Source organism: Brienomyrus brachyistius, chromosome 3 (genome assembly GCF_023856365.1).
Source record: "Brienomyrus brachyistius isolate T26 chromosome 3, BBRACH_0.4, whole genome shotgun sequence".
In the NCBI taxonomy this organism is placed as follows: domain Eukaryota; kingdom Metazoa; phylum Chordata; class Actinopteri; order Osteoglossiformes; family Mormyridae; genus Brienomyrus; species Brienomyrus brachyistius.
The window spans coordinates 4,857,277-4,981,094 of record NC_064535.1 but is presented as its reverse complement, the minus strand read 5'-3'; the positions used below and the strand labels follow the sequence as shown (position 1 = coordinate 4,981,094).

The 123,818-nt window shown below is 48.2% G+C and overlaps 6 protein-coding genes and 1 long non-coding RNA gene across 14 annotated transcripts; 4 read left to right on the top strand and 3 right to left on the bottom strand.

The window, feature by feature from the left end:
* Window positions 1–2,764: 2,764 nt before the first annotated feature.
* On the top strand, window positions 2,765–13,918 carry arhgef33 (Rho guanine nucleotide exchange factor (GEF) 33). The gene is given in 16 exon segments (XM_049006715.1): window positions 2,765–2,929; window positions 3,944–3,987; window positions 4,487–4,651; window positions 5,083–5,204; window positions 6,073–6,206; window positions 7,104–7,292; window positions 7,738–7,864; window positions 9,151–9,283; window positions 9,758–9,865; window positions 10,060–10,152; window positions 10,325–10,512; window positions 10,847–10,927; window positions 11,011–11,632; window positions 11,635–11,799; window positions 11,986–12,134; window positions 12,458–13,918. Coding segments are annotated over 16 exon segments (2,466 nt in total). The 5' UTR covers window positions 2,765–2,907; the 3' UTR covers window positions 12,582–13,918.
* A 1,122-nt stretch (window positions 13,919–15,040) lies between these two features.
* On the bottom strand, window positions 15,041–49,085 carry LOC125738098 (son of sevenless homolog 1-like). Of its 4 annotated transcripts, XM_049006711.1 has the most exons (23): window positions 46,756–49,085; window positions 35,005–35,130; window positions 32,636–32,767; window positions 32,068–32,232; window positions 31,732–31,941; window positions 30,932–31,075; window positions 30,469–30,579; window positions 29,370–29,468; window positions 27,549–27,676; window positions 25,514–26,169; window positions 22,981–23,062; window positions 22,601–22,723; window positions 22,291–22,394; window positions 21,880–22,102; window positions 21,629–21,748; window positions 20,251–20,413; window positions 19,932–20,049; window positions 19,673–19,845; window positions 19,458–19,574; window positions 18,423–18,696; window positions 17,388–17,432; window positions 16,385–16,506; window positions 15,041–16,135 (listed from the first exon to the last, which is right to left on the bottom strand). In XM_049006711.1, the coding sequence occupies exons 1-23, from the start codon at window positions 46,864–46,866 to the stop codon at window positions 15,656–15,658; spliced, it is 4,026 nt and encodes a 1,341-aa protein (XP_048862668.1). In that variant the 5' UTR covers window positions 46,867–49,085; the 3' UTR covers window positions 15,041–15,655. The 4 variants fall into 4 exon arrangements, with proteins under 4 accessions (XP_048862668.1, XP_048862667.1, XP_048862669.1 ...); XM_049006710.1 differs by lacking the exon at window positions 17,388–17,432 and having other exon boundaries at window positions 18,243–18,696; XM_049006712.1 differs by lacking the exon at window positions 17,388–17,432.
* A 126-nt stretch (window positions 49,086–49,211) lies between these two features.
* On the bottom strand, window positions 49,212–88,459 carry LOC125738099 (mitogen-activated protein kinase kinase kinase kinase 3-like). Its single transcript, XM_049006714.1, has 33 exons — window positions 87,726–88,459; window positions 77,019–77,076; window positions 69,436–69,526; window positions 69,021–69,085; window positions 68,190–68,245; window positions 67,873–67,920; window positions 67,364–67,406; window positions 66,818–66,890; window positions 66,285–66,416; window positions 66,143–66,205; window positions 65,965–66,046; window positions 65,491–65,607; window positions 63,520–63,598; window positions 62,992–63,050; window positions 62,399–62,461; window positions 59,010–59,059; window positions 57,870–57,923; window positions 57,275–57,317; window positions 56,910–57,075; window positions 56,107–56,219; window positions 55,951–55,992; window positions 55,730–55,814; window positions 55,062–55,141; window positions 54,841–54,901; window positions 54,372–54,489; window positions 54,223–54,281; window positions 53,735–53,838; window positions 53,480–53,651; window positions 52,293–52,361; window positions 52,109–52,201; window positions 51,707–51,777; window positions 51,498–51,553; window positions 49,212–50,635 (listed from the first exon to the last, which is right to left on the bottom strand). The coding sequence occupies exons 1-33, from the start codon at window positions 87,819–87,821 to the stop codon at window positions 50,548–50,550; spliced, it is 2,649 nt and encodes an 882-aa protein (XP_048862671.1). The 5' UTR covers window positions 87,822–88,459; the 3' UTR covers window positions 49,212–50,547.
* On the top strand, window positions 52,716–53,234 carry LOC125738101 (uncharacterized). 2 transcript variants are annotated; one of them, XR_007396734.1, is made up of 4 exons: window positions 52,716–52,780; window positions 52,903–52,966; window positions 53,031–53,124; window positions 53,159–53,234. It is a non-coding gene; the product is annotated as an uncharacterized LOC125738101 (long non-coding RNA). The 2 variants fall into 2 exon arrangements; XR_007396733.1 differs by having other exon boundaries at window positions 53,031–53,175.
* Window positions 88,460–93,446: 4,987 nt separating the features above from the next.
* Window positions 93,447–99,032, top strand: LOC125739279 (transmembrane protein 178A-like). 4 transcript variants are annotated; one of them, XM_049009190.1, is made up of 5 exons: window positions 93,447–94,256; window positions 95,280–95,405; window positions 97,599–97,736; window positions 97,944–98,218; window positions 98,717–99,032. In XM_049009190.1, exons 1-4 carry the CDS (start codon window positions 93,845–93,847, stop codon window positions 98,183–98,185), a joined length of 918 nt encoding a protein of 305 aa, XP_048865147.1. In that variant the 5' UTR covers window positions 93,447–93,844; the 3' UTR covers window positions 98,186–98,218; window positions 98,717–99,032. The 4 variants fall into 4 exon arrangements, with proteins under 4 accessions (XP_048865147.1, XP_048865148.1, XP_048865146.1 ...); XM_049009191.1 differs by having other exon boundaries at window positions 95,292–95,405; window positions 97,944–99,032; XM_049009189.1 differs by having other exon boundaries at window positions 97,944–99,032.
* A 639-nt stretch (window positions 99,033–99,671) lies between these two features.
* On the bottom strand, window positions 99,672–104,612 carry thumpd2 (THUMP domain containing 2). Its single transcript, XM_049009188.1, has 10 exons — window positions 104,392–104,612; window positions 104,067–104,199; window positions 103,136–103,464; window positions 102,880–102,957; window positions 102,233–102,285; window positions 101,929–102,016; window positions 101,677–101,748; window positions 100,923–101,037; window positions 100,453–100,573; window positions 99,672–100,004 (listed from the first exon to the last, which is right to left on the bottom strand). Exons 1-10 carry the CDS (start codon window positions 104,518–104,520, stop codon window positions 99,749–99,751), a joined length of 1,374 nt encoding a protein of 457 aa, XP_048865145.1. The 5' UTR covers window positions 104,521–104,612; the 3' UTR covers window positions 99,672–99,748.
* An 8,926-nt stretch (window positions 104,613–113,538) lies between these two features.
* On the top strand, window positions 113,539–116,415 carry LOC125739461 (uncharacterized). Its single transcript, XM_049009602.1, has 3 exons — window positions 113,539–113,579; window positions 114,166–114,329; window positions 114,546–116,415. Exons 2-3 carry the CDS (start codon window positions 114,171–114,173, stop codon window positions 115,380–115,382), a joined length of 996 nt encoding a protein of 331 aa, XP_048865559.1. The 5' UTR covers window positions 113,539–113,579; window positions 114,166–114,170; the 3' UTR covers window positions 115,383–116,415.
* The last annotated feature ends 7,403 nt before the right edge of the window (window positions 116,416–123,818 follow it).

Sequence of the window (123,818 nt, the reverse complement as noted above, 5' to 3'; positions counted from 1 at the left end):
TATAAGCGTTAAATATTCAGAAATATTGTATCTTCCATGCAAACCGACGTTTTTGCAAAACTTACAATAAAAATGAGTACCACTAAACTACAAATAGTTTTTGTCCAGACTGCTACCAAAATTAGGTAAATTAATGAAGGACAAAATTGGACAGATTTTTTTAAAAAGAAAAAACACATATCAGTCTCTATAAAACAGGATGGGATGAAATACTACCCAAATTTCCCGTGAGAATACGTTAGCTACATTTTGTGGTTTTCTGCCACGAGTGAAAATTTGTGATATCAGAACATTTCCCTATAAGGCAGTCCAGACACGAACTCTCATCAGCTCATCATTTCTTCTTTCCAGTTTTATCTCGTCAGTATTTTCCAGGAGGGAATATTGGACAGTAATATTAATGTAGAACCATTTCAGACAAATAGCCTTATCTTTGAGGTTCCTGTAGTTAATACATAAATAATTACCACACAGCTAAAGAAACATGGAATAGACATGCTGCAGTTAGCCTAATGGTGTGAATTATTATTTTTGAGGAAATAAATCATTACTGGGCAGCGAGCTGGTGCAGTGGTTAGCACTGTTGCCTCACATCTCTGAAACCAGGGTTTGTGTCTCCACTATGGTTTCATGGGTGTGGAGTTGGCTTGTTCTCCTCTCCTATATAGTTAAGTTCTCCCCAAACGAGCTTGATGGGCCGAATGGCCTCCTCTCATTTGTAAATTTCTTATGTTCCTTGTGTCATGGTGGGGTTTCCTCTGGATGCTCTGGCTTCCCCTCCCCAGTCCAAAAAACATGCTGTGGTTAATTGAGGTTTCCAAAGTGCCCATAGGTATTCCATCCTGAATTCATTCCTGCCTCTGGACCCCCTATCAACTCTGAATTGGACTAGTGATTTCAGAAAAAGGAAGAATAGACAAGATGCAACAATGGTTGCCTGATGTTCAGGTAAGGCTTCATGTGGTCTCTGTACAAGATCTTGCTGAGGAAGCATTGTCTGTTGTTCATGCGGCGTGCTGGAGGAACATGTGTCGCTTTTTCTGTGCTGAGAGAGCACATTGGTCGAGCTGTACCCCCTCCCTCACACGCATCACTGTTCTGAGCCTTTAATGGCTGCAGAGATTGACGTGTCACATTGTCTTAGAGAATGAGCATGAATACAAGTTTACCCAGCAAATCTACAATAATGTATTACATGTGCCTTTGCATTTCTGACACTCTAGAGCATGGCAGCAGTTTTCCTGTTCAAAATATTCACCTTTATAACATTTTTTTTCTGGTTGTAACACATGTTAAAGCCATTAGATCTTCAGATGTGAAGAAGTTTGCCTGTGGTCTCAACAGAATTTTCTGTCCTGTTTGGTAGGAAGCTGAGGGCATAAGTGGGAGGTGTGGAACGATATATATTAAAGATAAAGCTACACATACTTACAGCCAGCCACATGCATGCGGCAAGCGGATGAGCCCATGCGTTCGCCCAAGAATCAGAGTATTGTTCACAAAGGGGCTTATGGGAATGGTGTGACCTTCAGAGAAACACAAAACTCTTGTTCTAGCCTGAAGTAGCTTTTTATTCCCGTTGCTGCATTGCTGCAAGTAGAATGGACACAAGGCATAAACTTGTGACATTGGTAATAAGGCGTAAGCTACGTAAGTGGCAGCATAAGATAACTTCCTGTGTTCCTGGAGGGCGCCCAGCTAAGGCAGAACGAACACAGAGAACAGAAATCGGACAGGAGAAAAATGGCACAGGAGGTGACACAAATGTTAAAGACATTTTTCCATGCTGAAATGAACTTCATTTTTATCTTGATGTTTCGGGCAATATGATGCATAACCACACTATAACTAATCTGTTTAGTGCGTTTATTGTCCATCTGCTATGTATTATTGCCCATATTCTTTGTATTGTTGGCCATAAATCACTTCAGATTATTCAACAACAAAACGAACGGCAGTAAAATCCTGAGAGAGTTCCCTTTCATTTTATGAGGTACAGATTCATCGTCGTTGCTTGTCTCCTAAATATCTGCTTGTCTATACCTCTACAATGGGTCCCAACTTTGCAGTTCACTGTGGAAGGGCTGAGTCTTTAAGGATATATATAATTTTATGTACTGGTCAGGGTTTGTTCAACAGTTGAACACTGCTTTGGTTTGAGTACAACTTGTGCCAACAAATGTTTTTAATGTTAAAGAGGCATATAGGAATCAGCCAGTGTTGGGCATTTCAGGCCCAGAAGCTACAAATCCAGTCCAAAATTTTGTTTCTACCAACAAGTTGAACATAAAGAGTCACAGTCACAGAGTGCTCAACTGGTTGGTAAAAACAAAATCTTGGTCTGGATTTGTAGCAACATAAACATAGTATTTAGAGAGAGTAGAGAGTTTATCTTAACCATAAAGTTTACTCCTGGAGGCAATAGTGTTACCTAGGGACGGGACCAATATTTATGGTAGATTTTGATTGTCTCACATGTTTGTTTTTGTTCCAACTCCATGAAAACATCTAGAACAGAAAAACAGAGCAGACAGTATATAACAGAGCATCATCTATTGACCATTAATGCATCCGCTACCTGGTTAGTTTTCCTGAGTGCTCTCTGCTGCAGCTGCAGAATGGTTTATTTAATTGTCAGCCCAATTCTGAATTAGGCCTTGGCTTAAAAAGGAAATGGGAAAAAAGTGATCATTTTGCATTCTGGGGGGAGGTGGTGACACATTTCCCTGCTGTGTCGCACTCAGCCTCTTCCCCCACTGCCCATCGCTCACTGCACAACAAGGGTCCCTTTTGTGGGAGGCATCATCAAACTCACATGGTAAATCGGAGATATTTGCGGGGCTGTAGGCAGAACTCTCAAACAAGGGCACACAGGGGCGAGGAGCTCTACACTGGCACTGACCTGCCATGGAGAACGGCAAACATGAAGGTAAGAATGCATCACCAGGACAGTCCTACACCTGTCCAATTGTTTTTCCCTTAGTTGTTTTATACTTGTTTATTGTTTTGTTAAGGAATTTGTACTTTTTTGCACGTTGGAGCTGAGCAGACTAGGTTTGAAGTCTTCAGAAATCTTTATAACCAGGTATGAAATATTTATGACATTCTAAGCTGATTTACAAACAACTTCCAGTGGGCTACACTGGAAGCATCCAGTTAGTGTCTGTCCTCCAGGGAGCCTCATCTATACTCACTGTTAACATTGCTTCTAAAAGGAAGATAACCAATAAATATCCATCAATCCATTGATTAACTCTTTTAAAACGCATGAACAAAGTCTGTGTGCTTTACTTGTGGTCGACTGTCAGAACAAATTAGTGTAGAGTCGTCATCTTGGCTGCAACATTTTTGTAAATGTCAGTGTAGCAAGAGGTCAAATATGGAGTAATGATATGCATAAGCAGACATTTAAAATGCCCGCTTGTGATGCAATTCAGCTTCAGCCACTGTAACATTCCTGTTTTACCACGAATTAATGAATTTTTTAACCACAATCTAGCACTGAAGAGTTCACTTTTCTCCAGAGCAGCTGCCGAGTTTCTACTTACACACGTCAGCATCTTTTACATACTTGCTATGTGAGATGTTACCATCATCTTTTATAAATTGAGGACTTCATAAGATGGGTTTTTTTTTTCAAATCAAAAACAGAAGCCTGACTGTTTTCTTTCCAAATGCTTTTCCATAACATCGTAAATGAGTAAATGAAAATATCCTTCGGCTGGCTTCCATTTTGCAACACAATTACATAATTTCTTAACTGTTTAACTTGTTGTTTCAGCCTAAACTTTCATAAAACAGTTGTTCTGTCTTGCAACAGCAAACATTAGCAGGATAACACTGGGTGCCTCACACACAAACTGCCTCACTCTGTTGGTAAAATAATCAATGCTTCCTTTTCAAAGTCTGAGGGATCTTACTAAGACGGTTTTCATTTTTTTAGACCAAGACAACGACATGGAGGAGGTGGCCTTGCAGATTGCTAAGGTAGATGGACACGTTGAGGTCTTTGTTCAGTCCGAGGGCTGTAAACACACGCCCTCTGATTCGCCTTCATCTGCTTGCTGAGCTCATTCACATGATCACATGATGCGTACAGCAATAGGGCTGACCAGCTGAATCTGGGCATTTTAACATGTATCACTTACTGTATCTCTGTATCTACACGGAATAATTCTACATGTGAAGAGCAGTATGGCTACACTGGTAATGAATAAGTAACATTGGCAAGAGCACGGATGGTAATAAAGAAATATATTAATAAGCAGATGACCACAAAAAATTTAAGACACTATTAAAAATATAAAAATAATAAAAAAAGATATGGCAATATGACTACAGCAATATGATTCTAGAAAATGCTGTTTATTTAAGAAATGATTCACATTCCTGCCTTTTATAGTGATATTTAATGTTTTACTGCTTTTACGTCTCTGCCCTGTATCCCATTACTGGTCTGCTTTCCATGTTCCTGCCCCAAACCCAGCTGCAGACCGTGGTGTTAGAGCTGAAGACTGGCCTGATGGGGGCGATACAGGACCTTTCCAGCCTCAAGCTGAGGGACGGCAGTCTCGAGGAGAGGGTGAGGAGCTACCGCAGCGACATGGACGAGAAGATACTGGGCGTAAAGAACACGTTAAACACCTTCAAGGTATCCATTCCAGGAAGGGCACGCTACGATTAGCTCGTGACATACTGAGAACACCTGGTACTGTCCTGCTGTCTGGGAGCCATCTGCTAGCATTAGTGCAGGGAGGGGCCTCCTGGTGGACAACATGTGCCTTTATCATTAACAACTGAGCAGGGTGTCATGGGCCCACGTCACCACAATGTGGATAAAAAGTTTCTCAGATCTTATCATACAGGCTGACGGGCAGAATGTAGTTGTTTTTACAGAATACAAACATGGAGACCTGTGAACATCTCAAATGTGCGACCAGGAAGCTGGATAATCCCTTTCATAAAGTTAATAAGAACTGAAACCTGCCCACCTAGTCCAGAACCTACTGATCAACATACATCCTGGTGGAAGAAACGGTGGTCTTTATGGTAACCATTCTCCCGTCTTCTGGCTGCGAGCAGGAGGACCTGACTGCTGCCATGGCTCATATGAAGGAGGTCAACGGTAGGAGCATGGAGATGCAGCGGGGCGTGGAGCTGTTCCAGGTGGAGGTGGGCAGGGAGCTCCTCTCCGCTCAGCAGAGGTAGATAAGAGTTAGCACCACTCACCCCATGTCCTTCTTGGGCGCGTTTCCACTGCACCACGTGTCGTAATTTAGCTACTTCAGAAAAACACCGAAAGTTCGGTACTTTGAGGTGTTGATTTTCCTTTAGCGTGAGAACTGGTATCACTGCTGAATGACATCACAAGGTGAGGCGGGGTATTCGGTAATGACATTAATACCAACATCCCATGTCATAAGCATGCAATTCTCACATTGCAAGGGCTGCAATAGCTGGTTGGAGATTTTTTCATTTCTTCGTACTGTCTGGACATCATGATGGGGGCTGGGGGTAAATTTCTCTGAAACATTTTTTCTTTGTCATAGGAAACAAAACCTTTACTGGCTTTTTTGCTTTATAAATATCCCAATATTTGTTACAACAGAATCACATCATGATATTAGATTTTTTTTTCCCCAATATCGTGCAGCCTTAATATATTATAGCAAATCCTTTTTACTTCTCATGTAGCTCATCTGCTGGTTCTTCTGACCTGCATTTAAAACTTGGGTCTCATCCTATGTCCACGCGTCAATTATTATTACTTTTTTTAACTTCAAAATAAAAATGAATTATTGATTATTATTGTTATCAGTTCAGAACTTTTTTCCAGATAGCGGTTGTACTTTGTTTCAGAGGCGGGCTATTTGCATAACCAATTAACAAGCATTTTCAAGTCCCACCCAAAGTACCAAAAAAGTACCCCAGTTGGTTTGGCACTTTAGGTACTGGAACTTTTCGTACTGGTACTCAACCGGAATGGGAAAGGGAAAGTACTAAAAGTACGACACCTGATGCAGTGGAAAAATGCCTTATGACTGGGTGCCCATTTCCTTCTGACTTCCATAGGAGAGCCTCCAGGGATGACGTCCAGGCCGACAGCCTTCAGTGGCCCCTTGGACAGCCGGAACACAGCTTCCCCCATCACTACCTCGCCTGCCTCCCGAACGGTTCTTCCCAGATAAATCCTTCATCTGTCCCTGGTAGGTCATCCTTCCTGGTGAGCATGTTCACAAAGGGAGAATCCAGCCATGGACAAATTATGTGTTTCTGTAAAAATTGGAGCTAGAAATGAAGAAATTCCTATAAACTATATCCTGAGAACAATCCGCAGTAATATTATTGCTATGACTACAAATTATAAAATGTGATCCCATCTATTCCTCTCATCCTGACCATTAGTCATAAGAGTTAAAAACACGACGGGCTCACATTACAAAGACACAGTTCAAGTGGACTTGGATAAACTTATAACATCTGCAAAGAAGTTATTACAGACGAACATGTGGTGAAGTGTGAGAACTGCAGTGGCATATTTCTGAAAAGTATTTGCTGATGTTGGTCAAAAACATTAGTTACCTGATAATTGGCCATTCTCTGTCCAAATGTATTTGGATCTCATTGACGCTAGCAAATAAATCACATTTCTATCGTCTGTCAGTAACTCACTGGATCCATGCTGTGGCTTTGCAGGCCGCCTCAGCACCACACATATAGAGCAGGGATGAGATTCAAACCCACAGCCATAGCGGTGGGAGGCAACAGCGCTGCCCACCCAGCCTCATGACACCCCTTCATGGGTGCATTTATTATATGTTTTCCCCATTACCACTGGAATGCACGATTTTAATGAGTGAACTGTAACAAACAATGTGTATTCATATATGTCCTTTACATTCTATACACAAGATTTTCCCTCTGAGATCAGTAAAGTTTATCGCATCTTATCACAGAATTGGTTGTCTAACTAGGCAGAATGGTGGCATAAAAATATTTATATTGGATAGTTTTTATACATATAAAAATGATGTTTTCTTTAGACAAAAAAAAACTTCAGAGCTCTTCATTTTATTGTGAGGAAATGTCTCTTCCCATCGCAGGAAAGGGTGTTTCTCTAAGCCACGCCCACAAAGACAACCACAGTTATACCACGTTGGTTCCAGGCACCGGCAGCCCGCAACAGGACGTGGGCAGTCCTCGGGCCCAGGGGGGCGCGTCCCTGTCACCGGTGTGGGGAGAAAACAGGGACGGTAAAGGTGCCACCGATGGACAGGACACCCAGGAGAACGGTGAGCCAGGCCACATTAGGGCAAAATAACGGGCAGGGAGCCGGGCTCAGGACCAGAAAGGCTGCAGGTCCAAATTAAAGCACGAGCTCGTCTGTTGTACCCTTGGGCAAAGGCACTTCTGTGAACTATTGTGAATTGCTTCAATGATACCTAACTGCATGACTGATAATCAAAACGATAAGGAATAGAATATGGTTTGGATTTAACAGGAATCCACAGTACCGCTGGTCCTATATAAGCCTCTGTGTACACTTCTTACACAGAAGTGTAAGAATCTTTGTTAAATCTTTGTTGATTTGAAAGGTTACATTGTCACTGCATCCTATTTTCCTGGTGATAAAGTTCAACACCTTTTATCACGTGATCAGAGCCGGCTGATCGTTCGCCAGCTGATCAACTGCCATTCTCATGCCATTCTCTAATGTTCTCGGGGGTGGGGGGGCAGGTGCGAGGTGGATGACCGCCTTGGAGCTGTTGGAGTCAGAGAGGCTGTACGTCTCCTACCTGTCTGTGCTGCTCAAGGCCAACATCACATTCAACGGCACGGAGGCCCTTCATGTGAAGGACAAGCGGTAGGCATGGGTAACGTTCCGGAAAATGGGACACGCGAGATGTAGAAAGGCGAGCACACAAGTACCAGTTACTGTGTTCAAGGTTATGTGCACTGAGGTACTGAGGGGGGGCTGTGAAGGTAAGGGAGCCTTTATTGATCCCACGAGGAAATTCTTATGCATACAGCAGAAAGGTACCTAAAGTGCAGACAAACAAACAAACATATACCATAAAACAAACAAGCATGTACCATAAAACAAACAAGCATGTACCATAAAACAAACAAGCATGTACCATAAAACAAACAAACATGTACCATAAAACAAACAAGCATGTACCATAAAACAAACAAACATATACTGCAAAAAGTAAACATTAGTGTGTGAAATATAGGTGCAGGCAGAGGTGTCCTCCCTCACAATTTTGTAATTTAGTCTATGCCCCCGCTGCCCCCCTGGGTACAGGGCAGTTTCCTGGCCGTTGGACCCATGTCACTCTCACATTTGTATCTCTTGAAGCTCATGGCAGCTGAATTATCTGAAAAATTAGACGGGACGGAAAATAAATCTGTTACGTGAAGATGCAGTAGGAGGATGTGGTTGTATCGTATCACTAGTAAAAGCATCGCCGCTTCAGACTAAAGTAATCACATTTCTTTCAAACACAAGAGCTGCATCGTATTAATTCCTACGAGGGAACTAAACATGCTTTGAGAATAATCCCGAAAGCAGAAACGCCCTCTCAGTTCACTCCATTTGATCAGTAATTCATGCATTATTTTGCACTTAAGTTTAAGACGAGCAGAAGCAGGCCAAATCCTTTGAGCCCGTTGTTATTCTTCAGTATGTGGAGCAGTATGAATCTGCCTTTGTATTTCCATCTGCCGACAATTATACACAGACTTTGGCACCTTTCTTTGAACAGTCACTTAATCCCCAGGGGCCGCTGTTTATACAGACAGGAAGTGGACCCACCTCTCTTTCCTGTCTGTGCAGTTTTGCAAAAGTCCCATTGTATGCTTTTAGTTGTTTGTCTTCCCTGGAATGAAGCGTCATGTTGGCGAGAAGCATCTGAGAAGCATGTGATGTCGTTGGGGTGGGGGGGGTGTTTTAGTGTAACTCTCTGACCCCCCCACATGACAGCCTGTGGGTGGTGTCCATACAACCATTGCTAGTGTTATCAATAAGCTTTCTGTGTGGAAAATTCCTAGTCTGGCCAGCAGCACTGTCATCATATCTGGGTAATGCCCTTCAGCTTATGAAAGGATGACTGACTCCTACCCCCGTCTCTCCCCCCCACCCCCCAGACCTTTCCCCAGCTCCCTACGCTTCCTCATCCAGCAGCACCTGGATCTACTGCACGTCCTCCAGGAACGTGTGCTGAAGTGTCAGTGGCAAAGCATCATGGGAGATGTGTTCATGAGGCTGACCAGCACAGAGGTGAAAGGGGAGGGGGCTGATGTTATAGAGGAGCAGGGGGTAGAAAGCGCACGCTTTTCTGCAACGGGTATTCATGAAACGAGAGAGGCTGGGAACTGAGAACCTTCCAGCCCAGATTAGTTAAGCAGATATTGATCTAAGAACGTAAATGGGGCAGGTGTTCCTCAGCAGGGAACATATAGGGGTCTCCAGTAGAAGGACCAACCCCACAAAGATCAAACAATCATTCATGACTGTGTTTTGTGGTCAGGGCTGTATTATTGCACCTGTTAAAGCACTGGGTGCTGCAGGAGATGGGATGGATCTGGGGGGGGGGGGTTCAGTGAGGTTAGCAGGTCACCGAGAGCCTGTTATATGGAATAGGCACTTCGGGATAAGACATGTGAACTTTCCACAACCTGCGATCATTTCATTCTGTGGCCACTTTCATCTGTTAACCGCAAAGCATCTTCCTCATCACTGTCACTCGTGTAGAGTGATTTCTTAGATCGCTACGTGGCCTACCTGAAGGAACTGCCCGAGTGCCTGTCTGCAGTGAGTCTGTACAGCGCCACCTCCCTCAAAGCCACCACACTCTTTGAGGTAACGTCATGCGATGTTCCGTGGGCTTTAGTTCTCTGGCTCTAGTCGCATGTCACCAGAGTCACACGAAGCCGTTAAGGAGACTCAGTATTGCGGTGTGCAGCCCGGCCTTTGCAGCTTGGCTGGGTTTCATTTAATTACATTTCCCTTTAATCATGAAGCAAAATGCGGTTTGCGGGACACTTATTTCCCAGGGTGACCTCACTGGAGATGAAAATCAACCCCCACTCCAAGCCTTGCTCCTCCTACCTGTGCAGCGTGTCCCAGAATACCTCATCTTTCTTCAGGTGAATTTTATGCTTGGAATGCTTCAGTGTCCGCTGATGTACAGGAACGTGCCTTCCATGAGGTCTGCTGCTGAAAATACAGCCAAAGACAGATGCTTAGTTATACTAAGTGGTCTTTATAGGTTATGAGGAATACAACAAAAGCACTAACTCGAACTTGACCTCGTTGCAGAACCTGTTAAAGCAGACAGACTCCAAGCACCCAGACCACTACCTGCTGCAGGTTTGCATACAGAGGTTCAGGACCTTCATAGGCCAGTACAGCAACCTGCTCCAGCACAACGAGGGGCTCCTCACACAGAACCAGAAGGAGCGGCGAGGCCCCAACTCAATGGAGGAATATAACTCCAAGTATCTGTGGTACCTTTTTAAGTCGCAGTTGGTCCCCTGTTAGTGTCAGAAGGTGTTACTGAAAAAAACTGGTTCTATTTCAGATCAATGACGGAGAATTGAGTGTTTATGTTTCTCAAACCAGTCCTTGGGGAGCCCCAGTCCACATTTTTGCTCCCTCCCAGTTCCCAGCACACTAGTACCAGATTTTTGTTCTTCTTGATTGGCTGGGAGGGAGCAAAACTGTGGACTGTGGGGGAGAGGGGGGGGGTCTCTAAGCACTGGATTGAGAGACATTCCTTTAGAAGAATGTACATGAAACAGCCATTGTGGCTACTGTCTTATGTGGCATTTTGGGGTGCAGGTCAGCCATGAAACCGCACATCAAGACAGCGGACTGTGTTATCCAGGCAGAGGAGTCAGTCTCCCCCAGTGGTGCCTTGCCGTAAGCCCAAAGTGACGTGTCACTCTTCATGCTCTCTCTCAGACCTTCGCAACAACTCCTCTCTCCGTCTTCTCCATTCCAAGGCACTACACCAGCCAGGCAAAGAGAAGCAAGCAGAAGCTGTTGGAGCAGATGCAACATAAGCGATTCCAGGACTGGGCGGCTGGGCAGCAGCGCCCTGAATCCCCTGAGGGCTCCTTGCCGGTCTTGTTCTTTGCCCCGGATGCAGACCCCCAGCTCAACTGTTCTGCTCTTCATGGCGTCCTGGAAACAGAACGGAAGTGCCCCAACACGGATCCGATACCCTGTAAGCGTGGACTGCCAGGCTCGGCCCTGGCTGATGCCAGAGGCCAGTTTCTCATGTCAGGCGGGACGCCAAACCCGGAGGGGTTCTTTGAGGAAGGACACTCCATCCACAATGCCCCGCTCTTCGATAACTGCTCCAGCGCCTCCTCCAACTCTAGTGTAGACATCACCTTCGTTCGCTGCCCAAAGAACCGCAGCCAGGAGCCATATGCCGGCCGGGGGGTCCAGGACGGAAGCCACAGGTACCCTGGCCGGGGCTGTGCTTCGCCGGATCAGGTTGACATGTCACGCCATCGCTCCCTACAGGCCGTACAGTGCAAGAGCAAGTCGCTGAACGGGTTGCAGCTGGACAGTTTCATCATTGCCGACGGCAGGGGCGACTCTGTTGATCTCTCCCCCTGAAAAGCCACAGCCCACAGAGCAGTCACCAGCACGCCAAACTGGAGCACCAATCCAGCAAAGGCTTCGCCAGCCGTAAGCTCCAGAGAAGTGTCAGCCCCCTGCAGAAACTGGAGGTCGACAGCCGGACCGTGACAGAGGAAGAGCCTTGCAGAGATCACGACAAGGTGACAACACTCTCTTATAAAACATCTATTTCTTTAAATGTTTCTTCGGAATCACTTCAAATTCCTAATCATGTTTCCTGCTTCAGGAAGATCATTCTCAATGAAAAAGAAATCAAATGGGCAGCCGTGAGTCTTAAAGGCAGTTTGTAGAGGGTATCTGGTTCTAACCTACACGCCCTTTAATAGGACTGTGGGGCCCAACCCTCCTGGACGGAGGAGTCCAGATGGACAGGCAGCATGGAGGAGAGTGGCCAGGCTGTCTTCAGTGAGAGGAGCCGGAAGCAGGACCAGAAAGGTGGCTTCAGAAGCTCCTTCAAGAAGCTCTTTAAAAAAAAGTGAGTGACTTACCAGGGACCTTTTAATGATACGATATGGGTGCCTGAGTCTCAATCTCACCCAGCATCAAGAAAATGCTTTTTAGTTACATTATTTAATTACATTATTTAATTAATGTAGCTATTTAATTACATTATGTTAGTGACACTGTTAATTCAATGGAGCAAAAACCAGCATGAGTCTGACCATCCAGAATGTGGGCTGGGGGCCCTGTAAGAGAAAAACCTGGTGTATTCCTGACCCCCCCCCCCTTCCCCCCATTCTCAACATCCCTAACGACCTCTGCAATATCTGCAAAAATCTGCTGGCCTTTCCGTTTCAGGTCTGGCAGTGACAGCAAGGACATGGCTGCTAAGTCAGAGTCCCAGGCTCACAGCGACCACGAGGCCACACAGACACCCAGGGTTGCACGTCTAGGAGACATTGACAGAGGAACAGCAGTGTGACACCACAGTGCCACCTGCAGGTGAATCTGTATTTGTGTGCAACAAACCCTGGCCATTGTGGCTTAAAGTGAGGAAAAACAAGTGCCAGTACTCCTCTTGTCATTGAGTACCAGGTGCCAGTACTCCTCTTGTCATTGAGTATCAGGAGCCATTACTCCCCTTGTCATCGAGTACCAGGTGCTGGTACTCCCCAGTACTCTGAAGAGAAAACCCAAGAGGTGCTGGTACCACTGAGTATCAGCCCACTTCGAGCACCGCACATACAAGAAATACAGCCATACATCATCTTTGGTACTGATTATAGCTGGATGAGAAATACAATCAAACTTCTTTTGCCATTTTGTGTAATGTTTTCAAGGAGAGCTTATTGATGCCGCAACATCAATAGTTTAATGACAAGGTGAGATCAAGGAAAATGTCACAGGCTTGGACCCAGTGTACATGTTGCACTAAATCAGTTTTTAATTGCAGATTTAAAAGCCTGAAAATACAATCATGGAATTTGTTGGCTTTCTACAGTTCAAGTAGCTTGTGTTTTAACAACTTGAGGATATTTGATTAGTTGCACTCTAAGCTTCTCCTGCCCGGTGTCGAGGTCGTCTCTTCACACTATGAACACCGCGGTCAGAGTGACGTCTGTTCTCTCTGTACCAAACAGAATACTGTTACCACCCGGTAAACACATTTGTGGTTTGAAGGGAGAGAAACACACAGGGTCAAAGGTCAACGACACAGACGTGACCAACTCTCTCCGTCAAGCAGAAAGGAAAGGACTGAGCCAGCTAAAGGGAGGGGGAGCAAACTCACACAAGTCAGATACGCACATTTCCACTAAACATTTACAGTCCTCCCTTATCTCAAGGCTTCATTCCTATCAGAGAATCTGGAAGCTATGACGATTTCTTATTAAGTGCTAACGAGGCCTAGCAATCCAGGGAAAACTGAAGATGACCCCACCCCTTGAAATAATCCTTTGATAAAAGCCCCAAATACGAACATGAAATAAAAAGCAGATTTGATTGGCTAATGTGTGAGCCCAGCCACCAGCCTGAAACAGCAGCACTTCATAGTCCCTCTTCCAACGCCGAAAGAAAAATCACTTTGATTTAAGCTTCAGAAGCATCCAAATGGGAGCAGCCAATGCTTTCCTAGCTATTATGTATGGATGGAATTGTCGTCTTTACTACATAGGTATTTATGTGTAGGGCATCTAACATGTAATGCTTACTTCAGCTTTTTTCACTTTTCACAAGGTGTGCGCTCCACGCATTTGTATGTAGATTGTTTTTGGCTTTAAAAGGTGCGGAAATAAATAATTCAGAATGTTATTAGCTTAATTATTCTGAAGTACTTCATGACAGCAATGCATATTAACAGGTCAGTTCCATCTCCGTGTGATGTAAATTATCGTTCAAATCCCAGAGAACGTCGCGTTTCCCTCAGAAACACTCAGAAATGCTCCTCGTTTGGTTTCTGCCCACGAAGCTCTTGTCAAAAATACTTCATACTTCAAAATACCTCACCCTATGAGTAGGGTGCTGATCAGTCCAGTTCTAAATTTGGAACAAATTAGGCTATGGATGATGTTTAGCCTTGAATGCTGACTAGCCTGTAGGCACGAAGGCATGAAGACTGGAGCGTTTCACGAAGGAACGCTCCGTGCTTTCTAGGTGTCATGTTGTATTTAAGCCTGAGCTGACTTTCACAGAGATGGGAGGAGATGTTGAGAATCTATGAAACCGCTCAGCAAGGCCAGATGGAAATACTCGATATCAGACAAGACCGGCCCGGCATTCCAAGCCTCTCCCTGCAGGAGCATTCTTGGATGCCACCTGTCCGCTCTATGAATTCTGGGAAAATGCATAAAAAAAACAAAAACACAGCTAAGACATATTAGGCGCAAGTCAGATAACGAAGATGTTTTGTCGTAGTAGATTACCAGTTAGAATTAATAACCAGGAGTCACCCTATTAGCAAGAGACCGGCCGTCAACAGCAGCAAGAGCTTGTGTGGAGACCAAGAGTCTGTTCATCCCATGGCGTTAAGATCACGCTTACATGGCAGATATCCTAATTGCGGAGCTCAGACATACACAGTGGTAAAAACACCATTTTTCCCTTAAGAATGTTTTACATACCTTTGTCAAAAGTCCAAAAACAAGAATAATAAATCACTTTGTGTTTGACTGCTCCAAAAGTACCTCTTTGGTGCGGGGGAGGGGGGGGCGGGTACCTTAAGGTGGGTACTTTGGGTCTACTGGCACAAACTGCTCATCAGCTAAGGCCGAAGTCTTACATGTGGTAAACGGCGTGATGGCCAAACCTCTCTCTGCACTCGGCTCAGTGGAGGCCTGGGACCCGGCGTCTGCTTCACTTCCCAGTGCTGGCTTTAGCCTCGGCCTGCAGTCTTACCAAGTCTTTTTAAAGCGATATGCTAGTGCATTAAGTGTCCGAATCGCATTTCATCTTTTTAAAATCGGCTTTATTCATCATTTAATGGAAAAGCAGGTTCACGTTAGTTATGTTTGCATGGTTATGGAGTTCAAAGTCGCTTTTTGCAAAGTGCAGTCTGCTTCGGCAGGGGCCCCGTGGTGCATTGAAAAGGCCTCACTAGGCAGTCTCTTGAAATGAATTCATGTAAACCAGTGTCTCCCGGTCTGGTCCGTGGGGACCCACAGACAGTCCAGGTTTTTGCTCCCTCCCACGGCTGGGACCTGTGAGAACAAGAATGTGGACTGGCAGGGAGCTCAGAGGGAGCAAAAACATGGAGCGACTGCGCGGCCCTGAGGATCGGACTGGCAAATACTGATCCAAACCTCACAAACAAAATAAACCCTAACAACGGACAATAACAAAAAACACCCAAGACAGGGTGTCCCCATAATTTCCCCCTTTTTAAAAAAAAAAAAAAAAAAAAACAGGACAGTTCTTGAATTTAAGGTTTTGAATGTTGAGCATCTCGAAAAAGGTTCCAGGTAAAACCCTGACTGGACTTCCTCTGTTTTGCTCTTCATGTTCTGCGGTCTTTAGTGTTAAGGTTCTGCGATACTGCCAGCCTCTGTCCGTCTCTGTCGTCTAAGAGGAATTGGCATTCTCCAGCAGGGGGGGCCCGTCCCGGTGAATGGGCACAGGCTCCCTTTTGTACGTTTTAGGCGGCAGTTTTGGAATGGTCTGGGAGGTGCTCTGCCGGGGGGGCACGGGGGGGCCCGTGGCTCCAGGTAGGGGCTCACCCTCCTGGGGTATTAGGGGCGGGGAGGGGAGTTGTTTCCGATGTCCCAGCGGCGATGGGGTCTGAGGTGGGAGGGGGCTGAAGTTGGAGAAGAACGTCTGGCCGGTTTCGTTACGCAGGCCCTGGGGGGTCGGCTGCAGGGTGAGGGAGGGGCTGGGGAAGACGTCCGGGGTTCGAACAGGTTCTCGTGGAGGCAGCGTGGGGGGGCTGTCCGGGGGCTCGGAGGTGGAGCTGCGCTCCGACATGGAGTAGCGCGGGGAGTACACCTTGGTGGTGGGCTGGCGGGGGGGGATGGCGGGGGGGCTATCCAGGTGCTTTGACATCATCTAAGAGCAGGAGGAGACACAAAGGCAGCCAGACTGAGTATCTACTTACACAGCCTTCATCAAAATTTTAGACTTTAATCTAAGCCAGCGTCACAGGAGGCTAACTTTACTGCTACACAAGTCAGACAAAGCAAAGTCCAGCCTTTATTTACAAGCTGCATCATGGCTGCTATTCGGGTGGCTCTTGCCAAGCTGCTACCCCAAATGTGTCAGCAAGAGACAAGGCAGAGAAACATCCCCACGGTCAACCTTTGAGGGCGACGACTCCGCGGGCGCAGATTCAGGCCGCCTGCGGGGGGGCACTGGCGGGGGCACCGGCGCGTCCTCGGTGCTCCGGTTGAAGCTTGCCATGGAGGAGACCGAGGAGGATCCTGGGAATGAGGAAGGCAAAAGCAACTTCTTCAGACCTCTGCCAAGTTCACTGGACAGCGGTGTCATGGCGCGGAACGCGAGTGTGTAACTGCTGGGGGCTAATGGATAACCAGGGTTGGGTGGCGGGCGTTCAAATGACGACTTCCTAGGGCAAAATGCTCTTATTCAAAGCAACACACATTTTCGAGAAACCATGGTCAGACAATCCCTAGAGCAACTGGGGATTAAGGGTCTTGCTCAAGGGCAGTACAGGTGCACTGTCAACCCACCAAGGACAGCATATCACTACATAAATACCATCAGAATAGCCGACTGAAATCGGACGTAATGTCGTTGCTGAGATTCTGAGCAGCACATCATTTCACCTCAAATGGTGAACCACAGAACATGGACACAGGGATGGTCAAGCGAATCTGGAGAGGCCATGGACACCAGGACAAGCAGACAAACACAAATTCCGAGGTTTTCAGCAGCACAAATACAGCAGGTGTAGCGGACAATGGAAATGAGTCTGGGGTAACCCGGCAACACACTCGTCAACATTCTGAAACTCCAAGCAGGGGCCAGTGAACCACTTTTGCATCCCGTCGTCAGGACGACGCGATGGGGGGGTGGGGGTGGGGAGCCAAGCCTCCCAACGATTCCATTACACTGCCAATTAGGGTCTGCCTTGGTTGTAGTGGGGGTACATATACAGCTGAGCTTCTCAGGCAGAGGAACAGGGAAGGTTAATGATGGATGTTATGCAGATGGGGAGGCAGCACATTGGGGGGGGGGGAGCACAACATGCATGGTGCCAGGCAGCCGACATATGAGCAGCAAAGCAGGATGACAGAACCGGCGTCGGCCGTGGGGATCGAGACAGAAATCTCATACTAACGTGGGCCATGAGGCAGCGAGATCGGGACAAAGATCGGCTCACTGTCTGCAAGAAGGAGAGAGGAGAGAGGCTGAGACCAGAGCGGGTGCCCCCCACCCCCACCATCGCACTGGGAACTCCAGGGGGGCAAACCTTCATCTTCCAAGGCCAGAGGGTCTACTGGGCTTCTGAGCTGCCAAATTACAGTGAGCCCCTTCAAGTGATGTTAAGGAGCCAATCAGGGGCCAATTAAAAGGTATCCTGGGGGGGGGGGGGGGCAGTGGCCCTTTCCAGCACCACAAGTCCAGCTCAGATAACATAGACCCCAAGGAATACCCCAGTATTAGTGAGACACTAGTCTGTGGACAGTTTAACTTGAAGGGTAACATCCGGACCAACTGAGACTGACTTTTTCAGCTTAGAAACTTGAAACAGTTCAGAGACACCTCTGCCTAAGCAACACAAACGTCTGTGAGATATATATATACTTTTTAAAAATGCTGACAAACTTTCACGGGAACGCCCGGTCGCAGCTCTGCAGTGTAAAAGCACACATTTTAACCACTGGCCCCAAACAGCAGGCTGGAAAAACTGGCAACTTATAGTAAAAGACAAGCCTGGTGGAAGAGAGCCGCTGGAAATCAGTTAAGCAGCGTTAGTGACGTTAGCTGGACTGGTTAAAAGCATGAACTGTATTACTGGTAATGTTCCAGGAACGCGAGAGCGAACGTATGTAACGTGCTGTGCAATCTGTGGGCGTGATGTATTATATTTTTATGTATATTGCATGAGCGTATATATTTTTTACATTGTTAGCTACTTCTATTTTTTCTTTTATATTTTCAATCTGTGGTGGGTATGTATACAATCACTGACCTTCTCTACAGCATCTGGGGAAGTGAAGAGACGCAGTGTGCAAACACTGCGCGAGATGCCAAACTGCACGGGTCTTGAAAGTTGAAATCGCACTGAATGATAAACACTGGAGTCTGTCGGCGCACAGCAGACACGGCGGCCGAGCTGCACGTCTGAGCAGTAACGCATGTAGGGACCTACTTGAGTGGAAGGGGCTGGAGGGGCCCTGGGGGGAGTCGAAGACGCTGCAGATGTCGGTGGCGCTGGAGCCCCCCGAGGCGGGCGGTGGTGGCGTCAGGGGGGTGCGTGGCGAATTGGGTGCCGAGGCGGTGCTCTCGGCCTCGCTGTCGGGGATGCGGCTGTAGCTGATCTTGCGCGGCTCGCTGTGTAGCGGCGTTGGGTGTCGCATGGTGCCTGGCCGTGCGCTCGACGGGCGCACCCCAGGGGACTTCAGGGAATAGTTATATTTTTTCCCCTGTTTTAGGTGGGGTGGGGGGGAGGCGTGTTAGACCCCTGGCTTCACAACCCCCCATCTAACCTCAAGTACAGCTTTCAACCCCATCACTGTTTCCTTGGAATGTTCTAGGACTGCGTTTCTTAGCCCAGTCCTTGGGGACACCCAGGCAGTCCACATTTCCGCTCCCTTGCAGCTCCCAGCCGATCAAAAACGCTGCAGACCTGGTACCAGCGTATTGGGAGCTGGGAGGGAGCAGAAATGCGGAATGTCTGGGGTTCCCCGAGGACCAGGCTGAGACACACTGTTCTATAAGAGCTCAGCTCTGCTACACTTAAGTTCAGGATGTGAACAGATTATTTTATGTAAACATTCCCCTAAATCTAAAGGGAAAAAGTCGATCTTTATTAAAAAAAAAAATCCATGTCAGCAAAATGCTCATTTCATTTTCATATCATGGACATTCACAACAGTTTGTAGTAAGAGATCTTATTGCCATCTGTCTATTGGACTTCTCCTCTCTCTCTCTCTCTCTCTCTCTCACACACACACACACACACACACACACACACACACACACACACACACACACACACACACACACCCTGTTCACACAGGATGCTCTATCAAATCTCATTCTTTCCATATAGGAAGAATCCTGAAACACAACGCTTTGGTTACTGTTCCACTTGGAGCCACTGACCCCAATGCAGAACCATCCATGTTCTCGTTTCACACTGAAAAGGAACAGATGACCCAGGAGATAGGTGGCTGGCACTTACGAATCGGGGCAGGGTCCTGGCACTCCGGGGCTCAATCTCCAGGGACTTGTTAAACAAGTAGTCCGTGAACTCCTTCTCCATCATGTCATCCATGGGATTTAAGTTTTCAAAGAATTTCTGTGTTTCCCAAGAGACAGAGGGGAACAATATGGGGAATTGTGCAGGCCTGAAACAGGAGGCCAGCTCCATCTCTCATACAGAGCAAAAGCACTCACCCTGATGTCACTCTCCACCCGCAGGCAGTATGGCTGGTTCTGGTACTGCTGGATCTCCCCAGTGATCTCGGCCACCTTCCTCCGCTTGCTGAAGTTGATCAGGTCCTTGCCATGCCGTTTCAAGAAGTCTGGGTTTCCCTCCTCCGTCTTCAGGATGTTTGTTAGATAGATTCCTGGAACAAAAGGCAGAATGATGCAGGTTTTGTTTACACCTGGTAACACTGACAGGTACATGGGAATCAGGCTGCGTGGGACATACCAAAGAAAGGCACACAGGGGGGGTTGATAGACCTGAGTTTTGCCAGATATTTCTTGTAGTGGTCCTCGCTCAGCTCATGCGCCTCTTCCAGAATCTTCCGCTGACGGCTCTGGATTTGCTGGGAATTACAGTACAAAATCCTTAAACAAACCAAACAAGAATATTTCGCCCCAGATAAAAATACTAAGGGGTTATTACCATAGTTTGTAATACCTATAAAAGGGGATTTCATGTTCTCAAATTTAGCTCCAACAATCTCTAATCAAAGTCACCTCCAAACCAAAACCAAAATTGTGGTATTACGTTGAACACTCCTTACCTCGAAAGTATGGTCCAGCCTGTAGACCGGCGAGGAGTTAACGGCGCTCACCACCTCCAGCACGCCGTTGAAATTGTTGAGCTCTTGGAAAACTTGCAGGATCTCGATGATGCGTGACACCACCACCACTCTCTCCTCCAGGTTCTCAGTCTCCACAATGCTCCTGAGTTAGACACTCGAATCTCAACACTCAAGCACCAGGTTTCCTCAACAGGATACTAAACAGATTTGCTTATTTTTGCAGTGCTTGTCAAAAACAATATAACAGTGAGGCAGAAAATACTCAATAAGCAAAGAGCTGTCAGGTGCGAACTAGGGGCCGATTTTACTGTTCTGCAGTGACGCTCTAAGCTTGACCTAGACTAGTCGCTGATCACTTAATTATGGCACGGACGACATGGACGCCTCAGAGAATACCAGTTACGCAGAAGTGCGGGGACATCAATTACATCTAATGCATGAATGAATGCTTTTTTACCTCCATCACAATTTTTCTGCCTCGGAAAATGCAATCGATAGCCAATAAACTTTTTGTCATTCTGTGGAAAATGAAAGATCGATCTAACGGCAAGATTTAATAATGAATTATAAACATGTCACGGGTCATATAGAAATAAACATAAATAAAAGGCTGTGTCCCGTTTTGATCGCGATCGATCCCCCCCACTAACAAACAACTAATAAATAACAAAGCGACTTATTTATCCTCTCTTGCGTTGGGGTGGTGGTATAGTTTCGTATGAAATCATGTGCTTATTCATGCTGTGCTATGGGAAAGAGACACACAAATGTGGCCGAGAGCTACAAGACGAGATGGGCCCAGGAACTGTTATGCAAAAAGGTCAGTCTTCTGTCTTTTACACTTACATGGAAGTAGCAGCATACAAGCGACATTGTTACAAATTAGTAGCAACACTTTATGCAACTTGTTTTTCTTTCTACTTGGCGTCTGTCGCCAGCAGCTGCATTGAGTTCTGCGAATATGGATTGTCGCTCGCTGCAAACCATTACCCTTTTCCATGGGTTTTATTCATGACATCAGTGACTCATGACATAACTGTTGACTTTGAATAATCTCAAGTTGTGTAACCGCCAGTGCCAACTGAGGTACAGGTGCTGCTATGCTAAGCCTCCAGTGAGTGACCCGATAAAAGTACAAGGGAGTACTGCTTAAACCATGCAAATGAGTTTAGCAAGAGATAAGGACTAAGTGCGAAGTACACAAAAAAGTATCCAGTGGTGGTAAGCAAACCATGAGTGAAGACAGTCAACAGATGACAGTGAAGTTGACCCTGGTGGACCTCCCCCATCCTCCCTTGGGGGCTCCCTAATTACGTCAGCGTTTCTGAACAAGTGCCACCACAGGGTCCCGACTCACTTCTCAAACCAGAGCGTGAGGTTGGTGGTATGCCTGATCATCCTCAGGAGGTTTGGCGAGTTGAGCTCCTTGTCTTCCTTTGTCCAGACACTGCCTACCAGCTCCGAGGGCTGGACTGCCCTGCAAAGGGGAGATGGTGGTGCGCGTTCATCCGTGTCATTTGGACACGTGACTGAGCAGCGAGAAAGCCAAGACTGGCGTGAAGGACAGAGGCATATTTAATGCCCTTATGATGCAATGGAGGGACAAACCTGTAGAAATCTGACTCCAGCAGAGTGAGTTGGCGGGCGATTTCGATGGGGTGAAGGGTCAAGAGGTCAAAGTGCTCCATGTGGCCTGGCTTGCAGATGTGCCACTCGATGGGTGGCGGGGGGCTCTCGAAGGTGATGTTGTGGCTGGGCCCGTTGGCCTGCGCCTGCTTCTTCCGCTGGATGATCTTGGTGATGGACTCGACCCACTTCCGCATGGCTTTGCCTAGAAGGCACAAGTTGGCATGGGGCATCAGTGCACTGATTTAGCAGTTTGTATTTCATCCAGAACACAGGTATTTACAGGCCTGGGGTCTGAACACTGCGCAAAGGGGATTGGGGGGGGGTTAGGGTGTATGCATTTTAAGGAATAATTGGGACAGATGCAAAGAATGCCGATTGCTGTGATCCTACCTCGGACCATGCCGATGAACTCCTCCAGCCGTCTGAGCAGTTCTGGGTCGCGTTCAAAGTCATAGAAGTGGTGCTCCACCCAGTGGCGGCAGACATTCAGAACTCTGGGTGGGCAATGGAGACACGGGGGGGTGAGAGTCACCCCGCATTGCAGGACTGTGTAAAAGACCATGATCGGCATTTCGGGCTAAAATGCGACCAGGGCGTCTGGGACTAATCACGACTGTATATAATCCGAGCCCCAGGCAGCGAGTCCATGAACAGATGTAGACAGAGGTCCACTTCAAAATAAGACTTGTGCGAGTCATACCTGAGCTGGACCGGCTGCACGTACTCCTTCCGGAAGCGTTTCAGATCGGCGCTGAGCGGCTGGTCCCCGTTCTCAATCGCCATCTGGTCCGCTTCTGTGGGCTGAGGCTCTGGGATATCAAACCTGATTGGAACGGGTCGGCAGTGAGAACCTAGCAACCCTGCTACTTGACAAACCAGATGTCATTATATTGTGTATTAGCTTAGCAGATGCTCTGTGCAGTGAAGCCTGCCCAACCCCCAGGTTAAGAAGGACAGCATACAGCACACTGCACTGAGGGCCTCGCTGGCAGAGGCTGCCGTGTTGAGCTGGCCTGCCGTGGCACGGTGCTCGTCAGCTTCCTGTTTGCCAGGCTCCGCTTCCTCTTCTAGCCCACTCACCGTTCCATGAGCAGAGTCAGCAGCTCCTGCGGCTTGCAGAATGACCGATACGTGGTCAGGAAGGTCCGCACGAAATTCGGGTCTGGAAGCAAATCACAGACACAGAGCCACTGTTAAGAGCCCGCATGCAATATTATTATTATCCCAGGAAATTCCAGAAGCTGATGTCAAGCACTTGACCTTGACGATTTTCCAACAATAACATCAAAGTATTTTGGCTGGGCCAGTAAGGGGTAACTTTACATTTCAGTCTGATATCCAGTGTACCCTCCGAGTCTGACAAAACACCTGTTTCATTTTGGATACTCGTGTCTTCAGTGGAAGCTTTGGCGCCCAGCTTCCCAGCATGCTTCACTTTCATCGCCTGCACTGACAGTTTCAAAATCTGTCTGCGTGAGAGTGTGTAGTTAAGCACCCGTGTAGTCAGCATACAACAATAGACGGTGTGAATTTACAAACAACTGGCCTGGAATCACCCCAGGGAGGAAAACACGTGGCCACACAAAGATGTGCCCCCCCCCTCACCCTCCACCCCCGGGTGGGACAGACTATCCATCTCTGGTCATTTTAGGTAACTGCTAATTGTTGGCGCACATGAGCACACACACAAGCTCAAACACACACACGCACACACACACACACACACAGCTCAACATAAACACTGAAAAGCAGTCTGTTTTTTCTACATCCTAGCATGATTCCCAAGCCAGAATGAGCGCAATCACAGTCGCCCAAGGCGAAAATTGGAGACTCCCCTATGTGGAATGCTGGTCACTAGGTGGGGTCATGGTGTGTGTGTGTGTGTGTGTGTGTGTGTGTGTGTGGGGGGGGGGGGGGGTGTCCATGGCCTAGGTGCTGTTAGCAGGATGCACCTTTTTCCCCTTCCACCCAAAATAGCCCTTCAATTCATTTTGCTCGAGAGGTAAATTCCCCAGGCTTTACAGACTGGGAGCCAATCAGGCTTCAGCGAGGACTTCAGTTATTCCAAATGCCTTTTTGTTTTCTACTTGTTTTTTTTTCTGCCAGGAAATGTATTTAGGGGTGTGAGCACAGACTCCACCAGCACCACCCACCAGAGAAATTCTCTCCCATTATTCTACGGTGGCCCTTTTGAAAGTTAGCGGCTAAAGGGGAAATGAGTGTCAGAAGACCTACAGAATGAAAACAGTACCTGAAAAAACAGGCAGGTCTGCGTGGGATGTAGCCAAATTGGACAGAACCCCGCGGGATGCGGAGAGCGGCTCGCCGGCTGCACGTGTGCGGCATCAGCAAACCCCCACCCACACCGCATTGGTCAGGGGGATTGGTGTCGCCGCACGGGGAACCTCTGTACCGGGAACTGCTTCTGAGGATGGAGTACGAGGGGGCAAATGACGCCACCTTGGAAATGGCCCCTAGCTTCATGGCGATGGATTTATTAGGGCGATATACCAACTAAGAAAGACAGCTGTGATGTTGTTTTAAGTCTTTGTTCTGCAGCAAGCCGTGTGTTAGCACAGTAGATAGCACTGTTACCTCACTCCTCTGGGACCGGGGTTCGAATCCCTGCCTACACACGGTTTACATGTTCTCCCCCTGTCATCATGGGGATTTCCCTGGGTACTGTGATTTCCCTCCACAATCCAAGAACATGCTGAGGTGAACTGGAATTACCAAACTGACAGTATTTGTGGATGGTCAGTGTGCCCTGTGATGGGCTGGCATCCCATCCTGGGTTTATTATCCCTGCCTCCTGGGTTAGTTTCCGGACTCTCCTGACTCTGAATAGGACAAACGGGTCCAGAAAACGGAGAGATGGATTGTTCTGTTGTCTGGGGAGGGTGGTGTTTGGGGACAGACACAAAGCTACAAGTATTTAATAACTGTATAAAATGTGAATAACCAAGCTCATGAATTTGCACATGTAGCAAATTTACCAAATAGCCAAATTGAGTGGGGGGAATTGGGGGTGGGGGGGTTCCCTCATTGTCCTCCAACCTAGAGTTGTTTTGATACGAGTGCAGGATGGTGCTCTCATATGAAAAGACCGCGGTCGTTCACGACCAGGTTCTGTCATGGGAAGAGGCCGCGGGCCGAGGAGCAAGTTAACTCAGGGGCAGGAAGCTTCATGGGCGTGTCGCGCCGTGCCAGGGCCCCGACTGTCTTACCAGCATACCAGAAACAAAGGAGACCAGCTGCCTTTATGTTCTGCAGATACCGACAGGGAGCTCTCACGGCATTCATCCGGAAAAGCCCCAGAAGGGCTTGGGGTGCCACACCACACCACAGTCACTTGCCAAAGAGCAGCTCTCCCGAGAGGATTCACCCTTATTATTTTACTCAATTCGCAACCAAGGCGCTTGTCAAGAGTGTGTCAATCCACCCAGATACGAGGAGGGCGCCGGAACAGTGTGCCCTAGGGACAGCTGGATTGTCATGCCACCTTTCAGAAGCTACGATTAAAGCACGTGTGCCACCAGACTCCACCTCCAATTAAAGGCCCCGCCCATATACCAGTGGCCCCTCCCACACTCGCAGGTAGCCCCGCCCTCACCTGCATACATGTGGTAGGTGAGCCGCTCGATGAGCTTCAGCACGGTGCCGGCCTTGACGACGGGGATGCCCGACTTGGACTGCACGTTCTCCTCGAAGACGACGTTCTCCTCAGAGTCGGGCTCGGCGAAGCGATACAGCTCGTGCCGCGGCAGACGCACGCGCTCCTCCTTCTCCTCCCGCAGCACGGCCAGGTCCAGCATGCGCTCCAGCGTAGAGCGGTACTGCAGCGACACCAGCGCCGCCATCCAGCTACTCTTCTCCTCCGCCGTCTTGGCGGCAAAGACCACAGCGGCGCCGTCCCGCGGCGTCACCTCAAAGGCATGCCGGCACTCGCCGGCGTCGTCACGGTCGCTCACACGCACCTTGCGCATCAGGAACTTCTCCTTGAGGCGGTACTCCGCAGCGCCGGCCCCCGGCAGCCGCGGCTGCCCGTGATTGGCGCGGCAGCACACCATGAGGCCATCAAACAGGAAGATGTGGCGCTCGTGCTTGGCGCCCACACGCGTCAGCGTGCCCTCCATGATGAACTCGCTGCAGCACTGGCCGATGTCCTTGCCCTCCCAGCCATCAATGCTCCTCTGGATCTCGTTCATCTTCTTGATGGCCAGGTGCTTGCCCTTCATCTGCTGGCTGTAGAAGCGGCAGGCCGACTCGCTGCAAGATAGACGATATACGCAGTCACACCTATCCGGAACTCTGAGCCCCAAAACTTTTCACATTTTACTTATCTAGCAGATACTTTATATCCAAAGAAATGCTCAATAAAAAGGGCAGGGTTAGTGTTGCTGAAGCAGTTAGGGTTAGGGGCCTTGCTAAGGGGCCCAATAGTGCAGTAACTTTGCCGACCATGGCATTTACACTGGTGACCTTCCGATCAGAGGCACAGCATTCTAACACACAGCGCCTCCCAGTCAGTCAGTCAGGAATGTAAAATTCAATCTATATGCTCAGGTTACACACACCCCACAACAATAGGAAGGAGAGGAGTAAAAAAGACGACTCATACTCTCAACATGCCATCTAGCCAACAACCCCAACACACACTACTTGCATACTTACTGTTAAAACACATCTAAGATACGTAACCAGGCAGCTAAAGAAGAGCTCATCCACTTCAACATGAGCACCTGAGATCTTCCCGACTTCTGCCAGTACAATGGGCAGTGTTTCAAGGTGGAAGCCTGACCGCGGCAGCTTACGGGCAGAACAGAACGAGGAGGACATGCGGGGGCCTTTATACAGAGCCGAAATCCCAGGGTCAGACAGGAACATACACCGCGGCCCGAATGGCAAACAAACACAGAGGAAAGCATTACTCAGCTGCGAAAAATAACTTTGTTCCTATGGCGGCTCAACAGATTACCTCATTGTTCCGGAGAGCGCAGAAAGACCCCCAATAAATACGGGCGGTGAGGAGTCTGACCTCATGGGGCTCCCCGTCACCCCACGCTGCAAAATGAGACCCCCCTCCCCGATCCCTTTATGAGAGAACGCCAACGTACCGTACGGTAAGCCATCCTTTCCCCATAAAATGACCTCCGGAGGGAACAAAGCAAATGCGTCCGTGAGAATAGCCACAGTTACTCTACATCATCGCATCTGACGACATCCTTTTCAGCAGAAGGGTAATCGGAAAAGCCGGAAAAATGCAAAGAAACAAAAAAATTATAATAATTTGGGCAGAAGGGGTGTCGCACTGCAAACTGAGAATACTCCCTAACCCCAACTCTCTGCTCTACTGCATGCGTGTGTGGGTGGGAAAATGTGCGTGTGCGAGTAAGAGAGACTTAGAAACAATGGCGGGGTGGGGTGACTATTCTCCCGAGACGCCCCCTCGCCACAAAATACTGAGGATGCCGTGCGACCCCGCAACCTGGTTCCTGACCCCCCCTGGAGGTGAGTGCAGGAGTGAGCAGACTGCGGAGTTCAAGCGAAAGACGCTGATTAAGTAGCAGAGCTGGCGTGTGCGTGCAGTGTGAACAGAATGAAGTGTGGGGGTGCGGCGCTGCCGCCAGTCGCAACAGGTGGAGCACCTGAGCCTCCGCTTGGCCAGGCTCTTGGAGCAGATCCGCTCCATGCTGCTCTGCAGATTGAGCAGGGCGGTGATGGCCTGCTTCAAGCACTCCTTGTCTTCATCATCCTCACTCTTCTCTTCTAGTTGCTGTGGAGGGGAGGGGAGGTAAAAAACTGTCAACAAGCTCCTGAAATAAACAACTACAATACAAGCACACCTTCAATGTTCCACGGTCAAATGTTCACAAAGCGCACATTTAAGAAAACTTTGCAGTGAACCTGTACCCACAATAAACTTTGTCTTTCAGCAGGTGACACTGGGCCAAAAAGTGATGGACATGTTTGTTTCCAGTCTGGCCGTCTAATAAAATATTTATGTCTATGCTAAACCCCCCGACTGGCATGTACCTGCTGAACAGCAGTAGAGGGAACGGGGTGGGGGGGGGGGATCAGTCACAGACAAATAACGGTTCTGCCGCCTGATCCCAGACAAAACGATCCAGACATCTCGACACCTTGGCTGTCACCAGGGCGGTCCAGTCTACAGTCCAGTCCATCAGGAGAGCAGACGGTCATCCAAAGATCGAGCAGCTCAGACTCCGAGTTCCACAGAGCCAGAGCACTGCTCTCCAAACCCCCATGGCTTGACTACTCATCCTCAGCTAGGGACAATTCCAACCCCCCCCCCCCTATCAGTGTCGGCTAAGGAGCCAAGTGGGGTCACGCCACTCCGGGACTCAAGGACAAGGATACGAGCGGCAATGCACGGCCCAAAGCAGGAACTGTACCAAGCCAACCGGAAGAGCAACCTGTAACCAGTCCTCTGAGGTTGGGGGACATATTTCACTCTTTAGTGCCCCCAATAGGGGCAGACGAATGCTGGTGCATCCCTAAGGCACACTGGACAGCCACAGGCGGACAAAGACAGGACAGGAGAAGAGCTGCACCTGAAGAGGAGCTGGGGTCTCTGCCAGTGTGTGTGCTGTGTGTGCGTGTGCATTTATGGGTGTCTGTGGAGTCCTCAGCTTCTCTTAAAGATGCATCATAATACTCACTCTGACAAGCCCTCCACTCTCTCATGTACCACGCGCCACCGTGGCAACAAGACCCACTCAGCAGGCAAACAAATCACGTCGGAAGGAGGCAGGAGGGGCGCGCTGACGAAGGAGCAGCATGGCTGGGGGGTGGCACGTGTGCCGCTCACACATGGGGCTTTGTGATAATTGGATACAAATTGGCCATGGCTGTCTAATTAGAGTCGATGCTCAGAGGACAGATTTCGTGTGAGGCAAGGGGGGGGGGGGGGTCACGCAGGCTGGTTTAACGGGCCGCTGCCATCGTATTCGGCAACGAGGGTGCAGGTAAATCTTGGTATTAATGAGGATTCCTGTAGTTAGGCAAGTTCACTTGATGGGTCCATGGATTCTGACCATCCTGCAGAATTCAACTGCGACACAAAACTCAGCATAAGCAATCTAGGGTAACACCTATTGTAAATTGCTCTCATTGCCAAAGCATGGTATTTTTGCTGGAAAGGATTAATGAAGGATTAATTAAGCTAAAAATTTGGTCTGGGGACAGCAATACCTGTGCAGTGGGGGGGCCCACAGCACCCCAGATGGGGTGTGGGAAAGCTGCAGGTACGGCAGGCGAGACCCGGGGCGTGCGGGTCTACCTGCCGTTTCATTAGATGTGAAGGACACCCCATCAGTCACGAGATTTGGGATGACTGACGAGAAGCTATTTGGCGGTGATAAGCGAGATCCGCTGCACTTCCCTCTCAGGCACGGGGGGAGTCAGCAAACCCCACGCTCTGATCCCACAGTCTGTGATGGCCTTACCTTGAGGATCTCAAAGTAGTGTAGACAGTGGTAGACCGGGTTCAGGAGCAGCCTGGGCAGGACGTACTGGACAGCTTCTTTAAAGCCTTCAGCTATGGACTGAGGAGCACAGAAACGCCTTGTTAGTATAGCAACACTAATACAAACACCACGCAGGAGCATCACACAGCAGATGCTGTACACTCTCACAAAACAAAAATCAGAATAAATCCCAAACTCCACAGCTTAGAGGGCCAACATACTGGTCCACATGGTTATGGGAACGGCTTCAATAGATATCCAGCCGTATAAACAGCCATAAAAGCTGTATGGGAAATTTTTAAAGGTGGCGAAACAAACAATGGCTCCTGGAGACTGATTTCCATGGACGTCGGCACCAGCGCCGACTGCCCTCATGAATATGTGCGTTTACTCAAATTTTGAATTCAGGAGTGCTTCAGGAACCCTTTTAATATGTGCCGTCGTGACAAAAGAGCTCTGAGGACAGGGAAGATTATATCACTGTGCTGGAGAATAGGGGATATTTTATCATTCAGGAGCTTCTCGACTCAGCTGTGTGGATCCCTACTGTGAAGGCTACCCCCACAACTCATGATGTGAACCACAACAGAACAAGGGGATGTCAACAAGAGGAGAGAACCAATATTACAGGGGAGAAGCAGGAAGGTGACAAGGTTGCAGGAGGAATGTGGGAAGGCTGAAATGTTATGGGACAACTAAGTGAAGGCTCAGTTTATACAGGATGAATATTGGATGGCTGAGATGTTAAGGAGGAGGGGATTGTGGGAAGATTTCATTTATACCAGAGGATTGTGGGAAGGACAAAATGTTATGGTGAGGATGCTACATTTATACAGGAAGTGTGTGGGAAGACTGAAATGTTACGGTAGATTGTGGGAAGGTTAAATTTATACAGGAGAATTTTGGGAAGGCTCCATTTATTCAAGACGATTGTGCAAAGGTTGAAATATTACAGGAGAATGATGGAAATGTGCGTATAAGCAGAGCTCCAGGGGAGCTGAGAGGAAGGTGGATTCTAGGACAACCAGAGGAGAACCTGAATCCTAGAGTTAGAGGAGCAGGTCGTGTGCCATCCCACCTGGAGGTACAGCGCTGCTCCTGCCTTAGACAGCTGACTCAGGAAATGGTCTTGGAAGCCGGGCCGCAAGATATCCTGGGCATATGATTCGTACGGGTCAAACGCAAGCTCCTGCAAAACAACCCTTCTGTTACCGGGCGGACGTACCCTTTGGGGAGGCGGGGGGAGGGGGTTCTCCATTCAGAACATACAAGACATTCTACAGCCTTCTCAAAATGAGCTTCCTGAAGGTAACCACGACAGACAGCTTCCCTCCTGTGGAGCCCCAACGAGCTCCATTAAAGAAACGAAGAGATAAAACCGAAATGCGTGCGGCATTGTGGAATATGCAAGAGACGGAGGACGATGCCGCTCTCCTCAAGCCTCACGAAGCCCCTTTTCTATGATACAGTTCTGTCATCACTATCGACGAAAACCAAAAGGTGCACAGGAACGAGCCATTACTCTTTGACCCTTAACCAACCTCGGCCAGGTCCTCAAAGCAGCTTCCCACCAGGGGGTGGGGACTATCTTCGTCGGTCATCTCCACGGTGTCCTCGATGAGTCCCAGCAGCTTCAGCGTCAACTCCTGGATGTCCATGATGCGGCTGAAGACGTTCTCCACGTCCTGCAAAGGGAACCGGAAAGTGTTCAACTGCCACAGTCCTTCCCACTGTGGCTCAGAGGTATTGGGTGGGTGACTCTTCCCCGTATTTGATCTACGCCTGGTGGCTTTCAAAGGGGCGAAAAAAAATTATGCTAAAGGGCAGCCTGGCAGACTCCATGGCGTTACAATCAGCACCTAATTTATAAAATCATTAAGAGGCGAGCTGGAGTGAAAATCAACATTAGCATATTAACTGAACAAGCAACTACAGACACTGTTTAGTGACCAACTTCCGTTCCAACCACCAAGTGGTTAAATGAAACGGTCGCTGGAAATCAGGGTAGCCTAGGCGTGACTGTGCTTACCACTTGACTTCAGCCTTCCATACTCAATCTCTTTCATCCTTCATGAAGCTTCTGACATTTTTAAAAGCATTTTGTAGATTCTGCTGCAAGGATCTCTCACTCTGGCGTGTGTTGCTGTCAGTCATACGAAATCTAGTCGCCAATACGCACGTCGGAATGTGAATTTTCCTCACTTGCGAATGGACGCTAAACAGGAAGTGGTCACAGGTCCCGAAGCCACGGTCCCCCCACTGGGCCCATCATGTGACGCAGACCGCCCGTCACTGCCCCCCTACCCGCTCAGCGACCCCAGAGAACGGCACCAGGACCTACATTGTGGGAGAAGAGCTTGGCATTGGAGGCGAAGGGCTCCCGGAACACTTTGATGATGAGGTTCAGGTCACGTAAATACTGCCGCACATCCGCCATGAAGGACCGGACCAGGTCGTGGTAGGTCTGCTCCCCCGACACGGACGGCTCCTCGTCCATGGGAGGGAAGCCGCTGATATACTCCTCGTCCTGGTGGAACATGTCCATCAGCACCTGGGGAACAGATAACTAGCAATGTCAGGGGAGGAAAATCGTGACAAGCTGTGGGAAGTATCCACCAAGGCATGGCAAGAGGAGCGTTTTCGTGGACACAAGCCCACCCAACGCAACGCAACTTACCTTGTCGGCACACATGGCCACCTTGATGTCCTGCTGCGAGATCTCGTAGTGCCGGATGTTCTGCACATAGTTACCGGCCAGCTTCAGAATGTCCGCAGAGATGTACTCCAGCACGGCCACGATGTAAACTGACACCTGGTGGTCGATCTTGTACCCTAAAACCTCCTGGGAAGTGGGCCAGAGCATCATGGGAAGAGAGTAAAAGCAGAGGACGAAATCAAGCTTCGCATGTCAAATCATAGACTTTAAACAGAAAACCACAACCCATTCATTCATCGACCATACCGAATTGCTAATTTTACTTACACTAGCTCTTCATATAACCCATTCTTAATGAGCCCGCAAAGAGGTTATAATTCATGATTTCCCCCTATTTTAGTCAATACCAATTACATTTTACCCACTATTATCCTAAGCCAATAAAAAGTGAAGGGCATTCCATGGGGTATTATGGACAGTAGGTAACACTTTGCCTCCATCTGCTGGCTGCTAGTGGCCCTGCGTGACCCCAACCATCTTGGTCAAAAAAAAAAAAAAGATTTTTGAGATCCTCAAAAGATTGGGGCACCTTGAGCAGGGGATGGATCTTATCCACAGGAAGTGCTAATGGGTTCCTCCTCTTCCTCTTCTCTATTGCTGCCTGGGCGTCCCCTATGGCCCACTTGTCAATGGGATGAGGGAAGCTTTTCTGTACCCGTTCCTGGGGAGCAAAGAGGACGTGGATATTAGCAACCATGTCCGTATCATTGGCGAAGGGCCATTGGCTCTTAAAACAAAGCCATAAAAATACTGGCAAACGTAGCTAGACATGCATGTACAAGAGCTTCAATGTTTTTGTATGCATGCAGAAAATGCATAAAAATGATCATATTAAATTAAGTGAAGTGTATTCATCCTAAGGGCGAATTCTTGTGCATACAGACAAACATACATTTATGTGCAAACAAACGTGTTACAAACAACTTAAGAAGTACACAGCACACAGATAATTATCCAATGTCGGGCCTGTAATGGAACTGGTCTTCCTGATGAGTTTGGTCAGGTCTTCGCCTGAACTAATGCAGTTTCCCCAGTAGGCCACAGTATAGAAAAGCACACCGGCCACCACGGACATAGAAGATAATGAGCAGGTTGTGCCACACATCAGACCTAAGCCTCCTCAACAGTAGAATCTCCTCTGGCCTTTCTTGTACAGCTGCACTGTGCTGACTGTCCAGTCTGCTGTTCATGTGGATCTCCCAAGGACCTGTTGGCCAGCACCAACTCCACTTCCTCCCCCTGGATGGTGGCCGGTGTCAAGGGCTCCCTCTTCTGTCAGAAGCCCACCACTCCTTTGTCCTGCTTGTCTTCTCTTTATGTGCAGCTGCAGGTTTTTCTTCCCGCACTGCACCCTGACACATCTCCGTTGCTGATGCATTCTACAACGGAGGCGTCGACCTTGAGATGGAATGAGCTGGTATTGTGCTGGAAGTCCAAAGTATAGACGGTGACCAGGAAGGGAGACAAGGTGGTTCCATGAGGTGCCCCAGCGTTGCTCACCACCATCTCCAACACACAGTGCTGGGGGCTCACAAACTGCGATATGGTAGTCAGGTAGTCCACGATCCAGGAGACTGTGGGGGCATCAAGCTGCATTTTCCTAAGGCTGGATGGTGTTAAAGGCACTGAAGAAATCAAAGAACAGAATGGTACTGGCTTTTTCTAGGTGAGAGTATGATCTGTGGAGCACTGAGGTCAGAGCATCGTCCACACCTATGTGTAACTGGTAGGCGAACATCAATCAAGGCAAAACGAATCAGTCTGCCCCACGACGAGACAACACATCACTGGACGTGCAGCAGTAGAAGGTGGGGAGGAGGTAGGTTAAACATAAGTAGCATGGATGAATCTTCTTAGACAGCCGGGTGAAGACACAAAATCTTGGCTGTGCAGTTCCCATGTGACATTAACCACACTGCAACTCGGTCCCATGTCACAGGGTGAAAACAAAGCAGCTCGGGGAACAACGGATGCAGTGAGAAAATCAGGGAAGGACACGGTCATGACGGAGTGAGCCTTTATTTTTATACAGTATTTAATTACAAATTCCCCTTTTAGACAAACAAAAAATGAACCAACATTGCAGGACAATGCAAAGAGGAAAAGAAAATGGGAAAAAAAAGCTGGACAGAGATTTTATAGCGCGACATGGACTGGGTAATAAATAACAGCAAGAGCACGCGGCTGCCAGTGCAGGCAGGCATTTTGTTTGGCCTTTGAACACATTAACCTGTCAGGTGTCAACTCAGACGGTGCAGACGGAGGCGGCTAAGGGCAGCTGTGTGTGGTACCGAATTACCCCCCACCCTGGCAGGTGGCACCACCCACCATAAACCTATAAATGGAAAAGGCTTGTATTTCTGCAGATCTGCACAGATTCCCTGCCGTTTTAACTGGACAATGGGTTGTACGTTCAAAGCAAATCACACAAACCGCAGGAGTAGAAATTCTAATTACTTGCAAAAAGCCAGAAAATCCACAGACCTGAAGCAGTGATTCTCAATCCAGACACTCTTCAATGAATCAAACGTAAGCACCACTACTGAGTGGTATGTTTATATACTGTATTTTTACACGATAGTTGTCTTTATGCTAATGGACAGGCTGCTTCAGATTATACCAAAGGAATTAATTTTCAATTTATCTTAGATTAATCAGTCCATGAGGTACTCAGCTCTTGAATGGCAGCATGTGGATATTTGACTATTGCTTTATTTTTAAAAACAAACATGAAAATGTAAATCAAAAAAAGTAATTTTATTTAAAGCATTTGACTGATGACAGTATGTTTACGACAGGATATACCTTTCACAACTATTTTTTTTCAAACTGAGATACAATGGGGCAAGTATAGCTGTTAGTAACGGTGGCCAGCAGGGCGGCGCTGATGAGACTCACCTCCACATCCTGCACGGTGCGCGGCTGCGCCTGGCACAGCATGCTGAGCAGCAGCAGAATCAGCTCCTCGATGTACTGCAGCGCGTCCTCCTTCGACGACAGCTTGGGGTGCACCTGGCTCAGCACCTGCATCAGACACATACGTACACAGATTACATATCTGTTATTTAGTTCTACGGGAAAACCCCTAATGCCAACAATGACAGCTTTAACCATGAGTAACCAAACAAAAAAATACTAGAACATTGACTGTAGTCACAGAAATTCATAAAACAAAAGGAGAGTTTCCCCTTGTGGAGACTGAAAAAAATGTCCCCACAAGATCAAAACAACAGATTATTATCAAACTGTGGACACACACACACACACACACACACACACACACACACACACACACGTCTGCACACTTTCACCATTACAGAATTCCAATGCTGCATTCATAAACAAAATTACATGGCTGGAACTGGCACAGCAATGGGGGGGGGGGCAGATTCCTTTTTGTCTTTTTTTGTAATTACTGACTGGAGCTCAGATATCATTTGGCCCGACCCACTGACCTCAGCGCACCTGTTCCTTCACAACTGGAGCCCACGGCCGTTTGCCAAGACATGCATGAAGACCCTTTAATTCTGAAGCGAGAGGCGCTACGGTACAGATGCTTTGAGGTATAGTGACTTGATTTGTTCCTCTCACAAATGCGCCGTGTGGCCCATAATCATGCCAAGTCCTCATGGAGGAACATAAAGCGAGAAATTGGAAAGCTATTTTTAAAACTTTTACGAAGCATCTCTTGCGTGCAAAACTGAAGTTCAAAGCGAGGAACACCGCAGAGAGACCATCAGCACGCACATGCACACACCAGCCAACACCTGAGACTGCCGGCCCGTACTGAATACCACGCAGAAGAATCTTGCTGGAGTCAGAGGGTGGCAACACCCCCAAGGATGCCAGACTAATCCGGAACTGAGAAGTCCGAGCGGCTGACCTGCTGCTGATCCTTAATCAGGGTATACTGCTCAACACACCCCTCCTCGGAAGTGCTACAGGTGCAGGCAGTTATTCGGGTCTTATATTATTGCTCACGTTTGAATCTTAGCCCCTGCTGTCTGCACCTGAAGTCTAAAGAAACCAGACAGGTGATTTGGGGTTTCTAAACCCCCCTCAGAGCGTGCGACATGCAGGATAAGCAGTTATGAAGGACTGATGGACCGTTACTCATTGCTATGACTTGTTATTAATAATAGCTGCAAGCGTCCTCATGCCTCCGAAAGGCATGTGGACCACACACAACTGTGCAGGACGCTACTGGTGGCTCCCCTCCTCCAAAACAGTGAGCCACACAGACACACACGGCTGTCTGTAAGCGAACGCTCATCGCACAACAATGATTCCCAGGTTTAACTGTCCAGGTCCACTTCTCAAAGTGATTCACCATAGTTCCAATGCCTCATCTCCAGAAACTGCCTTTAATCCAATGGTGTCTGAGTGTAAATGCCCAGTGATGGACCAGCATCCTATGCAGGGTGTAGCCCTGCCTTATGCTATCTGGCATACAGTCCAGGCTCCCCCAAAGCCCCGTCCAGAATCGGCGGCTAGAAGATGCATGGACCAAACTATGCTTAAGATAACAGAAAAGGAAAAGCAAGTAGTTAGTTATGGAGCACGTACTTGATTGCAAAAGGTTTAATGGAGTACACAGTCTAAAACAATTCCAATTGGTGTTGGACCATTGGTTGAAAAGCAATGCTGCAGATTCACATTAGCCAATGGCAGCACAGCCCCTGACTCCCAAGGGCATTCAAGCCTTGCAGTGATGTCAGTGTTGTGGGACACTAAGGACCCATGAGTTCTAAGCCCCCCCAGCGCAGCTCCAGTGGCCTGGCAGAACTGCCAGTTACTCTCAGCCGGTGGTGTACCACAGGAATTTGGATGGGGATTTTCCACATTATTTACTGGCTTGGAAATATTTACATTTTGAGTAAACAATCCCACCCCCCAACTCGGCTTTCTCCCTTGTTGTTTTTGTCTCCTTTTTGCACAAGATCTATGAACATACAAGTCTACATAAAGGGGGGAGGGGGGTACTGAGGGGCTTGTAAATCCGGAAAGAGTCAGTATATACAGTTTTTCTCCCTTTAGCTTTCAATGCCATCTTCATCTCTGTACGTCTAAAGCAGCATTTCTCAATCCAGTCCTTGAGGACCCCGAAACAGTCCACATTTCTATTCCCCCCCAGTATCAGCACTGATACATACCTATTAGACGGAGTGCATATCGGCCATATGGGACTGATCCATGTCCAATATTTACTTATTTCGTTTTCGGCCGTCTCTATTTCCTGTTGAATCGATTTCTATAGTCAATCGGATGACAGCTGTTTCCCATTTTAGATGCGTTTTTGTCGCTTTCAAGCTGAACACTAACACTGCCACTCAGTTTTTCTGCCACTCAGTGGGTGCGAGCGCGGTGATTCTGTCTACTGTGATGTCACACGCATACTCTCCGCAGTACAAGGGGCATAGGAAAATTCCGCTAAAAAAAAGAAAGAAGGCAATGGCTGATTTGAGAATTGCTAGCCTGGCTGTTTAGCGCACTCCCTACAGCTTGTGATACACGAGGGGCTGCTATCGTAGCGAAGTGTAACTGACTCTGTTGCCAGTGGGAGAAATTGTGGGGCATTTTAAGCATTCGCCACTTGCGCATCCTCACTTGAAAGATATTCAGATTCAACTGCAAATGCTTCAAAAACGCTTAAAACAGGATGTACAAATGAGGTGGAACAGTGCCTTATGTATGTCACCAGTAGCCCAATTAAAGATTTTTTGGCAAACTTCTGTTTTCATTTGTATTCACTAGTTCAAAAATATATTACAGTATAAAGTGCGTGCATATAATTAAAATATTAAAGTCAAAAGAGCTCTGTATCAGTATCGGCAGTTGCGTATTGGAATCGGACCAGAACTGAAAAAATGTCGTTCGGCCCATCCGTAGTATTCAGTGTTCTTGATTGGCTTGGATCTTGGAGCCCGCAACAATATGGACTGTCTGGGGGTCCCCAAGGACTGGGTTGGGTAACGGTGGTGAGGTTCCCCAACCGGGACAGGATACTTCACTGCTATGCGATGCCCAATTTGCATAAGCGATGATAGTGGCTTGTCATCTTTAGCTCACTGAACTGATCAGCACCTGTGTTGATGGGCTTTTGTTACGCAGGTTCTGGAGACACCATAATAAACCATCCGCCGAAGAAGCAGAACACCATCAGCCCCCATTAAAGGTCGAATTATTAGCAAAAAAAATAAATAAATCAAAATGGCAAAAGCAGACATCACCACACAGTGAAAGCAGAAGACATGGAGGCCATATTCAGTGATGGCAACAAGGCGTTTTGGGAGGAAATCGGAGCAGGGTGGCCTGATCCATAGGATTTAGTTACACCAGGTTTTGGAAATGCCCTATGAGCAGAAATGCTGCTGGGGTCTTGGGCCGCAGAGCGTAACCCATTGTCGGACAGAGCAGTACGGCTTCTAGCGATGGGAAACAACGGAAAAGCAGTCTGGTAGTTGGAAAAGGCTTGTCTAGCCACCAGGTGGCGCTATCAAACAGACTATGCTCAGATCAAAGCAGGATGGGGCCAGCTGGGTTTTGCCACTGATGCAGTGAGGGAACAGCATCTGTCAGGATGCCACGTGCACCCCTGTGGCCTCCCGCTAAAACCAGGCCAGTGTATCCAAGCAGGTCATTCAGGGAGAAGAAGGACCTACAGGCAATGGTTTATCATCATCTTCTGGCTTTATCTAGGGACACACTCAATGTTCACACAACATTAAGACTGGAGCGAATCCAGTCCGTAAAACACAGCTGATAATGCCCCAATAATCCCAAATTTCCAAGCCTGTTTTTAACCTTACCTCTGACCCCTCCCCAGTGCTGCACTTAAAATTAGGCGGGAAAAACAAAGAATGTCCTGCAGGATGTGTACCTCCTAGCCAAGAGCCTGGTCCACACCTACACCGGGGACCGATGCCAAGGGAAGAAGAAAAAAAAAAAAAAAAGTATCGGCCATGTTTGATTTTCCAGCCCAGGTGCAGATTTAAAAAAAAAAAAAAAACGCTGGATGACCTCACAGCCCAGGTGTGCCACTCAGACTCCCATGGTTACCACACATTCACACGCACACACATGTCACCAGCTCACAGGCATCACCAAGAACCCCCACCGGAACAAAATCCACCTTGCGACGTGTGAAACCGCCAGTGTCGAACTTCACCTCAATTTAAATTAAAGATTAGCAATAAATGAAGAACATATACATTTTTCCCTCGTGTATACCGGGCAGGTTAGCAGAGAACCTGAAAATCCAGGCCCGAGAGAACAAATAGATCAAAAACAAGTGAATAAGCAGACAAAATAATTACGCATCTACATTAAAATATGACACCTGAATTTGCGTAATGAAAGTATACTCAAAAAGATCAAAGGCAGGTCTCACAAACCATCCCAAACCAGTGCAGAGGAGAGGAGCTCACTTTGTTCTGGAGAGTTTGGACAGTGCCGCACATTCTGCTGAGAGTCCTGCTCTCCTGCACGCAGATCACCCCCTGGGCTGACTTTGAGCTCTGCAGCTGGACGCCTGAGACCTTCCTCGGGAACCTGGCACCGGCTCCCAGTGAATTCCAACCATATTTAATGAGGGGCAAAGATGCCGATGCCAAGATCAATACAAGGACAGGGAGGGTCTTGCTTGAATAATTCATCCAACGTCAAAGTTGCTGCAGCCATCTGGGCTTTTGAGACCCGTCGGAACCCCACTGGGTCTCAATGACAGCGCTGCTAGATAGCATTAAGGCTGGGACCAGGTGGGACAGCGGGGGGGGGGGGGGGGGGCGCTCTCAAAAATCGAAGGAAAGAAAAACTGTGCCCACCTGTGGAAACTGCTCAGCATATGGGGACCTTATATCAGGAGGGTGGTGAAGCATGTCCTACCTACACTGACGCCGCACAAACCTCCTCGCCAAGTGTCACCACGTGGACCTCGTCACCACGTGGACCTCGTCACCACCCGTCCCACCCTGCCCAGGCCGGACGGAACCGGACCACACCCATGGCGAGGTTGCGGTGCCAGAGAGGAGTCTCGACGCCCTTGGTGTCGCATTACGGTGCCTTGCGTCATGCCACCACGCTGCTGTTGCCCTCGATCCACCAAAAACACTCCCCCAAACTCATTCCCATTTCCAACAGCTTGGAAATAGATATGCTGATAAGTCTGATATTTTGGAAACGTTTTAATCAGTTTCAATATTCAAAGAATCTGATAGCATATATGGAAGGACACGCCTTTGTTTCCTAGTTGCATAATATTCTGGCAAAGACGGATCGCCACTAAATGCTATTTGTTAAGATTAGGAGGACGGAAAACAGGCTTTTAATCCAATGCCATACAGAAAACGCCAAGCCCAACAGTGTCTGCCCTCTCTGTTAACCAGCACTGACTTTATCTCGTTAGGGGAAGGGCACTGGTGTATATATACACTCAGGGCCCCACTACACCAAGAAGGACCTCCAGGGTCACATGCACGCCGATTCAATACCCTGCAGAAAGCCATGGAAGCTAAGCAAAGGACTCGGGGAGGAGGGGGGAGTAATGGTGGCAAGTGAACCGATTTCCTACAACTACGCTGACCACAGGGGGGTGGGGCTGTCTGATTTCTGAGCTGCAGATTCAAAGCCCTTGTGGGTTTCTGTTGTGGTTACACTTCAAAGAAAGGCACCTCCCCCTTTTCTGGGTAATGCCTCTCTCACACACACACACACACACACACACACACACACACACACACACACACACACACACACAGAAACTAGCACATGCGAAAAGCTGTCTGGTCTTGGCCTGAATCCGATCCCCCAGATAAGCTCTGTTTACCACAGAGAGACCCCCCCCCCCCCCCCCACTCAACTCCCATAGCCTTTATATGTCAGCTCTCAGATGGGCTCGCCGAGTCTGGCACTCAGTGTCCTCACGGTTGCAGCTCTGAACTGTGGTCCTTTTTCTTTTTAATAGACGTTCCCATCCCACAGCGAGTCTGCCGCACGCATCCCCTGCCCTCGATTCTGATGCCACAAGTAGCCCTCTCGGGGGAACCTGGGCTGCTCCATCGGGCCAAAGGCCACTTTTTTGTGTCAGAGCCTCCCAGGACGTGCCACTCTACCAAGCGACCCACCCCTCCCGCCCAGCACACATACTTTCATGAACGCCTAAATTAGTTTTAGCAGACAACCGCAGCCCATCACCACAGGCCTGCCCTGGCACAGAGGACAGGCCTGCCCCGGCACAGAGGACTAAACACGCAAACAGGTCCTCAGACAGGACAGTCTTACAAACCCCAGAGCGTACCTGGACTCCTGATATGTTTACCTCCCCTGGCCTGCCTGCCCACCCACCCATCCTCTGAAAAGTGCTCTTTCAGCGGCCAGGCTCCCACCCTGAAGAGGGCCTCCATTAACCCTGGAATAAGCAGGTCAGTCCTGATGGGGAGGGCAAGGAGCTCAGGCTGCTCCAGTGGTCTTCCGAGTAGGACCACGGAACCATGTCAAGGAGGAGCAAAGTCGAACTACTCAATTCATGATGGAAAGGGTAGGGGGGTTATGAGGCCCAGGAACCCCCCTCGGGTCTTCCTAAGGTGCCTGGGTTGCTGTGGTAACCAAGCGAAGATGCTGAGTGCCAGGCATGAGCAATATGAACAGAGACGGGCAGAGGTGGCAGGAAAAAAGTGTTTCTGGGCCACAAGCAAGAACAAAGTGAAAAAAAGCCAATGCAATTAGTCTCTTCCCCACCACATTCCCAAAAGGCATCCCAGACAGCACCAGGCTGGACAATTATATGACACGTGCGTGTCTCATCTCTACAGCCACAAAGGCTGTTTCACACAGCCAGCTGCAAACAGGAACCCGATACCAGAGGTGCGACAAAGGCCTGTAGTTTGACAGCAGCCCCTCCTTCGTGTCCACTGCTAATCATGTCAGGGGGTGGGAAACCTGCAGCTGTGTCACTTAGCAGTACACTAGTATTACCTGATCGCAAAGCTAGTTTTGCCAAATCTGAAAGAATTTAGAGATCAGGGCTCATCATTGACGCACACAGTGCACAACGACGAAATGTGTCCTCTGCATTTAACCCATAAGTGACATCATGTCTGTGGAGGGGGACATCGTGCCCAGGGAGCAGTGCCTTGCTCAGAGGCGCCTTGCTGGTCAGGGATTCGAACTAACAACCTCTCAATTACAAATGCGCTTCCCTAACCATTAAGTCACCACTGCCCACAGCAAAGCCCAGCTGGCCGGGGCAGTAGTACAACGTATAACCTCCCTTCCAAAAAAGGTTGGGACGCTTTCTAAAATGTAAATAAAAACAGAATGCAATGATTTGCAAATCATATAAACCCATATTTAATTGAAAATAGAACAAAGAGAACATATCACACACAAAGTTTATTGCTTTATGACAAATAAATGCTCAATTTGAATTTTATGCCAGCAATTCGTTTCAAAAAAGTTGGGACGGGGGCAACAAAAGTCTGGCCAGGTTGAGTAATGCTAAAAACAAAACAGCTGGCTGCATTAAAAACAGAGACGATTTGATCGTGGAAATCACTACATGGGCTCAGGAACACCTCCGAAAACCACTGTTTGTGAACAGTTTGTTCCTACATCCACAAATGCAAGATGAAACTCGACCATGCAAAGTAGAAACCGTATCTAAACATGATCCAAAAATGCCGCCGACTTCTCTGGGCGCGAGCTCACTTAAGATGGACTGAGGCAAAAAGGAAAACAGTCCTGTGCTCTGATGAATCAAAACCTCATATTCTTTTTGTAAGTCATGGATGTCGTGTCCTCCGGACTAAAAAAGGAGAGGGACCATGCAGTTTGTCACCCTTTGGAAACATTTTGTGCATCATGAAACGAAAAATATGATGAAGGAGAGCGTGAACTGCTGAGCAGTTGAAATGTAATATCGGGCAAGGATGGGACAACATTTCACTTTCAAAACTCTGACACTGATACAGTTGACCCGTGCAAAAACGTGTCACCAACAACAAAAAGCGTCATATCTGTGGGACGACTCAGGGCATTAAAAATGGAGGCCTTAGTAGCTCACGCATGTATCGCACTTTGCTGTGGAGGACGACAAACAGTGAATCGGCTGTACATGAGCGGGTCGAAAAGGAGAATAAAAGTCAGGCAGCTAGCTTTCTCTGTTTTAGCAGTTATTGCTGGAACTGCTGCACCAAGAGATGTGTGGGTACCAGCCTGCCGGCGCAGGCTGATGATGTCAGCGAAAGCATACAAGCAAAAAGCCACAAGAATTCCTATCTGAGCGTTCACATTCAGGTCGCACAGCCGCGAATCGGATACGTATCCGATTTAGTACCACATATGAAATTGACACAAATCTGATTTGAAAAGACCAGATCTGCGCGTCCACACAGCCCTGAAAAGATCGGACCTGAGTCACATTTAGGCAAAAAATCCGATTTGAGTCACTTCAGCATGGCAGTGCGATGGCAGCCTGAGTGTTGTTGTGGTGATGCAGCACAGCGGTAAACACACCCGTCTTCCAGCTTTTTTGAAACTGTGTGTACGTGTGTTTTTGTTGCTGGCATCAAATTCAAATTGAGCAAATATTCGACATAAAACAAGAAAATTTCTCAGTCTCGACATCTGATATGTTGTCTTCGTTCAGTTTTCAATTAAAATCATCGCATGCTTTATTTGCATTTCACACAGCATCCCAACTTTTTTGGAAACATTTAAACATTTTTTGTATATTCAAACATTTATTACAATTTCACTGTATCCACAGTTCTAGACTTTATTAATTCTGTGTGAATGGCCGGCATAGGATATGAATAATTGTTTGGGTATGAATTGTACCACCATTTTCGAACCTTCCTAGTACATCTGTGGGGAGATAACGAAAGCGTGAATCAGCATTCTGCAATGCTTCTGCAGAATATCCATTTACCCCTCCCCCACAACCCAATATTCAGCTTGGGAGTAGAAGCGTGCCGTGGTAAAGTCGTTAGGAACATCACAGCCCTAAATTGGGGGGGTGGGTAATGGAAGCGAGGCCATCCATGCCACCTGTTTGATAGCCCCTCAGGAGAGCATGTTAAGATGTTTAATAACACTCCCTGCTGCCCTTTTAACTGATGAAAGCCAGAAAAACTGCAATAGCTTCAGGGCACGCAGCCGGGTGGACATGTTAGCGCGTTAGCGGTTCCAGGAGTGGTGCAGGAGGGAAGCGGCCCACTCCATAACATGCCCCTCCATCCATGCTCCCTCCTCACCCTGGCACAGGAGAAACCGGGGGCCGTGCCAGCGAGAGGCAGATCAAAGTCATGTATGCTTCATTGCTGAAGCAATGCTGCGTGATGAGGGGAGGTGAGGTTCACAGTCTTCTCCCCCAAGTTCGGTCATACGTTTCCCCCATTACATCATCGGGCCTTGGCTATAAATAGAACCATCACGCCTGCCTCTTGGGGAGAAGAAGTGAACTTGTGATCCACAGCTCTGCTGTTGTGTCCTGCTCTGCGTGGCGCCATTCTGACGGGTCGTCTGCGGAAACCTGCCAATAAAGCGCTCAGCCACACATCACTGCTGCACAGCTGACTTTTCATGAAGTTTCCAGTTTCGCATACCTCCTTAAACTTTAAAAACTGTCACATTAAGCCCCCCCCCCTCCCAACTCTCAGCCACAATCTCTTATGGGGGTATTAAACTTTGCCCTGCAGGTTAAATTCCTTGCTCAGCAGTATTTCAGTGCATGACATGGGACCCATGCCGGAAAAACTATTTGCTTTTTCCAGTCTTCTAGGTCCTACAGAAGCCTGACGCATTTCGCTAAGGGCCAGCGGTGAGGACACAGGACCCGAGAACGAGATGTCTCTTGGCTGGGCTGGAGCACACTATGTATCCACTTAACGAGGCTCCCCTTCTCTAGACTGACTGCCAAGTCATGGGTCCAGCCGGCTGGCGCACAGCCATCCCGGTGCCGTCGCAGCCCATCTTGCGATGCAGGCGACCAAGGTTGCAATTGAAACCGCTCACCGGGAGGTCCCGTCGATCTCTCGCCCAAAAGTGAGTTCCAGAGTAAGACAGCAGGTCCGGAACGCAAACCCATCCTTAAAAAAAATCACCTTGTGACTTCCTCTGCAGAAAGGAATTACTGTAGCTCCAGACTATTTTGAGTGTGCAGCTCAACAGAAGGACTGCAAAACATTTACAGGAAATGCAGATAGAATTTTTTTTTCGTAACGTGACTCTGACTTAATCTGAAACCTCTAATTCCTAAGGAGACATTCAAAACTACCCACTCTAGGGAAGTGGTATAAGACAAGGGTGGAGTTAACATTTTTTTTTTTTTTTGGGGGGGGGGGGGGGGGGTGCATGCATGCAAGTAGCACCTAACGGCACTAGCAAAAGAAATACACATGAATCCAGGGCTGCCTCCCAAGAAAACCTGAATTCCAGTCCTGGAGATTTGGCCAGCACTATGGCAGAAGACACAGACTTGAACAAGACGATCCACGATTCATATGCAAATAGAAAAAGCCATTCTGCAGTGAGGCCTGCAACAGAAGCACACGGTCAGCATCGCTCTCAAGCTCATGTCATTTACTGGAAAGGGTTGAGCCAGTGCCGGAGAGAGCTGGTTACAGGCAGAACAGGCTCAGACCACAGTGGAGAAGTGAACAGAACCTCACAGCCACGCCGGGACGCACCCTGCACGACTGGTCAATTCTTTATGCCATGCATCAAACTTTGGTCAATGCCTCCGTAAAATCAAAGATTCAGAAGGGTCAGTATATGGACAGACTTTAGGCAAACAGGTAAATAAACACAACATGACAAAAACTGGCTGCACAATTCTTAAAATGCTGATTTAGAAATATGAGCCGGTATCGGTCTCACTCAGCTTAAGCCCTACAGTCACGGTCACTGGGAGTGACCAGGGTCCGAGTCCCGCCACGTACATGAGGTGCTGCCTGCGTCATCTCCTGCTCCTGAGGCCCCGCCCCTAGCGCCCTGTGAGCAGCACAAGCGCCAACTCGAGCACGAGCACTTGTGGTTTCTCCGAACCGCTCTCACTTTCGACACAGTAAAATTCACAGCTGATGTAAAAAAGGCCGAGACACAGAACAGAGCTGCTAAGGACTTCAAGACATCAGGCCATCGTAGTACCAGGCAGGCAGCCTTCGCCGTGTGCAGTTCGACTATAACTACTTATAAAAGAAAACTTAGCCGAAACTGACTGCCTTTTGAAATGTCTCACAGCACCCCCGGCCCTCCCCTCCCCAAATACAAATTAGGTGACAGACCTGGCGCTAATGCACGCCCTTTTAATTCCTGGCAAAACGCACTGCGGTTCCCCGCACGTCAGCCGTGAGAGGACAACACGCCCCCCTCGCAGCAACGACCAGCCTGCGGGGGTCAGTACCCGGGGGGCGTCTTTCAGCGCGGGGACACAAAGCTAAACACGCTGAGGAGAAGTTAATGGACAGAATAATAAGTGATTCAGCCAGCACCGTGCAGCAGACAACACGTCACGGCACCCCTTCGCCCCCAAGCCCAAATGCTTATAGCGACACACAAAACAACGTATCCCCCCTCGCTGTCATCCTGACCGGGGGGTCTGCGTGACTATGTCCCGCCACCACACCCCGCCCCCTCCCTGCTCCCTGTTACCTTGTTCAGGGACGGAAGCAGCAGCCCCCGCCATTTCGGGGAGTTCTCCTCGCTGAAGAAGTCGTACTGCAGCTGTGGCGCTTGCATGGCTCCGCCGCGCGACTGCTGCATGCGCTGCCGCGGTCGAGCGCGAGTCGAGCCGCACGAGCCTGTCCGCTCTTTCCCTCTCCGGCAGCCAAGTTTACATAAAACAGCTGGCGGATCACCGGCGTTGATGTGCAAAAAAAACAACAAAACAAACAAAAGCAAAACAACGGCCACAGTCCCGCTGCTCAAACTGGGTGCCGAGACGGCAGAGCTTCACGCATCCAAGCTCCGGCGCGATCCGTGGACCGACGTCGCGTTTCGACCCCGGGGCTGCCGCTTCCTCCCCATTTAAGTCCGCATGAGTCCGTGAGCTGAGCTAACCGGCTAGTCGGCCAGCTGCGGGTTCCGCCTTGGACGCAAGATCAAAGTGTGCGCGCCGATTCTGGGCCGCTCGGTTACTTAGTAGTAAATGTTACCTGGTGCCCAGCTAATAAACAGCAACAGAGGAAATCGATCCCATGCTGAATCAGGGCTTAGCGCTGTCCCGCGGGCTGGCTAGGCACTGGCACCGCCGATTTGCAAAATTCAACCAGGATGAGGTCGAATATGTCACCGGCGAACCACTGGGAGTCCGGTTCTTCTTCTCAGATCGGCTATTTCAAGCAATTCCCCCCTCGCTTTGGGGGGGAAACCCCCTCTGAACGTAGCGACTCATCTTCACCGAATCTTCTCCGGGGCAGGAGACCGAGGGGAGATCTCACGTTTTTTATCCTCCATGAATTTAACGTGGGAAATCTCATAATCAGATTTTTTTGTCTGCTGTTTTAGGGGGGAGGAGGGCAATACGGCACCACTTCGAAAGGTTTTAGTCAAGGAGGTAAATTTGGAAGAGTGTATAGGTTCGGATGCCACTGGGGGGGGGGACTGCGCAAGCGCGACGCTTGTTCTATCGTGCTGCTGCGCGGGGCTCGTCGATCCTGGATCAGTTTTTGTACTATACAGCTGCGGAAACGTCTCTGGATTGACAGTGCAAACAGATCCTAGAACAGTGGTTCGCTCGGTAGTTGATCGACCCCGTTTTAAGGCTCCACCCCTTGAGGAGTGAGACGCTAAGGGTCGCAGACGTGATTAGCAGATGCTGGTGCAATCAAACAGGAACGAAATTCCACCCAGGAGCAACCCCACCAGAGGCGTGGGGAACACGGGCGGCAAGCCAGTTAAACCAGTTGGTTAGCAGACTGCCTTTCGTACAGCTGAGGATGACAGTACTCGATCTGTTGTCCAAATCCCAGAACAGCATTTGCATCGCAGACTTCTTGGATTGGCTCCCAGATTCGTCCAAATTATTAGACCAATAATATTCTAAAATCGTCTCAAGCGTTTAAAATCATAATATCATGGAATATCACTCAACTACATTCTACTTTGTAACTGACATCCTTCAAGGTGGCCAGTTTAAACTCCTGCAGTGATTATACTGCTGTTCCACGTCTACGCTTGAGTGCATTAAGTACCTAATTTGAATCGCTCCAGTACATATCAAGCCACGTAAATTATTCAAATTGTGAGTCGCTTAAGATAAAAATAGTCGGTTAAGTGACAGGTAATAAGCAATGGACAGGCGAAATGTGGCTCCGCACCTTGACAATGGACGGCACAAGGGGCATTGGGTTATTGTCGTATTTAATACTTCACATAGAATTCGTCTTTGACAGTTTGACAGAAGCCTCGTGGTTGTAACGAGACGATATCGAAATTTAGGTCACACACAAAGTTGTTGTCGGTATAACGCCTAACCCAGAGAGCCATGTACTCTACACTGCCTCCTGCTGGCGACAACCGACAAGCAGTAAAGCCTCGGAAAATCTAGGGCTGACATCAGATCAAAAGCAGACCAAAAGAGCATTTTGTGCTTTTCATAGCATTAACTTCCAGGCTGCTGGGGTAGGAGGTGTAAAGCTATATCAGCGTGCTTCTTCTGAGCAGACAAGGAAGGATCCTGCTTAGAAGTGGAAGATCACCCATAGAGTTATTGTAAAGGGAACCTCCGGCTAAATACTGGACCAAGTGACAAATTCAAGATGGCGGCTCCCTCTCTGGGTCTGAAAAACCTCTTTTATCCAGTTTAAATATAAATTAACTTAAATAGATCATTTAGAACCAATTACTAATTTCATACTTTAAATTCCAACATATTGCAAGCTAAGGAAAACCCTTTTATGTAAGGACTGTTCCTCAGATCAAATAATGCTTTGGACACAAATAACCAATGCTGTTAACACCAAACATGCAAAATCTGAATAAAGCATCCCCATTCATTACTACCAGATAAAGTTCCCTCTTAAAATAAACCTCTTCTGTTTAATGTGTTAACATGTTTAATAAGTCCATTATACATTTCAAACAAAAATATAGGCCATTATACAGTATTTAGAATGGACCAATTTTATTTTACAGTATGTACACAATGCATTGGAATATTAAAATATTAATGCTACAACAGGATGTAAAGGAAAAAAAAATCTAGTTATGTAAAATCATAACCCCCATTTTAGTCCTGGAAATGAATCCAAGCTAGGTGATTCTATAGTGTTTTGTTGGCTACTATGAAGTAGAAAATAAGTTTGTATCTGCCACCAACATCCTGCAGTCACTGTGTGTTAGAATTAAGATGGATGAGGTACGCACGCCTAACTCATTTTGGCCATAACTGAAAGACACATTTTGGCATAACTTAAAAAAAAAATAAAACATAAAACCTTAAGGCTACAGAACAAAAACGGAATGTTCCATTTGCAGGAGTATTCCAAAAGCAATTAGACTAAAATGGTTCTGAGAGAACCATAAAATAAAAAAAGAAATTCATTATAATTAAGACAAATTAAAATTATTCGACAAGGACACTAGCCAAAAATACTAGCTGGAGTTAACGTAAAATTCAAGAGGACAGACTTACTATGGCAGTTTCTGTTCATTTTCGAAATCCAAGTCATATTTAAATGCATCTTTGCTATCACAGCTTATCAGCACATAAATACTGCATGTATATAGATCGGTGGGTTTGTCCGTGTGCATAAACCCAAACGCATGGGTATATACACAAATCACATTTTTCAAAATCCTTTGATATTTTTGTGCAAATTTTAACATCAGTGTATGCCAGAATTAATAAGACAAACGGGCGATGGCTTATCATTGAAAGTATAGAAAAAAAAATTCAGTTTATATTAAAAAATGAGCAAATAACAGAACTATGAAAAAAATAGTTCACTATTGGGAGTGGACAGGCCATTCACTACTCAAAACAACCACTATAAAACTCCTGTAAAGTGCCTCCTTGGGTAACCTACAGAGAAACCCCCCCCCTTTAAAAAGCAGTACCCCAGTTAACCTGCATAGTGAAACAAAACCTTTACACATGTACAGTCTGGTCACTTGTACAATACATTTTGCACCAGTATCTACATTGCCTGACTTTAGCAGAATTTCAAAATCAGATCAGGTTGCTTCCTCCAAAAAAAACAAACAAACTAGGTGTATATTTACAATTAAATATCAGTTAAGCACTTGTGTGGTAGTATAATATACCAATATTGGTGGCAACACTTGCATTCATTAAAAATTTCTCCATGCCACTTAAGTAAAACTGAAAATGAAGGAAGGTAGGTGGAAGTCTCCCTATTCATGCATGCCAACATCAGTCCACACGTCCTCCCATACAGAGTGGCACTCCTCCTGTACTCCAATCCCACAATGCACTGTACGTTAGTAACTGTTCTCGTGACCTGCTAGGATGTAGAGGTTACTGTGGGCGGTGGGGTTGTCTGTAGGCCTGCTCTCAAGGACCACCACCCTGCGGGAAGGAAACAACACGCATGTTTATAATACCCTTTTGCTCGGAGAAAAAATACCCTAAATCAACAGTGCGAAACTCATAAATAATGTTTTACTGACAAATAAGTGGCCCTAATTTAGTGGAAATAATTAATAAATGAATAAGGGATTGAAAAACTTTTACTAAATCTACTAAAATGTTTAAGGAGCGAGATAAACTGGAAGCTTAGACGACACACGTCACATCACTGATCAGGTCCGGTACGATATTCTGCTGTACACCTTTTCTTCCCAAAGCATCGAATTCCTAACCTTAATCCCCCTGCCCTGCTCAAACGAGGAGCTGCACACAACATGGTGTAGGTGCCAAGTTAAATACCTCTCACAAGCCAAGAGGTATTCAAAGCTAAGGAATTAAAAACCACAGAATAACGCGAACCACGCCTGAATTTGAAGCTTTGTGCAGTTCCGAAACACAGCCACTAGAGTGAAGCAGTGAGCTAGAAATAATAGCAGCATTTAACAGACAAAATTGAGGCGTGAAGAAATATCTAAGCAAAAAATAATAATAATAAACTTCCAGGTGTCTGGCAGGACAAGTCTTGGCTCTCCTTTGTGTAGCTAAAACACCATGTTCTCAGCTAAGGACAACAAGAGATAGATGATAAATACCTGATCCTGCATGCTAGACCCAAACATCACTCTCTACCTGGTTTTGTATGCCATGGGATACGTGGCAACTAAAACAATTCCTGTGTACCAGTGCTTTATTGCAAAATAAGACATCATTGTAGTTTTTCCCTTACAAAAGCAGCAGTCTCCCGCTTTGTTCTCACACGGCGCATGGGCCTGCTGGAGCGCGTAATCACCCATCCACTCACCTGTCAGCCCCCAGGAGCCTGAAGATCCTCGTGTTATCGCATATCTCTTGCGTGATCTGGCACGTAAACAGAAAACCCAGAAGCACTCCAGTTCGTAAGCGGCATGAGTTCAGGTCCCGCCTCCCCAGTTGTCTTTCAAGCAAAATGCATGACACAGAAATGCAGACTAACAACCCCCCCGCCGGGGTCCCACTCGGCCCACCACTCACCTCGCTAGACTTGAAGCTCCGTCCTTGCATTCCGTGCTTCCAGAATGCCAACACACTGTCCTGGAGGCATACTATGGGGGGGGGAGTTATCACATCAATAGGCACATCTGACCAAGCACACGCCCCCAATAATGTGAAACGCCCACTTAACAAAGGAAGCTGCAACCACACGATCGCACACCCAAGATTTCCCCCGATGTGGGGAGGCGATGGGCTCGTCAGTAATTACAGAAATAGAACAGTAATATTCATCATCGTGACATCACTGAGCTGCGAATTACACTCAAGGATGAACACGCAAGTTTATATAATAGTAGCTCGTATCTTTACTGACAGCAGGACAGCACCCTGCAGTACACACAAGATCAGATCGCATGCATCGAGTTCGGGGGGGAAACTCACCTATCGCCTCGATCTGGAAGTTGAACGTCAGCTCTGCCGATAGCTTCTTGCTGGATTTGAGCTTCCCGTGCAGGTTCACGATTTTTATGCAGCCTGGGGTCAGAAACGTCAGTGCATCAGTACGGGACCTGCAGCCGATTTGGCCGGTACGCTGTGATGGGGAGAAGCGAGCAGACAGACTTACGGTCTTGGCAGACTAAAATGGTGTCCCTCTCCAGCTGGGTGATGTGGATCACGCAGGACTGCGGGGCATCTGAGGGCAGAGAGACAGACAAGACATGGACTGGATCAGGTTGAATTATTTAAGTATCAAATCAAACACAGAGTGCAGAGCAACAGATACGAACAGGCAGACAATCACACTGACAATGTCAGATTGGGCATGATAGACAGACAGGTGGGCAGGCAGGCAGCGAGAGACAGAAAGACAGACAGACAGGTGGGCAGACAGTGAAAGTCAGTCAGAAAGACAAAGGTCAGGCAGTGAGAGTCAGACGGGTGGGCGTGCACAGTTAGAGACAGAGACGGGTGGGGTGAGCAGTGAGAGTCAGAGTCAGGAGGGTAGCAGTTAGAGAGACAGGTGTGCAGGCAGTGAGAGAGACAGACAGGTGGGCAGGCAGTGAGAATCAGTCAGACAGGTGGGCGTGCACAGTGAGAGACAGACAGAGACAGGTGGGCAGGCAGTGAGAATCAGTCAGACAGGTGGGCGTGCACAGTGAGAGACAGAGACAGGTGGGCAGGCAGTGAGAATCAGTCAGACAGGTGGGCGTGCACAGTGAGAGACAGAGAGACAGGTGGGCAGGCAGTGAGAGTCAGTCAGACAGGTGGGCGTGCACAGTGAGAGACAGACAGAGACAGGTGGGCAAGCAGTGAGAATCAGTCAGACAGGTGGGTGTGCACAGTGAGAGACAGACAGAGACAGGTGGGCAGGCAGTGAGAGTCAGTCAGACAGGTGGGCGTGCACAGTGAGAGACAGACAGAGACAGGTGGGCAGGCAGTGAGAATCAGTCAGACAGGTGGGCGTGCACAGTGAGAGACAGACAGAGACAGGTGGGCAGGCAGTGAGAGTCAGTCAGACAGGTGGGCGTGCACAGTGAGAGACAGACAGAGACAGATGGGTGAATAGACAGTAAATAATGAATGTCATCATAAGCTTCCTCACCCAGAGAGCAACACAAAAGCCATTTGAAAGACATTAACTGCAGCATTCTTCCATGCATGCAGAGTGCTAAGGAGGCTGGTGAGTACCACCCAGAGGACACATTAGTGTAAAATGCTGCATCTCCCAGCCACAGGCTGAACGCGATTCCTCAGAGACAGACACAAGGCCCTGCATACTCCTCTCCTTCCAAAGTGATCTCAGACACCTACCGACCATGGTGAACCAGGACGACGTGGAGTTAGGGTTCAGGGTATGGAAGTTCACCACTTGACCCTGCTCAGTGCCCTTGCTAACTGCCATGCAGACCAGTGGGTACTGCTGCTCGGGAACCACCAGCATCTCAAACACCTCCAGGGGGCAGGGAAGTGGGAAGTCGATGATCTGCCCATGAAATGGAACGGGGATGTCAGGACCCCAGCCTCCAAAGCCCAGCAGATGATGTCATGTGGCTAATCAAGGCTTACCTTGATTAGCATGAACCTCTGCATGGACTCCACCCACTCCAGCAGGACAGCCCCGTAATGGAAGGCTCCACAGAGATACTTGTGGCCCGTGTATGGGTTCCTCACTGCAGAGACAAGGGGATGAAATGAAGAGAGAGAGATAACAGGCTCACATTCCCACTTAAAATCTCAGAAAGGGGCGTGGCTTCTTGCCAGCAACACCCTTGATTTGAGGACGTTCACTTCAATCATCATGCCTGGTGGAGTCTGGTTAGCTGATCTAAAATTTGACAAAAGCTTCTGTGCATCTTCCAACCATTTATACACCAGGGTGTAATGGCAGGGGCTCGACAGCCGGGGTCCTTGAGACACCTCAGGTGAAACAACGGACCCCTGTTCCTAACTATTACACTACGCACCATTTCTAGGCACAGAGAAGGACCGAACAGAGCCGCTTCGCCACAGCGACAGGCATCAAACAATGATCACAGAGTGCGGCTAACGCTCACCTATGCAGCACTTCTGACATCCCTTCGTGTCGGGAATCTTGCTGGACACGGCGAATTTCCTGGAAACATTCGGAGAGCGAAAACGTCTATGGGAATCCAGATTAAGGCCACTGCGCATTAGCTGTCTACGGAGAAATATTTTGAAGTACCTGGGGATCATTTTGTCGGGCAGCTTGTGCGTGGGAATGGCGACGGGCAGCTTCTGCATCTGACGGGCGTGTTCAAAGAGGCCAACCAAGTTATGGCAGTAGATCTGGGAGGCTTTACCTGAAAGGCAGGACGGCAGAGGTCTTACCATCCAGGCCGAGCGGGGAAATCCTGCACTGTGCTGTTTGTGTTGTAGACCTTTTCAGAACAACTAAAGATGCTTCTGCAGCTTCTGCCCTGATCTCTGTCACAGTGTGAGTGATTTCTGACTCCGCCTTCCCTTTCTCTCCTCCCCATGTTCCTGTATATTATAAGGGGGGGAGGCTGTATTGTATTGTTATGGGACCCTCCCCCCAGTGCCTGGTGTTTCTCTCTAGCAGGGACTGTAACAAAGTTCAACTACATCCTGCCCTGGGATCCGCTAGTAATCAGCTGCTCCAAAAATCGAAAATCGGCGCATCTCATACATACCGGATATGGAGACCAGGATGTTGTTCATGACGTAGAGCCACGTACATCTCCGTGAGAAGAGCTGAAGGACACACATGTGCACATGCAAAGGAGTTAGCATGTCATAGCTGTACCACAGCGAGGGAGATTAATTAGCGCTCACTCAATACACAGGGGCCACCAAAGTCAGGCATCAAACCCACAACCTACCCCACATGCCAAAACACTCTGCCTGGACTCACCATCTCCATGGAGGTCTCATGGAGCTCGTTCAGGTTCAGGTTGTAAATACCTTCTTCGGCACCAAACAACAGAAACTGGTCTGCAAAACAGCGATATGTCAGTTAGCAGTGGAACAGCACAGCACTAAAGCGAAACGTCCCAAAAAAAAAATTTTGAATAGCTTCTTTATTCAGATATTCACAATAAAAAAATAATGAGAAAATGTCTAATTAGACAGATCTGCCAGAAATTAACATCAAAGACGAGGACGCTGTCCAATACCAGTATGACAGGTCCGCTGGGAGCTGGCATCTCAACGTCTGGCAGAGATTTAAGCCGAATCGCGCCAGGAAATTAGCCCTGTGGCCTTACTGGTGCTCTCCAAGTTTGGCTTCTTGCCTATCAGCTCCCTCCTCCGTATGTTCTGCATATATTTATACCCTTATAATCCCAACCTTTGAAAGGCTCAGGGAAATGTTCCTTAAGCTGAAAAAAATTTAAAGAACATGCGTTCAGCCCCAAGGGGGTATTTTTTAGAATTTATGGCACAATTATCGAAGCCAGCTTGCGTTGATCAACGGTACAGCCAAAAAAAGTGCCAAGCTGCATGTCCAACAGCCGTGCCGTATTAATTATTTGTGGCTATTGGTATCCCCTACATAAGGAGCTGCATTCCTCAACAACCTACCTCGTGTGTCAGGATTTATCCAGGAGGTGGCACAGTGGATTTTCAACGGGCAGCCGTTGAAGACCTTTGAGAAGCAAGCACCCATCTGTAGAGGAAACAGGAAGCGAGGAGAACATTCTTTCAAAGACTGGCCGCCAACCTTCTATGGTTAAGATTTCTAATAACATCTACTAGTAAACAGGCCTCTGGGATCGACCGCTGTCTGTTTCATCATTACTCACATGGACCTTTGGAGTTGGCGGTAGACCATTACTTATGGGCCTCTGTGAAAGAAAACACAAAATTACTGTAGCACGATCCAGGACAGCAAAGATATCTGCTAACAGTTACAAATACTGTGAGAGAGACTCCCACACTGAGCCGCCTGTCCACAATACCGGAATGTCCTTCTTGTCTCTCCGTAACGGGGCAGTAGGGGGCAGTGTGGACTGCTTCCCCTCCCTGCCACTCCCTTGTTCCCCGTTATCTGAAGACGCACTAACCCCGTTACCTGTGGAGAAAAGAGCTGCTCTCAGGCCTGACTTTACTCACTGTGTCTCTGGGCCCCCCCTGTGGACCCCCCCCCGGTTTTTTTGTATTACTGGCATTGTCATTTAAAGTAGGAAATAAATCGCATATGAAACTATAGGAAGAGAAACAAATGCGGAGATAATGAATTACATCTGCCTTCACAAAAGCGATGCATAGTAATGTGCAAACAAGAGTTCGGAAAAATGATTCGTTGTAAAAAAATTAAAGAATAGTGGCAGGAAGTCAAGGTCTGGTTGTGATATTAGAGGTGGGGTTTGTATGCTAGGGGGAGGAGTTAGGAACACGCGTGTTACAGCAGAGAACTAGAAAAACAGGTCAAAATCAAGAGCTGGGCTATGGCGGTGGGAGTGAGGGTCTATTTATGGGGGTGGAGCCAGATGGGATGGGCAGGACCCCAGCAGGTTGACTCCTCCTGCTCATTTACACAGAGTAGTGATTCCCTAAACCAGCTTCCCAATGCGGCCCTCGGGGACCCACAGTAGGTCCGTGTGTTTGCTCCCTCTGAGCTCTGTCAGACAGTCCAGATTTTTGCTCCCTCACAGCCACCTACCAGAGGGAGCAAAAACCCAGACTGTCTGTGGGTCCCCGCGGACCGGAATGGGAAACACTGCCCTAAAAGGTACCAGATCCCCCCTCCCCCCAAGCTTACCCAAGCTGCCCCGCTTCTGCGAGGGGAGCCGCGGGGGCGGCGGCCGTGGGGGCACATTGGAAACGGGTCGGGTGGGGCTCTCGGAGCCCGGGGAGCGCTTGATGGTCTCGTGGCCGCCCTCGTCCTCCCCGGAGAGGCTGTCCTGGGCCGTGAGGATAGACTTGGGCTGTAGAGGCATATTTTAATACATGACAAATAAACCAGAGAGGACCAACCACATTTAACACTCGCTACAACACCACACCATACAATATTTATGTGTCCATGGGTAAGAAGGTACAACACCCTTTAGTGTAAAGCTAAATGCAGCAATCGTCCGAACCAAACAGGATCAGAGTCTGTCAGATGCCCTTACGCAGTCTTACCTTTGGGGGCAGTGGAGGGGGTACTTTGGGCCTCATGGTGGAGCTGGAGGAATTGGAGTGGGAAGAAAGGGATCACATTAGCCAGGTGTGACCGCAAACACACAACCGGGCATAACTGACACCATCACCCCCCGACGTTGGCCACCTGGTCATACCGGTGACCACAACCGTGACCGGGACACCCTCGAACCACAACCACAGCCATGTCACCAGCATGAGACGTGTGCTCAGTCTGCCAAAGCTGGGGCGGGGGGGGGGGGGGGGGCGTTCTTTTTGGACCTCTCAGGCCAGTTTTAGTTAGGGAGGGGTTATGGGAGCAGACTGAGGACCTCTCATTGAAGGAGTAATGCAAGCATGCACTTGGGAGGAAAGGTCAGAGGTCACGGATTGGCGACAGCCAATCAGCACCTGCTGGGAGGGGAACACGGAATGTGCGGTATAAAGCACAGAGCAGGCCTGAAGCAGTGTGCTGGAGTGTGGGGGGGGGGCATGCAGAAAGACATGGACGAATTTGGGATTGTCTTCCCCTGGGTATTCACTCCCTCCACATTCCTCTCCTAGGGCAGTACGGACAAGTGAACAGGAAAGGACTTACTGTCGAGGTTCATCATCGCCACCATCATCCTCCTCTACAGGAGCCTCAGTTCCCCTGAGGAGATGAAGGTGGCACAGCTCAGCGGCTTCTGCCAGCACGGAAAATAAAACCCCCTTCGTCTGAAGCTAAAATTCTGCCCTCAGGGCATCGGTGTGATGTAATAACGCACAGGCTGAACCGGCAGCAGCAGGCCGAGCCAAGTGGCCCTCGGGGGAGGCGTAGAGGAGGGAAAGCGTCACTAGCGGTCATCAAAACGTGATGGGGGTGTGGCTGCTCTCTGCCTACGTTCTGCAGCTCGCAGGCCGCAGCACAAGGGCAGCTAACGGCATGTCCGCATAATACACTTATACAGAAATGTTCTGAGGGCAGAAAAGAAAATTGAAGGGTTCAGAAAGACAACCAATCAGATGTAGAGGAGGTGGGACCAACCAATCAGATGTCTTGTGTCTCTGAACCAATAATTTTTCATTCTGCCCTCAGAACATTTTTGTGTAGGTAAAACTCCCACGAGTGCGTAGTACTAAACGCGACAAGTCACGCTAAAAGGACACACCAAGGGAGCGGTGGGCTTCGCCGCAACACGGGGCAGCTGCTCTTAAACAGATCATAAACGCAATAGTCATATTTCTCTCTCGGCAGTCGATTTTTACTAATGTTGAGCCCTTCGGAGTCAATAAGCAACATGACCATGAGGACGACAGCGGGGATTCTGGGCTGTCTGGTGTTTAATAGCATTAGTGCAGCTGTTTGCTTGTGGCTTATGCAACCCCATTATGGCTTGAAGCTGTGGGTTATGATGGGGTGTGATGATTGGGGGGGGGGGTGCATTGGCACAGTGGTGGAGAAGATGCCCACTCCCTGGAGAGCTCCATACTGGGACTAGCGCTCGTGGGTGAAGGGTGAGCTTGCAGGTGTGTTAGCTGGTGTGTTTAACCTATGCGTTTAGGCCTGCTAGTGCCATGAGATGCCGGGATGCACTGAGCGTGCTCAAAACATTCCACTATGACCCGCCCTCCCCACAAAAATGGCCAATGAAAATCGAGCTGCCCGTCCCCAAAGACCAATCTCTGTGACAACCTCATCAATCACGGGGGCTAAAAAAGGCCATGCGGAGATCGGGCGGCGGGCGAATTTACTTACTTGTTGCCACCCTGGGAACGGCCGCCTGGGGACCCGACTTCGTAGTCGACCTAGGAAGAGCAAACGTGGAGGCGTCAGCGTGAGCAACACATTCACGCTCCGTCTCCTGCGTCACATACCACAATGCAGGTCAAAGCTCGTCACGATGAGAATCAATTTAGGTATCTTTAATTGAAAAATCAAACATGTTAACTGGCATTCACAGCATGGGTGTAAAATGAACCGAGGGAGGGGGGGGTTAGGCAAGCAGTAATTAAAATGAATTCACATTTAGCTGTGATGATATTAATGCAGCGAGAAGGTTTGTAACCATTAAAGGGGGTGAGAATTTAAACATAAAAGAATCACAATGACTGCTGATGGAAAAAATGTTTGCTTGGCAGTGAAATCAGTAACATACTGCAATCATTAATAGAAGCCAATTAACTAACTAGCTACACCAAGTTCAACACTAAAAAGCAGCAGGCGAATTCACTCAGACACCCCAGGAGCTGTTACAACAACCCAGTGCCCACTCCGCCTGCAGTCTAGATCTTTGTTATGCAATTATTCCTGATTGTGCCTATAATTACGCTGATTAATACTCTGCTGTTAGAACCCAAAGACACGAAAAGGTCCATCGCAAACCAGAGCGTCTTTAACCTGACGATGTAAGGAGCTCCCAAATCACACTACCACATTCCGGTGTCCCGCGGGGGGCGCTGTCCTCCTTATCGGCCCACATTACCTCTTATTGGAGTGAAACCTGACACTATTGGTCAAGACCGATTTAGCTAAAAGCAGAAGTTGTGGAGGGGAGGGGGGGTTAATATGGAGCAGACTGAGAATTAATACCACTGAAAATGACTTTTAATAAACAGGCACTTTATGGGACAACCCCATTCATTCATCCTGACTGCCCTGTTAGCATTTAAAAACAGCAGAAATGTTTTGTTTTTCAGTGAAATGAAGTGACACACATTCACACACAGACACTGACACACACCTCGCTGTCAAATGAGAACAACTGGATTAGTCAAAGGAGTGACAAAATACATTAGATAAATTCATATTGTCATTAACATTTTATCTCCATTTTAAATCGCCCCATAAACATAGTGTTCTTCTTTTCACGGAGTTGTTTATTGGATTGATTTCAATAAAGTGCTTTTCTCAACAGCAACTTCTCTTCTGTGGTACGGGAACCAACAACCTCCTGGTTCCAGGTCAACGGCTTTAAACATCAGGGAGCTGAATTTGAAAGAAGAGAATTTTAACCTGTCGGCTGCAATTTAACTGTCAGTTTTAACAACTCAACCTTGGTTCTCTGCTTTTATGTGAGCCTACCTGGAGGAAACAGACTAACAGCCCACACAGGAAGACAGGAAAGCAACATCCATGAATTTTAACACAATATTTTAATTACAGCTGGTACCGCTACTACATTATTCCTCTGCTCCCACTGTGTAACCGCCAGCGCTAATTAACGGACGCTTGGATTGAGTGTTCTCCCTCCCTGCAACGATTAAGCGATCTGACTCGTTAGGAGAGGTAATACCCGGGTCGCAGGGAAGTGCATATGACAACCTTCCGGAATATTCCAGCACCTGGGTGTCCCCTGAGCCCCCCAGAGTGCCGTGGCCGTGAGTGACAGGGTTTGCAATCCAAGCCGATGGTTAAAAAAATAAACAACAATGAACAGGGCTGCTTTGGCAGAGGTCAGAGAACTTGCTTTACACCACCTATTAAAACTGATGAGCAGCACAGTACTGGGAAACTGCTTTGGAAGCAAATAACACAGACTGGTTAACAGGAACCGCGCCCCCTGCAGGCCAAGAGAGAAACTTCAGCTAAAAGAAGTGGCCCATGGGCTCAATTTATGGTCTAAAACGGACCTCTGCACCCTGTCGGTCTCCATGGAAATCGACCCACAATACCTCTAAGTGGACTTCAGTGCCACAGCAGAGAAATGCACCCACACACCCGATACTGTGCCTTTAGCCTGATCGCTGTAAGTCGACGTAAAAAAAAAAAACCTTCAGAGTCTCACAGAGAACACAGGCAAAATATCAGACCATCCCCCTCGACAACAGCGTTGAACTTTTTCTTTCACACGGAGCGACGCTAGTCACTCTCTCTACACGGAACAGGGAGAAAAACAATCCCAGCACTTAAAGGAGGCTGCAGCCTTGGGCAGATACCCGACACGCAGGCTCCCCTCCCACCTCAGGATCACAAGTCGATTGAATTTACACCCCGCCCCCCCCAGGCACACATTCCACTTATTCAGGGCTGACGGAACACCCGCCCCACCCCCCCAGGTCACAGGGTCATCCCCTATACCCCCCAGAGGTCAAACTGGCCTTCACGCTCTTCTCATGCTGGGGGGGGGGGGGGGGGGGGGGGGCGTTCATTCTCTTACAGGAGGCTCCGTTTTCATGGTTTCTCTGCTCTTACTGTACTTAGTGTCTTGTCAAAAACTACAGGACTGGCAGGGATGTATGCGGGCCGGGGCTGCCAGGACACTGGTTCCAGCCGAAAGCTGATTGGCCTCCAGAGTGCCCCCTCACCTGTCACTCATTCAATTCAAAACGTATCATTGGCTAATGAGAAGGTTGGCCCCTCTGAATGAATAATGGACTCTTTTATGCCCCTCCCACCATAAAGAAAGGCTATAATAGCCCTTGAGTGTAGGACTTTTCCCTTAAGCGCCATAGCTGTTCGGCCTTCACCCCTCACAAAAGGCTACAAATCTCCATTATTCCTCCCTACACTCACATATGAGCTCCAAACAGTGTTATAATATGCCTTACAGCATTAACAAGCATTACCCAAAATACAGAGCAGTACCAGAGTCTGCGGAACGTCCCACTGGGTAAGAGAAGTGGGGGGAACCAAAGTTGTGAAACATCAGTCTGCATTTGTCAGCTTGACAAAGTCAGAGGAAAATGACTAAGGCCACAAAACAGGTTTTCCCAATGAAAGGGTCCTGTCCTTAAATATAGACATTTCTGGAGGATGGATTGTACCACTGACTGCCCCACCCACCCAGCAGAGGTGCAGGGAGGAAGCACAGTGTCTGTCTGAGGGTGGAGTCGCATGCTGTGTACTGTTGTGAGGGCAGAGACACGCAAACGGGCCAGATCTCACTCCAGGAAAGAGGCGCAGAGTGACTTCAATCCCCTGGCATACGTCACACAGGCCGCAAGTCAGCCAATCGAGGCCTACGCTCCACCGTTTAGTCCAATCGGACGGAGAGGGCCCATGTGACGTCGGCCGTGCGACGTATGGCGACAGACAGCAGCACAGACATGAGACAGCGGATAAGGAAGAACCAAAAAGCGAAGAGAACACAGAAATATGCCTGGAGAAACAGACAAAAAAGGACAAGATCAGACAGGCGTGAATACCAGTTTCGGTCTTGCGGTGTAGTATAGCTCCTCGGCACAGTCCAAAAATTCCTCATTGTCGGCCTGTTTGGCAGACAGACCGAGGTTCAAAAACTAGAAATTGTCATACCCACAGCAGAGGAACTTGGAAGGGGGGGGAGGGGGGGCATGGGGAGTTTTGGGGGAAGGGGGGGGGGGCTCGTATGTGCGGATGAGGCCATGCATCAAGACCAAGGTGGGGATCTGGCTGGTGAAAAAGCGGCCTGCTTCATGGCCCACTGCCAGAGCATCGCAAACCCGGGCAAAAAGTACACAGGAGACATGCAGACCCGTAACCTAAGGATGCAGGTATGTACCTCACAGCCATACAGTACAGCGCAAAATCTCCTTCAGCTAGGAACCGTTAGAAATTAATCGCACTTGTGTAGGTTCAAGTCACCTGCCAGACGCAAAGAAGACGCTGAGAACTTGTTAGTTAACAAGTGTCGTTACATGTGGGCTGTGGCGAGGCGACTGGGCTGGGGACGTGCAAACCGCAGGCGGCAGGGGGCGACGCAGGCTACCAGACACGAGCAACAAGACAGTCGGGGGGGGGGGGGGGTACTGTCACTCACCGGCTTATGGTCAGGCTCTGTCTCCTTCCTCATGGGGGGGTCGAACTTCACTTTGTCAACTGTAAAACAATTTGGTGGGGTTAATCACGCTTCTGATACGTACACATGGTTCACAATGTCATGGGTCGGGGGGGGGGGGGGGTTGCAGGATCGACGGCACATAAACCAGGTGCAACCATTTTGATCGGCATAAAGCCTCATACTAGTTCCCTGGGGCCGGATTCTTGCTGGCATCGGAGAAGCCGACCTGCTACAGGATTCGCTTTCCGAATCCCCACTTTTCCAAACTAATACATCATCTGGAGAATATTTAAAAGTGACGGCTGGTCCACGCATGAAGAGTTAAAGATGCTGGACCACACGGAGTCTGCTTTCTAGTAAGAGACAAACTGAACTGCTGCTGGTGCTGATGATCAGTGTCAGATTATAATAAAGGGAGCAAGTGGGATTTGAACCAGCAACCTCCCGATCGCTGAGCCACACACTGTCCCCAAGTGACTCCTTCACATTTGCAGACGGGGGACTCACAGTTGATCTCGGAGAGCGTCTTTTCGTCGCGGGCGCTCCGGTTGGCCGAGGGTATCCGGTGAGGCACAGATACCGGGGACTGCAAGAAAAACATGCGGCGATGAAGGATCGAGGCCGTCATCACGTCAAGTGCCTTTACAAACAGGATGCAGGAAGTGACACGCATCTGTGTAAATACCTCTTTCTCTGTGCAAATATCTCCCCTGTGTTTACTCCTAACTTGAGGCTGGTCAGGGTTTCAAAACTGTCACACTACAAAGAATAATCACAGACTGAGGTACTGACTCAGTCACAGTGTAATTTGTAAGAATTACCAGAGCTATCGTTGCACATCTGACATCAATCTATGCTCTTAATGCTCAGCCTAAACTCTAATAGGGGGTGATTAACGAGCAGCTTCTGCATTTTTTTGGAGTGTAAATTCAAGTCATGTGCATTTCAGGGCATCACAAAAAACATGCAGGCTGTTGAGATGGCATAAACCCCATCTGGGGCTGGCAAACACCAACATCTGATCCCAGAGCAGCCTTTCAGAGCTTGCTGACTTAACGCAGAAGGCCAGACTGGTTCGATAAGCGAAATAATCAGTACTGGTTTTGGTTTGTGGGCGTAGTCAGAGGCATATATCCCGAAATGGGCCGTCAATTGATGAAACCAACAGCCCATTGGCTGATCCTGAGGAAACTCACACGGTCACCCAGGCACTGATCCAGTGGATGGGCGGACTGACCCAGATCAGACCAGCAGACATTATTATCGATAATAATGATATAATAAACGATAATCAGCACCGCCTCAAAAACAGTCAACCTAAATGCATCATCACAGCGCATCACAGCCAGGCACATTCATGAAAGCAAGAATAAAAAGAATTAAATGACTAACAATGTGCAGAACTGCTTTTCAAGCTACAGCTGCAATATTTGGGGGCACGACGTGAGAAATCTCCCAGCACAGGATATTATTTCCATTTGCGGTTCGGTGCTTTCTGATAGTCTATGATCCACCCCAAGCCCCCACCACCCCCAAGACACCACCTGCAAGACATGCTCTGGTGGAACACAAGCTTCTATTTCTGCAAGCCCCGCCCAACCCCCCCTCCACCTGAATGTCGCTTTACCGACACAACCACGTAGCTCTTGGCGACCACGCTCACACGGTCAGAGGTGGGGGCACAAGACAAAACCCAAGGCAAGAAATATTGTGGCTTAAAATGTTACTGATTAATTTTTATCAGCTTCGAGCCACAAAAATTCCAGGGGTGGGGGGGGCAGTTTTTTGCTAATTAAATGTAAACAGCAATTACGTCTTTTCTCCAAATGTCATACAATTCAGAGTGAAATACGGAAATTAATAACTTATTTACTTTATAAATAGAACTCTGAATTGTAGAACTCTCTAAAATGGTCGTAAAAACAAAGCGTGTTAGCAAACAGCGGAAATGGAGAATTACTGGTGGTTAAATTTCTCCTAAATAAATGAAGACTTTTTATATATATGCCATGCTTAACAAACCCGTGTCAGGAACAAACTTACAAACCACTCCTGCAAACGTTAATTTGACAATAAAAATCAGCAGATACCAAGAAAGAAAATGTCACAGCTGGACATTTCACTACTGGGTGTCACCCGAATCCTGATCAAACTGAGGTTAGGTACAGGGTCAGGAATATTCCGGAACAGGCCGAGCTCAGAGACACATGCCCAGTGGGGGGGGGGGGGGGGATTTTGTACCTTTTGGGAGGACGTAAAGTGATGTGCCCAGCATAGCCTGGGAGAGAGAGGGAGAAACAGATCCCAGAACTTATACTGGGAATGATGGGAAGCTGGAACTGGAGTAGACAGTGAGGTAACAGGGAAGGACGGGACACAGGAAAGGCCAGGAAGGCTGTCCCGGGATCCATATGGAAATGCAGCTGGTTTAGGAATCTGAACAGGAAGATGAGGAACGGTGAGAGGAACCCGGCTGACCTCGGGTTCAGCGTCGTCGTCGTCCAGGTCGGGGTCGGCAGTGTGGTCGGGGTTGTTGGCCTTGTCCAGCAGCTCGATGGCCAGGGTCCGACTGAGAGGCTGTGAGACGAAGGGGTGCTGGGAACAGAGGAGGCAGGGCAAGGGGATCAGTCCGGCCCCGGGGTGAGGGGCAGCATTGCCAGCTGACGGCCGTTAATGAACTGTCAGCCAATCAAGGACTGCTAATAAATCCAGAGCCATCGGCCAAACGATCTGTCAGTCACACCTCCATCCAAAAGTGTCGATCTAACACTATCAATCATGCCTTGAATTAGAACCGTCAGCCTATTCCGAGCTGTCAATCACGCCTCTACCAGAAATGCCGGTCAATCGGGGAATAGCCTATCGAATAAGCACCGCCCCCCAGACGAGCCTGTCAGTCAAAAAAAAAATAAAACCCAAAAAGGGTTTAAAAAGAGATGAAACATGACCCACCTGCAAGAGCTTGTCAGCTGTAGGCCTCTTCTTTGGGTTCTTTGTCAGGGACAGTTTAACAAAATGGTGGAAGTTGCTTGTCCTTCAATAAATTGAAATATTTAAAAAAAAAAAAAAAGCATTTAAACCTTTCAGACGAGGCCACAGACCCATCGCTCCCGAGCCCGATTCTACTTACCACTTCATTTTGTCTTTCAGCTTTGGGGGCTGGAAGTTGCTTTTTGTCATCATGAACAAGGCCCTGTGTGTTACAGAGGCTAATGGTAAGGAACTCGCACATCAAATGCACGTGTCACGGGGTCACTGGGGTCAGAGCTGACCTCATGGGGTGCAGGTCAAACATGGGGGGCTGCAGCTCTGCCAGCTCGATGGCTGTGATGCCCACCGCCCAGATGTCACACAGCTGGTTGTAGCCCCCTTTCCTCTCCACTGCAGCCACTTCAGGAGCCATCCTGTGCAAAGGAGGGGGCAGTGCATTACAGTGGAAACTGGATTAGGGGTTGCCAGCCCCCACATTTAAAACATCCAGAAGTCCAGTTCTACCGAGACGCCTGGAAGACAAGAGATGCTTAAGGCATCCGAGACACCATAGATGATCTAAAACGTGGGCTGGTTGGTGAGGCGTATCTGAAAGGCACTGGTTTACAGCCTGTTCAGCGCGAGTAGGCCTTCATCTTCAGAAGATCACCCACAGGCGACATTCAAACATTCAGCTCGCCTCCGAGATGCCGCGCGCCGGAAATAACACGCTTCTGCGTCTGTCAGGTACTGGGGAGGAATCGGGATGTGGCTCTCAGGAATGGGGCAGGGCATAGAAGCGAGATTGAGGGCGGAGCAAGTGAGAGGAGGTTACCAGTAAGGGGTGCCGATGAAAGACTTCCTCTTGGCCAGAGTCATGGTGATCTGCGCAGAGACACCGAAGTCGGCTGGAAAAGAGCAGAGATTCTTTTCATTTTGACATTACTGACGTTCTTCATCAGCAGTACCCTCTATGGGATTTGAACCTTCAGGTAAGTTCATAACCCTGATCAACAGCAAAGAAAGTACGTAGGACACACAATTTCCCATCCAGACCCTCCAGTCAACACTAGGGGGAGCTGCAGGAAGGTTGAGCCCATGGGCAAGAACTTCCACATGTGATCCAAGCAAAGCCAGTTCAGGGTCATATAACCCAGGTGGAACCACAGCACAAACAGATCGATCTCCCAGTGACAGGATCGAAACCGGCTGCCTGCCAAGTTTCCCCGCTCATCGATTTCATTAGCTTAACGCCATGATTCATCTTTATTATTTTACTTACATTTTCATAAAGCTTGTGCTAATTGAGATGCCATCTTTCCGCAAGCATTAATTACATTTTAGGCTCAATGACCTCGGCCAAGGTTGCCGACGCACTTACCGAGTTTCACGTAACCGTTGTCGGTGAGCAGTATGTTTGCCCCCTTGAAGACAAACAAAAGATCAAAGATCAGACACACCAGCAGAGACTGACATGAGGAGGCCTGCAACTGTCCGACTGAGGTGTGCAAGCGTGGCTCTCTAAAGAAAACGGCACGGAGATCTGTGCCATAGGGTCACGCGGAACGAGAATGACGTCGACGTGAAAGTAAGGGCTCGACTGCTAAGTATTTCATGTGTCTGTAAGAGATAGAGACTGCCAGGGCAAACTGGCCTCTCAGTCCTTGGGAGAACAATCTACTGCAACAGTTTAACTGTAAGTAACTTAACTGAAAGAACTCTTATCTTAACTGAAACCAACAGCAGCACACACTGAAGGCAGCGCCGAACAGTGATACACGCGGAATGCAGCGTAGCGGCTAATTAGCGAGGCTACATATCACCTCAGAACACAAAATCCATTTTAGACCCAATTATTAACAGCTGGGTCACTCAGGCACCTCATCATACCTTGATGTCTCTGTGCATTTTGCCTTTGCTGTGCAGGTAGTTCAAACCCTGAAAAGGAAAAACAAAAAGACTCAAGATATGCGGTTTGCCGCCAACGCGAATGCATTCAATGCGAATTCAAATGCAGCGCAGTGCTGTCCGGGATGGGGGATGGGGAGGGCGCTGGTATGAAAATACATGTGCCTGCTTGCTCAGCAACTTGGGAAGCACAGGGCTGATGTTCCCTGACATGCAGGAGTTGATCCAAGGTTCAAACCAGGATGGAAAGTGCAGTTCCCCCAAATTCATCTGCGGGGGGGGGGGGGGCGATCACGTACCTGAAGGGTTTCCCGCGTGACGTAGGCAATTTGGGATTCTAACAGGGGCCCCGTCACTGGAGGAAGAAGAGAGGAAATGTTAAAACAATCTCAGGCTATGCCCCTCCAATCCGGCCACCGGCGTGAGGGAGAGCCCTGTCAGATAGGACAGCGCCTACATGCCACTCCACCAATAAGAAAAATGCCCTTTGGCTGATGCCCCTGTATAACAGAACAGCAAGCTGACCAATTCAAAGGTTCAAGATGTAGTCCTCCTTGCCTTTCCTGACTCCCAATTAATATCAAACCCAACACTGATTGGTTTTCTGTAGAAATAATGCTATTTGCAATACTGCAGCCCTCGAAAGCAGCCATCGCCCACCAGGCTAGTAGGAAAGTGTCACCACACTGGACTCGGGCGCCGAGCACTGCAGGGTGGGCGAGTTTTAAAAGAAGATGAGCAGGGAAAGTACCTGCCTCGGATTTAAGCAGCCCTCCTACACCCCCGATAGCGAAGAGCGCAATAATTGCGGCTCTCCCCTCCCACTCCTCGCAGCGGGTCACCGTGGCGACGCTCCCTAGCTGCTACAAGTCATTAGTGGGGACATAAGAACATTCCAGAACTTTCATGGGCACGGAGTCGGAGCCTGACGCCATCGCCCGCGGTGTGCTGGAAAACTATGCGCAAATTATATCCACCTGCCGAGCCCAGCTCTGCCCGCCTACCCTGAAAGGTCAGAAAACATCTCTGAGGACGATTCGTCAGAAGCGCTTCTTCCACAAGCCGCGAGGTCCGCGCAAGGTCACGTTAGCTTCAGCCTATGTGAAATGATATCATTTTGCAGGTCTTACCGTGGTAGATATCTTGCAGGGAGCCTCCTCCACAATACTCCATGCATATCCATAATTTATCTCTCCTAGAAGACGGGCGGGAAAACAATATGCAATCGATATTTCTTGAAACGGGCCGAAACATTCAGCAAACGAGGAGAGGCGTGAAGGGTGAGAAAAGGGAGAGAGATGTGTAGGGGTCACGTCATATCGTGTTAGGGTAGATCAGCTAAAATTCTCCTCCCCTTGCACCCCCCCCCCACTCCCTGCCCCCTGCCCAAATCGTTCACAAATGCTACAGTGCAGGCAAAGTGATATCCCACCTCAGAGCTGTGAAAAATAACTCCCTCATTATCCAGACTCTTATAGGAGATGTGCAGATGTGCTGAGGCCACATCAGTGACACCTCAAATCGGGGGGGGGGGGGGGGGGGTACCTGAGATAGCTGCCGAAGTAGGCCACGATGTTGGAGTGCTTGCAGTCCTTCATCATGATGATTTCCTGCTGCACCACCGCGAAGTCCTCCCCTGGAGACAAAGCGACCAAGATGGGGGGTCGTTAGAGGGGCGGGGCGACTGATGGAGGGGACAAGGGTAACAGCTGAAGGGCCCCCCCCCAAAGGTCTGTACCACCTGTGTGTCTTATACAAACTGTCAGTCATAGTATTGTTCAGGAATGCCAGGAAGAAAAATTTATCAGCTCTAATACCGGAATATACACATTTTTACTTATACCGTAATAAAATAAATATGTGATAGTGTGTGGTTCAGTAGGGTACGGTCAGCGGGTTGCTAGTTCAAATACTGTGGCTGGCAGAATGATTTCACTGGCAGGGCTTTAAGCAAGGGCCTTAACCCAAATTCCTGGTCAAGTCATATAAATAAATGCAAAGGTAAACACACCACCGCATGGCCATTTCCCAGGGAGCCGAGGGTAAAGTCCTTGACAGGGTCCCTTGTGGATTTTGTCCCCCTCATGGGATCAAGTATTCCTCAAAGAATAATTGTGTGATCTGATTGGTCAGAGGGGTGTGGAATAACCTGATTGGCCGGGGGCCTATCCTTCACCGTGTCAAAAGGGGCAGGAAGAGGCTAGAGTCTGGGGCTTTGCTGCCCATGACAAGTTTTCAGGGGGGGTTAAGACCTGAGGTTCCACACGGGGATAGAAGGAGATTAGGAGTTCACAATGGCAGTGTGAGGCTTTGCTGCAGGACAGATTAACAGTCAGCCTTTTCTTGCTAACGCATTTCAAAGACCTCACAGTGGAAACGACTCCTCTTAGCTTACAAAGGAACAGATCCAGCGGACGTCCTCAGATAGAAAGGTGCTGAGTCTTTAAGCAGCAGCCGCCAGGGGGGAAACATCACCAGATTCGATAAAGGATCTTATCATGACAAGGTCGAGCGCACCGCGGAGGACGGCCACCCTTCCTGCTGCCCGCAGGGCCCCCCCTCCGGGTGTCACCTTGGCAGCGAGCCCACGACCCCCACGGCGGGCATCCCTGACGGAGGTGCAACTCTGTGTTGGTGGGCTCTGGCAGAATGAATCTGGACACGCGGGGAATGTTGGCGGCAGAAGAGCCAGAAGACGAGAGACCCCACTGTGGCAGAGTGGCGATAAAGAAATAAGAAACACCTGCCTTCTCAAAATGATTAAAGGTCGTATCATTTCCCACTGGAGTTTCAGCTCCATTAAAAGCTGCAGTAACATTCTCGCTTTTGCTGTTCGCTCTTTCCTGAGCACAGCTAGCATTTGTCTGCCATAATTAGTAAGGTACAGCTTTGGCTCAGTCCCATTCAACACACTTAAGGCCAAGCGTACTGAGAAATTACACACTGTAGTGATGTGTGACATACGACGAAGAGTGTGCAAATGTATGCAAAAAGCCCAAGTGCGTAGGGATTTCTTGAAAGCAATGGGACACACTTGATTTCTAAATAGGTAAACAAGAGACACACTACGACTATGGTATCATTCGTGTTTGGGGTCGGGTTTGGGGTTGTCCCAACCTTCCTCATCTTCAACGTAAATATTAGTTGTCACTGATGTGAGGCATTGTGTTCTATATATTTAACCGAAGACCACTTCCATGTGGTATATGTCAAAGTGTGGATAAAGTGCGCATGAAACAAGCTGGCTTATTTGAGGAATGGGACACCCTTGAATACTTGCTTTAAGTATGTGGACGTATACGTGAAGTATGGTAGTAAGTGTGGACCAAAAGAGATAAAGAGGATAGAGCCTGTTATGAATCTATAGCCAGAGAAACTTTCAATTTTATGTCCGCCCCCTAATGTTAAGCCCCGCCTCTCAAACTGGACAATTCAAGGTAGTTTAACCACCTCACCAGAAGAACCCCGATTGTTAGCTTATTCTGACATGAATACCTACAGACCGGAAAGTTTTACCGTGTAGGAGATTCTACTCGGGTCTTCTTGGAGTACATGGATTCATCAGCGATTGTTGGCAACCCTAACATCTACATCTCCTCCACCCCCACCTTCAAAATTCCAACACATAACAGGAGCAGCAAGGAGATCTGCACTCGGAACTGCAGTCTCTGGTGAAACTGCGATCGATTCACACAGGAGAGAGAGCGCGAGAAAGACCCGGGTTGTTTTTCAAAACAAAGGGGTCACTGTTGGGTAACATCGACGCTAAAAAGATGAGGCAAGCAAACATAAATGCACATCTTAACAAAACACAATCGTCGCCAATCAACAATTTATGGAAGATGACGACAGGAAAGATTTCTTGATTGTGAATGTCAGGCAACTGGGGAGGAGGGGATGATGGGGGGTGTGCATTTTAACGTTCATGATAAACCAAAACATTCACTCCTGGAGCAAACATTTCGGTCACTGTACATGATCTCTCATCTTAGAGGGCCAAGAAGCTGACTGACCAACTCGAGATGTCATCTAACACGCTTGTCCGCCGAAGCGTTATCAGCTTACCACGTGACTTTCAACTATTCGATGGGCAGCCGCTGACAGGAACCGCGTCCCGGGCAACCCATAGGGCTCGTGCCGCACCTTCATCCGACGTGTTGCTAGGCAACAGCCGCACTACAGCAGCACCCGAAGGACGGTTTAGTGGGTGCTTGAGGGGTACCAAACTCACAGGTACGCCAAGACTTCCAAAGTTCCGCATGATTCCCCCCGGGGGGGCTGGAGAACACACAGCCCGTGCCCCGACAATGAGATGACTGCACCAGGCACCACAAGGGGCCTCAGGTGCTACAATAGCATATGGTAATTTCCCGCTAGCTATCTGGGACCACACGGCGTGTCGAGCATCCGAGTGCTGTAGGTCCACTTTGATCTCTGGAATTTCAATTCTGCTCGGCGCACCGGGAGCCACAGTGGCTGCAGAGACGGTCCCGCCCATGGCTGAGAAGTGACCGCCATCTGATCACAGATCATCAGAAGATCAGAAGGACCTCCCCGGCTATTTTCATTTTCTAGACACAAAGAGAAAACATGAGGGAGGACTGATAAATGGCGAGGAGCCTAGAACACCCAGCACTTTCTTTGAGGATTACAGTGAACAGGAGCGGCCATATAGCCCAGACTGCTCATGACCTTCAAAAGCTCGGTTTGTGCAGGTCAGCTGGAGCAGAACCCCACATGACATGGCTGAGGAATGTCATGTGACTTATCACCTGACTTATCACTGCGTCTGATGCAATAAAATGCTACAGATACAGATCCAGTGGCATGTAGTCAAAATGTCAAAACGGACTAAAATGCCTGATGATGATGGGACTTCGACCAATAGGGTAAGATGAGAAAGAGCAGCCACAGGGGGAGGCGGGACTCTGCACAGCCTGGCCAATCACAAGCAGCCAGGCCAGAGTGTCGCTGGAAGCACCAATGGGCCTGAATCCCGTACGGTCACCACTTACTAAGGGAGGAAGCTGCTCAGCCCGGCCTCCACCCTTCCCACAGGCTGGGGGGTGGGGGGAGAGAAATGCCTTGTGACTCTTATGACTCTTATGACTCTTATGACTCACAACGTCACTGACTGCCTTTACGAAACAGGAGGCTCCAAGCCCCGCCCTCAACCTCATGACCTCAGACAAGATCCGCATGGCGGGGCAATGCCTCTGGCAGGAGGAGGGCACACATTTTAGGACTTCTGATGGGCTGCCATTTTAAACAGACCCCCACCTTCCGACCTGTTCTGACATCCTCAGCGTTCACTAAAAAAAGCAAGAGTATATGCATCTAATCAGGAAGTGTCAGCATGAAAACGACGAACGACAAGACGGCATCTTCACACACTATACGCGACAACGCTACGGATACCGGACAAACCCGTCACATCCGGGCACAGCCCAGTTCATCCTGCCGCTTCCCAGCTAATTCCCAGCCATAACTGGGAATTCCTTTAGGTGACACACAGCACCATGCCAGAATTCATCGTGCAATAGACGCAACAACCCGGCACGTTTCTTCAGGGCGATACGCTGAGAGAGATGCGGGGGGGCTACACCACCGTTTCCTTGGTGATCCGGCGGAGGGGTGGGCGGGGGAGTGCAGTTAGCTGGCAGCAGAAGGCACAGTGGCACACCTGACCGAGAAGGCATCAGGCGGCAGACACGGGGGGGGGCTCTCTCCTTGGGCTTTCCACCTTAATAACCCCCCAAAAGTAGTAATTTAGGTAAGATTTAATAGACCAGTCAGATCGATCAGCGACCAGCAGGCACAGTGGCAGGACCGAACTGGGCCACCTACAGGTCACTGTAGGAAAAACACCCAGCTATTCAAGTTAGTTAGAGATTCTGGATAATTTGGAAGCCACTGGATAAAAGTGTGTTACCTTCTGTGTTATGTCTGAGATGTGTACTGACATAAATAAAAGATTGAAAAAACAAGGAACAGCAAGTTGATTACGTAGCCAGATCTGCACCGGTACTGATATGGGGGTTTGCGAAAGGAGCTGATTCACCCGGAGCATGGCTATTTTAAGCCGCTGGATGCCTCTTAACAATGTCACGGGGATTAAAATACAGATATGGGGGGCGGAGCGGGAGGGACTGACTGGCAAGGGAAAGTGCAGGTGACCCTTCTGGTTTCTGAGTAGCTTCATATTTTACCGAGTAGGATGTTCATTGGTGCAATAAATATCAACCCCTCACAGGCAACAACAGCAGTTCAAGCTCCAGTCCCTCGGACATCCGGCCTGGCCGCCACTTTGCACAGAAGAGGAAGGAGAAGCTACAGGACCCGGAAAATCCCCACATGCTCAGGTAGCCCCCTGATGGAAGGCAGTGCTTCACACAGAGCCACCCTACCCTCGCATTTATTTAGGGTGTGCATCTGTCTAAAGCGAAGTATCACAGAGGATCATCCGGTGCTCCTGGAGCAACCAGCGCAACAGCGATATCACTCACATCAGTCACGGGAACTGAACCATCGACCTTCTGATCACAGGCATGGAGTCCAAACCCCCTCCAGCTCAACAGGTTTGGACCCTGTGTCTATGATCAGAAAGACAGAGGTTTAAATGCCAAGGCTTCAGACCATCTGAACCTGCTCTCCTAAAAATGCTGTCGCTTTTGATATGAGTCTGCTAAGCAATGTGAAGAGGAAGCCCCTCACCATGGCTGCTGGGTCACTTTCCTGAAATTAATCATTCTTCATATTCTGATCAAAAAGCAACGTATCCAACAATGAATCGACATGGAAACAAGTCGCAGAAAAGGCAGGAGGACCTGTACCTTCCGAGCCGTCCCCCCCCCCCCCCCCCCGGGCTACATTCAAAGTCTGGGTTTCACCTTTAAACGTGAGGATAAGATTGCATCACAGGTCCTGGCCGAGCCCGCTGCTGCACTACTGCAGCTCCTGCACAGATGCATGCATTTGCATCATCGCACAGGCCTCAGAGGCTCAGCCGGCCACCCGATCTCACACTCACGCTTTCTCACTCACCCGACCCCCCTCACTCGCTGTCACACACGCACACACCCAGTTATTGTGCAGAAGAGGAGAGCCTCACATCATTTCACTGAGGGGGGGGGAGGGTGCAGTGTTTAATGTAGGCCTTGTTTCGAACTGGGCAAATGTAAATTTCCCATGATACCCAAGGCGAGCCTTGTTCCAAGCTCTGGATTCCAGTAGCAGGAAACAGCAATGCTGAATACAGGCAGTGGTTCTCCGCTCTGGTAGATCCTGTCTCCTGTCCTCCATCCCACCAGCCACAGAGAATCTCCCTCTAAGCTCTGTCACGGGGACAGGGTGACCTCCCAGCAACCCCGTGGAGCTCACACCCTCTTAACAAGTTTTATCAAGCTTCTAATTCCATGCCACTGCCATCAGAAAAAGGCAGCAACTCGAAGACAGATGAAGAACCCTAACATCAAATCCCACTTCCCTCCCAAAATCGCCACCTTTCCGGCTGCACCGACCGCCCACTCGCTCGTCCAGATCGTTATTACAGCAGATCGCTGGATCCGGTTGGCCAAATCGAGGACCCAAGTCTCCTAACATGACGGGGGAGCGAGCAATGTGACGAGAAATCTAACTGGCATTCCAATAAAAAATGTTTAAAGTCTGGAGATAATTTAAGGCAAATTAACAAACGTTTCGAGGCAATTAGCAAACCAGCGAATCATCAGATTCCAAACACATATGTATGCATTAAGAGAGAAAGCCGCCCTCCACGCCTACAACAGCAACCGATGTTTTTCGCAACTGACATTTAAGCGAGAGTCCAATAAGAGAAATGACGACAGAAGATACTGCTAATTGCTTTCCCAAAGGGGTCTCCAACTACCACATCTTCAACTCCAAACAAAAGCAGACAAGATGCAGCGGCAGACCTTTAATCCTCAACATAAACCCTAGTTTTGGCTGAACCACAAACGGTGAAAATGGCAGAGCAGGAAAGCGAAGATGGCCTCTCTGAGCAGGCAGAGAGGAGCGCGACGGGCCTCAACATGTCTGCGTGCAGCACACGGGTGCCGCACAGGCATGTGACCACAACCTGAACAATGTCACTTCCCCGAGGGTAGTGAAGCTCAGTCTTCTGATAGGTGGTCAGTATACGAATCACATGACACAAACTGAGACACGCTATTGGTTAATTTACTACAGACCTATAGACAGTTTTATAAGACATTTGTGCATAGCGATTTCTACTCAATATCAGTCGCACATGGAACAGGAAACATTTCCACAATGTTCCAGAAGCGTCTCCGCGCTGTCGAGCGCCCACCACTAGGTGTGGAATGCCACGGTAGGTTGACTTCTTTGACTCCGCCTCCCGCCTCCACCGTGCCATTTGGTCCACTGCTACTCCAAGAACGAGCGTCCAGGAAACCACATCTGTTAAACTACTGAGGTTCAAGTGGATTGGGGAGGTGGGGGGGGGGGGTAGGGCAATCGGAGGAAACTTCCCAGCATGCAGCAGGCTGCCGCACCGCGGCCAATCGCCCCACGGCTTCTCGAGGATGCCGCCTGTGGCCACCCAGTCAGCGAAACTGGCCTGTCAGCAGGCATTCCAGAGGCGGGCGTTCCCACTGGCTTTTCTCTCTCCCTCCCTCTCTCCTTCCTTCGCTCCCTCCCTCCCTACGTTTCCTCCTCTCTCCGTGAGAGGAGCAGATTCCAGCGAGAAGGTGCCGCCAAACCCTGTCGCGTCATTCGGGTTTCACCCCTCAGCCTCAGCTAGAACTTTTCATCTTTTTATGCTTCTGGGAAAAATAAAGCAGCAGTAAGAATGCAAAGCGCCCTCCTTGCGCCAGTGTGCCTTTGCCTAATCACCTTTTACACACAGAACAAGGGGCCAGACGTACCAAGTATATCAGTGGGTTGTTTTCCATGAGTAAGTCACTAATGAGCCCCAGTTAGCAATTCGAGACTCAGTTTGTACCCTGAATGATGTGCAAATGCGGTAATTAGTAACTTTAGCAGATTATTAACATGCAAAGCGGAGGCACGCGGGGGGTGGGGGTGGGGTATTTGGGGTTCGGTGTCACAGGCGGCCCGTTCTGCACCCCCCCCCACTTGGTACATACCCGGTTCCAGCTTGATGACCTTAATGGCGGCCAGTTCGCCGGTGCTGACGTTCCGGGCCTGGAACAAAGAGTACAAAAATTCTTAGACCTGGAAGAGCTGCAGGAAATGGGGGGTGTTTCCTGTGGCTGTATAGCTGTATGGTCTTCAGTGTCTTCATTGGGGGGTGGGGGGGCTATACAACGATTAACACTCAGCTGGCCTAACTGGTTTCTCCCAAAATCCTCATCAAAACAGACCAATAAGAAATAAATTAAATTAAAACACAGCGCTTTTATGGCAATAATCCCACTAATGACCCCCCCCCCATAAAAACATCTGCAGGCCAACAAAAGTTAAATCATCATCATCACTATTAATTAATTCAATAAGGAATCAAGGAGAAGTTAGGAGAGCACCTCCAGGAAAGAGATGAAAGGGTTATTTTGGGCAGAGTGCTCACCGACTACACCGGTGATTGGAGGGGGGGGGGGCACCAGCCATGCCTTATACAGATCAGGAACTGTATGGGTGTGATACCCCCCCACCCCAATCACACAGGCCCGGTAATTAACTCCGCAGCCACGCGCTGTTTTCTAACAGCTAATGACTAACCTCATCGTCAGGAAGCTGGAAGGCAAAAATGCACCCCCCCCCCCCCCAAAACCCAACCCAACGCCGAGGGGGTCATGCTAACTTCACACAACAGCACACAACCTGCATTCCTGCCTGCAGTGATGCGACTGAACATCTGAACACCCACTGTGGCTGAACCACAGTTCAGCCCCACCCACCCCGCCACCAAACGGGACTGCCCCTCGCGAGCTGCTACGATTTGTTTCAGGTAGCAATGAGAGCGCAGCGGTATTACGGCTCCAAAAAAAAAAAACCTTACATGAGATCAAAGACCCAGCCGAACGGGTTTAACAACATGGCAATTTCACTAAACAAATAAACAGGAGTGGGCGGGGCTTCCCAGTCAATCCGACCAATGCGGACAGTCGTAACCTACTGTGGCAGTTCGTGTCGCTTTTGCAAAACACATCCAGCTAACAGCTGCACACTCAGACGGGGTAAAAAAGGAAAAAAAACGAATAGAAAAAAAAGTTTCCCTCAAAGCCTTTTGTTACTGAGACACGTCAACAGGAAACAAAGCCAGCCCCCCCCTCCCCCCCCCACCCGAACATCCCTGAGTGACCACAAGGGGAAAAGGCTACTGAAGGAGCTTTCTTATCGCCAAGAAACATGCCCTTCGACCCCTCCGGGGCCCTGGCACACCCCCAATACCGGCTGGCTCAAACGGGGACAAAGCAGACTGCCGTCATAAGACAGTAAGACAATGTCTGAATATCCAGAATTCAATATTGCAAAGCAAAGTACTTAAGTCATACATATTGCATAAGACCATCCTAATTAGATACGAGCCACAACTCAAAATCTTCTGGACGCTACACAAGAAGTATTGCTGGCATGAGCGATACGCAGTGTCAGGGAAAAGGCAGGGGACCTGTGAAGTCGCGCTGATGCAAGGCTCACGCTCACTTACCGACGTGAGGCATCGGTGGGCCGTCCTCAGAAACCACAGTCGAGTCATCGAAACAGGCAACTCTCTTCCAACATGGCGAAACCGAAGATAAGCGAGTCTTGTGTAAAAGAGCCATAGGCCTCCACAGCAAACACCGAACGATACCTAAAAGCATTCACACACTTGACAGGACCAATAAGAAAATCAATTTTTATTCCTAAATATAAAGTGTGAAAGAAAATAGCCTTCTCCAGACAGAAATACTCCAAAAGCCAGAAGAATCGATGCAATATAAAAGACTGATTTCAATCAGTACGCAATTCATGATTACTTATCCAGTTACCAACAACGATCTGCACACGGTACAGGCAGGACATAAAGTAGCGGACACAAGCCTGTGCAGACATGCAGAATTCGCCTGTGACTTGCAGTGCGCACCTACAACCAAACACACATCAGGTGTCCCCATAACGTTTACACAACATTGCGAGGCCATTGCCTCTGTGCTTTGCCTCCCTCTCGCATGGGAAAATGCATGCAAGCTCAGAGACAGAGCCGGGAATGATTCGAACCCACAGCTGCTAGACGTCAAACCTCAGAAATGCAGCCAAAGAGCAGTACTGTGATCAGCCTACTGCAAACGGGATCTGTCTAGCTTTGTTTTCGGGAGTTTGCAGCTCGCAGCAATGATGGGAGTTGGTTCAGGGGGTAAATGTGAGCCTCTCTCTTCCTCCTCCTTGCAATTTCACTTTGATACATGCGGAGGTTACATGTCAATCAATCACACAACAGAGGAAAGCTCCGAGTCCTCCACATACTGGCGCAAGATCTCGCATTTCCAAACTGTCCACAGAGTTTGCGGGGTTTATGCAATGGTGGAGGCTGAGCTCTGGCGTCTAGCATCACATGTTACAGTGCTGCAGTTTCATGCGTCTGTTTTCTAGCCTGTAAAAGTAGAAACCAGAGACTGCATCGCAGCAGGATACGTTCTTCCCAGCAGGGAACGTGTAACTAGGGAATAAATCCTGTACCGCAAGGCTTCAAAGATGCGGCAATGATACCAGAGCTGCAGCATGGAGTTCTAGGGCACGTGCCACCCGCTGCACGGCTGCAGCTTGGGTACAAGCCACATACCGCTGCACGGGTGCTTATCTAGGTTGATGACCTTTAGCCAATCATTTTCATGGTAGGTGTTGATAGTGCGGTAGAGGAAGCTAAAGGAAAATGTGGACAGAGCATTATGGGAAGGGATGGAAAAATGGCATGATTGCCAGCCACTCCGGGAAGCCCTTATCTCGCCCGCGTGTGTCCTCCAAGCCGCCCCCCAGAAGCGCAGTACCTCTCCGAAAACGGCGCCGTGCCACGCTGTTTGGAAAACGCCCTGTGTGTTTATTTTTGGCCGAACGTTCGCAGTCGGGGACCGTTACAGAACAGCAGAGGCTCTGAGGTCCAAGTGAGCTGAGAGGCCCAGAGATTTAAGGACTTCAAGGAGTCCTGAGGATCTTCAGGAACATGATGTTACTTCCAAAAATGTCACTGTTGTGTGGGGACTGTAAGATTCCGTCAGGACACTGCACACACTTAACATGCTGAACTATACATGTGTAAACGCTATACCTGTTATACAAGAGATATACTGTTTTTATACTCATGTTGAATATTTACCAGTCGAATTTCCCCAGTCACCAGTAGGCCTCACATGCTGGTTAGCAGGCAACTTAAGGCACAGATTCATGCTTTAAGTCCTGCGAATGTCCACTCAATCATCCACACTTTTTTCACTAACAGACCATAAACTAGGACTAGGCGATATGTCCTAAAACAGTGTATTATAACTTAATTATGCAAGAAAAATGTTTAAACTATATAACAACACTCACGATATTCAAATGGATGATGATATGCAGGTTTGCACGATACAATATTTTAAGACTGAATTAACTGTCTTTGGGACAAAATCCACACTTAGCAAAATCAGCAGGATCACCCTTTAACTGGACCACACTACCATCTCTCCCTCTCCTCCGGTCTGAAACTTTGGTGTCACCTTTGACCCAACACTCTCAATTGATGCACACCTTCGTGCTATACTAAAAACAGCTTTCTTTCACCTCCGTAACATCGCCCGTATTGGGTCATACCTTTCAAACTTTGCTGCCAAATCCCTCATTCAAGCCTTTGTCTCCAGCTGTCTTGACTGCTGCAACTCACTACTCGCTGGTGTCTCTGCTAAATCTCTCCATAAACTTCAGGTAGTTCAGAATTCTGCTGCCCGCCTCCTTACTCACACTCATTCCTGCTAACACATCACACCCATTCTGCGGAGCCTGCACTGGCTCCCTATAAAAGGGCGCATTCACTTTGAAATGCTCTTTATAACCGAGGTCCATCATGCCTCACTGAACTGCTTCTCCCCTACCAGCCTTAGATCATCCTCTTCTGGCTCTCTCCTCATCCCCCCTTCCAAATTACATAGCAATGGCGACCGTGCGTTCTCCCCTTTAACTCCACGCCTTTGGAACTCACTCCCCACTACCATTCGTTTATCGATTTTAAAACCAAGCTAAAAACCTTTCTTTTTGCTAAGCTATTTAACCTTCCCAATGCATAATGTGAGTTTTTTTGTGTACTTTCTCTGTGTCTGAGTTCATGTAAAAGCTCTATATAAATAAAATTTATTATTATTATTATTATTATTATTATTGATATATCGCCTAACCCTACTGTAAACACCATCAATCCCTCTCCCAGTAACCCCATATCAATCAAATGCTGCAAACAGGCACCACAATAGAGAGCACCCCCCCGGCTGGGGCCCACTCTGTCATAAACACACCTTCCCATCATTCCTCACACCTCAAGGCTCACTCCCTTTACAGATCCCGACAGGCACAAAGCGGACGACTCAAAAGAGCCGTATTCACAACCAGGGAGATTCATCGAGTACCACATGCAGGATGGCCGCCGGTCCAATGAATGCAGTGCTGAACCCCACCAGAGGGGGACGCCCTTTCTGAGAGAGAAGGATCATGGACAAGGTGCAATGTAAAATCAAAGATGTAAGACAGGGATGATACTGTCTAAACCAAGTGTAAATGGAGGAGGGAGAGAAAAGGAAGAGAAAGGAGGTTTGTATGAAGAGGCTGCCTCTCTGCAGACCTGACAGCAGCCGCCAGACTGAACAGGATAGAAAACAGTCAGCGGTCGGACGCTGCTGTCGGCGCCATCGAGAGGTGATGGTGACCAGCTCAGCGTATCGGCGAGTAAATCTCGATCGCAATCTCACTAGGGGGGGAGTCACGAGGGACCAGGACCCCGTGTAGGTATCAAAGAGGCAAGTCGGGTCAGGGGGGCTTTTGGGGATAAATTACCCCTCCCCCCAAGACAGAAATGATATCGTATTCTCCTAGGAAACTTTCTGACTAGAGCTTGCATCTCGCACCTAGTCACGATTGCCCATGTTGAGGCCCCCGCCAGGTGATGGAGCACCCCACCCTCCCCCATGCAGCCGAGGCGTGCAGTCAGCACGCAGAAGGTGCACAGGGCTCGCTGACGCACAGGTGACGTGCGTCACCGCCTCCCTGTGCACGCTCTGCTCTCCGTCCTGAACACTAGCCAAGAGAAACCGAAATTCAGCAAATATTATACAGCAACAGGCACCTTTACTCTGAAGGCCAATGAGATTTAAAAGAATTTTCAGTAAGAGTCGTATTTATGAGGCATGCCTTCGCCTATTTTTAGTAGTTCACACTTAGCACACCACTGAAACAGTACCAAAACCTGCAAAGGCAGAGACACATATGCAAGTGTGAGCAAATACACACACGCGCGCAAACACACCCACACGCAGGCATAAGCACAACGATGCACACACCCAGACGTGAGCACACACACACGCATACAGACAGACGCAGGCATGAACACACACATGCAGAGACCCACACACACAGGCATAAGCAGAGACAAATGCATACATATACAGGCACACGCAGACACAGGCAGACACAGTCACACGCAGACACAGACAGACTCGCACATGTAAAAATAAACCTTCACAGCCCCATCAGCCTGTCCCTCATGCTCACCACAGCAGTTTTTTTCCCACAACCACTGAACACTGCAAAAAGTAACACTGAACAATAGCCATTAACACGGCGCCTATGAGGTCAGACCACTGCTCTCCAGAGGCGCCCAGCATTGAGCCCCAGCTGTGCCGAGGTGCTCCGCAAGCTGACCTGGGATCAGCGGTGAGACCCCTCCACCAAGCACACTGGGACCCTGGCTCACTTCAAACCCGGCACAATATTGGGCCCATGTGACACAGGTGAGGGGGAGTCACATGACATGTGCCATGTTTACATCGGCAAACTGCATCAGGTGGGCCTAAACTGGTGCCGCCACCCCCCCCCCCCCCCCCCCCTACACTTTGGCTCACTGCAACCACTGCAATTTCCCCCAACAGGTTTAAAGCTGTTTTAAATTTCCAGGGCCACTGTAACCTTCAGGGGAAATAAATTATATAATTTTAATAGGCTAATTTTACCACCGCGACACAAACGGACATGAAAATCCTGCTCTGATATAGCTTCCCAACCCACTTAAGAGAATGATACCGAGGTTGGAGAAGCGCTGGGCTTTGTGGAACCATGGGGAGCTCTGTCCATCAGGCAGAGATGCTGGGGGGGGGGCAACCAGAAAACAGGCACTGGGAGTCTTGGGGGGAAGAGGTGTAGGTCTGAATGAAAAGCCAGTCATGCAGCCTGGTGAAAGAGGCACCAGACAGGGCGAGGTGGGGGAGGCATTTGGGGATCTGCTCCTGTTTTAGGCTCGGGGAGGATATAGGCGGGCTGCTGAATCGAGTGTCCTATAAAGACCATCCGGTACGGTCTCTGTGTTCCACTCTGGCATCCATACAGCAAAAAGCTCCTAAGAGCCACTGGATCCAGGCAGATTTATAGCTCCCCCCCCCACAGCATTTTTGGCAGTGTTGCATCAAGCTGTGGGGTTGCTGGTGCAGTAGCCCCCCCCCCCCCCCGAGCCACCATCCCGTCAGCCAGGACCCACAGCAAGGTTCACGTTTCCACAAACACTCGCTCACAACTCCATCTGCCAGTCCGACATGCAGCAGGGTCCGGGGGGAGCATTTAAGCTCAAGCCCCCTCAAAGACTCAATAGTGGCTCCCCTGCGATCACTGGAAAGCAGCAGCCAGTGAGACAGGCGCTGCCTCTGCCAGCCGCAGGTGGGGAGAGTCGGGTCACATGGCAGCTGCCCCCCCCTGCACCGTGACAGCAGAACAGGACGCAGAGTCAGCTCAGTGACGGATTACCTGGCCAGGACGACAGAGGCTGCCCTGACGAATCCCAGACACTCCTGACAAAGCAGTTTGGCCTCTGCACGGACCGGACCCGGCCCAGCCCTCTTTCACGAGGCCCGGATCAACCCAGCCGCAGCACAACCAGAACTACAAGCCCCCTTCACACAAAAACACCCTCATCTCGATTCTGCAAGATACAAGATCTGAATCTACTGCCGCTGCTTAAACCACACACACATACGTTTGTTTTCATACTTCTGTGGGAACTCGCCATTTATTTCTACGGTCATAATCCTAATCCCAACAATGACGACCTTAACCTCTACACAGCCCTAACCATAACCACAATTAACCAAACAAAATACAATTGGCATTTTTGCAATCACATATTTTAATAAAAAGTAAATTTTAAATAAAATTTCCCCTTGTGAGGGTTGAAAAAATGGTCCCCACAACATCAAAATCAAAAAAAAGAGGGTTTTATCAAATGTCCCCCTCTATCACTCCAGTTAAAGTAATAAACCTTGGGGCACCTCCCCCCCCAGCTAATTTTATCACCTCAAAAAGGGGTTGCAAGACTTCACCAGTTTTTATGGGTCTCCCTGCAAAAAGTTTGAGGACCACTGGAATAATATATCATGTCATCTCTCTCCAATATGTTACGCAGTGAGCCTGCCAGTTTCGGCGTGGGTGTCTGACCACACACTGGATCCAGCACTACGGTTCACTGCGCTCTTCTCGATCTGCCACCGTCTATAGACAGTAAAGTTTTCACGTATAAACTTAGTGACGTCCTCCCTCCCAATGCAACCCCCCCCCCCCATCCTCCCACCCAGAAATCTTACTTCCCAGCTCACACTGATGCCTGACCTGCAGCCACGGCTGTGTGCTCCGAAAGAAAAAAAAATTAAAACTGGCCAAACTTCCTGATAGAGGAGGAAACAGGCATCAAAAGAAGCCAAAGAAAACACCCCAAGACACGGCAGCCATCTCGTGAGACGGAGACCCCCCCGCCCCCCCCTTGGTGCCCTCAAAAGGGCCCGAGACGAGGCTGGCCTAGTGCCTAAAGAGGTGTATTCTGCCCTGACAAGTCCTCTCGCTGTAGAGTTTGCACTACCTGTGAGACAGACCCTAGCTGGGCGATTGACAGGTAGCTGGGAACGTAATATCGATGGGGAAGGTTAGAGGAAAGCAAACAGAGAGCAATGTGGTTGCAATAAACGGTGCCACACAAATATCGAACTGCATCGAATTCATTTCCAAACAGCATGAAGACACGTTACACAGGCAGCACATAAACAACTTCGTTCAGAACAATCCCATGTACTGGGTCCTGCTCAGGATCAAACTCTGGCTGGTCCAATTAATGTGAAATGGGCAAGAAGCTGCCCGACTGGCCGGGCAAACAGCTGCCTAATTGGCTGGCCAGGAAATCGCCCGACTTTACAGGTAGAGTGCATAAAAATTCTAGTCTAATCTGACATCCCCCTCACTGCCTAAGAGCTCAGGCGGAACACAGATGTACCCTGTCTCCACCCACCCATCACCACCATCACGACAGATCTACCATACGTGGACCGTGCCACATTTGCACGCACTAGGACTCTGTCACTTTTCTCTCGAACGAGACTGATACATGCCAGACGACTCGCGACACACGGAACGTGGGCGGCCACAGGGGATGGCAGCAAATAAGGAACCCACCAACTGACCATCAGGCATGCATTACTGTACATGGGCAGGACGAGAGAAACGCAGAAGTACGAGAACCAAAGTTCTTGGTAAAGCCTTGTGAAAAGGTAGCGGCAGGGAAATGGAATCCAGAAAACTGTAGCTATTTAATCTGCTAACCCCCCGAGAGGAAAAAAAGCCCCTCTCCCTGGGTCAGGTGATCTGAAAACCCATGCTGGGAACAACACCTGAATGATGAAAAACGAAACCGCAGTGAAAGCCGTTCCATTTCACGCAATGAAACAGAAGCCAGACAGCAATCTAGAAAAGTAAAATGTTTCAATCCATTTCAGGGGACATTAATCAACGAGCGAATGGAACTGGCAGCGAGCGGCAACCTCAAACACTTACAAATACTCGTGTTTCTGGCCACGAAGCTGCAAATAACCCATGCAACCAGGGTGAGTATAGAATAGTGGTGGTTTTTGCATCCCTGCACAGAAAGTGGGCAGTATTTATACATCCCATCATGCTTTGCAATTAGGCACACAAAAGGGGGAGCAAATTTTGAGGGTCTGACCACACTGCACCCTTGGAGCAGTTTGGGGTTGGGGAAAATAGTTGTACGACTACTCTTCTGACTATGGGGTTTGAACCCACAACCTTCAGGACAGAGACAGAGATCACTAACCAACTGAATCGTACGACATACCATAAAGATACGCTACTTACAGACTTTCAGACAAATTCCATTAGCCACCACTTAACCGTTGTGGTAAGGGCCACCACTATGCTGTCTGCATTTCATTTAATAACTCAGAAGCTGTCAAACACCTGTCTCAAAGCTCAGTGTGAACGTTTTCAGAAACCTTCAAAAAAAAAAACTTGATCCCAAACACTTGTTTACTACTAGGAGCTGACATTCTTGCAGACTCGCTTATCTTACCTGCACACACACCCAGGGACTCGCCATCTACTCGGCTACTTCCACATACAGCCCAGAAAAAGTACCCAACTCTCACAAAAAGCTACTCAATCCTAACACGCTCCAAGAGCCATGAAGTTACAGCAAACTTGGGATACACCTTCCCATAATAAGCCCGCGATTAAATTTACCCAAATCAAGCAGCTTAGAGGTAATCTTTCTAAGGAGGGAACTTTATAAAAATATGTTGGCTTCAAAGCAAAGATCTAAAGAAGTCAATACTGCCATCTTTACACGGAGGTAGAAGGTAAAGTAAGAATACGGTCAGCAGGCTGACGTCACTCTCAATCAGGAAAAACAGCCTCCAAGAAATCTGCCTACCTAATGATACGAAAACCCGCTTATAGGGACAAGCTGGCACTGAACTCACACAATTACAACCTCAAACCCGCTTAAAATTAAAAACACTGCTGTTATCCACGGAGACTTAACTAGCAGAACCAGTAAAAGTTCAAAAATAGATAGCTGAACCAGTATAACCGGTAAAAAAGTTACTGTATAATGTAACCACTGAAATAAAGGAAATCCCAACAACAGCCGATAGAATGGATTCTTTTAGCTTGTCAAAACTAAAAATATCAATATTTTATTCCAATAATTGTATTCCTATTAATTGACGCAAAGACACTTCTACACAGGAATAAAGTTCCGCAATGTTAGAAGGGCCGGCTGTCACGAAGCTGTTTTCCCCAGGCATGGCTCAGACTTATTTACGTGTACTGTCACAGGGAGTCCCATCTAATGCAGTGCAGCGGCACACGGCCGTTCAGAGCCAAAGCCGGACAAAGAGCCGCAAATTCATTATTCGGAAAAGTAAAGAAGTGTGACCGGACCCGGGATTTCGCGTTGGGCTGCTTTGTTGTTTGTTTTCTTCTTGTGTTTTCCTGGTACATGGCAGTGACATCTCGAGCTGCCCAGGCCTCGATCGGGGTGACAAAAACATTCCACGGAGAAGCTCAGGATCCGGGACGATCGGCGGAGCCAGGCTCCGGATCCGCGCCCAGAACCGATGCAGCTCCGGATCCGCGCCCCGATCTCTTTCTCTCTGTTATACACACGCGAACATCTGCCGTTTCAGACATGCGAAATGCCGCCCGGCTGCTTTTTTATTTTTAATTAAAAGTGGTCGCCGTGCCCGATCGCTAAGCGCGGCCGCATCCTGGTTATTTAACTCCGACATGAAAAGTCACTCAGTTCAGCGACGCGTGGTGGGCTTTGGCTCGGCGGCGGTTACCTTGTAGACATCGCCGTAAGTGCCGCTTCCGATCCTCTGGATGAGCTCGAAGTCCTCCTGCGGGTTCCGTCTGGAGAGGTCCAGGCTGCGGTTCATGGTCCGATCCCGGGCTCCTGCCGCTCGATCGGTGCGCAGATGCGGGGCGCCGGCGTCGCGGACCCGGGCGGCGAGGAGAGCGAAAGCGAACCAGAAGTAAAAAGATGCGCGAGAGACGTAGGAGGAATCGGACGGGACGGACGAGCGGAGTCCGGGGTGCGAGAGGAATCACGACCGGGGCTCACGGAGAAGCGAACATGGCTTCCAGGGCGCATCACGCCTGCGCACCGAGCCGCGATCGCGCTCCAGGAGAGGAGCAAGAAGGAAGAGCCGAAGAGAGGCTGGGCAGGAAGAGGGGACGGGAAGCCCAGCCGCTTCGTGGTGCCCCCTGAGCCGTGGCTGCGCCTCTGCCCGATCCGCTACTCTGTCGGTGCATTGCACTGAAACATGCACAGGACATCTTTGCTGGGCCAGACAACCACCTAACCATCTCAAAAGCAGCGATCACTTAATAAAACTTTATTTGGGGTTTTAGCGGTCTGCATTGCACTAATGATCAGCGTGAAACTGGCGCTTTTGTATACCGATCACACCCGTACGTGGTTGAACAATTTATTAGAGAACACTTGTGATGTCTGATACATACCAGAAAAAATACCGTACAAATAATTAATAGTAGTTCAACTTAGCCGAAAAACTCCTTTGAATCTAACTGAAATGTCCTTAGTGACCTCATGTACAGGATCTTGTCACTAAGTGTAGATAGGATATGATCATTTTCTATGCATGAAAAGCTCTTGAAATCTGGCTCAGCACACTGGAAAGTTTTTCAAAAGAGGGGGGGTGGACAAAACACCATCTCTTTTTCAGTTCAGCACGTTATAAATGCTGGCCTGTTATTCTGGCTCTTAGCAACGGCCGGAGGATTCGAGCCAATGTGGAATCCGTCTGAGACATAGCAGAGGACCTGTTGACGTGTTGATGACAGACTGTGCCTTTCTTGACATGACTGGACACTCCGGTGCTGTACACACTTCCTGTCTGGCAGCAATCGAAAGACCGCGATGCCACGCCCCTTTGGTGAGAGCCGTGCCAGGGACATTAACCAAGATTAGTCACAAGCAGTGGCGAGGACTCTGGTGACAAAGGAGACACAGAGCCTGTGTCAGGAAGGATATTCTGGGGATGGGAATTAAAAGGTGCATTCTGGCCCACAGAAGTTACAATCTGAATCGTTTACTGCCAAGTATGAATGAGGAATTTGATTTAGGGCGTCGTGAAAAACAACTAAAGCGCAAACAAGACAATCAACATAAGAAATTATACTTGAGATTAAATGTACTTGGTGCAGATAATGTGTGTTTGTGCAAATGGGGAATAAAGGAACATTTTATTCCATTCGATTAGCTGAAGCAGGGGAACGGACAAAGTGAATGGCTGTTGATGAGGCGAACTGCCATAGGGGGAATATGTACTGTAGGCGAGTGGTTTTGATCTTCATAGACCTGAACCTCTTGCCGGAAGGGAATATTTGGGAAACGCTCAGCTGCAATCTGCTACCCCCTCGGTGAGGCATTTTAGCCTCCTGAACTGAAACTTTATTCTGCAGTGTAGTGAACAGTCACTCTATATGCTGTATTTATCACACTTTGATAATGAGTTACAATTTTAACCTCAGTAGTGGCTTATTATTTCATCAACAAAGGTGTCTTTCAATCTAATTCCAGGTCTAAACATCTCTTCCTGTCTCAGAGTGCCTCTCACCGTGACATTGATGCATATAAGTAGTTTCCATTCTGGTCTGTGCTGGTTTTAGTGAACTAGGAATGCCAGCTCATGTCTTCCCTGTCGTCTTCCTGTCCGCCTGTCGCCTCTTTGAGCTTCCTGTGAGTGTTTCTGTGAGCATTTTGAAGTTCTCGGCGCAAACCCTTGTACGCAGCTACCAGCAGTAAACTTTGTCTTCGTGGGTAGCTGTTTTCTTCTTCTCCTTCTGTGCCGAGGTTCTGTTGTGTGACATCTTAGACCGGGCCGCACGCCTGGATTTTATCGGCCTTAAAACCCGTTTGCCTGGCTGTTGCGTTCTCCAGTCATGCTCCAGCAGTGGAATGCATGCTCCATGAATAACTGCCTTGTGACTCACGGGGTTCAGGATTAAAGGCCTGCTCAGTTTGGAACGGTAATGTGCGAGACATATTTGGATTGTCTTCACTGATCGCTAACCCGGCCGTTCCCTCGCGCTGGATCCAATGGGCGTCTTTTAAACCTTTAGCTTGCTGGATCGGTGGGAGAAATGCCCGTAGACCCGGAGATCTCAGCTGCGTGTTTATTGCCTATATTTAAATCGCACACAAAAAAAAATTCCACTGCAGTGAGTAATAACAGAAGTGCAAACAAAAGACAGCTAGCAGGGAGCTACAGAGGACTCACTGCAATATGTGTGCTGTGCACTGTAACATGTGCACTGTAACATAAGGATGAGACTGTATATTTTTGGCTGTTAAGTGTCTTCAAAAATACAGATTTCTTTCATTTTCTGTTCTAATGGAACAAGCTACACGCTTGTTCCCAACAACAAAGAACAAAGGGAGGGGGACATGGAGGTGGGAATAAAGTCATTCCAACTTGTCTGTTTGCTTTTGAAAAACTCAAATATAACGTATAAAAAAACACAGATATAATTCAAATTCAGGCTTTTATTAATAAAGTTTTATTGGTCTGTAGGTCATTTTTTGTGATTGTTCATCACTGCATTCTTAATCATGCTCCAAAAGTTCCACGTTCCACAGAACACATAGCCCAGGGCTATTCAACTCATGACCCTCAATGGCAGGGCACTGCTAATTTTACAGCCTTTCCCCTTTACCTCTGAGCCAGGTGTGAAGGCTCTGGCCAATCAGAATCAGTAATTGGAACACAGGGCCATATTTCAATAGTGGGACATAGCCTGTGGTAGATGTTGCCCTTCTAGTTGCATTTATATCAATTTTCTACAGTCTACTGTCTGTGCACTGCATGTAAACATGTTTGCCCTTGGTATCATGTGTCCCTTGGCTGTCTGAACACCGAACCAGAAAATTAAAACCACTTGTAAATACAACGCAACGTGGAAGCTAATGCCGATCCCACTGTCATCTCCACGTGAATTGAATCCTTCCATTTTTCAGTCTTTGCAAACGTTCCTGCAATGCTGGATGTCTCGTACCACAGTGATATTAGGTCCTGCGGGAACACTGCCTGGGCAGCAGTGAGTAACGCACGGTGGGCCCCCACACGGAGCCTGGAAACCATTCACGGCTGGAAGTTAGAGCCAGAGAAGTGCTTCCCTCGTGCGCCACACTGCTGCGTTTGAAGCGACGGGTGTGTGCTTTTTCTCGTTGGGGTGTAAAGAAAAAAAAAAGCAACACAGAAGGGCCTCCAGAAATGGTGGCGTGTGTGTTTTATACGTTCAAACAGGAGCCGAGAAAGCACTTTTACTTTTTATTGTGTTTACTGTCCACTGCAGTCTGACTGATAGAAGCAGGAACCATAAGAGGTTACACAAAAAATTAAGCTTAGACTGGGACTGTTTAGAAACTAACAATCTCCGGCATCATTTAACTTCTTTATACACAAACATGTTACTACACATCTATTCCGATATTACAAATTAGGGGGAAAACATTCATTTTATTCATCCATCTGCCATAATTGCTTATCCAGTTAATTGCTTATCCAGTTAATTGCTTATCCAGCACAGGGCTACTGTGTGTCAGCAGCCTGTCTAGCAATACACAAGGCAGAGGAGACATGGACAGCATTGTCAGTTCTCCTCGAGGCACACAAGTCACATGCTCAGAGCAATTTTTAACGCTGGTTCATGTAAGTATTTGTTTTCTGACCTGTGGGTGGAGACTGGAGTACTTGGGGGGACCCCATCCAGCCAGGGAGAGAACATGCAAACTACACAAGTGGAGCCAAGGGTGGGAAAACACACATCCCTGGAGGTGCAACGCTACGATACTGTCCCATGAGCTGCTGGCTACATCAGTTATACAGTAATTGTTCTATATAGGTGCAATCAAATTCAATAAGTATTTTAAAACCTGCTATTAGGTGCTCGGTCTTATTCCACAGTCAGTAATTTTATTCGTACCTTTGCATTCTGGGAATTTGGCCAAGCTTCAGTCTGTGTGATGACTTTTATGCCTTGTGTGTGAACTGAACAAACAGGAGACAGCAGATGGGGGGGAAAAAGCCCTCCCCCAGCACCGGTGAGATCTATGGGACTTGGCAGCTAATGGGTCCAGCTCAGTGAGCAGCGCAGGACTCGGTACCGAGACCCATAGTGTCTCACGGCGCCCCCTGTGTCCTGTGCTGGGACGCTTATAACAGCCTCAGTCGTGACCACCACAACTTCTCTTAATACGGGAGGTTGCGCAGACTGTCTGACAGGTGATGTTGCGTAGGTTAAGACCATAAAATCGAGAGCTACCCCCCACCCCAGCAACGAGGTTTTATGACAACTAGAATAGAAGTCTGCTCAGCCCCAAACAAAGCTAGGAGCCTCGGTAATCGCATGTCTTTGGCTTGACCAAGGGCATCAGTAGGGCTATTTTAGAGGGCTGTGCCCCCCCCAAAAAATAAAAAAATAAATCTTTAGACCCCTCCAAAAATATACTTATTAATTTTTATTCAAATCAGATCCCCCTAGCAAAGGCTTAGCTTCCCCTTTTCATAAATCTCTAGTGACGCTCTGGGGGGTTTAACTGCAAATGCATTTTAACTCTTGTTTGGTGTTGTTCTGGTTTTGGGGTTTGGGTGGTGCGCAGGGTGGGGTCACGCTCCTTCAAATGGCCACAGGACCTGCCACCTCCACCTCCAGTGCCACCTCACACATCTGCAGCCTCTCGCTGGTGCTTCCTACATCCTTTCCCCGACAGCAGCCATTGTGATAAAAGGAGGAAGTCACTTGTCATCAGACCACTACTGAGTAACAAAAAAAAAAAAAAAGTTCTGTCTCGAACAATGGCCGTAAAAGTCCACAGGTGCAGACTGCAGCTTTTGTTGGGCTCCTAAGCCTGATCAGCTGGTGTTCCCAGCAAAAGGAATAGAGGGGGCTTCCTCTCTGTATCGTGGCTAAAAAGCCCTCCAAGTGAGCACCCGGCCAGCGGCACCTCTCCCACGACCACACTCGCGCAGTGTGCTGGCTACACCGCAGGGTGTAAAGACTATGCTTTATTTATGCCTCTACCTGCACACTTGTGATTATCTGTGGGTGTCGAATTTGGGGAGACAGAAAAAATAACTCTATTTTTTTTCGTCAAATCATATGCCTGCTCCACTCTTGAGATAAGAACTACGCCCCTGCAATGTGCAGATATTAAACCATTTGTCCGTTGCCAGGCAGAACGACCCTAGCCATAATGATCGCTTTAAAAAAAACCATCTTAATTAACTATTGCAGAAAGTCTATTATTAAATTATATCAATCTAAACGCCGTCACGCTTTTCAGTCCCTCGTATTGCATGTGTCCGGATCGCGTCATACAGCGCAAATCGCTTTTGTTGTTGTGCATTGCGTGAGATCGCACGTGTTTGTGCAATAAAGCGTAGCTAAAAAATTAAAATATCGCTGCACGAAACTACCGGCGTCCCGTCCGCCCCCCCCCCCCCCCCGAGTCAACGCGACACACCCAGAGATGTCGGTAGAGACATGACACTATAGACGTCCCCATCACACGATCTGTGCGTGGAGTGGCAATATTTATCTCCAAGGAACGGAGGAGACACAGGGCGATACGGCCGCAGGAGTGCAGAGAAGCCGGAGTAAATGAGAAACCCATCTGACACCGATTAGGTCAGGGTCAACTCCGACACGACGTGAGCATCTACCGGAGAGCATGCACGTCCGACCGTCCATCCATGCTCCGATCCGGGTAGGTCAGTCCTGGGCAAATGACACGGGCGATCACATCACCCAAGTGCTTTTCAAGGAGCATTGCGATTCCTGTCTTCAGTAATGCATAGTTAGTAGGTGCTGAAGAAGGCGCTCTGGTGTCCTACCTGACCTGTCTGCGCGCAAATGCTGCCCTAATGACTGAAATATGGAGATACGGACTCTGGTAACGGCGATCAGCTTGTGCATGAGTTTTTTGTCATTAATACTGCTGGTTACCGCTATCTTCACCGACCACTGGTACGAGACAGACACCAGGAAGCACAGGGCGAACTGCGACCAGCATGGAGCGGATCCTAACGACCAGAAAAGCAGGCTGATGCCGATTTATCACCTGCCACTCATGGACAACGGCAACCCGCGGCGCAACCTGGCACTGATGAAGCCGATACACGTCGGCAGCAGGGAAGAGGAACTGCTGGAGAACTGGCGCTCCATCCTGGGGATGGGAATCCTGGAGACGGAGTGTGGGCGTCCGCTGTTTTCCACCTATTCTGGACTCTGGAGGAAATGTTACTACTTGGGCATCGATCAGGACATTGACAGCCTCATATCAAAAGGTAAGTCGGATTTTTTTCAGCTGTGAGAAAGCTTGAAATCCCAGCGAAGCATGGTAACCATGAATATTTGTGTGGTCACTATGACATTGATGCGGTAAAGTAAATTCTAGAAAATGTTATGTAACGTGTTTGTTTTCGCACATGGGATAATTATTATATCGCCAAAATGCCACTGTAATATCAAAAGAAAAGTATGTTTACTCGCTAACTTAAATATACCTCAGGAAGTTAGTTAAAACGGAAAAAAATCTCACACTACGTAGTTGTCTTGTGTACCTGCATGGTTTTCTTGACAGTCGTATACATAAGCAGTATATGATTGCGTTTCTTTATGCTATGACATGTTTCTTTTACAGCGCTTTTATAATAGCCTACAAAACACGAACATCGTTTGAACCGGCAAATGTTACAAGTCTAAAAAGTTTAATCTTTTTTAGTTAAATATGGAATAATAATAAGAATATGGCATTTCATTTTAAAAATGAAAACGGTATCATTGGTTATAAGAAGAGTTCGATTTTTTAAGCGTACTTGAGGATAAAGTGTAGAGCAGAACAGGACTTATTGCAGAGAGATGTGCAAAATCTTGAGGATAGAAAATGACGAAATATCTGCTGAGAGAAACGCTTTTATACTGCCACTGGCACTGTGTCACTGTGCGTCTGCGTGCCCATCTCCTCTCACTCTCCGCCGTAACAACATTAACAATTAATAAAATTACTGCCCGACACACGCATGACAATCATAGACCATTACTTTCACATTTGGTTTTAATTGTACAGAACAGGTGCACAAATGTAAAGATTAACGTGCGCTGGGATTTTTGCGATTCACCGAAATTTGTCATTAGTGCCATCTGGTGGGGAACCTCACATTGCACGTGGCAAGTTTATGCGAACCCATGAACAGCCCCGATATTAATGACAGAAGTTCAGCACCCTGTCATAAACACTTTCAAAGTTGCATCAATCGGCATGCTTTCTTGTATTCTTTGATGCACCTAAATGTTATGAAACAGAACAGATTTCCGTGCAGGTATTGCTCAACGATGCACAGCCGTCAAGTACCATTTTTCACAACCCATCAGACTCAGGAACGTCCCATTCAACCTGACGCGAACTATTCAACAGGACGAATGGCATCTTCTACGTAAGTACACAGCAGGAAAAAAAAATCACATTTCTTTGCCGAAAACGACTTTGATTCACGTAGAATATTCTACGCATCTTCCAATCGCGACGCCAGCCCGTGCCAGAGCACACAAACAAATGCACTACATATAATTCATACAGCAATTTAGACCCTGTTAGCTAAATTGCGTGTGTCTGAGAAGAAACCCGTACGACTCAGGGAGAGGATGCAAACTATACAAACACTGTGCTAGTTCGTGACAATAAGGGAGCATTAGAAAGCGCAACGTTGAATCGAGCTATACAATACACAATAAAACAGGAAAAAAGAACCAGACAGAAGCGCAAACCAAATTAAACATGACGACTAGGTTTATGGGGCAATTAATGATAAATAAAACCACCAAATGGCAGAAAGTGTAGGTAGTGAGGAGGAGCATGAGGTGGATTGGTCATTAGGTGTGCAAAGGGTTCACACCCGTCCTTTTTATCACACTATATATAAAAAAGATTTTTAAATACGGCATAATTACCGATCCATTGTTCTTGAGTGTTCTTCTTACGTTGCCTGTGTGTAACGGCTTCCACGCCAAGAAGGCGGGATTGTTTCGTTTCACTGTTTTAAACATAAAATGAACCTTTTATTGCTGTACTTTTATTGCCCAACTGCGAGACACAGGGGTCGGGAGCACGGTCTCCTTTCTAAAAAGGGCAGCGTTAACCCCTGGAAATGTGCCTTTGAGTTAGAGTTTAAAAATATTGTGACAGTAGACACAGAGGAACCGCTGAATGTTGATTTTCCTTCCGGCTGAATGCCTAATTAAACAAGATCGATTTCCGTTTTTGGAACTATGGCTGTGTTAGTTAGAAAATTGAAGAAAAATATATTCTTTTTTGGCTCCTAATAGAATAACATACTACTTATAATCATTCTATAACGCAGGAAATAGCATAGTTTTGAACCCTGGACGAATTAAGAAACTGGATCACTGATTTGTCCCATAGTTCCAGTACTGGATAAAAGGTTTGAAAAGGATGGGTAATTGATTTCTCTTTTATTTTTACTTAAATTTCACAAATTACCTAGATTTAAGATAACATGGTATGCTTTTCACTTCAACTGTACCTACAGTCCCCTACTTAACAGACCAGTGGCTAGTAATGGTTAGTAGTTTGATTGCACTTTTAATAAAAACATAATCAAATTCAATGCTGGTTAATTAAGAACTTGATTAGCACATGCAGATTGACCCTGGGACCCGGAGGAGGACGTCTGCATTAGATCAATAAGTGGGCTGCCCCTGCGCTGTCACCCTTCCCCCCCAGCTCGCTCTCACCTGGATACGTGTCTGTGTGTCTCATGGAAAGCAAGATGGCCTACGTGACAAGAGAAGTTCCCCAATGAGATATTAGGAAATGCAGGCAATGGGTGACAGTTTAGTTAGTGGGAACCGGATGGGGGTTGCTATGCTAACAGTTAGCATATTGACTCTGATACTTATCATAAACTCTGGGTGGGACAATGGCCCCAGGCTGTCTGCAGGCGCTCTTGCTGGGCTAGAAGATCTTCCAGCCTCTTATCCATGCAGAACATCAGAAAAAAGACACTTGACATGAGCTGCTACCATAGCTTTACAGTGCCTAGTAAGAAGGAGGAGGGGAATGGTGAATAGGTGAGAAACTGGCCTATCATCATATGCTTGAAAACCACATCCCAGCTTCATTGTTGAATTTTATTTCACAGCGGAATTAAGATGGACCCTGGGCAGTCCGCATGTTTGCTTAAAGTCACAGTTCCTCCGAAAGTCAATAGGTCATTAAGAATCACTTTTCCTGCATTCACATTTATTATTAACTGCCATTTATGGCTGTGATACTTTTAATCTAAATTATTTACAGAAAGGTGGCCACCTCAGTAGTGGTCCTACCAGAAGTTAAGGATTCTCACAAGAGTAGGACAATAAAAGGTCTTTTTGGGGTTCACAAACTGCTCCGTCCTTGATGATACCCAACATATAGGTGATCACTGGCCCACAGGTGTGTTTACAGCAGAAAGCCTGTGATTAAAATTTCATTTTCACGCTTCAAGTTGAATTGAACTCATTAAAGGGAAGTGGTTTGCTGTAAGTGTGAAGCACTGGATTGTGGGATACCAGGGAACCCAGAACCACCAGAAGTGTGCTTACCTTGACATGCTATGGCTTCCCTTCAGACCTGCGGCGCATCACGGCAGGATTCCTGGGCATGGCGGCTGCTGTCTTGCTGTGTGGATGCATCGTTGCTTCTGTCAGCTTCTTCTGGGAGGAGAACCTGACTCAGCATGTGTCTGGTCTCCTTTTCCTCATGGCAGGTACGATGCTGATGTTTCTCATTGGCTTAAACTTGGCTGTGAAGGACAAGAGTGCCGTGGCAGTAGCCACTGGAGATTTTGAAGCGTCAGACGTCCCATCAATACTGTAAGAACTAGGGATTTGAGAGTGTCATGCTTCATGGAATCAGGAGGCCCAGCCCTGGGACCAAAGCTTACTGTTCACAATCTGACCTTGTGTCCCTGCAGGTATCTTCTGCACCATCTCCCTGTGCACCTATGCAGCCAGCATCTCCTACGACCTGTCCCGGGTTCCACCCTTTATTTATGGGCTGCCAGCTGATGTAGACCATGGCTACAGCTGGTCCATCTTCTGCGCTTGGGTCAGCCTGGGATTGACGGTGGCTTCTGGGTGCCTGTGTACTACCTACACTTTCGTCAGTCGCACCAAGGGATCGGAGTCTAAGTCCACCCCTGATTCGTCCGTCTGAGCCAATCGCCTTGTAGCCCTTCCTGACTGGCTGGTATCTTCTCTGAACATGAACATGTGATGCTTTGACCAGAGGAGGGTGGGGGGGTGGGTGGCAAGGTGTCAATCGTTTATTGTCAGGTTTTGTAATTTTAACTCCCAGTCTGAATGTAACACAACATGCCAGCGTATACCGTACATTTATCCCTATGAGTCTTGTGTGCGTATGTACACATGCGATTTGCAGAGAGATTAATGAGGAAGATCTCTTAAAGCCTTTGGCTCTTATTCCCTCAGTATCTCTCGAAGGACAGCTAAGAGGAAACAGAAGCTCAGTGAATACTTGAGTGTATGATGAAGAATGACTATGGTCTTTGAGTTTCGTTCATGTGCCCAAACCCACTGTGGAGTCCTTGCCCTTCTCTAGTGACATCATGGTTACATTTATGTAAGGACTACCTTGCATCTGTTATCTTTGGTATACATTGCTGCTCAGTTTTCTGGTAGGCCGACCCTGTACACCTCTCAATCCCTTAACTCATCCACTGATCAGGTACAGAAGAACAAAGCGCAACGCCAACGATCTGTTTCCAACACACGTCACAAACGCATCCCTCTAAAGACACCAAGATGAACCACTTAGTTAACTCCCACCTCTTTCCACCCAATACTTGGGAATCTCCTCCTCTTGAAGCCCACCCTTTCGTACCGGTAAACTTGGTGGCGCATGGAAGAGGAACTTTCTAGACCTCCCCCTGGCCTTAGCCTGGAGGGTGTCAGTGTTTCCTCCAGCAGTATTGTGAATTTTGACGTGCTTGTGTTCTGTTCCAAAAACTGTGTATATCAATAAAATGACACATGGCACAGCATCCATTCTTACATCTCCTACCTGTGAAGGACCGCAGGCCTGTCAGCTCTACCACATCTCCATCATCCTACCTCTGCTGCCCTCAGCTGCTTCTCTATGGATCAGGCGAAGTCATCTGCTTTGTATCAACTTTAAAAATCCCTAACACTTCATACCTCTGGTAACATCCTCTGACAAAGGTTCACAGAAAGCTCTAGAATGCAGTAGACAGTACTTTCAGGTAGGAGTCATTGTTAAATTCCATCAAAGCTGTGTTCCGGCTCTTACGCCGGTATGGTAACAAGGTCAATAGGTGTTTTGTGTTGAATGCCAGATGATACTGAAGGGCCTAGAGTCCTGTGCTGAACCTGGCCAGCTGTTAGGTGTTGACAGTTTAGTTAGTGGGGCTAACAGTGCCATCCCACCCCAACCTATGTTTTCTAATGGGTTGAGCGGAATGGAGTTTTTGAGCAGCACCTGCTAATGAGCAGTGGCTGCAGGTTCACAGTGAGCAGGGTGCAAAATCCCACCCTTAGCTTAGCTTAATTCCCAGCTCAGGGACCGGACACTAAGTGGTCTTTCAGCATCTCAGTACACACCCAACAACACTGACCCCCACCCAACAAGAAAACCATACAAACACAGTGGAAAATTAAAGAAGTATTGTAAAAAAATAAGTTTATAGGGTAGTCTCCTTCGCTTTTACTAAACATGTCGGGCTAGAGGAGGGGGGGGGGGTTAGGTCCTTGTTTCACATTGCGGCATCTTCCTGTACTTGTGTATGAGTCCGTCAGTGGTGCCCAGGCCCACACGGTACGTTTTGGAGAGCCGCAGCGATGGGAGGGGGCGTGCTGGGCGGCCAGACTCAACAGGGTCTCCTCCAGGCTGGTGTCCAAGGCCGTCGGCAGTGGGGGAGGGGCTCAGGATGCCATCCAGAAGGATGGAGAGCTGAGGGCTGAGCAGCAGGACCAAGGTGCCTCCTGAACAGAGAACTCTGCAAACCATCCCACACACACACAGACTTCAGTCTCCGCACAGCCTGAAACCTACTGAGTCAACGCTCAACAGAAATATTTCAGATGCATATCTTCCTCCGGTCTCTCTCCCCCCCCCCCCACCCCACCTTGTCTCTAGGCTGCTTCTCTGGCTTCCTCGCCATCACTCGAGAGCGCATGAGGGCCAAACCTTGCTCTCACGATGAAGATCTCAGGCTTGCTGGATTAGATAATCATTCTTAATGACGCGTGTAAAGATGCCTGCTCCCTGGCACATATTTGCTTGGCAGGCTGTCGGTCTCTGGAGCTGTTTATCCAGAAGAGTGCCAACTGGAGATGTCGCGGTTCATGGTGAATGATGTCACCGGGGAATGCCGGCGAGCGTGACGAGGCCGCCACCCCTGTCACGTGACCCTAGCCTCAGGCGCTAATCGTGGCGCCTATTACCTCTCCATCTCCTTCACTGCAGCCGGCAGCGACGCCGCGGCCTCGACCCTGCTGCCGAATTTCCTCCCGAACGGGACGTCGCAGACGACGGCCTCCACGCTGCAGGAGGGCAAGGGGATGGCTGGGAAGTGAAGAGCAGCAGAGATCACGCATCATCAGGAGGTGATGAGCTTCAAGAACGTCACAAAGACACAGGGATTCAAATGTCAACAAAGCACCACACGACTGTCTGCCTGAAAGTCCATTATGTAAATATTCCTCATAACAATACTAAATGAAGTATTGCTTTATTTTCCATTTGCAAAAGAATACAGTTGAGAGAGAAGCCTGGGGGGGGGGGTCTTGCTCAAGGACTCACAGATGTGACCACAAACAGAGGCAAGAACTACTGGGCCAGACACTGCATGAGATGCTAATTTTTCCAGATGCTAATTGTCATTGCGTTTTTGGCATAATTTTCACAAGCATACCAGTGACGGAAGACTGCAGCAATTCGATGGAGTTCGAAAGCTCTGCGAATCGTATATTTTCACTGGCTTTCTCCAGCTGTGATGGATCGATATCCATCCCGAGGAAGAAGGAACCCTGAATGGAAAGAGGGGTCCACATTAACATCCAAGAAGGAGGGAATTCCTCAAACGCAATACACAGGCAGCTGACCTTTGGATAATGACCCTGAAATGTTTAATCTCACCCAAATGTAGAGTCGGGGGACTGTAGTGTTTGTAGGGGCCATATTTCAATAAAACAATGTCCAACATACTATACATCTATGTCACATGACTTGAGAGATGACTTCAGAAAGGTAAAATCACGTGACACATAAGGTGACGTCAACCCTACCATCCTCTGACGGGGGACGCTTGTGTAAGGCGATCGTCATGGATACACTGCAGGAAGCAGTGACCAGACCAACAAAGCAGTAGTTAGCGGGTAATGAGCTCTGGAGAACTTCAATGCAGGACAGAAACAACAAAAAACACAAAAGATGAAAGGTATCTGTGATGCTCGTTCTGCCGGAACACGACTTCAAGGGGGGGAAGAAACATCATGTCCTCTGTGCTAAAAAGGCAGCCCTTTCTGTGTGCAGTGCGGAGGGCTTCCCAGTCCTGAGGTCTGAGCTGTGGGGGGGTGATTACCATTTGGTTTTGTCTCTTTCTTGCTCTTTTCCAACATGATCATGAGACCCATGGAGACGATTAAAGTAATAAGTACCGGTCTCACCTGGAACTCTTTCCCGGCCTCCAACAGCACCGTGCCCACGCCGCACATCGGGTCCAGAACGAGGGAACCAGGCTGCCTCATCAAAAACACAAACAAACAAAACAAATCACCTGAGATCATTGACCTCAAAGGCACCATATTCTAGACTTACCACTCTAGGCCTAAACCAGCAATAACCGAAGGGAGGTCACACCTCTCTCCGTGAGGGGACCTACCCCATTCAATGGTACCAGAACATCAGCGAGCTTCTACCTTAATGTCGGCGAGGGATGCCATCGCCCAAGCCACTGTGGACCTCAGCCCCGTCGTTCTTATGTAACTCCGCTGGGCTAGAGGGAGTCTGGAGAAACAGGCAGGGGTTTGTAAGCGATGGCAGCGATTGGACAAACGGGGCTTGGAGGCCCTCAGTGGGCTGGGACTACCACACGTTGTCAATCACCAAGTTCTCCATTCGGCTACTCTGACTGACAGCACGGGGTAATCCCTGCCCCCCCACAGTCTCTCTTCAGCTGTCACTCATTAAGAGGTGAGACGGCATATCAGAGATCCGACTGACCTTAGGAGCGGCATCCCAATTACGCAGTGATCGTCAGTTAAGTGGATATTAACCTGTGTGTAAAGAGGCTCCGTCAACACCGCAGGGCTGATGTATCCAAACAGCAGCGATATCTATTTCATTTCATTTTATTTCATTTTGTCTTATCAACAAGGACGATGGACAATTAGTAAGAGCCCCAGAGTTATTCCCTGGGCAGGAAACACTAAGACTGGAAATTTATACCAGCTGGATTGCAACAAAAGTTAGAATTGAAGCATCCAGTACATAAACGCCATAAAATACAACGGAAAAATTCACTATGTTTAAACCAGCCCATCTGCATTGCTTTCTCCTTGTTAAATATGACTCAATCCATTTTAATATTTTCAGAAAAATTAAGACGTGAAAGTTCGAACAGAAGGACATTATGATGTCAAATGCCTTTCATAAATCTAATGGACTGCTCTTACAAACCCCTTCTCTATCCTTCTTGGACGTAATATGCTCAGTGAAATAGCAGTCAGCTGCCTCTGTTGAGTGATGCTTTGTAAACCCAAATTGCACTGGATGAAGTGAGACAAGTCCTGTATACTGGTTACGGAAGCCAATGCGCCCTTGTGGGCAGCGTGGTGGACGCCCCCCCCAGACAGACTGAACATGCCTACCTCCACTTTAGGTTCCCTCAGCTCTACTTTCCAGCGGAGCTGCCTGCTAATGGCCGTGCCAATTAACCGGCCCAGGTCCTGCAGATGACGTCAACGGAGAGGCGACGGACAGCGAGATCGGCAGCATCAAAGAGAGACAGGCGAGGGGCTGTCAGAGGCGGGTGACTCACAAAGCAAACAAACACCCCAAGGTTCAGACTAAAACGGCAAATTAGCAGAAGATACGTGGCGGAGCGTCGCTTCATTAGACACGGACCTGCGAGCTGAGTTTCCTGGCGACGGTGCCGCTGCAGCGACAGCACACTCTGAAGGTCACCGCTGGCTTCTGAGCGCTGGTGACCTCGCTTTCCTCTGAAGCTGGGGCCTCCACCAGGTGGCGCTCCCCTTCTAAGACCTCTGGGGGAGGGGCCACAGGCAGAGGCTCCTCCCCCTCCAACCACTTCCTCTTTTGACCCCGCCTTACGATGTTTTGATCGGCCTCCTCCTCTCCCAGAGCCTGTCTGAGGTTCTGCCACCACTGGAGGCTGCTGTTCCATGCCTGGTGCTCTCCGATGATCCTCTCCCGGATCACTCGAGCGGCCTGGCCTGGCAGATGAGGACCAAAAGCAGAACATGCATGTTTTCACTGATGAGACTCGGGGACTATATCCTCTTAATAAAAGTTCAAAAAGTTCTTCCATCGTTCGGCAAAAGCAGACACGTCTTTTACTAACAGCATTGCGGTCCCATTTCCTCCCTATACAGCAGTTTGCCCCTAAAAACTGCCACTCTCCTTTATATAACACCACAGACTAAACCACTGGGGAGTAATCCTGCAGCTAATTATGTCACACAGTGATGCAATGTCAGGAAAAGCAGTCTATTTTCAACAGCAATAAAAACATTTAAGATAAACCTAGTCACAGGGGAGGTTGCATTTAATTGAAACCAGACGGTAATTACATCAACAGCTTACAAACATCCAGAATAACCAGCAAACGAGTGGGAAAGTTAACAGTCCAACTAAGGAAAGGTTATCTTCTGGTATCAGTCTGGCTTTGCTATAAGTGTCAACACTGCAGTTAGGCGACTTAGTCTAATCTAATGTTGCTACTTTTATTTTGGCCACAGTCGTTTTCAGAATGACCCCAGGGCATGTGCTACCAGCTGCTTTGTTGTTGTATTTATGCGGAGAGTCAGGTGACCACCTGCGCTCCACGTGTCAGACAGGGGCGCCTCCTTCTTCAGCAGGAGGAACAGCCGCTCCGCCGACTTCAGGCCAACGACTTTCTGGATGTCGGTGCTTGTCGTGAAGAAGACTTTCCCCGATACATAGTGAACCTGGAGCCATGGGAGCATAAGGGCTCGTATATGGAGAACAGCTGCGAATCGATTCCTTTTTATGTACTAACAGTACTATACTAAATATTATAGCTGCATTCTTAATATATGATGATATCCACCGCTGCAGTTTCTTAATATAATTCACCCTCCGCCAGAACAGCTGGGTGCACGTAGGTAGATCATACTCACATCGCTGGCTGATAATTTAAGCTGCACCTCTTCTGCGAGAAACTGTTCCATACCTTTCCCCGCTGTACAGTAGTATCTCAGCGACACAGACAGGCCACCGGCCTCTCTCATTGGGGGATGATCTGCCATCAAGGCTTCAACACTGAACAGTGCCGGAGCAGGATAGTGGACACAACACCAAGCTTCAACACTAAGCAGTGCAGGAGCAGGTTACGCGCGCTGTGTGCATACGGAAACGGAAGGGGTATCCCCTTTCATATGTAGCTGCCAGCAGAGGGCGCGCTTTCGCCGTCATTCCGCGGTGTTTATGGGTAGATGGTGCAGAGTACGAACATAAGCAGAATGACTTCAACAAAGTATCAACAATATTATTCAAGTAAATGAATCGCTTCTTGTGACTGAAGGCGATTATCTGCACAAACGGGAGTTCTCGAAAAGAAAAGCATTGCTGTCTCTTTTGAATGAAAAAGTATTAACTGTCACGTGCAATGGTTTTACAGAAGGTTGATTGCTAATCTAAACTTAAGGTTTCATTGTAAAAAAACCCTAATAAATAAGTAATTTGAGATTTTAAAATTAGGTTACAGCGAGCGGTCTCTTCTGCCGCGCACACTGACTTCAAAAGGAGCGATTACATCAGGGGATGCGATCCGTGGCGGGGAGAGTTTAGAGGACACCTGTCATAAATATTAAAATAAATTGCAAATGCTATATTGAGTATAATTTTGACACATCAGTCATTACTGATCTGTACGTTTTTGTTGGATTTTCTCTTCATGCAATTGGGGATTCTTATATTAGTGTTTTTTAATGAAAGAAAACAATATAGGGACTTAGATTAGGTACCATGACGCAGGTAAAACAATACAGGCAATAAACACACGCAAAGATAACGCGTGTGTGTGTGTGTTTTTACTGGCTCCGGTATAAACCAGGATTAGTATCTGCCTCATCGATGACAAATAGTTCCCAGTCTGCCGGCCTATCAGGTTTTTAAAAATAGTTGGCAGAAGACTATGAAGTCATGGCAGAGACTAGTCCATTATCTGGTATACCGGACCTTGTTCGTAACTATACTCGGTTCTATAGCATGATGCTGCACACACACCCTTTTGGAATACCTGCAATGAAATATTAAGGTAATTAATGATAATTAAGGAACGATCTCTTGAGGATGCTTTTATATTTTATTGACACGGAAAACAAAGTGATTAAATTGAATTTTAATATTGTTCTGCAGACGAGCTTTTCGTAATGATATGATGCAATATTTGCTCAACAATGCCGATAGCGCGGGCGCAGATTTAACGTCTCCCTTGCGATTTGGATTGAAGGCAAAATGAGACGTGCACTTAGCAACACCATGCAGGAAAGCATAGCTATTTTCGGTGTATTAGAGTAGTGCATACATTCCCAGAAAAATATTAAACTCAGTTCACTGGAGGTTCGGCTATATAGGACATCATTGGTCAAAAACCAACGAAAAAAACTGTACTTCTGTGTTTTTGTATATTAATAGTATTTTGATATATTTCTAATATACTGTACTCTCAGATTTGTAGCTCATTTCAATCTACTTGCCAAATAATCTAGTATAGGTCTTCCGTTATTTTATAGTATTAAGCTTCTTCTTTTGAAAGAATCCACAGGCAAGTTACCGTTTGGGACCGTTGTCGCAACTATCATTAGATAGCGCATTTTTCACTTGTGTCCAGTAGAGGGAGCTGACGCACTACCGTAACCACACTATCCCCCGGCCCGAGGAAGTGACTCTCAGGTGATTGGCTACGCAGAGCTGCATAGACGGAGCTTCGTCTGGGGAGGTGCTCCGTGCTCTGCGTTTCCTTTAATGCGGGCGCTTCAAATCGAGGCACGCAGATGTCATAAGGGATGTCAGCTGTGGCACGTTCTCGAGATAGTTACTCTCCAGGGTCGCCTGTTCAGCTCCCAAGGTGGGCGCGACGCTGACAGGCCTCTCTGCGTTTCTTGACTCCTTTCTTCGGCTGATAATATAACCCTTCACTTGCTCTATGAATCCTGCATGAGCATAATTACACCTCCCCCGTTCCCAACCTCTCAAAAACCTGGCTGAGAAGACAAACCTAATACCATTCGCCAGTATCAGCTCAAATGCAGCTGTACATCCGTATCATTGGTCAGCCTGGAGCCACAGGAAGTACAGGGGTCAAGGCAGGGGACGCCTTGGGCAGGATGAAAACCTTTCGCAGTTACAGTTAATGCCTGTCTGTTTTCGTAAACAGGAATTAATACATCAGTATTGTAGCTATTTATGCTACAGCTATGAATGCTAATGTCAGACGAGTGAGCACTTCAGCTCACAGCCCCTTCTCTGCTCAGTCCCTCAGTTATTAATGTTTCATTTCCACATGCGGCGTTTTGCGGACAGGCAACCAAAAACAAAGGTCCCAAAGTAGGCTCCCATTTCATCGTCATGATGACAGCAGGTCGTGACCTACCGCACTTTTAGCATCGCTGCTACCAGGAAAGGAAGGAAAGGAAACTATGCGATTACGAAAAAAAAAAGAAAGAAACCTGATTTGAAATTGTATTTTTTCGTACAAAAAACAGTGAGCAGCACTTTGCCCTTTTCGGCCACTAATCCTCAAAGAACAACACAATAAAATCTGCAACACAAATGCGAGTGCTAATGGCTCAGTGCCGACGCGCTCGCCTTCATGTTCGGTGCTTGTGCCGCATCGCCTCCTGGCTCGACGCCCACGTGCGGACCAGACCTCCGTGGAGAGCGTGGCTCCTGTGGAGAGACACGAGTGGGAGGACTGACAGTGATGTCGGCATGCGGGAAAGCAGGGTAGCTCTGTTCCACGGTGCTCAGCCTGTCTCCTTCCCAGACTGCTCCTGGGCTGACACAGAACCCAAACACCAAGCACCCATTTACATCTGTGATAACAGCTAGTACAAGCACCAAGTGTAATGGACCCGTTACATGGTTCTCACGGTCAGCCGTGGCGAGTGCCTGCTGAGAGGAGTCCGAGGAGGGAAAATCCACAAACCGCCAACAGGGTGTTGGGCAGAAACAAGATGCAGGATGCGAATGAAGACTTTTCCATGTGGTATAAACCGACAGAAGGGCTACTGTGGCTAAAATCACAGATAATTTTAATGATGCTCGTGGGAATAATGTGTCACGGCACTAATTGCGTTGAGCCCTGTTACGCATGAGGCTGCGCAGCCGAAAGCCAGACAAAGTAGCCACACTGACCTGTCACAATCAAGGGTATAGCAAAGGTACAAGCAACAATAATGTATCTCAATGGTACATATTCCTCAGAGTCACTTTCTGCACCTTAAAAGATACATTTACCTACAGCGAAGGGTACAATTAACAGACTCTTGAGGGTACAAACCCACTCACAAGCAATTGTTCCCTCAAGGGTACAAATTGATACTGTTTTTCCAACGGTGTGTGTCCACTGTTGAAAGCACCAACAATGGACACACAAGCAGTGGAGCTGCACCTTGGATCAACGGAATAAGGCCACCTGGTCTGATGAAGCCTGTCTTCTGTTGCATCACATTGACGGCTGGGTACATGTGGAACATCTGTAGGATGTGTTGGAACAAAGGGTGCTGACTTGTCCTCCTCCCACCTCTACCAGCTGATCCCATCTGTCTTGCAGGGTGGGTGGGGCAGCTGTGCTAGTGTGTGGCTGCTGGTTTGGATGCTTCTCGGGCTCATCTCACACTTTTCCTGGCCATGTAGACGCACACTGCTTGCAATGCAGTAACTCGTGCACCCAGAGAGGTCCCTTCATTAGATCTCCATGTTCAGCTGGCTTCTTAGTATCAAGAGAGCACATAGTAACACATTCCCCATTCCCTAAGCCTTGAGGTCGAATCCCTCCGTGGACAGGTAAATGGTACAGGGTCAGACTGCGATTTGACCACAGCTGTCCGAATTCATCCCGCCTGTCACGCTGGCAGCGAATGCGGGACAAAGCGGCCGCGTCTGACCGTCACCTCCCCGACGATGCGCTGAAATATTTATTCGCCGCTCACGACCGCCGCGGTGCGCCGACTCGACCGCTTTCAGGAGGAGAGCGGCAGCGGCAGATTGGGGCTGACAGCTGTCCCATTATGTCTGACTGCTGGCCCGCTAATGAGTCAAACGGCGCGGCTGTACGGCGCTGCTCCGTTTCCCGCTTGACGTGCGTGTCAGGGAGCGTGTGTGTGTGTGTGTGTGTGTGTGTGTGTGTGTGTGTGTGTGTGTGTGTGTGTGTGTGCGGCCTGGGGTCTCTGACTAGCTCGCCTTCCCCATACAACAGCTACTGTTCCAGTAAATGCCTCGGATATTAACTTCAGAATAAAGAGATTTTATTCTCCCTTGACCAGCTTCAGCTGCAGATTATTGCAATGTCGAGCACCTGAACACACTGCTTATGTTGTAGGCGGAACCTGTGACTTGGGGGTGGGACACGGTCAAAATGATAGCCGTGATTGGCCAATTTTTAAATACAACAATCGCCGTATTAACGACGAGAAATTTAATATATATAGTCAATTAAGGTCCTTTATGTTCTGGTTAATCAGTTGTCAACACTGAGGAATATATAGATTTGATTTATTGAAGGAGTAAGTATAGAATTGAATTAATACATTAAATACGTCCAAAATGGAAGCCAGAATTGTGAAACATTTTTGTGTCTCGTCAGATGGATGTAGACAGATTATTTCCACAAAACTCCCTGGAAATGTTGGAGTTCAGTGGTACCCGAGCTAACTGAGATTAAAGCATTTTGTACTCATTCATTTTGCTTACCTAACAATTAGTCACTTACCATCCACTACCGGCAGGGTAATTAAGGAGCGATTTTCATGCAATTAAAAGACAATTTGATAAAGAGCCACATTAAAGCCCACTGGATCTTCTTTAACGAGACTTGAACAAATAAACACCAGCACTAAAACTTCACGCCGTAGCTGTTCTGTTTTGGTGCAGCTAGATCTCAAAACTAAATGTAGCGTGTTATAAGAGGTGACCAGCCCCTGGCGGACCTTGGATGGGGCTCTGATAATTTCAGCTCCGATGGTTCAACGGCTTCCTGGGTGATGAACTTAAAGGATTCATAGACTGAGAGTTTTATCGTCACACGTACAGCTGTCAGAGACCTTTAAACATCCATTTGTTCATCTCCTTTGTCCCGTAAAGGGTCACAGTCAGCCTGGATCTTCCCCTAGGATCACAGACAGGGGGCTGAAAATATAGTAGTTGCCCTGAAATATAGTAGTTGGATCTGAATATACATTTTTATGAAAATACTCATTACCGTTGGGCCAGTGGGACAGGGAAATATGTATCTTTATATTTACTCATGAAAATGCAGAGACAGAAGACAGGAAGTCGGCTCTGAGTACAGTCTGTTCAGGCACGACGACCATCTACCCTCTTGAGTATTTGATGCACCCTGTAATTTACGTCATTTAGATGTTTATACAATGTTCAAAGTCCAACGGTGAACAGGCTTTTCAATTTTTCCCCGTCGGTGTTTTTCCTACCGGATGAAATGTCTTTACTATGCAGATCTACAGCTCCATTGCATAGCTGTTGTCACCACTTAAAATCCAAATTAATTAAGTTAATTAAAGCACTAAAAAGCATATTGCTTAAGAGCGTAGAGGCCATGCCCTTTTACCCTTCAGCAAAGTAGCTCGTTGGAACGAGTCCAGTGAAATATGCAGTCAAATGCATGTGAGAGAGAGACGACGGTTTGGATTATATAAACACGACTGTGATTACTGTGTTTGTGAAGGGCTGCTAATGTCCACCCTCTCTCTACAAATGTTAGAGAGGAGGAATGAGAAGGAGGATAGGGGAACAGTCTGGGTGATGCTGTAGACTTGGCAGATGGAAGTCGTGATCTCTGGAAGTGAGAAGTAGAAGAAGATGAAGAAAACTGTCCCCAGGCACCCAAGCAGCCTCAATCTCCGGCCTGATTGGAGATGCTGCAGACCAGTCCGTCGGCTGGAGTGACACCAGGAGGACGGCAGCCGCCACCCCCACCTCCCCCCCCCCCCCCAACACAGCGGTGGTGGAGACACATAAATAAAATAGGTGCCACTTTATTGAAGTCCACACTCATTTCAGAATGCTGCAGAAACTGTAATGGGCTATTATAGGATTTGTGGTGTTGGGGAGTGGGGGGGGGGGGGGGTGCAGTTATCATGGAAGGTAAGCGTCTGCCATCCGGAACCTGAGGATGCTGGCAAGCTGTGAATGACATCTGAACGGGTTGCAGAAAGTGCCGCAAACTGGAGCAGACTTGAACGGCAGGGAGGAGACAGACAGACGGGTCTGTGCTGAGCCATTTGGGGAGGCAGCAGGACGACCGGGATCCACTCGTGACGGGCTTATGATATGCGTGCCGAAGGGGGACCGGAAGGTGCTCAGAAATTATTCACTGGGCCCTAGTGCTGGTAGGGTTAAGGTAATTTGTTTTGAGTGTCAGCGTGTGTGTTCCTTGTGTGGGAAGGGCGGGGAGGGGGGCAGATTTAATGAGATAAAGCGGAAATTTGAGGACATGGGCTCCTGCTTGTTGTGTGGCACGAGTGAGCTGGTGGGAAAGGCAGAGGGGCTTGGTGAGGGGCACTGTGCCGCCCTAACTTGAGCTCTGGATGTCACCAGACAGGACAGTGCTGCCCAAAGGAATGGCAGCTATTCAGGGAGGGTGGGCCACAGATTTGGGTGTGAAGCCGGTGGGGAATACGTGTGTCCGGAAGAATTGCACACTTCCATGCGCGTCAAAACACAGCCGTACATGGGGATCCATACAGCTCTCGGAGATAACGAGTGTGAGGCTGCAGAACCGGCAGCCTTAAATGCGGGTTTTCCTCACTGCTAAAGGATTAATGCGTCCAAGCGTGCTTCTTCCTGAGGGTGTCAGCGAAGTCCAGTACCGTGCATGCAGCCCGACGGAGAGTATTCCATAAAGGACGGAGGAAGTCAAGCACTTCATTTGTAACCTGCTACATCTGCTCTCTGGTACGGCTGTAGTGCCAGTAAGTGTAGAATGGATACTGCATCACCTTCCGTCTGCTATAAATCCAAACTAATGTCAGGCGGAAGAGCAGGTCCTAAGTCTGAATTAGGGTGGAGGTATATGGGGCCAGGTGCCTGATAGGACAATGACAAACATGCACTTTCTGTGCTTGACAGAAATGCTTCAGTGTTGGAATGGGATCACGGGGCTTGTTTCTCTGCAAGCCGCACATTTGATCTATAGGGGATGGACTTAAGCTGAGTTTTCAAAGTGTGATGCATAGGGGAGGATGTTTCACAGATGCCTGGGTTTGGATGTAGGTCTGTGGAGGGGCTGTGGTCCACAGCATGGCGGGAAAGGCTACGGGGATGATTTAATGCAAGTGGCGTTCCTGCCGAGCTTTAAATCTTCGCTCATCTCAGCGCAAGCCTCCAAAAGGCTCCCTCCGAAAGTCGCCCCCTCGATCGATGCAGGGGCCCGGCTTTGTCATTGAGCCAAACACAGTTTTTTTCTGTGAGAGGTGGCCGACTTAAAAGCTGACTTAAAACCACAGTGAGGCTGGGCAGAGCTACCCGATAACCAAGCTAAACGTGAAGCATGCTTTCATAAGGGCTGAGGGCAACTTGTAAGCCGTGACTTAGCAGGGAAAAAAGTGCTCTTAACAGCAGAAGAATGCAATGTTTACCTAACAGGCATACTAGGACTCACACACGGTGCCTGATCAATAAAAACAAGCGGCACAGAAATGGATTCATGAAGCTCATTTAAAATTCCCTCACGCTGCAGCCTTTTAAAAATCGATAGCGGAAACTCCTGATTCAACAGGGATATTCTGGACAATCCATTTTATTTTTCAGTATTACAGCACCACGGGGCACTTATTACACAGAGTTTCTGCTGCTGGGGCAACAAGGCATGAGGAACTGAATTTGTGACCGAAGTGTTTCCAGGGTCTAGTGCTGGGCGGCTGTTATACCCTTGGGCAAGAAGTTTAACTTGAACTGGATACACTGAAACATCAAATTGGAGGAATAGTGAAAGATTTCCGGTAATCTATGACACGTGTAGTTTGATCTTGAAAAAAAAACAGGAAAATGAAACTGATTAATCTCACTTTGGTGTAATGAAGTTCTCAGGTTATTTGTTAGCTGCATTCTGCAGCTGCTAATACCGCAGCTGAGGCACAGCACCCTGCCAGACGGGCCTGCAGGAAGGTGCACTTGCCGAAATGTGGTCCTTGTGGCTACTGAGCTAACCACAAATCCTCCCTGAGATCATGAGGTATTTGCTTATCTTGACAGTCAGGCTCCACGGTAGAATGCAATATGCACAGATGTGTGCATTCTGAATTGCGTCGCATGTGTCGCTGCGTTTAATGCAAGTTCGGAAAGCGGGCAGTCCTCTCTCCAGGCTGCACGTGCATTTGTACATGTCAACAAAAGGTCGCCTCTTCATGCAGTTGGCTGCTTGCGGATGGGCAGCCTTCGGCTGTTCCTTCAAGGTCATTTCAAGGTTAGGCTGTCACGGAGGAGAGCCATATTATCCCGCTGTTCACTCCACCTGCCTGGATCGGGAACTGTTTCCTGGGAGACACCAGCATGAAATCAGAGATGCCTCTCAACAAGGATATTTTTCAAGAAGTACCCGAAAGGAGTAGCGTGTTTTCTTCCTGAGCGGAGAAAAGTCGTGTAAACATATCAGTGTTGTGCAGGGTTGTGCATGATGCATGGTGAAATGTGTTTATCCAAAGGTCTTGAAGTGTTTAGCAGGCCTGGCCTGCATGCAGTGTCAGCCTGACCTTGAATTCCCCACTGGCCAAGTGATCATTTACAGCGTAACTGGTAAACAGCTTAACCGAGAGCATTTTGTCATGCAAATGTTTCTTCCTGCTACTCCTTCGTCATTTGTCATTGGTCATTCTGTTAAAACCTTTTAAAATCTTTTTTTTTTATCATGAAATGGTTGCCATCGCAGATGATAAATGGTTAACAGAGAATCTTGTTTTTTTTCTTCTATATGTTATCCCAGAGAAGATAAGCGCTGCAGAGCTTGCGCCGTCACACTTTGCATCACCACTAGATGGCGAGCTAGTTTTTCCTGTGCCTCCGTTAGGGACGGAATGTTAGGGCTTTATTTCTATTGTACCAAACCGGCTGCTACTTTTTTGTAACGGTAAGACCTGTTCTTGAAGTTCTGGTGTTTTCAGTGCATGTCAGCTGTTCATCTGCGGGGCCAGACTGCAGCTTATAAAGCTACTAAGAAGAAATATAATCTTAATCTTTTTTTTTCAGCAGCATTGACACTATGATGGATTAGTCAGCCCAGTTCTTTATGAATGATTCTCCTTGTCTGTGTTACTAGATGGGTAACTTATTAAGAAAATAGAGACCGGAGTTTAAACGTGGGTGTGTTTATATATAATTATGGTCAGCAGGCTTTATGAATTTACCATCGACGGCCGTCTTGTCACTGCACTGATTTCAGAGCCCTGAATCCAGCCCTTAACTCTGGTTTTAGATCTATTTGGAGGTGCTTTATGACTGAACTTTATGCTTCTTCTATGCTGTTTATAAAGGATAGAGGGGCGAACGCAGCTTGGGAATCATGTAATGCGTGCGAAGATTCGCAGGAGTAACAACAGGCTGTTCACACCCTTCAGCTGACAGCCCCATGACTGCCTCAGTGAATACACTTCTTAATTTCTGTAAAGGTTCCGCTTACGCTGTCGCACACGCTCTCCCTCTGTGCATTTCCACAGTGAGGATGGGGTTAGGGGTATCGACAGAGGACAGGGAGAGGTACAAAGCTGCCATTGGGGCTCACCTTTACGCTGCCATGCAAAAAGCAGGGGGCCTGCCGGACGTGGGCATTGACCAGGCTCTGCTGGACAACGCTGACCTCCGACCACCGGTGGCACTGCAGGTATTTAGGGTAGCGGTAAAAGATCAGTAGTATTGGAGGACTTTTTGGTGGGTTTGTAATACTCCTGCATGACTTTATGTTTAACAGTTGAGTTATGATAAACTTTGGTGATGCAATATATGGTGAAATATTGTTGCAGAAGTAGTTTTGGTGGTTGTGTGGCGAAATGTCGTCAATAGGCTTTGTTGAATAATGTGAGGTAATATACCACTGCAGGATTCCTTCAAGCAGCTCAGGAAGCACGTGGATGCCAAGGGTCCAGGTTACCTAAAGGAGCTGATGGCCAAGCTGGTCGTTTTCACCGAGGAGCCCCAGCTGATGGGTCTGCTGACCCTGGTGATCTCCATGGTGATGGAGACAGCCTACGCCTCCTCCCGCAGGCCCCCGCCGGGTATGCTGGTGAATGGGAAGGTGTCTGAACTGCGGGGCCTGATTGAGGAGTACCTGAAAAGGTGCCGGATGCACGAATCTGAGGAGGCGGAGCTGCGGGAGGACACGCGGCGGCTGGAGGCGCAGCTGAGCTACCAGCTGACGCAGATCAAAGGCGCTATACTCGGCGAGGGCCCCGCCAGCTCCTGGGCGCTCAAGCACTGGGTCAACGGCGCCGTGCTCCACGCACAGATGCTGGTGCAGCTGGCACGGATGGATGGGCGCGGCAGCGGGCCGGCGCGCGCCGCACTGGCCGGGTACCGCAGTGACCTGCGAGAGCTGCTGTCCGCGTACCGCCGGCACAAAGCCGCCACCGTGTATGTCTCAAAGTGCAGGGGGGGGCCAACAGATGACACCCTTGGTGACGCCGGGACCGTGACGGGATACTGCATCTCTGACAAGGAACTGGGCGTGTCCGCCGACGTGCCACTGCCGGACGGCGGGCTCCCGGTCGGGGCGTGCGTCAGCACCGACTCCTGTGCCGAGGCCTACCTGGACCACATATTCTCCCACCACCCCCCAATCGCTGGCATGGAGCGCTACTTCTCCGAAACTATCAACAGCCTTCTGGATCCCACAGGGACCGACGTCCCACCTCCTGCTACCAGCGGCCAATCGGGATAGACTAGCGCTCGAGTGACCTTTAGGTTCACGACCAATAAAACGGTGCCAATGAAGTAATGAAATTAATCAGACTCAGTGATCTGTCGTTGGGATGAGCTCATAAGCTCTCTGAGTAGGTGGGCTCACATGACGACAGGAGACTATGCCCGGTGAAGCCGAACGCTTTACGCTAAATATTTACAAGGCGTCTGACTTGTCTGTAGATTCAGCTCATGATTTAAGTTAAACTAAAAATTAATGAATTTAGGTGGTTGCATAAGTAGAAATGGAAAAATACCAGATTCTTTAATGGCAAGCCAGGTGTAAAAATTTCCTCTTAATATACTTGATAGAAATGCAGAAGTGTCTGACTGAAAAAGAGGAACAGTATTTAACTTTGGAACTGGGGGAGTGTATCTCTGAGCTCCTAGTCTCCTTCCAGGACAGAAGCCCATCCGCCTGTCCGTGGTGTAACACGGCGCCAGTCTCTCTGTAGTGATCCTCGATAAGCCCCACCTCCCTCATTTGCACATGGAGAGACAGCCAATCAGCCGCTCTGCAGTGTGCCAAGGTTGTTACCGCCATTTTGTTCCAATCACAGTAATGTTTCCATTGCAGACAGTCAGATTGGCCATCTCTGTTTTTTCATGTTCATTAAACACTCCTGGTTGCCGCTTGTCACATTATCGAGGAGACTAGGTGCCTCGATCTACGTGTGAATCCACTAATATTTATTCACCTCCCCAAATACACCACATGAAATCTTCTACATAATTGGCATTACAGGAGTATGGGTTGCACAATGGCCATTTGCCAGGCTTGACCACGTGTTAAACGGTTTACGGACTGTACAATTATGTACCAAGCATGTCTTTATAATGAAGATATTCATAATAATGATTGATCCGTAAGTTGGGCAAAGGGCACCCAGGGAGTTGGGGGTTAAGGACCCGTGTTGAGGCTGGGTTTGAACTAGTGACCTTCTGATTACAGGCACACAGGGTTAGTCCACTGAGCCTCTGAATGCTTGCAAATAAAAATCAAACTACACTGACGTGACTGCTGTTGGAGTTTTGTGTGATCTCACATACTTGATGTCAGCGAGGTCTGGTCATGATGAAGATGATTCTCTTTCTCCTGGATGAACCACATCTTTGTTTTAATGAGCTGTGTCCCAGTCCATTGAACATTCATTGTCTAGGTCAAATTTTGCTCATCGTGTCAGTAACCTCGATATCACCGTTCGCAGTCTTTTGAGGGTAACATATACATATGTCGCTTTCTGTACCCTCAACTGTCACATCATGATGATCCAGAAGAAAACACTGTGAATTAACATTGCCACTGCAGACCCACTTGCAGCAAGGTCTTCTAGAAGCTTCTTATTCCTACCTCCTTCACTCAGGTCCACAGAGGGCTCAAATGAGGTACGAAGCAGCAGTGGGAACAGCGTCCGAACACTTCCTGAGCTGTGCATTCCTGTAGCTGTTTGTGTTCTGCACTCCAAGATTATCAGGGCGGACCAACATGTCGTCTCCCACACAGCTGGGAATTCTGGGTAATGGCCAGGTGCCACAATTACAATTGCTTTGTCCAGCATGGTGTTTACCCCAGAAAGAGCTCAGCTTTATCCAGCTGGCCTACGTCTCAAGTTTCGCACAGAAGACACGGCTGTGTGTGTAAGTGCAGGCTTACTGGGACGTGGGGGTGAACGGCCAGGCCACTCCCACGTTTACCAGGGAAGTCAAAGACTGTTTCTGTTAGCATTTATCAGAGTCCACTGGGGTGAAGCAGCCCCAGCTTCTGCGATGCTCACCCCTCCCCTGCTAGATTGGCCCTACGAACCCCCTTCACCCCCCCACTGGCACCATTAATGCGGCTGCAGTACCATCGATTAAGAAGAATCTCTATGCGATGCAAATAATGAAGTCCGTGACCGATTACGGTCTTGCTTGAGAGGTCCGGCGGTCAGGGCGGTGCAGTTAATCACCCTCCCCCATTTCATTAGTGCTGCTTCCATTTTAACGAGATGCCAAGGACAATGGGTGGTGCCCCTTTCCAGTGACCCTGGCTACTTGAAGTTATAATCCTAGGGATCCAAACCCAGTCCTCCTCGTACTAATGGGTAGGCTAGTCCGTGACATAAAGGTGTCCCAGGCGGCCAAAGCCTCCCCACAACCACCTTATCACGGGCTTTTCATTGATGGCCGTGACCCCAAATCCCCTGTGGTCCACTTGAGTGCTAGTCTGCACCGATTGGCTACTGCCGGCATGAGGCGGGCTTTGTGGTCTATTCTGAAAGCTCGCGCTGCCTGCCTCTCATACGAAGGGGAGGAATGCGGTGTTTTCCTTAGAATTCCGGCATGGGAATCCTGTTGGCAGGGTTATTTCCCATGTGCCCCCATTACTGCAGCTCAGTATCCCATGAAGCACCTGGCACCGGCAGCAGATGAAGGAGGCGGCAGCTGGACGAATCTGTGATGCACATCTTCATTTCTTATCTCACATATTTTAGCTTTACCTATCTAGCCCTTTTCTTCAACTTTTAGTTTAGAGACTTTTCACTCTCAGCTTTTGGGTCAAAAAAGCAACTTGAATGGCTACGGTGTTTAAACTGGTTACATTTTTGTTCCAACAAACTCTTAACAGAAATAAACCCCAAATTACTACCTGATTGGTTGTCAGAATATACAGGAAAAGTGGCCATTTGGTATGTCTGTTCGAATGGCTGCCGTCTGATTTCACGGAGCCGAATGTCCAGACCTTTCCTTCATGTTATGTTCATCTTCTGCCCCAACACCAACAACCTCAGTACAGCCCCTCCTCCTTTTCCCATCTCCGTGTCACGCGACTCTGTTTGCCCACTAGATCGGAGCAACTCTCGCGCTGCAAAAGCGGCACCTTCAGAGGCTCCTCTGTAGGAAATTTCAGGAAAAATATCAAAGCAGATTACCTGACAAAAATGTGGTATGTCCGTGCGGCAGCATGTGGAGTCCACATGAATAATTTGTTCCACCCCATCTTTGATCCTACATGATTCCAGGAGTCCACTTTGGTCAGAAGCTAGAGTTGGGTTCTCCTGAATAGCTACTATCCAGTCGTCTTTCCATTCTACCTGGCTTCTGAGGAGCTAGGTGGTATTTACCTGAGAGCAGGTGTGGCTCATCAGAAGCCGGGTAGGATAGAAACCCTACTGGATAGTAGCCCTCCAGGACCAGAGTTGGAGACCCCTGAGCTAAAGGGTCGGGAGGAAAATTTTAAATAATATTTCAGCTTCCATCACATTATGTCATCCCTGTTGAATAGTCTGGTTTACATGCAGTGACTTCGATCAGGCAGTGGACCCACCTGTGTGTCACACCTCCGATGGATTTGAAGCGAGTGCCCTGGGTTCTGAGTGAGTGGATTGATATGTTCTTGACATTCGTTCAGTGTCATCGCCTCATTATCCTGGCGGCTTTACTGGATGGTTCACGACCAGCAGGGTAGGTCTTAAATCAGACTCAGGTCTGTTTAATTAATTAAGACCCAGTGATGCCTGTTTTTTAATGGTCTTATTTGTATCAGTGTGGCTTTGTTCTTGGTAATTGACATTAGATGACAGGGAAACTATTAAAAACAAGAAATACAAATGAGATGGGCTCCACAAAAAGGCAAAGAGCTGGGGTGAGATTTGCTACATATTTTGACATTTCAGCTAATTAGAAGCAAAGGAGATTATGGCAGCTGCCAACTTCAAATTACAGTTCTGGGTTAAGAACTGCAATCAACACATCCATTAATGCTACCCCAATCAACACATCCATTAATGCTACCCCAATCAACACATCCATTAATCAGAAAACAAAACTCTATAATTCAGATCTGACCCTGCATTTTGACCACTGACCTGTGTTCAGACATCTGGCTTATAGTGGACAATTACTTTGGACCCCGAATCCACAGTGCGCCAGCAGGGCACTCAGAAATACTTCAGCTAATGGCAGCATTCATCAAGGTGATTCACAGTCTTTCTCAGACAGACATTGGAGGCTGAGGGCGCGGCCTTTGATTTGGTGATTATGCTCAATGCCAAGTGGAGCTAAGTGCAGCAGGTAAGAAGAATCAAAAAGAGGTACAGGCATCATGAGGGACAGCCCTGTCAAAGATACACTACCTGGCTATCTGTGGACACACTAAAGATATCAGGCACCAGAGCAATTGTACTTGATAATGGGCCGGGTGAAGTGCTTGGCGATGTCGAAACTGGCAGTTCTGCTTTTTCAATGTTGGGTGCTTGACATTTTCTCCATGCCAGATGTGTTGCCATGATTCAGAAGGTGCGAGGGAACGAGTGATTTGAATTCTGTGCACGTTCATCTGTGCGTGACAAGACCCCCCTCCCCTCCATGTTTAATCTGCTATGGAACAGTCACTGCATCCAGAATTCATCAGAGAGAGAGAGAGAGAGAGAGAGAGAGAGAGAGAGAGAGAGTACATTATTAATCCCTTAGAGGGAAATTCTCTTATTACAGCAGCATTAATAACACCATGTAACATACTTCACAAACATGCAACATACATCACACAAGGCACGTTTTTTAAAAGTAATAATTAGATAAAGTAAATTAATAATCAAGATAAAGATGAACAAAATGATCCTAATAATGTGCAAGTAGTTCTTAGTATTGTGCAAGCAGTGTTCAAGTAATGTGCAGGATGCATTAGTTGCTTTGCATGTAATGTGCAGGATGCATTAGTTGCTTTGCATGTAATGTGCAGGATGCATTAGTTGCTTTGCATGTAATGTGCAGGATGCATTAGTAATTTTCAAGACAATGAGGTGAATTGTTGTACAGTAGAATGGCGGCTGGTACATATGATTTCCTGAAGTGGTCCACATTACAGCAGGGTTGGATGAGTCTACTACTGAAGGTGCTCCTCCATTCAAGCAGCATATTGTGCAGGGGATGTTTGTCGTTGTCTTTAATGGAGAACAGCTTACTGATTATTCTGCTCTCCACCACTTACTCAAAGGTGCCCAAGGTAGAGCCAGGAACTGAGTCGGCTTTTCTGATTAGCTTATTAAGTCTCTCACTGTTTTTCGATGTGATCACTTTGGTCTCGGTGACGTTCGGGACTGATTTCCTGCACATGACTCCACAAATTTTCCAGTTCACTACACCGTGCCTCCTGACCATCACTGAGACACGCAAGCCTTGGGGTGTTGCCGGACGAGTTCTGGCAAGATTCTGAACTGCACTGGACGTCAGAGGTGTGCAAGGAACAGAGGTAGGATTGTGCTCTGTGGTGCTCCCGAGCCATGCAGACTGAGGGCTATCTGTCAGATTGTCCGTCATCCAACAGGTGGTGGTGGTGTCCACCTGCATTCCCTGCAGGTATGCTCTCAATAGGACTGATTGGATGGTGATGAATGCACTTGAGAAATCAAGGAACAAGGTCCTTACAGAGCTCCTCGCTCTGTCCAAGTGACTTTCTGTGGGAGCTCGACAACAGCATCGGCCCTGGTAGGCAAACTGCAGAAGGTCCAGATAAGAGCTCACCTGGGCTCTGACGCAGGTCACCACTAACCTCTCCAGAACCTTCAGCATATGTGATGTGAGGGCAATGGGGCTGAAGTAGTTGAGTGGAGAGGGAGCTGCCATTTTGGAACAGGCACCAAGCAGGATGTTTTCCACTGTGCTGCCACAATCCCCTGACCCAGGATCAGGTTAAAAAGATGCTGCAGAATCCCACACAGCTGACGGGGGCAGATCTGGAGGACCCTGGGGCTGATGCCATCAGGGCCCGTGACCTGGCCATTGTGGAGTTTCTCCAGCTGTCTTCTCGCCTGGCTAGTTGTGGCAGACGAGGGGCTGTGATGAGTCGGTGCTGAGGGGTGGTGACTGTGGGGAGTGAGGACTGCGCACTCCTGGTTAGGGGGGTGGAAGAGTGAGGGACTGAACACAGTTACGACATACAGAGACGGGCTCCTCTGGGTAATCAGACAGACACACATATAGACAGATGTTAGCAAAATGTCCGAAGCCTTATTCACTAACACTTCACCCTCATTACTGACTGTCAGTCTACCCAGCCCTCATTTATACCTGATATATATGTATGTGTGTATACAGGCCAGCACTGAGAGCTGTTGCTTTCCTTCAGCAAGGTGCATAAAGTCCAATTTTCCCATGTCTGGATGGGCGGTAGGCTGTGGAATCATGCTCCTAACACACCATCTGTTAGGCACGTAATGAGCCAATCGACCTATTTCACAGTTCTCTTGAAAGCCCAGCGAATTCTACCACAGGCTTCATTTCTGTTTCCCGGTGTCCCAAAAATATCCAGCAGGAAGATTCTTCCACACCAACTTCCTATGTATAAAGAAACCCTCTTTCATTCAACCAAAGCTTCATTTGAAACCTCACACGCAGCTTTCGCCCCGCTAATTTCCCTTCCATTTGTATAAAAACTGGAGAAATGTGAAGTACCCCTTTTTCTCCGGGGTGTATTGTGGTGGGTCAGCGCTTCGGGGAACGACACCGATGGCCGGAGTCCAGCTCTGCAGATTTCCACGAAGCGCTGCCAAATGCAGACAATGGCAGCGCTGCCACAGTGCGCACCGAGACGGAATGCGAATGGGAATACAAAGCAGTCAATTACCAGAACAGCCCCTCTGCGTCCCTCTCAAGATCACAGCCAAACTCATGCACTTCACTTAAGAGCCAGCGCCATGTCCACATCATATCGACACATCGCGTTCGTCCCTGATTAATTCATTTTTATAAACAGCTCCCAGTTGGTTGCATTTTGTTAAAGATGAAATTATGCAGGAGAATTCCCTGCTGTGGCTATAAAATAAACTATAATGCATTTAACTAATTATGGACACGCTGGTGGGAAGTTTTAATTAGTGAACCGCAGATGTTCTGAAGTTGCCGACGTTTGTTTGCGTTTCGTGTTGTGCGTTCCCTGCTCCACTTCCTCTCCGTGCCAGCGATGCCGTGCTGTGAATCTGTACACAGCCTTAAGAGACCGTCCAGGCCACTGCCAAAAGCTACTTATTATCTCTTTAATGCGGATTAATGGTCTCAGATTATACATCGACGTTTAGTTGATAAGAATGAACGGGCAGGATCAACGTTATCGTCGACGGTGTGGATTTGGTCAGAGTGCCTCTCCAGTCTGCTGAGAGAATACACATATGTGTATATGCAATGTTTTATATTATGTATATTTATGATGTGTTTTCTCGCACTGAGAACAAGGGGCCCACTCGTTCGTCATGCTACGTTTTTCCAATAACTTAGCTGACAGAAGCTGTTATTCACACACTCCGCTTGGCTTGGAAGTTCAAAGCTGCGGGATAAAGTAACTATTCATTAGCCGCAGATGACAAAGGTCAGCATCAAAGAGCGCCATCTCTGACTGTGCACTAGTCGTGTCTTTCACGTCTGCCCGTGTCACTCGTCAGTTGACAGTCGCCAAAATGCCAGGCATCCTCTCCCGGCTCACGAAGGTCCACATCTCGTCTGAAGAGTCTCAATGGAGATCTACAGCTTCTGACAGCTGAATAAAGTGCATTATTTTCTCTGCTGGGAGGACCGAGTGACAGACAGCTGAACAAAGAAGGGAGCAGAGCTACGTACGGCCAGACACTAATTTGTGTTGTTAGGGATGGTGGAAAAATGAATGGTTCGCAAACAATAACGGCACTTGTGCTCAGCTGGTGAATCAAGCAGGGACGACCTGAACATGAGTTTTATGCTGGAGCCTTTTCAGCACAGAGTTGCGGTCGCATTAATTCGTCTACTACAAAGAAGCCATTGCAGCTAAACATGTCTGACCTTATCAAGTGGAATGAACTGCATTTGAAGACTACAAATACAAATACATCGATTTACTGGTACATATTCTGATACAACACTCATATGTTTCTCATACACAGCTCTGTCCAAGACATCCATTTGAGATTTGGGTAATGATTATTGTTTTCCTTCATTATTAATTTCTTCGAATAAGACATTAGAAAAATGACCTCATGCCTGAATAAAAACTTAGCTGATTAAGCACTTATAAGCAAACTATAGAAAAACTTGAATTTAATTTAAAAATGATTCGATTTTTTTTCGTTCACTGTTATAATGCTTTTTTTATGCAGCATATAAGTTTGCTGGAACTCTAAGAAACACCTACGTTTGGGCATCATGGTTGTCTACAAGCTGGATAAGGGATCATGTTTAAATTGTGTCCACCCAAAGGAGAGCGATACCAATATATATATATATATATATATATATATATATATATATATATATATATATATATTATAAAATTGCTTCAGAGCCAAGATTGCAATAAAGATGAGCTCCCACTCAGCTACTGACCAACGGAACTATAATGCGTTTCTTGGCAGACAAAAGCTTAACCAATAAAAAAACGCAAACAAGTTTTATTACTGACGGCTTGATTATG

Bases quoted from the DNA above. Each gene is read 5' to 3' on its own strand.
- LOC125738098 (XM_049006710.1), bottom strand. From the start codon at position 46,866: ATGCAGCAGTCGCGCGGCGGAGCCATGCAAGCGCCACAGCTGCAGTAC. The intron at 19,575-19,672 runs GTGAGTGCTTTT...TGGGAAACACAG, and splicing joins GGGTGGAGAGTGACATCAGG to AAATTCTTTGAAAACTTAAA. The intron at 16,507-18,242 runs GTCAGTGATTGT...CCTCATTCCCAG, and splicing joins CCCCAGATGCTGTAGAGAAG to GATCCTCCTCGGTCTCCTCC.
- LOC125738099 (XM_049006714.1), bottom strand. From the start codon at position 87,821: ATGAACCGCAGCCTGGACCTCTCCAGACGGAACCCGCAGGAGGACTTC. The intron at 68,246-69,020 runs GTAAGACCTGCA...TTCTTCCTCCAG, and splicing joins CCTGCAAGATATCTACCACG to TGACGGGGCCCCTGTTAGAA. The intron at 66,206-66,284 runs GTCAGCTCTGAC...TGTAACACACAG, and splicing joins TTTGACCTGCACCCCATGAG to GGCCTTGTTCATGATGACAA.
- LOC125739279 (XM_049009190.1), top strand. From the start codon at position 93,845: ATGGAGATACGGACTCTGGTAACGGCGATCAGCTTGTGCATGAGTTTT. The intron at 94,257-95,279 runs GTAAGTCGGATT...GAAACAGAACAG, and splicing joins TGACAGCCTCATATCAAAAG to ATTTCCGTGCAGGTATTGCT. The intron at 97,737-97,943 runs GTACGATGCTGA...GTGTCCCTGCAG, and splicing joins TCTCCTTTTCCTCATGGCAG to GTATCTTCTGCACCATCTCC.
- thumpd2 (XM_049009188.1), bottom strand. From the start codon at position 104,520: ATGGCAGATCATCCCCCAATGAGAGAGGCCGGTGGCCTGTCTGTGTCG. The intron at 104,200-104,391 runs GTGAGTATGATC...CCATGGCTCCAG, and splicing joins TTAAATTATCAGCCAGCGAT to GTTCACTATGTATCGGGGAA. The intron at 102,958-103,135 runs GTCCGTGTCTAA...CGTCATCTGCAG, and splicing joins CCAGGAAACTCAGCTCGCAG to GACCTGGGCCGGTTAATTGG.
- LOC125739461 (XM_049009602.1), top strand. From the start codon at position 114,171: ATGGGGTTAGGGGTATCGACAGAGGACAGGGAGAGGTACAAAGCTGCC. The intron at 114,330-114,545 runs GTATTTAGGGTA...ATACCACTGCAG, and splicing joins GACCACCGGTGGCACTGCAG to GATTCCTTCAAGCAGCTCAG.